The 143104-nt window shown below is 36.3% G+C and overlaps 14 protein-coding genes and 1 long non-coding RNA gene across 20 annotated transcripts in view; 7 read left to right on the top strand and 8 right to left on the bottom strand.

The window, feature by feature from the left end:
• The first annotated feature begins 458 nt into the window (after positions 1-458).
• Positions 459-2774, top strand: LOC121762779 (probable trehalose-phosphate phosphatase J). Its single transcript, XM_042158770.1, has 10 exons — positions 459-612; positions 726-992; positions 1113-1253; positions 1330-1401; positions 1509-1604; positions 1697-1753; positions 1845-1946; positions 2022-2240; positions 2347-2439; positions 2547-2774. The coding sequence occupies exons 2-10, from the start codon at positions 753-755 to the stop codon at positions 2604-2606; spliced, it is 1080 nt and encodes a 359-aa protein (XP_042014704.1). The 5' UTR covers positions 459-612; positions 726-752; the 3' UTR covers positions 2607-2774.
• A 22545-nt stretch (positions 2775-25319) lies between these two features.
• Positions 25320-31339, top strand: LOC121761008 (endoplasmic reticulum-Golgi intermediate compartment protein 3-like). Its single transcript, XM_042156591.1, has 13 exons — positions 25320-25889; positions 27478-27551; positions 27671-27754; positions 28147-28227; positions 28466-28546; positions 28686-28778; positions 29439-29618; positions 29747-29814; positions 29913-29964; positions 30282-30335; positions 30445-30537; positions 30832-30898; positions 30968-31339. The coding sequence occupies exons 1-13, from the start codon at positions 25745-25747 to the stop codon at positions 31057-31059; spliced, it is 1164 nt and encodes a 387-aa protein (XP_042012525.1). The 5' UTR covers positions 25320-25744; the 3' UTR covers positions 31060-31339.
• A 1882-nt stretch (positions 31340-33221) lies between these two features.
• On the bottom strand, positions 33222-34238 carry LOC121762184 (ethylene-responsive transcription factor RAP2-13-like). Its single transcript, XM_042157991.1, has one exon. It carries the CDS (start codon positions 34236-34238, stop codon positions 33222-33224), a length of 1017 nt encoding a protein of 338 aa, XP_042013925.1.
• Positions 34239-41142: 6904 nt separating this feature from the next.
• Positions 41143-46362, bottom strand: LOC121762510 (uncharacterized WD repeat-containing protein C2A9.03-like). Its single transcript, XM_042158404.1, has 9 exons — positions 46155-46362; positions 45536-45697; positions 45251-45418; positions 45032-45118; positions 42460-42594; positions 42253-42363; positions 41965-42162; positions 41804-41890; positions 41143-41719 (listed from the first exon to the last, which is right to left on the bottom strand). The coding sequence occupies exons 2-9, from the start codon at positions 45686-45688 to the stop codon at positions 41306-41308; spliced, it is 1353 nt and encodes a 450-aa protein (XP_042014338.1). The 5' UTR covers positions 45689-45697; positions 46155-46362; the 3' UTR covers positions 41143-41305.
• Positions 46363-61677: 15315 nt separating this feature from the next.
• LOC121761834 (putative disease resistance protein At1g50180) lies at positions 61678-68917 on the bottom strand. The gene is made up of 2 exons (XM_042157516.1): positions 67087-68917; positions 61678-64458 (listed from the first exon to the last, which is right to left on the bottom strand). Exons 1-2 carry the CDS (start codon positions 68257-68259, stop codon positions 62449-62451), a joined length of 3183 nt encoding a protein of 1060 aa, XP_042013450.1. The 5' UTR covers positions 68260-68917; the 3' UTR covers positions 61678-62448.
• Positions 64711-67098, bottom strand: LOC121761836. Its single transcript, XM_042157519.1, has 2 exons — positions 65611-67098; positions 64711-65354 (listed from the first exon to the last, which is right to left on the bottom strand). Exon 1 carries the CDS (start codon positions 66771-66773, stop codon positions 65865-65867), a length of 909 nt encoding a protein of 302 aa, XP_042013453.1. The 5' UTR covers positions 66774-67098; the 3' UTR covers positions 64711-65354; positions 65611-65864.
• On the bottom strand, positions 68130-70670 carry LOC121761835 (putative pentatricopeptide repeat-containing protein At5g47460). 2 transcript variants are annotated; one of them, XM_042157518.1, is made up of 3 exons: positions 70259-70670; positions 68953-70177; positions 68130-68266 (listed from the first exon to the last, which is right to left on the bottom strand). In XM_042157518.1, exons 1-2 carry the CDS (start codon positions 70569-70571, stop codon positions 68955-68957), a joined length of 1536 nt encoding a protein of 511 aa, XP_042013452.1. In that variant the 5' UTR covers positions 70572-70670; the 3' UTR covers positions 68130-68266; positions 68953-68954. The 2 variants fall into 2 exon arrangements, with proteins under 2 accessions (XP_042013452.1, XP_042013451.1); XM_042157517.1 differs by having other exon boundaries at positions 68953-70669.
• A 3165-nt stretch (positions 70671-73835) lies between these two features.
• On the bottom strand, positions 73836-77413 carry LOC121761438 (putative late blight resistance protein homolog R1A-4). Of its 2 annotated transcripts, XM_042157084.1 has the most exons (3): positions 75194-77413; positions 75070-75132; positions 73875-73917 (listed from the first exon to the last, which is right to left on the bottom strand). In XM_042157084.1, exons 1-2 carry the CDS (start codon positions 77348-77350, stop codon positions 75073-75075), a joined length of 2217 nt encoding a protein of 738 aa, XP_042013018.1. In that variant the 5' UTR covers positions 77351-77413; the 3' UTR covers positions 73875-73917; positions 75070-75072. The 2 variants fall into 2 exon arrangements, with proteins under 2 accessions (XP_042013017.1, XP_042013018.1); XM_042157083.1 differs by having other exon boundaries at positions 73836-73917; positions 75070-77413.
• Positions 77414-86708: 9295 nt separating this feature from the next.
• LOC121761417 (helicase sen1-like) lies at positions 86709-94636 on the top strand. Its single transcript, XM_042157066.1, has 7 exons — positions 86709-89517; positions 90383-90565; positions 90862-90957; positions 91075-91240; positions 91466-91598; positions 91689-93455; positions 93617-94636. The coding sequence occupies exons 1-7, from the start codon at positions 88197-88199 to the stop codon at positions 93827-93829; spliced, it is 3879 nt and encodes a 1292-aa protein (XP_042013000.1). The 5' UTR covers positions 86709-88196; the 3' UTR covers positions 93830-94636.
• Positions 94637-99407: 4771 nt separating this feature from the next.
• LOC121762875 (probable glucan 1,3-beta-glucosidase A) lies at positions 99408-102758 on the top strand. The gene is made up of 8 exons (XM_042158888.1): positions 99408-99702; positions 100510-100629; positions 100707-100904; positions 101110-101271; positions 101364-101533; positions 101613-101762; positions 101999-102351; positions 102442-102758. The coding sequence occupies exons 1-8, from the start codon at positions 99523-99525 to the stop codon at positions 102624-102626; spliced, it is 1518 nt and encodes a 505-aa protein (XP_042014822.1). The 5' UTR covers positions 99408-99522; the 3' UTR covers positions 102627-102758.
• A 4672-nt stretch (positions 102759-107430) lies between these two features.
• On the top strand, positions 107431-110336 carry LOC121762518 (IST1-like protein). Of its 2 annotated transcripts, XM_042158417.1 has the most exons (7): positions 107466-107616; positions 107713-107788; positions 107965-108097; positions 108226-108329; positions 108842-109013; positions 109097-109237; positions 109314-110336. In XM_042158417.1, exons 2-7 carry the CDS (start codon positions 107772-107774, stop codon positions 110169-110171), a joined length of 1425 nt encoding a protein of 474 aa, XP_042014351.1. In that variant the 5' UTR covers positions 107466-107616; positions 107713-107771; the 3' UTR covers positions 110172-110336. The 2 variants fall into 2 exon arrangements, with proteins under 2 accessions (XP_042014350.1, XP_042014351.1); XM_042158416.1 differs by lacking the exon at positions 107713-107788 and having other exon boundaries at positions 107431-107616.
• A 5346-nt stretch (positions 110337-115682) lies between these two features.
• Positions 115683-116382, top strand: LOC121761697. The gene is made up of 3 exons (XR_006042074.1): positions 115683-115812; positions 115888-115934; positions 116104-116382. It is a non-coding gene; the product is annotated as an uncharacterized LOC121761697 (long non-coding RNA).
• A 1247-nt stretch (positions 116383-117629) lies between these two features.
• Positions 117630-119706, top strand: LOC121762179 (phosphopantothenate--cysteine ligase 2-like; the record flags this gene model as incomplete). The annotated part of the gene is made up of 8 exons (XM_042157981.1): positions 117630-117673; positions 117756-117800; positions 117909-117994; positions 118170-118222; positions 118311-118370; positions 118483-118584; positions 118785-118899; positions 119152-119706. Coding segments are annotated over 8 exons (516 nt in total), but the record flags the coding sequence as incomplete, so codon positions are not given.
• A 261-nt stretch (positions 119707-119967) lies between these two features.
• Positions 119968-122660, bottom strand: LOC121762738 (transcription factor TGA7-like). 3 transcript variants are annotated; one of them, XM_042158718.1, is made up of 7 exons: positions 122395-122660; positions 121494-121733; positions 121341-121400; positions 121124-121201; positions 120717-121046; positions 120408-120635; positions 119968-120325 (listed from the first exon to the last, which is right to left on the bottom strand). In XM_042158718.1, exons 2-7 carry the CDS (start codon positions 121722-121724, stop codon positions 120170-120172), a joined length of 1083 nt encoding a protein of 360 aa, XP_042014652.1. In that variant the 5' UTR covers positions 121725-121733; positions 122395-122660; the 3' UTR covers positions 119968-120169. The 3 variants fall into 3 exon arrangements, with proteins under 3 accessions (XP_042014652.1, XP_042014651.1, XP_042014653.1); XM_042158717.1 differs by having other exon boundaries at positions 122392-122659; XM_042158719.1 differs by lacking the exon at positions 122395-122660 and adding an exon at positions 121846-122175.
• Positions 122661-139632: 16972 nt separating this feature from the next.
• The window catches only part of LOC121761964, a 4343-nt gene continuing 871 nt past the window's right edge, over positions 139633-143104 (bottom strand). The window contains exons 4-12 of the mRNA XM_042157680.1: positions 143038-143104; positions 142828-142899; positions 142646-142723; positions 141889-142086; positions 141357-141418; positions 140805-141179; positions 140535-140634; positions 140021-140242; positions 139633-139928 (exon numbers count right to left, since the gene is read on the bottom strand). The exon at positions 143038-143104 is cut by the window's right edge and continues 7 nt beyond it. Coding sequence (XP_042013614.1) covers positions 140042-140242; positions 140535-140634; positions 140805-141179; positions 141357-141418; positions 141889-142086; positions 142646-142723; positions 142828-142899; positions 143038-143104 — 1153 coding nt within the window. The 3' untranslated portion in view covers positions 139633-139928; positions 140021-140041. The remainder of the gene's footprint in view (positions 139929-140020; positions 140243-140534; positions 140635-140804; positions 141180-141356; positions 141419-141888; positions 142087-142645; positions 142724-142827; positions 142900-143037) is intronic.

Genomic DNA, 143104 nt, shown 5'->3' with positions numbered 1-143104 from the left:
CAGAAACTTCGTAGAAAAAAAATGAGGAAAATAGCATCAATATTTTAACATGGATCAAACTTTCTTGCATTAAGTAATGCTATATGTGAAATGAGAATAAATTCCACCCCAAAATTAAATTACATTGGTCCCATGCATTTTATATCTCAACTTCTACACTAAAGCAGCTAATTACATAAAAAGAGAAAAAAACTAACACAAGAATCCAAACATATCTCTCAAACTTCATAATGCTAAAACTTAATATCAATGGCCCAAGCAGAAAAATATAAATCCAAACTTGTTAGTGTATTCAACTGTACCTTTTCATCTCTACTCAATATTTCTACTTAAAATCACTATCATTCAAGAAAATGGTCCTCTTGAACGAGACAACATATACTTAAAATCTAAAATAAATATATAAAAAAGGTGGTAAAAGAAAAGTTGGGATACTCGGTCTCATATTTCCTTCAAGTTTCTTATAAATTGCTACCCTCACTTGTGATCTTCCACATTTTTCAAACCATTTCTCTCTCTCCATTCATAGAAACAAAAAATTCAAAATCTAGAATCCAATATTCCCTTTCTTCTTCTACATATTTTCAGCCAAAACTTCCACATATTTTCCAGGTAATTTACACCTCCAATTCCTCATAACTGAACTCGTTTCTCACACGCCAAAGTCTTTCTTTATTTATTATGTTCTCACTCTCACACCTTTTGACTATAAATAACAAATGCAGGTTCTCTCCAAGCCTTACCTCAACACAATGACGAACCAAAAATTGGTCATTCCCGACGCGAAATCGGGCATTCCGATGGCCTTTCCCGTCGCAATGCCCGACTCAGCCCTCTTCCCCCTCAGCGGGAACCGCCTCCCGCTGAAGAAGCTCCTCAAGAAGCTCAGCCCCAATGCGAACGGGGCTCGGATCAATGCCCTGCTCGACTCAATGAGAGCCTCCTCCCCCACAAGGCAGCCCTCGGACGCCGAGGACCACGCCTCTTGGAATGTAAGTATTTCCCTTTTTTTTTATAAAAAAAATTTATCTGTCAGGACAACAGTCTGGTCAGTCTGACTGTTGTCCTAACAATTTTGTAAATAAGTGAGGCTGACGCGCACGTGCGTGCAGCTCCACCACCCGTCAGCTCTGACGATGTTCGAGGAGATCGAGGCCGCCGCCACGGGCAAGCAGATAGTGGTTTTCTTGGACTACGACGGGACCCTCTCGCCGATCATCGAGGATCCCGACCGCGCCTTCATCACCAGTGAGGTTTGTCGCCTTCGCCGCCGCCAACAAAATTTAAAAGAAATTTAACTAAATATGTATTTTTTTTCCCTATGATTAGATGAGAGAAGCTGTGAGAGATGTTGCAAAATTGTTCCCTTCCGCCATTGTTAGTGGGAGGTGCAGAGCTAAGGTACATTTTAATTTTGACTTAATTTATTTCAGTAATTTGGTAAATTAATGTGAGTGATTATACAATCTTGAAAACTTGATTTTTATTAATTTTTTTGTATTTTGAAGGTGTATGATTTCGTACAATTGACGGAGCTTTACTACGCCGGCAGCCATGGAATGGACATTAAAGGGCCATCAAAAGGGCATAAATCACAAAAAAGAGTGAGTAAAAAATTAAATTGATTTCTTAAAAATTGTCACAAAAATGTATTTTTCTTGCAAATTTTCTTATGTTAAATGTGTGTAATGTTTAGGGAAATCAAACTGTCCTCTGCCAGCCTGCAAGGGCATTTCTGCCTATAATTGATGAGGTCAATTTAACCAAATTATTATTATTTTTAATTACATGTTTATTAATCAAGTGAAATTGGTCTGAAAAATTGTTGCTTACTTATTTCTCAGGTATACAAAGCTTTGATAGAGCAAGTGAAGCACATTCCTGGAGCAATAGTGGAGAACAACAGATTCTGTCTCTCCGTTCACTACCGTTGCGTGGAGGAAAAGGTACGAAAACCCGACCGCGAACTATTTGTCTGTTTCTAGTAATAACGGGCTAATCTTGGAAAGTGCTTTTGACAGAAATGGGTCGAGCTGGCCGATCAAGTGAAACTGGTGATCAAGGACTACTCGCAGCTCAGGGTGACTCACGGTAGAAAAGTGTTCGAGATTCGCCCAACTATTAAGTGGGACAAGGGGAACGCAGTCGAGTTCTTGTTGGAGTCGTTGGGGTTCGATGAATCTAGTGATGTGTTTCCCATATATGTAGGCGATGATAGAACTGACGAAGATGCTTTTAGAGTAAGTCATAATTTCACATGTATAATAGCGTTTTTATTTTATTTTTGTGTGTTCGGTATTTTTTTCATGATTGATAAGATATACTGATTGAACCTCGGGTTTATAGGTTTTGAGAGAGAGGGGTCAAGGACTAGGAATCCTAGTATCGAATGGTCCAAAAGAAACAAATGCTTCCTACACTTTGCAAGAACCCATAGAGGTAAATATAAATCAAATACGTATATATATAAAAAAAATTTGAGAATATTTTATTTTAATAGATTTGAAGTAATTAATTAACATGAAATTTTATGATATAATTCACAGGTTATGCACTTCCTAAGACGATTGGTGGAGTGGAAGAAGGTGTCTTTGTTTAGGCATTAGCAATTGTAGAAAGAGAATTGTAGAGAGATTACCTATCTTATACATATTTTATAAGGGATAGGGTTGAATTTCTGTAATTGTTCTTTTTTTCATTTTTTGGTAATTTTTTCAATTGTAAATTTTTCCCCAAGGGGTTATTAATATGAATTTTTAGAAATTTTCAAGTAATTTTGCATATTCTCAGATGTGATCCAGTGTGCCACAAATTTTGTAAGTATCATACAACTAACTATACGGTCTATATCCATACTAATAACAAATTTATAAATGGTTAAAAAAATTAGAAAGATTAAAGTCTTGTTAATAATTATAAAATTATTAACTAATAATAAAAATATGTTATAGGAAATCCATATGTGGGGCATCAGATTTGGTGCTGAACCTCAAATGGAAAATTCTGACAAAACTGGAAAACTGTACAAAATATTTCAATAAATCTGAGACCAACTGCATATGTTTCTAAATCTAATAGGTTCAACAAGATCTGTATAATCTTTAATTTTTATTTCTATATTATGTTTCTATAAAACAAATCACTTTTCCCTCTTCTTTATTGGTCTAACATCGAAAATTGCGAATAAGAATTAAAATAAGCAATACAAGAGAGGTGATTTTGGTAGGTCAAGATTACAGGGTAAAAGTCAAAACAAACCTGTTTTAAATATTTCAAAACTCATTTTGACAGGCTAATTAAATTCAATAGGAAATTAATTATAGATCTTACTCGAAACATCATGTTAGGCCCTATTTGTATGCTACCACACACATAAGAGTTAAGACATACTCCAAAGAAATTGTAGTAATTTACCTTTCTATGATAATTCAGAGTAAATAATCACCAATATCATAAATTTAGATCAAGTTCTAGTTTCAATCCTTGACTTTAGAAAATTAATTATACATTTGAATTTGCAATCATCGTTTATTCTTATGAAATTGTCGTTGATTGATTGAAAAACATCAAACAAAATATTACATATAAGTATTCAGATTTTTTTTGTGATTGCGAACAAATCCTAAAGTTCTAGGTTTTCAATTGATTCTTAAAATTGCGAGACAAGCAAACTTCATAGTTTTTCAAACAATTTATCTATTTATTTTACATGCTTTAGTCACTATGTAGTGATCTTTTAGTAGTGATTTGGATAGAATGCTTATTTTTCTATGAATTTATTGTTATTATTTATATTCTGAATTGCTTTGGTCGCCGTTTTCCTACTTGGAGCATATGCTTGACGTTTTATTAAATTAATGTATTGTAACGCATCAAAGAAAATGTCATTTGAATGACATAATCAATGAGGTGAGCAACTTGAATAAATAATTGAGAAATTATAAGTCTCAAGACACAACGACGCTTTATAAATTATTACTCCCTCCGTTCCGCGGTATTTGAGTCATTCCATTTTCTGCACTCGTTTTGAAAAAAGGCTAATAAATAGTTAAAATGGAGATATAGTAAAGTAAGTGACAAAATAAGGTAGATAAGAGTCTTATCTACTTTGTTCTCTCTCTTACTTTATTTTTTCTCCACTTAAACTATTTATTATCATTTTTCTAAAACGGAGGGAATATATCATTTGGAAGTTTGAATACTATCGAGTGAAATATACTACAAAAGTTTTATTCAAGTAGATGAATGGTTACTCAATGCCCTAGAGTTTTACTCCCTTTCGTTCGCAAATAAGCATCTTATTTTGCAATAGAAGTCTCATTTCAAGTATAATGAGGTACATATTCTGTTAATTTTTCAACTCATATTTCTTAAAATTCGTATACCAAAAAGTAAAATAAGTAGGTGATTGGTCACTCAATTGATTGAAAATTAAGGTTTGTGAAAAAAGAATAAGAAAAATAACTTAACCGTGTTTGAAAATAATAATAATAATACAATCTAAATTATTACGCTCAGTTACTCGTGATTGCACGATATGATATGACATGACACGACACATTCCTAATAATTTTATTTGACTAATGAAATTCCACAATCACAATAGTTCTTGCTAGAATTGCAATTTATATAGTAATTGTGAATTCTGACTATATCGCGCTGGCTTATGACTCAATTACCAAACATTCGACGACGAAATTGTCTATAAACGAACAATCGAACAATTTGGATAAGCTTCACCCCTTCTTAGATTTCTTGTGATCACATGACTTGATTATTTATCCCTAATAATTTATCTATTAAGTTATAGTACCTCCAAATTTATTTAAATGAGTATGAAACAATGATGATGGTTAGACACGTCGAGTAGTTCCTCAAGTGAGGGATAATGGCATGCACATGCATTGATTCACTTGAAACATTTAAAGGTGTATAACTTTAGGCTTCAAGAAAAGTGTTTCTTGATTCTTGATCCATTTTTTTTCTTATATAAATATTAGTAATATTTGAAAGCATCTTAACAGTTGTAAAGACACTTGGGACAGAGAAACTTAAGAACCCAGCAAGATTCTAACAAAAATAATTTTGAATGTTAGAAGAATATGCATCACTGTCTCTAGTAGAAGTGAAAAATATTTGTTGGTTATTATGGACTGGTTTGAACTAATAGATTAACATACATGGATGCACGTGCAAATGTGCTTACATTTGATGTGTTGTCAAGCAATGATCGATGGTTCCAACAAATGTAACTCATGGGGTCATAGTCAGCGTCGAAAGAGAGAAGTTGTGCGATGACTGTTACTAACAATAGATGATAGATAAAGAACAGATGATAGATAAAGAACGTAGGTGAACCCTATAAGCAAACACACACATCGTGAGAAAGGGCTTAAACCACTATGAGCCTCTTTAATTTTTTTTATCGTTGAAGTTGTCAAAATTGTTAAAAATTATCTATAGCTCTTACCAAGTTGATGCTACTAAAACCAATTTGGTGTGAATTAAGAACTAAAATTACACAAAGAGAAAAAGAATAAAGAGAGACCAGCCTTCAAAAGATTGGTTCGAGAGAAGAATAAGAAGAATCTCAATCAATATTTATTTCATATCCACCCATGTGAACCCCAGCTCCAGGCGAAGTTGATGTACAATGTGGGGTCGGTGGCAGTTCCAAGTATCGATTTGAGGAGATTTTTTGGGGCCTCGTGAGCCGATGATGGATTCGGCTACCCCTAACCACAATTGAATATTCCATTGTAATTGTGAAGTAAATATTTCATTAAATTTTAATATTAATATTAATATTAATATCATAATTCACTCAAAGTGTCGTGCAAAATAGTTTGAATATAACGGTAACAATTCATAGTAGAGGCTTGATGGGGTGCGTACTAAACAAGCCCAACAGCAATGACGGCCCATCAGCCCAAAGCCCAAGGAAGAGTATGAGTTCGGCATTACCAAAGAGTTCGGCCTCAGCCTACAGCTCGGTAAAAGCCAACCAATCAAGCTCTACTCTCAGATCGGCAACCAAAGCAGTTCGGTCTCAGTATTCGACCGAACAAAGAGTTCGGCCTCAGCCTACAGCTCGGTAAAAGCCAACCAATCAAGCTCTGCTCTCAGGTCGGCATCAAGCTCTACTCTCAGATCGGCAACCAAAGCAGTTCGGTCTCAGTATTCGACCGAACAAGGAGTTAGTGGACCCATACAGGATTTCCACAACTTCCAACACACCCACTACCACGTGGTGTCAACTCAGGCCACGATCGTAGGCCATGACCTACGCTACATCCACGATCTTAGGCCATGACCTCCACGACATCCACAACCATCATTAGTGGTGATGCAAGCCACGATCTTAGTTCAATGTATAAATAGAACTTAGATCAGATAGAAAAAGGTTAAGCTCTCTAGAGATAAAATATCATATAGCAAGTCTGTGTTGTAAGCTGTAATCCCAGATCAAGCAATACAATCTTGCCCTCCCTTCTTCCCGTGGACGTAGATTTACTTCAGTAAATCGAACCACGTAAATTCTTTGTGTCGTAGTCTTTATTCTCTACCAGCATTTACTAACATCAGAAATTCGCGGATCCATCACTGGCGCCGTCTGTGGGAACCAGAGAACAAAATTTGTGATAAAGCGAATTTTTGACCCTTTTTCCACCCTAAAAAAATGCATACCAGATCACATACTACCCGTAATACCGTTCGTGAAAACCATGAGGAAGCTAGTCCAGCCCGCAGGTCCGGAAAACAGCCTCGGGAGACATCTACTTCCAGTTTTCACGATGAAGGAACAAGCCGCTCAAAAGGTCCACACACCGAGTCTTCCCAGCAGCCTGATTTGAATGAGGCTGTCAAGCTGTTCTTGGCTGAGAAGCAGGATGAGTTCTTAGCCTTCCTGCAAAAGAGCCAAGAGCCGAAGACGAAAACGGTGGATTCTCCTTCCTCATCCAGACATGAAAGTCACTACCGCAGTAGTGCCGTGTCTTCCAGGAAGAAGAATCCTCAACCCCGACATGTTCCTGTTCCTCCTCGGTACCGGAATCACAGGAGATCTCCATCTCCTCCATACCGAAGAGATGTCGGGTTCGCCATGTACGGAGCATTGAAGACTCCGTTCTCGGACGATATCACCCGAACTCCCCTTCCACAGAACTACCGAACTCCGTCGATGACTTATGACGGGTTGGTGGATCCTCATGACTTCCTGGGACGCTATCAGTATAACATGGCGAACCAGGGTCTCAATGAGGTCCATATGTGCAAGCTGTTCCCCGAGCTGCTTATCGGGAACGCGAGAAGGTGGTTCGATAGCCTCCCCCAAGGCAGCATTAGATCTTACCGAGATCTAATGGATGCTTTCCACAGGAGGTTCTTTCAGAAAGCGGAAGCCCGGATCACTTCGGCTCAGCTGCTTTCTATACGTCAAGGTCGCGACGAAAGGATCAGCGACTTCATGACGAGATTCCACAAGGAATGCCTACAAGTAGATGATCTCAACGATCTACTTGTCATTTCGGCATTCCAAAATGGAATCCTGCCCGGAGCTCTCTACAGAAAGCTCGTGGAATGCAGTCCGCAAACAGCTCAAGAGATGTGGGACATTGCGGACCAGTTCTCCCGTGCCGATGAGGCTGACCGTCGCAAGCGGTCTTTAGACAGCTCATCCCGAGGAGACAGGAGGAAGCCCGATCATAGCGATCAGGGACATCCTCGCCGAACTCCTTTTGGCGATCAGGGACATCCTCGCCGAACTCCTTTTGAAAGGATTCAAAGGACTCCGGTGCAAGACAGATTGGGACCCCGTCTCAATCCCGAGAAGCCGCCCGCTCAGTTCGTACCGCTGAACAAGCCGAGAGCGGAAATTTTCGAACTGCACTCTGACCTGTTCGAAAAGCCAAAGCGGATGACGAAATCAGCCGCGCGCCGACCCCAGGATAACTACTGCTCCTACCATCAAGACCACGGTCACGATACCGAGGAGTGCAGAAACTTGGCTGCAGGTATCGATGTTCTTGTGAGGGCAGGGACATTGAAAAAATACCAAAGCAAGCAGTCAAAGAAGAATAAGAAGCAGAGAGGTGCGAACTGCGCTCCTCAGGATCCGAAAAGGCAGCCGGATCCCGAAGACGATGACGAGCCGCAATATGATGGAGTAATCCAGACTATTGACGCTCTCCCTGCCGGGAAGACCAAGTCGTCCCTGAAGTCAGAGCGCAGAGGCTCCAATCGAGAGGAGCCAACGCATAAAAGGCTGAAGCAGGACGAAGTGATTACGTTCTCGGATGCTGATCCCGTCCCGACCATCTCTCCTCACCAAGACGCCATTGTCATCCAAGCCGGAGTGGCAAACAAACTGATCCACAGGGTGTTTGTGGATACAGGAGCGTCAGTCAGCATTCTTTTTAAAGAGTGCTTCGACAAACTAGAAGTGGACCCAGCTCGGCTCAGTCCGGCTCCGCTTCCCCTGAAGAGCTTCGCCCAGGAGGACACCCGCCCTGAAGGTATTATCAGCCTTCCGATCACGGTGGGGAAAGCGCCTACTAGCTCCAGTACGATGATTGAGTTTTTCGTGGTGAAAGCTCGGTCCCCGTACAACGTCATCCTGGGAAGAGACTGGCTCAACACAGTTCGGGCCATTTGCTCCACTTATCACCTCACCATCAAGATCCCTACTAAAGGAGGGATAGCGGTCATCCGAGGTGACCAAAAGAGAGCAAAGGAATGTCTGCAAATTGCGCTTAGAAGTGCCGAGCAGTCAGATCGGCACCACCAAGCATAGCAATCACAGCAGCCGGAGTCAGAGGCAATGACCGAAGTCATACCGGAGCCGAATTCGATGACAGTTCAGCTGTACGAAGACGATCCATCCAGAACGGTTAAGATCGGCTTCGCGGGAACGCCTCTACTTCGGGAAAAAAACCATCCAGCTCCTCAAGGAGTATAAAGACGTCTTTGCATGGTCTCCGTTGGACATGACCGGAGTGCCCCCCGAGGTAATCACTCATCGGTTAAATATTGATCCTTCGGTCCGGCCGATAAAACAGAAGCAAAGACTCTTTGCGGCAGAACGAAGTCAAGTCATCCATGACGAAGTCCGTCAATTATTGAAGGCGGATGTGTTATTCGAAGTGAAGTATCCTTCGTGGGTGGCCAATCCTGTCATGATCAAGAAAAAGGAAGGAGGATGGCGGATGTGCATAGATTTCACCGATCTAAATAAGCACTGTCCCAAAGATTGCTATCCCCTTCCGAACATAGACAAAAAAGTAGAAGCTTTGATAGGCTTTGAAATTTTTTGTTTTCTTGATCTGTACAAAGGATACCATCAAGTTTTAATGGATGAGATCGACGCTTCAAAAACGGCCTTCATTACTGATTTCGGCATTTTCGCTTATAAAAAGATGCCATTCGGTTTAAAGAATGCCGGAGCCACTTATCAAAGGATGGTAGACAAGCTTTTTCGGCACCTGATTGGAAAGGAGGTCGAAGTGTATGTTGACGATATAGTCGTCAAAAGCAAAAGCACTTCGGAGTACGAGCACAACCTCAAGTCCACTCTCAACGTGCTCAAGAAAGCCAACCTCAAACTTAATCCCCAAAAGTGTACCTTTTTGGTAGATTCGGGAAAGTTTCTGGGTTGTTGGGTTTCAAAGGACGGACTCAAGGCAAACCCCTCAAAAGTTCAAGTCGTTCAGAACATGGCAATGCCGAAGTCCATACATGACGTGCAAAGGCTAACCGGATGTCTAGCCGCACTGAATCGATTCCTTTCCCAAGCAGCCGAAAAGCAACTGCCGTTCTTCAAGGTGTTGAAAAAGGCACCAAAGTTCGAGTGGGGAGCCGAGCAGAAAAAAGCCTTTGACGAGCTCAAAAGTTATCTAGCCGAGCTTCCTATTCTCTCTGCTCCAACCGAAGCCGAAGTAATTTTCTTATACTTAGCGGCATCGGATCAAACCATTAGCGCGGTGCTTGTACGAGAAGAAGGCCTAAAGCAGCTTCCCATCTATTTTACAAGCCGAGCATTAAGAGGTCCAGAAACCAGGTATCAACCTCTGGAAAAGATTGCTCTAGCATTAGTAAATGCAGCAAGGAGACTGCGGCCATACTTCTATGCTCACAAGGTATGCGTCTTAACTGATCTGCCACTTCGGCAAGTGTTGACCAAACCAGAAGCATCAGGCAGAATCGCCAAGTGGGCTATAGAGTTGGGAGAGCACACAATTGAATATCTACCTCGGAAAGCCATCAAGGGACAAGCCTTGGCAGATTTTCTTGCAGAAGCAAAGTTCGATCAAGCAATTCCTGTTATTGCCGAACAGAAGAATTCTGCCAATGCCGAACTAGCACAGCCCTTGGAATCCGAAGTAGAGCCGCCGGACTGCTGGAGCGGATTCGTAGATGGAGCTTCAAACAAGATGGGAAGTGGAGCTGGTATTCTACTTGTCGCTCCCGACGGACACGAGGTAACCTACTCACTTCGGTTCCTATTCTCCACTACTAATAATGAAGCCGAGTACGAAGCCCTCCTGGCCGGACTCCAGTTAGCGCAAAGTCTGCTCGTCAAATCTCTCAAAGTCCATTGTGATTCACAAGTCATAGTAAATCACATGTTGGGTACAAGTGAAGCTCGTGACGAGAGAATGAAGAAGTATTTGGACAAAGCGCAAAGCATCAGCCGAAGTTTCTCCTATTTTCGGATAATCCGCATTCCCAGAGCGGAAAATAGCCGAGCAGATACCTTAAGTAAGTTGGCCTCAGATCCGAGCTCAAAGGCGGAAGAATTAATGCATCGAAGCATTGATGAAGCCGAGGTACATTCAGTATCCAGCTCGCCGAACTGGATGACGCCGATCTTGCAGTATCTGGATCAAGGACAATTGCCCGAGGATAAGAGAGAAGCTCGGAAGATCACGTGCCGAGCACTTCGGTACGAACTTCATGAAGGAGTCCTCTTTAGAAAGTCTTACCTCCAGCCGTTATTGCGGTGCGTAGGACCAGAAGAGACGGACTACATCCTCAGAGAAGTTCATGAAGGATCGTGCGGTAGCCACATCGGAGCCAGAGCTTTAGCTAAAAAAGTTCTGAGATGGGGATATTATTGGCCAACCATGGTACAAGAGGCAGTGCAGCTCGTCAAGAAGTGTACGAAGTGCCAAATTCATGCAAATGTCCCAAGGATGCCGCAGACCGATCTATACACTATGCAAAGCCCTTGGCCTTTCATGCAATGGGGCATAGACATAGTGGGACCACTTCCTCAAGCTCCTCGGCAAATGAAATTCCTTATCGTTGCCGTGGACTACTTCACGAAGTGGGTGGAGGCTGAACCATTAGCTACGATAACGAGCTCAAAGGCATTGGACTTCGTCTGGAAGAACATAGTGTGCCGATTTGGCATACCCCACATCCTCATCTCGGATAATGGGACTCAGTTCACCGACAAGACGTTCAAGAATTGGTGCCAAGAGCTGAACATTCAACAGCGGTTCACTTCGGTCTCCCATCCCCAAGCAAACGGACAAACGGAAGTAACGAACCGGATTCTGGTGAAAGGGTTAAAAGCTCGGTTAGAACAAGCCAAAGGACAATGGGTAGAAAATCTCCCTCAAGTCCTATGGTCCTACCGAACTACACCCAAAACCTCCAACGGTGAAACTCCGTATAGTCTGGTGTACGGCACTGAAGCCGTAATTCCGGTGGAGATCGGCGTACCCAGTCCCCGAACTCTAAATTTCTCCTCAGAAATGAATGACGACGGACTGAGAGCAGAACTAGATCTCGCCGAAGAAAGAAGAGAATTGGCGTGCATAAAAGCAGCCAAGTATAAGGAGCAAGTAGCCCGGTATTATAACCAAAGGGTGAAAAAGCTTCAATTTCAAGTGGGAGATCTCGTCTTGAGAAACAACGAAGTAAGCCGAGCAGAAAAGCTGGGCAAACTCGAACCCACATGGGAGGGTCCATATCGGGTGTCAGAAGTCCTCGGCAAAGGGTCTTATAAATTGACTCACATGTCAGGAGAACAAGTACCCCGAACATGGCACGTCTCCAACCTCAAGAAGTTCCACTTGTAAGAGACAAAAGTCCGGTCAGTCCGTCTCGTGTCTAGTTCGGTCATAGGGGTATATGTTTTTATTGTTTGTTTCTTACTTGTACCTTTTACTTGTCTTTTTTTTTTTTTAAAAAAAAAAAAAAAAAAAAAGTTTAAAGTTTTTTTTCTTTCATCTTTTTCATTTTTTCTCTATGTGTTTTGTCTCTATGTGCTTGTCGTCTCTTACAAATGGTACCAAGGTATATCGTTCTTCAAAGACTGATCCCCTTTTTAGATCGATTATTAAAGACTATTGTGAGTCCAAGCTTCTAAGGAGGATATAAGACCACAATTCAGCTTAACAAGCAGTCCGTCTGAAACGAACTGCAATAAGCCAACGATTGTGAGTCCAAGCTTCCAAGGAGGATACAAGACCACAATTCAGCTTAACAAGCACTTCGTCTGAAACGAACTGCATTAAGCCAACGATTGTGAGTCCAAGCTTCTCAGGAAGATACAAGACCACAATTCGGCTCAAGAAATAAGCACTTCGTCTGAAACGAACTGCAATAAGGGAAAGTCCGATCCACGCGATAAACCTCGCCGAATTAGGACGACCAAGTTCGGTCAAAGAAGTTTACCTCATAAGACCGAGGACGACCATGTCTAGTCAAAGAGGTTTACTGCATAAGACCACTTCGGTTAACTGGGAAAGTCCGATCCACGCGATAAAACTCGCCGAATTAGGACAAGGGAAAGTTCGATCCCGGCGACAAAAATCGCCAAATTAGAACACAAACCAAGTCCGGTCAAAGAAGTTTCCTTCATAAGATCAAAGACGAGTCCGGTCAAAGAAGCTTACTTCAAAGTCCAAATACGAGTCCGATCAAAGAAGCTCACTTCATAAGACCGATGACGAGCACGATGAAATTGTTTCGCTGAACTGTAAGTAAGCAGTGATAAAAGCGAAAGGAAAAAATTTCATTTATTAAATCTCGTTCGGCAGACAATTCAGCTCCCCTACGAGAAGGCATTACGCCATTACAAAGGACTATTCTACTGTCCTCGGTTGCTAAAGTTAAGCCACCTATCTGCAAAATCCTCTGGAAGCCGAGTTCGGTTGTTCCGAGCAGATGAAGAATAAGCAGGTCGACGAGATGCTATCCTCGACCCAACACCTCTTCCGCGAGCCCCAGAAGCTCTAACCCCTCGGCGATGAAGAGTCTCTGCAATAAGCATCCGCTGATCTTGCTCGCTCATAGTCACAACTCCTCGGCGAATTTCAGTCCGTCCCTGTCTTGACGATTCCGGTTGCTCCTGAGCCCGTTCTCGTCTTGACGTTTCCGGCTGTTCCGGAGTTCGTTGTTGACTTGGAATAGGATTTTGAACAAGGGAACCAGAGGCTTGATCTGGAGTGCGAGCATCTGTTGGCGGGAAATGCCTAAGGAATCTCTCGATTGAGGGACGCCGGGAAAGAATGATGTCGTACCGAGAAGCCCAGCGCCGTAATGATTTCACAACTTGTTGGCAAGCCGAGCTCTCCAGCGCATTGTTCCTCCGGAGTACATGATATTCCTCCCACAGTTCGTCAACTCGACTCTGAACATCTGATATGGTCACTCCCCCGCGCACACGGATGTAATCCTCGTACGCAGTCCTCTCAGCAATGGTCGTATTCAGCTCGGCCTCCAGATCCTTCTTATCGGACTCTAAGTCCTTATTATCGGCCTCCAGCTTCACTAAACGAGCCAGAAGCTCGTCATTCTTCGTCTGATCGGCTATAGCTCTTTTCTCAGCTTCGTCTAAAGCCGAAGAGTACAGCCGTTTCCAGTGAAGTATCTCCATCTCCTTGAGTACAAAGCAGCTATATTAGTTCGGCAGCTGTACCGAGCAGATAGTAAAATACAACAGGAATAAAGGCGAGTACGAAAAGCTATACGAAGACAAGTGTAGAGAATTTTTCATTCACAAGGAAAATTTTTTACACTAGGAGGGCTTCAAGGCCATTTTACAAGGAAGAAACTAGACTAAGAGAAGGGAGACGAAATCATACTCCGCCAGCTTCGTCTCCGGCTCCTCGGTCTGGTTCAGCTTCTTTCTCCTGAGCTACCTCAGCCTCGGCCTCGCATCCTGCCGGCCTCGCCTCCGCCTCCTGATCGGCTTCCTTCTCCGGATGCCCGGCCCGCTCGACTTCGGCCTCCCGCTCCAGCGGCTCGGCCTCACCCTCTCCGTTGTAAGTCGAAGCGGGTGAAACGGGTCCCACGGAGGCAAAGATAGCCTCCAGGTTCTCGTCCCGATCAGCTCGACAACTCCGGACTCGGTCTGCAGAAAGCAGGACCGAGGATGAAGCGAGCTCCTCAAGGAGCGGCAGATTCTGAAGCCGAGCTGCTATCTCTCGGCTGTACAGAGGCAGCACGACGTCGGCCCCCTGCTCGCCCTTATCGGTAATTAGCCTTACCAGACTACCGACAAAGGCCGAGAACTGGCTGCTCAAAAAGAGTTTCTCCGTGTAAACACGGAGAGCCTCCCCCTGGGCAGCCACGGCGGCAGCCTCCTTCTGAGCCTCCCGGTGCTTCGTCTGCTCTTGCAGGATGATGAGCTGGTTTTTGGCTGACCGGGCTTCATCCTGAGCCGAGATCCTAGCAGCTCGGGCCCTCTCAAATTTGGCCTCAGCCTGTTCGGCCAGACTACGAGCAAGATGCAACTTCTTCTGCATCTCCTCGTAGTCGTGGGATGCTTTGGAGAGCTCCACGGAGACGAGCTTGGCTCTCTGAAGATGAACAAGGAAAAAACTCAACAGAATGGCCATCAAAAAATGTGGAAAAGAAGCCGAGTCAGAAAGCTTACCTCCACAAAATTCGTCGGCCATTGAAAAGGCTCAGGGACGTGTTCCGGGATGTCTGCAACCACCTCGGAGATGACCAGGTCTTTCCCCGGCACTCTTGGGGACTCATGAAATTTCCCCTTCCCTTTAGCCGAACACGGCTCCGGCTCTTTCGGATCCGAAGAAGAGGTTTTTTGCCTCTTCGGATTCTTCTCGGCTTCAGACGCCGAGCGAGGGGCTCTCTGTCTCTCCGGCTCCACAAGCTCGGAGGACTTTCGGATAGCCTTATTCAACATGTACACTGCCAAAAAGCAAGAAAGCCAGGTTAGTTTTCTTCGTTAAAGCAGTAGAGCATAAAGATAAAGAGAAATCCTCACCCTCGGCCTCTTCGTCCGAAGACGAGATGTCGAACACGACGTCGCCCTTGACGAGCTCAGACTCCGTGTATTGTTTCCTAACTATGGGAATCTTGTTGAGCTCGCCATCGAGCTCGTCCAACGGTTCAGGCCGAGGATGACGGATAACGGACTTCGGCCCTCTCCAGGGAAAACTAGGAGCCGCGGTCCTATCATAGTAGAAGAAGCGGTTTTGCCACTTCGGCCACTTCGTTTTACAAAAGGCCCTAAAGGGCTGTACAGGGATCAAGTAAAACCAAGACCCCTTCCTCTTAAATTGAAAGAATTTAAGGATCGCCTTCAAAGACAAATCCCTTCCTAACTTACGGAGTTCGGCAGCGAAGGCCGACAAGTGCCTCCAAGAGTTCGGAGTCACCTGGCCTAAAGGAAGCTGAAAAAAATCTAGTAAATCTATAAAGGCAGAAGGGAGGGGGAAACGAAGCCCGCATTCTAAGCAGGCCTCGTACACGGTGGCGTAACCCTCCGGCGGGGAGTCAGCCCTATGATCACCGTCAGGTACCACCGCCTTCCCCCCAGGAAAAAAGTATTTTTCGGGTAGGGATATCACAGTATCCTTACTCAAAATACTATGGAAATACTCTACGGTCTTCTCCCCGGACTCTTTCCGGCCAGAAGACCCCTTACCGCCTCTCCTACCGCTACCCGACTCCGAAGAAGAAGAAGAAGACATTTTTCTTACTTTTTGAAGGTGAAGAAAGTCTGAAGAAATTCTTGAAAGCGGAGAGAGAATTTTCGCAAAAAAGAGAGAGTGCAGAAGAAGCAGTCGCAAAAGTGCTTCAATGATGAAGAAAGGAGGTATTTATCAGATTCGGCGAAGATTTCAAAATCGTCGCACCGTTTCGAATCCCACCTTTTCAGGATTCAACGGCCGGATTTTACTGTCGCATTTAATGCAAGGCACGTCCCCTGACATCAGCCTCCCCCTTGCCTTTATCCAGAATGCCGAAGTGACTCACTTCGCCGAAGTGATTCACTTCGCCCTTCGGGGGGGTAGTGATGGGGTGCGTACTAAACAAGCCCAACAGCAATGACGGCCCATCAGCCCAAAGCCCAAGGAAGAGTATGAGTTCGGCATTACCAAAGAGTTCGGCCTCAGCCTACAGCTCGGTAAAAGCCAACCAATCAAGCTCTACTCTCAGATCGGCAACCAAAGCAGTTCGGTCTCAGTATTCGACCGAACAAAGAGTTCGGCCTCAGCCTACAGCTCGGTAAAAGCCAACCAATCAAGCTCTGCTCTCAGGTCGGCATCAAGCTCTACTCTCAGATCGGCAACCAAAGCAGTTCGGTCTCAGTATTCGACCGAACAAGGAGTTAGTGGACCCATACAGGATTTCCACAACTTCCAACACACCCACTACCACGTGGTGTCAACTCAGGCCACGATCGTAGGCCATGACCTACGCTACATCCACGATCTTAGGCCATGACCTCCACGACATCCACAACCATCATTAGTGGTGATGCAAGCCACGATCTTAGTTCAATGTATAAATAGAACTTAGATCAGATAGAAAAAGGTTAAGCTCTCTAGAGATAAAATATCATATAGCAAGTCTGTGTTGTAAGCTGTAATCCCAGATCAAGCAATACAATCTTGCCCTCCCTTCTTCCCGTGGACGTAGATTTACTTCAGTAAATCGAACCACGTAAATTCTTTGTGTCGTAGTCTTTATTCTCTACCAGCATTTACTAACATCAGAAATTCGCGGATCCATCAAGGCTATTTATGTATTTTTGTGTGTCATTTGATGTTCACCTAACGAATACGCACGTATCTAAAGAAGTACAATTAGCTCCCATTTCACTTTCATATATAATGAATATATTTATACAATTTGACTTTAATCGATTTTGTAGCAACTTTTTTCAAGAAATCACACTTTTTCCATAAACAACTCTTAGAGCATCCACAACCGTGCTCTTACCAATGAGTACGGATGTGGGCCAAGCCCCATTTTTTCTGCATGCTCTTAGGCAAGAGCACAACATCCACATTCGTGCTCTTCCGCAAGGACGAGCACAAGGGTCCCACCATTCCATTATTCAATTTAAATAAAAACATTTCCACAAAATTAAAATACATTAAAAATACCCGGAATAATATTACAAAATACATTAAAAATTAAAAATTATATAATTAAAATTCTTTAAAAATAAAAATTACATAATTAAACTCATAATCAATAAAAAAAATACATAATTCAACTCCTAAAATAAAAAAAACCACTACTCGTGACCGAATTTCGCCCAAATGTGTTTGATTGGGTCTTCTTGTAGCTCAACGTGGGTTCGGGTATCGCGCATTGTGTGTCTTGTTTCGATCCTCTCACCCACCGTCGTATGCACACCTCGGCGTGGGGGAGACCTCGCGCTTAATGTAGCGGCGGGCAAAGTAATCTTCCAAAAACCGTGGCGAGTCGGCAAAATAGTCGGCAACGAGCCTTTCGTGGGCTCTCTCCCGGTCACGATGGATGTAGCGGCGAGTTGACATAGTTGGTTGAAGAGGATGGGCGGGGGTATTCGCTGCGACATATGCTTCATAAGCGGCACGATGTTGTTTGTAGTATTCTTGTTCTTCGCGCTCCGCTTCCGCAATGAGATGGGTGAAATCCATTTGAGGTTTTGAGTGAGAGCTGAAGGTGTAGATAAGTTGTATGAAAATATGAATGAGAGATGATTTGATGTGAAAAATGGATGATGAATGTGTGTATTTATAGATGATTTTGGGGGGAAAAAATAAAAAAAAATATAGAAAAATGGGCAAATAAACGGCCATAATTTTGGGATTGGGAAAATATTTTTTTTTTATTTTTTGGTATTATTTTCGATTTCAAAAAAATTTAAAAAATGATTTTCCAACGGATATGTCGTTGGCCAATCACACGCTGCCACGTTGCCTGTTCGCTGGCACGAACGTGCTCAATGCATCGAGCAGCGCCGTGCCAGCGGCAGACAGCTCCTCCGCGCCGCTGGCACGGACGAACGGACGAGCACATGCTCTCCGTCGTGGAGGCTCTTAGAAGAGAAAACAAAAACCATATTGTCCAGCAAATAAGACATGTGAAAGGAGTGAGAAGAAACTAAAATAGCATAAAACATTTTGAGAAAAAATTTTATTTATTTATTCTAGAAGCCAAGAAAGATAATTACTATTGGCCCTCAATTAGTTGAGTTTTTTTAGATATTATGGCCTATGATAGATCAATTATTATTATTTTGAAACTCGATAGTTCAATTATTTGACTAGTTTTAGATTGTCGAATTGTCTTGTCGCACGAGTATAATGATGTTGGACCATATCAAATAATAATGTGCTTTGGCGTTTTATTTATCCTACTATAATTATAAATTTTGAAAGGAGAAAAAAACTAGTGATTCCCCGTGATTTATGGCAATTTAATTGATTTATATGATCTATAATTGATTTCTTATTAGGTAATGATTTTTTTTATGCACATGCTTGTATGACATGTTTCAATCATATTTGTATGAAATGTTGCAATCAAAATTGTATGTTTTCTTTCTTTTATTGGAAGAGAATGTACATCCACCACACACTAACTCATATTATACAACTTTTTCATTTTTATGATTTTCTAGACATGTCACACATATCTATAGATGCCTAGTTCGTATATGTGCTGATGTGCATATAATAAATTAAAAATGACTACTAGTAGTTACAAAATTACCAATATGGATATATTTGTGCATATGTATATACTTGCCAAGTGGGTCGATCCGGACATGCTCGGTAAGACCCGACTCGGCTTGATCCATGTCTCGAGTGAAATTTAGTTATCTTCAAATTAATACCAACATTTTACTGCCAGGAGGCATGTGAATTAGAATTTAATATCTTCCACATATCTTGATTAAATGGATGGGCATGTGAATTAGAATTTAATATCTTCCACATATCTTGATTAAATGGATGGTCAAAGTCGATATGTCGCCTTAGACAACTTTTGCTCATACAAAGATCACTGGCGCAGAGTGCATGTTTCTTTATCAATAGTCAATCTGATCAATGCATCATGCCTCATAAGAGTGAACTGTGGTAAAATTAAAGAAAAATAAATATGTTCTATATACATCCAAAACTTACATTGCCATCTTAAGAGAACATGCTTTTCATAAGAATTATTAATAGCTTATGGGGGGATTCCATAACTATAAATAACCGAAATTTGGTTTTTCAATGCAAGAAAATGCTCGATGTCATAAAAGAATAGCGAGCAACGAGCATCCCCATCGCTGCTCGATGGGGCGGACGGCGTCCGTGCCGATGGCGCGACAGACCCGTGTCCGCCGCTGTGCTCGCGCCGACGGCACGACGCTGCTCGATATATCGAGCACGTCCGTGCCGCTGAGCAGGGCGACGTGGCAACGTGCGATTGGCCAACGACAATGCCGTTGTAATTTTTTTTTTTAAAAAAATAAAAAATAATACCAAAAATTAAAAAAACAGATTCCCAAAAAATATAGTCGTTTATTACCGTTTTTTGAAATTTTTTAATTTTTTTTAAAAAAATTTTAATCCCAAAAACATCTATAAATACACATATTCATCATCCATTTTTTCACACAACACATTCATCATCCATTTTTTCACACAACACATTCATCATCCATTTTTTCATACAATTCATCTACATCTTCTTCTCTCACTCAAACCCTCTCTAAATTCAAAAATGGATCTCAACGATATCAATGCGGAAGCGGAGCGCGAAGACCAAGAATACTATAAACAATATTGTGCCGCCTATGAAGCCTATGTCGCCGCCGCCGACGCCACCCCCGCCCCTCCTCCTCAACCAACTAGATCAAAACGCCGCTACATTCCTCGTGACCGGGTGGGAGCCCATGAATGGCTCATTGCCGACTATTTTTCCGAAACACTGCGGTTTCTGGAAGATTACTTCCAGCGTCGTTTTCGCATGTCAAAACGGTTGTTTATGCGTATTGTCAACACATTGTCCGCCCGTGTTGAATACTTTCAATCACGTAGAGACGCAACCGGTCGGCAAAGTCTCTCGGCGTTGCAGAAGTATACTTGTGCCCTCCGACAACTTGCTACTGGGCAAACGGCTGACCTCTTCGACGAGTATTTGCATGTGGGTGAGTCAACTAGAATCCTATGCCTCAAAAATTTTTGCGACGGCATTCGTTCTGCTTTCGGTGAGGAATTCCTTCGGGCACCTACCACAGAAGATTGTCAACGGTTGCTTCATTTTCTCGAAACAGTCCACGATTTTCCCGGTATGCTTGGCAGCATTGACTGCATGCATTGGAAGTGGAAGAATTACCTGAATGCTTGAAGGGGGCAACACTTAAGCGGCCACAAAGGCGGCGGCCCACCGTTTATCCTTGAAGCAGTCACCGACTACCGCCTATGGATTTGGCATGCATATTTCGGTGTTGCCGGATCCAACAACGACTTGAACGTGCTCTACTCTTCACCACTCTTCAATGATATGTTGAATGGTGTAGCACCGGTGGTCGACTTCACCATCAACGTAAATCCATACCACATGGGTTACTATCTTGCCGATGGTATCTACCCAAGGTGGTCAACTTTCGTGAAGACGCTCAGCAATCTGCAAGACCCGAGACGGATTCTTTATTCACAAAGTCAAGAGTCTGCTCGGAAAGACATCGAAAGAGCTTTTGGGGTCCTTCAAGGCCGATTCAACATTGTGAAGACCCTGTCTCGACTGTTGTACTCTAAGAATATTGCCGACATCATGTACACGTGTATTACCTTGCACAACATGATTATAGCTGACGAAGGACCGAGTGTGGCTAACTTTTACGACGAGGATGAAGCCGGAAGCTCAACCGCAAGGTCTCCCTCACGCCGAGGTGTGCATACGACTATGCGAGAGAGGATCGAAACAAGACACACAATGCGCGATACCAAAGCCCACATTGAGCTACAAGAAGACCTAATCAAACACATTTGAGCGAAATTCGGCCACAAGTAGTGGGTTTTTTTAATTCTATGAATTTAATTATGTAATTTTTAATTTTTAGGATTTGAATTATGTAATTTTTAATTTTTAGGATTTGAATTATGTAATTTTTAATTTTTAAGTAATTTGTGATAGTATTTCGGGTATTTTTAATGCATTCTAATATTGTGGAAATATTTTTATTTAAATTGAATAATAGAATGTTAAGACCCTTGAGCATGTCCTTGCGGACGAGCATGGATGTGGGTGTTGTGCTATTAGAGAAGAGTATGGAGTAAAAAATGAATAAAAGTGGGTCCGGGCCCACTTCCATGTCTAAGTTGTTGACAAATGTTCCTAAAATCTTATAAATAATGAACTTAATAGCATAAGTTGTACGATACTATCAGATTAGAGCCATAATGGGTGGAACGAGGGCATTGCTCTTAAACACAGCAACAAATTTATGCAATTGGGCACTTGGATTTTGTGAGACCCCACCTCAAAAAAACACTAAATCCAATCTCAAAGTTGTTTTAGTTAATGGAGTTCAAGGCCACCATTTGTCTTTATTTTATAGAGGGTGTTAGGTGGTGATAGTGAAAACCCACTTTCCAAGAAGAAAAAAATACATAACACCAATTGTTGAAGGAGGAGTTGGATCGCACTTTTAAGTGCTTGATTTATGTCTAAAAGAAGACATGGGCACCATAGGCACAGCATCATCAAGTTATATGTTTCTAATAGATTGCATCTACTAAATAATTGCATGGATTAAGGAGCAATTAAAGGATTGTGAATAATATTAACATTCGCTTATCTGGTGGATGAGGTTGACGGATAACGCAAGAATGTGGATCGTCTATTTGTATCTATTCTGAATTGTTCGTATACTGCTACCATGCTACTCACCATCGTTTTTTAGTATTTTGTAATTGATCTAGCAATATGCCACAAAAGAATTAGATGTCAAAATCTAAAAGTCAATACAATTGATTTCTAATTGCAATCACCCCAATTTTTCAAATGTTGAGCGAAAGAGGCATTGTGTTAATTATGTGGGAAAAAATATGTCACATGATTGAAGTTGTGGAAGTGAAATGCAACCAAAGCACTATATTGTGATCACTGCTCATAACAACATAAACACAGTACGATTTATCAATGTAACTCCAAACAAAAAAAAGTTAGTAATTAGTTTATTTCTAGTACTGTTAGAATGTAACCCACTTTATAAATTACTGCAATCTAATTGCACCATCACTCGCAAAATTAAAATTATAATACTTGACTCTTTTTTGTTAGTTTTTGGAGAAACCAAGAAAGAGATAACCACTTTATTAGTTTTGTTGCTTAAAACTTCTCATTCGTCTTGAAATTGTTGTGACTTGTGAGACCATATATTCCCCGGTTAGTAGTTAAGATTAGCGGATAACGCTAGGAAATGTATCTTTTATTGTGTTTGTGTGTTGGTTTTCTTTGGTAGGGATTTTAAACAATGTGTTTGTTTTAGCAAAATAGTATTGATTTTGTTGTTATACTATTGCTAGACCAAATAATATGTCCAAGTTATTCTCACTTTATTGTGTTTTGCTATTTTTTTTGTTTGTATGTAGGTTTTTTTTGCAAATGGGCTGCGGGTACAACGCTTAATAGGCTATCAAGGAGATCTTCTAACTATAATTAAATGTTGTAATCAAAGGTTGTTGGAGGGCAAATCAATACTTTAACAATGTGGTTCGAGGATGTACGATTACTATAGTTTTATAGTATAACCTTTGACCGTAAATTTTAAGATATTGAAAGTTGGGAATGAATAGATTACACATTACCCGATTATTACACTCTCTAAGTCCCTAAAAAATAGATTTGATGCCACACGGATTTTAATAATAGTGGTCAGTGTATTGTGAGGAAGAGTAAAATATACAGAGATACATTAGGAGTATGTATTATATTGTGAAACCGTTGTCGACTTCACATCTTGTAGCTTTGAATCCTACGAATTTTGTTTACCAAATCAGTCACTAGTCTCTCTAGCTAAAAAAATCTTATTATAATTAAATTTAAAAAATAGTCACCTCAAAATAAAATCTGTCTACGTTATTGGTTATAAGGGTTATAAACTTGGAATTCTTGTAGCTACAATTTGTGTACAACAACAAAGATCAATGAAAAATCAACATATAAATTATACTCCCTCTTGTAGTCTACATTTCTTCTTCTTATCAGTCTTGTATTTTTTTCATATAAATAAAATGTTCAAACAACGAGGCATCAATGTGAATTGTATTTAATTATTTATATCTAATTATTTACATATGTATGACCACTGAACTCTAATCAAGTGACATTTGTATCATCTCACATGTTGACCGATAAATAGATTATTTTTATTTAACAAAAACAAATGAGAAAGGAGAGGGATTGCTCTGTTTAAGACGTGTACAAAATGGGTGCCACTAGATTGAATCCATTATTGGTGGAAATTAATACAAAATAAATTATTTTAATCCCACATAATCATCAATTATTGGTGGAAATTAAAGAAACAACTTTTACTCATATAAATAACTCCCATTTGGATCTCCTACAGCATATTAAAATCAGGGGGTTTTCTCGATTCCTTACATGGAACTATTTTATGTCCTAATCTCTAAAGATCTCGAAAAACAATATATAATTAATTAATAACTTACCTAAGGTAAAAGCAACTCTTGCATTAAAAAGCATAAACATGCGACAATAATGTGAAACACTTGGATTAAGGGTTTTATATATTATTTCTCATTATTAAAAACATATTTGAGGCGGCGATGTTACACTTATTTTTACTAATTTAATTGGACGTGTCGATTTATAATTTGGTCCCCACCTCGATGCTCGAGCCACAACTTCTTTTTTTGCAAAGAAATTAATTTAAATAATTTAAAATTTAATTTATGATTTGTGGCTTGTGTTTTAGTTCACGTTGGACAGTTCGATTTCCATGTGAAATAAAAAGTGATGTTGTTGGAGGGAGCAGAGAGCTGAGATGTTGGAATCTTGGCATATTTTTTTTTGTTTACAATCTGTATAAACATAATATTTTTTTGGTAGGTGTGGATTAGGTGTAGAACATGATTTTTTTTTTTGCTAAAGCTCGATACTTTTAAGGGTTTTAGAGTTGATAATTGGATAGGAAGTTTGATTATTTGATTTTGTTTTCAAAAAAATATGTTGTTGTTTGAAGAATCTTTTGTTTGTTTTATGACCAATACTTGTAGTTGTATATGACTAGTCTATAGTGTATTTTATTCTTACTAGTTTTAGTTTGCAATTTTGTATTAATTTTGATATGATCTTTGGGTATTTAATCAAGACAAGAGAGTACGAGTTTCTTTTATACCAAAACAAATCCAAATTATCAAGGACATTTTAACTATATTCGTACCTTTTTTATTATAAAAATTTAAAAACACTGCACCGAATAAAAATTTCTGTCCCAAATAAATTGTTTGCAAATATGTTTCAAATTTATTTGAACCAGTTGTGGCATATGGGAGAAAGTTTAAAATACTCATTCGAATTAAAAAAGAGACTTGTATGAAATTGATGCAAGTAAGATCAAACAATCTTATGAAAACAGTTACTTTTATATTGTGAAATAAGCCGATTTTACATTTTTCATCAAAAACAAAAAAAAAGTGCTTCCTCTTCTACCTTAAACACTAACCAACTTTCTTGAAATAATTTGACATAAATATTGTCCACATAAATCAAAGTTCAATAATTTCACATTATCTACATGAATAAGCCTATAAAAAGCCCATTATATTGTAAATATTCCTATTTGGGTAGGATTGCAAATTAGCCCATAAAAGCCCACATTTTCTCATTCTTTTCCCTATATAATGGACAATTCTATTTTTCGATAATACTTGTTAAACCATCCCTAATCAATTCAAGATTAGGATAAAATGCAAATTAGTTGATGAGACGTTTTTTCTCGTAAATGAGAAACTAGTATTGACCATCTTTCTAAAAATATCAAAATTTCATTTTAGCCAATGTTGGCCCATCAAAGCACTTTTTTTATAGGCACATTTATATGAGATACAGCCCAAATATATTTAACAAATTTGGGCTCTTGAAGCCCATTTACTGAGGACTAATTAAGGCCCATTAAATAAGAAGGAAAAAACAGTAACCGAATTTAGAGAGAGAAACGTAGAGAGAGAAAGCGTAGATAAAGCCTAAGAAACAGCCTGACGCTCTTCTCTTCTCCGGCGACTCTTTTACTTCCTTCTCGTCTTCCCCAATTTCCCCAATTTCTCTCTGCAAAATAAATTATCTGGAGATATTCATTTCCAGATTCATCAGCACAGGCGAATTCCTGAATAAAATCCAGTTAATAACTGAAAACGCCGACAGGCAGCTGCTTTCCGATCAAATTCGGAGTTTGATCCTTTTCGTTTCGGAGTTTTATTAGTGTAGGTTTGTTTTTCGTCGATAATTTCGTGATCTTTGGATGATGGAGAGCCTAATCGGGAAAATTCGGAATTTGGATGCTTACCCTAAGATCAATCAGGATTTCTACAGCAGGACGCTATCAGGAGGATTTATAACCCTAACTTCGACCATCGTTATGATCCTCCTCTTCATTTCTGAGCTCAGTATGTGCTCCTATGCTTGTGATTTTTTTTATATGTACAGTTTAGCTAGATTTGTATCTGTTTTTTGATCGTGCCTATGAATTGCCAGGTGTTGCTTGATAAATGATAAGGTTTGGTCAATTTTGATTTTTTTGGTTTGAGGTTTTGGCGTGATGATTTATGTGTGCAATTGCGCACTTGGCACGATTCTGGCAGGGCTTCAATGGTGATTGTGTTGTATGTTGGGCATGAGAAAAGTTGGATTTAGTTTTAGGTATTGAGATGCTATCGAGATTATGTTTGGTAGAGACTTTGTGGGGGGAGTTGGTTGTGCTTTCCGAGTCACTTTTGTGTCTGTGGAAGTGAAATGCAGGTTACAAAAAAAGCTCTTGTGCTTTACCCATGCCTGTGTTTTAGTGTTTATGTTGTGTTTGGGGGCTCGAAGTTGTGGATCAGTATGGAAAAAGTACAAATTTTTTATTACTATACGTTTGTATATGCTTGATGGTAATAACGGCATAGAGATCTCCTCCCTCTTTAAGTAGATGAGGATTTAGTTTTGTGGATTTTTTGCCTTTTTGAAGTTGTGCGATATGTGCATATCTGACTGAACCAAAACAAGAAAGGTTTTTCTTTCTCATGTAATCCTTCCAAACATAAAACTCTTTCTTATATCTCTGCTGAACGTTGAATATAGATGCATGCTGTTTGGACGTTATTAGAGCAAGTGTGGTTGTAATTAGCTCAGAGTTGATATTAATATAGTTCATCAACTGATGCTACTTTTATGCTGAGGTGTGTGTAGGTGGTCGATTTCAAACCTAACACTTTTGGTCTCTCATTGTCGATTGATGATTATTTTTCAGTTTCAAGAACCGTTCAAACTTTTGTCTGACAATTGCACTCTTTGATCAACAAGTTATAGTAAATATTTATCGTTTTCACTTAAAAAATTTTGAAGAATAAAATTTATATAGGAGCCAAAAGAGGCTTTCAGAATCTTTATGTACCTAGAGAGGGCAGAGGTTGAGTTGATGCGATTTCCTACTCCTCTGATCATATTATTAAAGATAGATTGTAGTGTCTCTCAAGGTTCAGAGTTCAGTCCAGCATGTGGTGGTTTCTCTTTTGATTTTTTGAATTAGTAAAATTGACAAGCTTTTGTACTTATCAGTATGTGCATCTATCAGTTATCCCAGAAAACTTTTAGTGATACGAAGATAAATATAATGATGGAGCCTTTTCCATATGGAGAACCTTTTATCGTTTTATTAATATTCCTATATTTATAGCCTTATAGATACCTCAATGTGTCACCTGGAGTTCGGTTTTCTCTTAGAATTTTTCTGCAATACTAAGAAGAATACACTATTGGAGTTCTTCTATGCAGAGAACTGTATTTCCTCATTTTAAATTTCTGTATTTCCTCATTTTAAATTTTGGCATTATGTTTATGCAGTTCCATGTATTTTTACCCACTTAGCAATATTGCTTACTTACTTTGTGATATTTGATATTTTTTTACTAATAAACTCTCTCGTTCTTATCAATCTTGGGGGGTTGTTAATCGTTTTCTTTGTTTGTTTTCAATTTTTCATTAAATTTGCAGGATTATATCTCCATGCAGTCACTGAGACAAAGTTAGTGGTTGATACATCTAGATCAGAAAGGCTCCGGATTAATGTATACTCTTTCGTTATGACTATGTTTTTGAATACCTTTACTCAAATATGTACTCTCGTAACCTGATGTAGTCATTTAAAACTAACATTGACATCTTCCAATTACACCTAAAATTGCAGTTTGATGTGACATTCCCAGCACTACCATGTTCTATTGTCAGTCTAGATGCCATGGATATAAGTGGAGAGCAACACTTGGATGTTGTAAGTTCCTCAAAGTGATCATCAGTTCACCACTCAATTCCTGGTCTCTTTTGTTACTATTCTTTCTGCATGAAGTTTTAGATTGTATTGTACATGGTCCTTGTTTGTGTGTGAGCATCAATGTTTGTAGTGGTGGTGACCTCATTTCGTCTAATTTCCCTGGAGTTTGCCATCATATGATGATCCCTATGCGAACTATTTCTGCATTATATGTTATCCAAGCTTCACATGTGTTTGCGAAATGGAACTTTTTCCCAAGTGTGAAATGAAGTATCGATCCATATCTTCCATATTGCTCAGCACTCCTCCATTGACTGCATAACCATCAATCTATGATGTACTTCCATTTTGTTTATATAGCTCTTGACGAGATATTTATTTTGATCCTGCAGAGACATGACATTACCAAGAAGAGGATCGATGCTCTGGGTAATGTAATAGAAACAAGAGCTGATACCATCGGTTCCCCCAAGGTTAGTCTATAGATAAACTGAACAGATCTTTATGGATTAGCTTTTGAACTAATCTATCTTTCATACTTTTGCATGTGACATCTAGTACTATCTGTGTTACGAACAACTGTAATGGGTTATCTTTGTACAATTTGGTAAATTAGCCCTTCTTGGTTGCAGAAACTGTAGGAAGATGTAAAATTTATTTACTCTTATTTTTCTGACATTTTTTTTCTGTGTTATCATTTTCAACGGACAGATTGATCGGCCTCTACAAAATCATGGTGGAAGACTTGAACACAATGAAACTTATTGTGGTTCATGTTTTGGTGCAGAAGCGGTAATCCACTAAGTCTTGGATTTACTATCCTATGTTATTTTCCATATTCATGACTTTTACTGCTGTGTCTTAGATTTGTAGTTTATCCGTAGGGTCTTTTTAGATCCTTAACATCATCATATATTACTATATTTTTCAGTCGGATGGTGAATGTTGTAACAACTGCGAAGAAGTACGTGAAGCATATAGAAAAAAAGGCTGGGCATTATCAAATCCGGATTTAATTGATCAGGTTGGTTCCTGTTGCTTAATGGCCTTTCTGTAAAGTTATTTCAGCTTATTGAAGTTTTTTATTCTTGGTCTAAGCTAGTTAGTTTTTTCTCCCCAGTGACCTGAACTATATAATGATAAGTTGGGATGCTTCACACATCCCAAAAATGAAGGAATTTAAAAAGTGATGCTGGATGAAATTTCATTTATTGAAGGATAATTTTATGGAAAACTTTTAGTAATTCGCATGGGTACTGTTGATAGTTTATGAAGTCTAATGGACTACAAATCCACTTGTGAGAGTAAATCTTGTGAGAGCCATGTATGTTCATCTTTTGATTTACTATATGGTTTTTTAGTCCTCTTTAAGTATCAGTACACTTTCCTATGATAGGTTACAAACTTGGGAAATATTATTTGACTTATTATTTCTTGGAACTATTACTTGTTTTAGTCAGAATTTTGACGGTGAAGCATCCCATCACACCTTTCTTACCTAGGTTTCCTCCACTTTTCCTGTAATTTTATGGGTTTCCTGATCAAAATGTTTTTATTGTCTTACCATACCTAGCTAGTTGTACTATAGAAAAAGCCATTTGTTTTATTGCATATCTCGTTAGTTCATGCCGTGACTCTGAACTATACATTTGGTTTTGTTTTCATATTTTTCATAACAAATCAGTGCAAAAGAGAAGGTTTTTTACAAAGGATCAAGGATGAAGAGGGGGAAGGTTGCAATATTTATGGATTCTTGGATGTCAATAAGGTAGCTGGTAATTTTCATTTTGCACCTGGGAAGAGTTTCGAGCAGTCAAATGTCCATGTTCATGATCTGCTAGCATTTCAAAAAGATAGTTTTAATGTAAGATATCCTTCTTCCTTGAGTTCGCTACACTCTTTGCTATTGATCTTATGATATATTTCCAGTTTTCATTTCATGACGAAGTTCTATAGGACTATAGTTGATAAAATATTGATTTTGTGCCACAGCTTACTCATAAGATCAACAGAATAGCATTTGGAGATTTCTTCCCTGGTGTTGTGAATCCTCTTGATCGGTATTTTATCTATACATTTCCTACTGCAATTTAACTAGGATGCTCTTACAGCAAGTCCGAACGTAAATGACATGTATCTACATTTGTTACCCCTGCAGTGCAGAATGGACGCAACACACACCTAATGCAATGTATCAGTATTTTCTCAAGGTCAGTGGAATAATTTAAATACCTCCACCTTTTTATGGTTTTTTTGCTTTGATATTATATCTATTCCTTCGACTCGGATTTCTTGGTGTTCAGAAGTACTATTAACATGCATTACCTTACAATTATCATTAAATTCAGTTATAAGCCAATCCATTAGGCATATACATTACAGTTCCAATGGCTTTTAAACGCAAGGTAGAAAGAGTATCACATGGTACTTCCACCCTCGTTTCATTTTCGTTGAGTATCGCTGCACGATAACTGAATTTCTAATTCAAATCATCATATTAGTTTTCAGCAATGCTACTATGTTGCAGGTTGTACCAACTGTATTTAAAGATATAGACGGACATACCATTCAGTCAAATCAGGTTCTATTAAGATGAAATAGCCTTATTTTATTATTTGTACTGTGCATTTGTTGTCTGATATTATTTCTGGAAGCTGACGCTAAAATCGTGAATTTTCCACTTATCGCAGTTTTCTGTAACTGAACATGTCAGAGGAGCCGAATTGGGTCGACTCCAAGCTCTTCCGGGAGTGTTTTTCTTTTATGAACTTTCCCCAATTAAGGTTGGTATGCCTTTCCCAAGTAGTACAAGAAAAGGTTAAGAATTCCATAACACACATACATGCACACACTCAGATAGCTCCCTTCGTCCCAATAACTGTGGCATATTTTTTCGGCACGAGATTTAAGAAAGTGGTGTTTAGTGAGTTAAGTGGAAAGAGTGTAAAGTAGACAATTAAAGAGAGAATAAAGTATGAGAGAGATTAATAGGAATGATTTTTGTCAAAAGAAGAAATTACTCATTTAACTCAAGACGTCCCGAATTAATCTTCATTTCTTATTCCCTTCCTCTGTAGGTGACATTCACAGAAACACACGTTTCCTTCTTGCACTTCCTCACCAATGTTTGTGCTATTATTGGAGGTATCTCTCTCTCCCTCTTTAAGTATATTGCTATAACTTCAAATACTGACCTCGTGCTTTGAATCGCAGGCATATTCACGGTCTCGGGGATAGTAGACTCATTGGTATATCATGGCCATAGAGCAATCAAAAAGAAAATGGAGCTAGGCAAGTTAACCTAATGGTCGACGCAATAGCACCACGGTGAGTTGCAGTCGGAATTGGGTCGCAAGCAAGAAGCGGCCCTTCAAAGGGGAACGAGCGCACACTCGCATTGTCTACTCCATTGTTTGAGTTTTTGGACTAACCATCAGTCATTACAATGGTATATTTAATCTCATCCAAATATTGTTCCAAGCTAGATGGCCGTGAGCTATGTTCTTCAATTATAATATTTAGTTTTTAACAATTTTGAAGTGTATGATCAGTCAATTTATATTATAGAGCAACTTGCCGTGATTAGTACAGAGCAAAAATAACGATGATTAAACTAATACTAATGAACTAAACATAATCAACCAACTAATTATCCATTCAAAAACCAAATCTCTAACAATCTCAACGTCTCACCCGATAAATGATTTGAAAACAATCTCTAACAATCAAACCCAATAAATGAATCTGAAAACAATCACCCAATAAATGATCTGAAAACAAGGAGGAAATATCTACATTGCACTATTTAGATTGCATGCAAATTATCGAAAAAAACTATTAATTTTAGTCATATTTTGACCCGTCCCATAAATTAAAATTAACCTAAAAAATAATAAAATTTAACAATGTTCGCAATTAAAAACTGTACGTGATGTTACAACGGAAATTTATGTTTATATCATCATTTGCGACATGTATGTGTCACATCAACAATATATTACACGTAAGTGACCTGAATATGTCATCGTAGGATGATTGCAAACAATGTTAAATGTTATAGTTTTTCAGGCGATATTTAAAGTTGTGGGACATTAGAATTTGACCGAACCTCTCTCTGTGTGTATGTGTGTGTATTTTATATTTGAAGTGTTGGATAAGGTTCAATTTTGTCAAAAATAACTTCAAACTGCACCATATACTGGATAACAATTTGTAAGAATTTTGCTTAGTGATAACTGAAGTTTTCATAGATAAAAGGAACACACCACCAAGTTAATTTCATAGTACTAATTTTTTCTGGATATTAGTTGTGAGTCTCATTTTGAGCTTATTAATTCTTTGTTCACATGCAAAACTATAATCTTTGTTTATATGGTGTAGTGTAATTTGTATTTCGGTATAAATAACTCTAAAATTCAAATAATTGTCTTTTAACAAAAATGGAGTAACATTTATTCGACTCATATGCCTCTCATTTGCTGCATTATTCCATGTTTAGTTTGTGATTATCTATTTTCCAGAATCCACTTATTCGTGTATTATGTGGTGACGTAGTTTACTAATTTACTTCAAAAAGAGAAAATGTGAAATTAAATCATTCTAAGCCACAGTATATACTACTCCATATACCTCTCATATAAACAAAGATTACCAATTAATCTATTTATTCTATTATAAAGTTGTTTAAGTCAAACTTCTTAAATAAACCGATTCATTATGTTCTCACCAAAGACACATGCATACTCGCCAACTATAAGACAAAATTCTTTAACAATGCAAAATAGCTTTATCGAATTAATTTCCTTTTTATCGTATCGAATTTGTTTATTTTTGTCAGTGTTGTAAACTACACAAATTGTAAAAGTTATATTTTGTCACCAGAATTAAAAGAGTGTGTTGCATATAGAAATTGAGTAAAAGTTAGTACTCCAACTTAATACTAGGTGGTTGACCATTTTTTGACTTCTAGTTTATAACAATAACTTTTCTTTCAATGCTCTATTACCAATCTAATCTCTTTATTACACTTTAAAGCTCTTAAGTCAACTCCTCAGAGAGTTTCTTTTAAATAAAATGAGCCATTTACGCATTATTATTATTAGTAGTATTATTATTTTCAATATGGATTAATCGATTTTTTAAAACGGGATAACAAAACCAAAAGGCCATAAATAATAAAATTACACGCAATTATAATGAAGGTAAATTCCACTAAAATAACAAGCACACATAAAAAAAAGCACATTACAAAGAAACTCTCCCTAATCAGATTTAGTCATGACAAAAAAACAGCCAATCCTTTAAAATCGACACACAATTAGCGACAAATTATAAAAGACCGCCTGCAAATGCCAAAAATTCCACTGCAGACCCCTGCAAAATCCTTAAATTGTAAATACTAATACTAGTTAATTAGCAATACTCCATGAAAACTAATTTGCAAGAAAGGGCCTCAACTCCCACCAAATCATATAGACGACCAATCTATTCCATAAGGCATATACTTCTCCAACGACTCGAAATCCCACTCGATTTGCTCCTCCTCCGGAAACACGAGCTCCGAGTCGGGCGAATAATAATCGCCCGACCCGGCGCTCTCGGGTTCATTTTTTTTCTTGACAATTCCACCTTTCGCAGCAGTTGAGGAAGAAGCCTCAGCTGCTGCAGAGGCGGCCTTCTTGGACCTTGAATTTTTCAAACCCGCGGCCTTCCTGGCCGCCCTCTCGGCATCAATGCTCTTCCCCTCTGCCAGGGTTTGGCAGATGGCGGAGAGCTTGGCGTCGACGGCCGCGTGGAGCGGCTTGTACGTGGCGAACTCGCCCCCGCCGCTCACGTTGTGGCGCAGGTGGGGGAAGTTGAGGCGGGCGGTGTCGCCGCGGAGCTTGTACGCGGCGTCATCGTAGGCGAGGGCCGCCTCCTCGGCCGTGTCGAACGTGCCGAGCCACAGGCGGCTGCGGTTCTTCGGGAGGCGGATCTCCGCCACCCACTTGCCCCAGTGGCGCTGGCGCACGCCGCGATAGAGCTTCGCGGGCTTCGGCGGGGGACCCGCCTGCTTCATCGGGACGGGCCTCGGCCCAAGCCCAAGCCCATTCGCAGTGGGTGTCAGGTACGGGTATTGGGCCTGGATGTCTCGGATTTGGGTCATGGGAATCGGATTGAGGCCCAACGCGGACTCAAATTGTGTCTTTTGGGCCTGGTTAAAGAGGTAATGGGCCTGGGCTTGGAAGTTATTTGGCTCAAATTGAGAGGAATTGGAGGGGATGAAACTGGAGGGGGGAGAAGGGTCTGTTTGGATAGAGATGAAATGATCATTTGAACAAGGTGGAGGGAAAGATAGAGAAGTGGGATTGGAAGAAGAAGAAGAAGAAAGTTGTGATGAATTAGTAGTTTTCATAAAAGATTCAAGCACTTCCATCAACTCTCCACCCTTAAATGTATCAACATCAGCTGATGAGCTACTCCAAAAATTCATTGTTGCTGTCATGGTGATAATAATCAATTCTATAAATTAGAAATTTCAAATTTCTTAAAATCAAAGAGGAGCTAAAGGGATGTAGCAAAAGTGCTTCTTTCTTAGTACTAATCAAGAAACAATAATGCTAAGTGCTAAGTTGAAATCAAGAATGGTTTTTTTTGTTTTTTTCAAAGAAAAAAAACTGTTTTGGGATAAGGGTTTGAAATAGGCAACCCTTAGAATCCTTTTTCAATGAGAAAAAACCAACCTTTATGAGGGAAGTTGGAATAAATCCCTCAAAACTTGAAGAAGCAAAAATTAGGTGAGTCAAACTATGTGAAAAACAACACCTGATTTTCTTGAAAAATGATTTTTGAGTTGTGATGAAAATACAACACAAGAATCAGCTTTATATGGAGAATGGGATAAGCTAAGAATATGGGATTGAAGAAGAAAAAGAAACCTATAGAAATGTGAAGTGTGTGCAAGTGAGAAGAAGAAGAAACCGATTTCTCTCACTCACTCTATTTTCTTGCTCACTTATGTGTGTAATATGATTTCAGGTGTCCTTATATAGGGGTGAGTTCACCCTCTTCCCACCCTAGGTTGGACACAAAATTTATTTTCGATGGGCTGTATAATTTATTTTTCGTATTCGAAAATGTTAAAAGTAGAATATTGTTTTAATTATAGGGGCATTCGCATAATAAATTACACAAAAGAGGCATATCAATATTGTTAGAATATTACTATGCCTCTTTTGCTACTCACTTGTTTCTGTCATTGCTTACCTCATAATCTATATTTATTTTCATACTTTTCTTAACTATTTTAAAAAAATAATTGGAGTATTCTTTATTTGAATTGTTTTACGGTGTTGAGTTTAGATGCATAAATTTTTCATATTGTGTGCAAAATATTATCAAAAGTCTCCATCGTTGCAATGAAATATAAAAAATTATTAGCTTGAAATTGTGAAGTCAATGAAAAATATATGAACATTAGTCAAAAACAAATATCTATACGACAACTACTTTTGGGGTAACCAACTGTATTTTGGGATTCGCACAACTGTAATTCCTATCTTCACAATCTATTACACCAACTTTTGTCATCATATACAAAATACTATATATGCTGAAAAAAAATCAACGTAAAATAAACTTTATAAATCTCAAACTTAAAAGTCTAAAACCAGAATTCCCGCTGAATTATCACCTCTTTCATCATATGATTTTTAATTTTTATACGAATTATTAGACATACATTTTGGATTTATTTTATAGTCTATTATGAAAAAAATATCAAATTGATGGACGGCGAGTCAGTCCAATCATATTTTCTTGGAAGTGATGTCATAATTCGAGTGGTAAACCACACAAATTGTAAAAGTTATAGTATTTTGTCATCGGATTAAAAGTGTAGTATATAGGAGTATGTTGTTGACCATTATTTGACACCTAGCCCATGTTAATAAAAAAATTTTAATGGAATATTTATTTTTACCCCTCAAAATTCCCTATGAGAAAATCAAATTATAAATTAGTATATAAAAACAAATCGCTATATGTTCTTTTATCCATCTCTTTAATTGACCCTTTTTGTTTGTTATGAATCAAATATGGGATTAACTCCATATACTATTTATTTAGCTTTCAATTCGTGGCCGTGCCTTATTTATTCAGTTTCACCTTTGACAATTTAATTCGTACCATGATTAGGAAAAAAATATATTATCAATTGCAGGCATCAATACATGCCTAATATCATATGCAATTGAGTCAAATCATAATTTAATTAAGTCAAATCGCAGATTAAGATATCTATAGACTATAGTAGTTGGTGATGTCAAAAACATTGAAACACATATTTATTTTGAAGTAAAATTAAGGGGATTAAGTTCAAGTAATTGACAATGTGTTTTATTCTTAAATGTATAATGGTAATTAGGGAAGAGTCATTTTCTTAACTGCCATTCTGTTATTATGCAATTAATAATATAAAGTATACTTCAATTTTATGTCACACTCGTGCGTAATCCTAATTAATTATTTGGGTTTAATTTATCCAATATGTAATTCATTGCTTATATTTACGGTCGAAATTTGAGTCTTGATTGGTCAAAATAAATTAAGAGAAAATTTTACAAACATTTATTTGTGTATGATTTTTTTTAGAGTTACACACGTTTATATTCACGTATATAACATATTAGTTCATTCGAACCTATTGATTCGTAGATAAACATTTAACTGACTAAACTGCATTTCTATATATTATTTAATTTGTTGAGTTGTGAAATACAATTTGAATTAAGAGTTATTTAAGTTATACTAGAGTAAAAACAATTCTAAAATTATAAGTTTCCCTTCAACAAATTTGGTGTAAGTGACGTGAGATTGTTATTATTGCAATAGGAGACAAAATTTAATGAAGAAACTGCATTAAATTATTGGATGATTGAGATAAGTATTTGACTCGTCCTTCATGTTAAAAATTCGTTTTCATATAATAAAAAAAATAATTAATTTTTTTGACAATGCAGAAGTAATATTTTACAGTTGTATAAGGTCTTATTGTAAAGCTAATACTTATTAGAGTCAATAGGTGGGCCCAACACCATTTTATTATAGGGTCAAACAATTTAATAAAATTTTCCACTTTTTGTACTCGCAACAATGTATTTGACCTTCTTAATATGATATAAATTGAAACCTATTTCCATTTTTTCAAGTATATAGAAAGATATGACCTTAAGCTTTATATTTTAGTATGATGATATTTCTTTTGTCTATAACATAAAAAAACATAGCACAACATCACAATCTTTATCATTATTTACAAAAATGACGTAGTGTAATTTATGATTTCAAATTTGAAGTTTATATTAAAACCATCAAATTATTACTTACAAACCTCGAATATTGAAAGTGAAATTAAATAAAAAAATTACTAATGGTCAAAATTCCAATTTCGATAGCTAGAAACAGCTCATGCATGTGCTTGAATATACAATGATTATATAAAGTTATATTAATTGAAATCGAAAAAGTGTGTGTGAATTAAATTTAGAAAGCTCAAAACAGCTCGTGCGGATAATTATGTTTGAATATATAATGAATAAAGCAATTATTTTAATTGAAAACGATGAGCAAGGGTGATTACACAACTAATTCAATTTCTACTTTATTTATAGTATATTTCACGCAGAAATTCAACAAATTGATTTAGTTTTCTTAAGCAGATACCGCTGTTAAAATAATTAGAGAATGAAATAGTTTTAATAAAAGAAAATAAATGTTCACAACAAAGCTCATATTTCATTAAATATTGAAAAATAAATAAAGTGATAAATGGTAAAAGGCTATTTTATTTTGTGGCGACACACAATTTTTATTTTGCGGCGCCACTGCCGAGTGATGCCATCATTTTGAAAGAGAGATTTTTTTTGTCATATTACATTTATACATCTTTAAAAAATTATGAATAGAAAATAAGATTAATTTTGATAAATGTACTAAAATGAAAAAAATCAAATTAATTTTTTTGGATGAACAAAATATGATTTTAGTATACGGGATGCTCAGTATTCCACTAAATAAAAAAAACTACCTAAAGTATTCTATCCATCTATCTCACTAAAAATGGCATATTTTCTTTTTATTGAGTACGACATTCCAAATAATATACTTTTAAAAATTGAAATATTATTATCTCTTCAATTAATTTCACCTAATCTCTTAATCTGACCAAAAAGCTAAGCTGGAACTGCATGGAATGCCGTCATCAAAAGTCTGACTTTGAATTGAATTTTCCATTTATATACCAAAATTAACATTTCAAATTATTTAAATAAAATTAATGTTTTCGACATCTTTTTACGTAGAAATGGCAAATTCTAGTCACTCATTGCAAAATAAGAATTATAAGAGGAAATGAGGAATGAATGACACATTTAATCACAAATTTATTGCTCAACTATATACCTTATGTGGAAAGCAAGTTTCCTTTATGAAACAATAATATGACGTCAGTGCAAACATCATGTCTTTAACAAAACATGCTCATAAATCATTATAATAAGTTTATGGTTAATCTAGAGTCAAAGGAGAGTCAAAAAGTAAAAAAATTGAAAACCAAACAAGATCCAACATTTATAGAATCATGAAGTGGGGTCACCGTTCCTAACTTTCTTAAGTTGCTAACTCTGTTAATTCATCAACGCGGTGTATTAAAAATGTCAACACGTGACATTAAAATATCAACACGTGACATTAAAATATCAACACATAATTTTGTTGACATTTCAATATATTGTGTTGACATTATGTATTGACATTTTTAATACATTGTGTTGATGAATTAGCAGAGTTAGCAACTTAAAAAAGTTAGCAATATAACGCATCTCATCATGAAGTCATACGTATACATAATTATTTACTCATGAATCGAAGAAAAGCTTACTTACTAACGTCAAGTTTCAACTTAAAATTTACATTGTATACACAATAATATTTTAATTAATTAGTATTAATAATTATTTTGTCAATTATGTGGGCCATTATTGTACTACTAGTATATAGTAGTATCTTAAAAAAAAGATTTTAGAAAGAATTTCTTATAATTTGAAAATAATGAAATTTTGTGGAAAAAAGATAACGTGATAGTACATAGTAATTGCCAATTTCACGATATAAGCTGTCATCTGAGTGTATTATTACAAATACAATAATATATAACCAAAAAAATATAAGAATAGTTTAAAAAATATGAGCAAATTCTGGCATTTAATGCTCATTCAAGTTGGAAATATTTTGTTTCATTAGATTTTGAAAGAGTGTATAGCTGTGTAATTGTCGTCATAATATATGTAGGGATAGAGCTTCCAAGTCATGGATATATCTATTTAAGACAATTGCCCGAAAAATATTAATTTTGGTCAGGTTGTTCCCGCAATTAAAAATAATCACACTTAATATTTTTCTCAATTTTCTCATGATAAATAAAGTAGTCTGATTTGGTTAAGTAGATGTAGTGATGATAGTTGTGTAGCTCGAAAGATATGGTTTTCTATGGTTGTTTCAGTTGCCTTACTAATCGCAAAAAAAAATCCCACTGCTTAGACTCTAAGGAGTATAAGGTAAGTGAAATCGAATCACACAGAGAATGAAAGTGTTTGAATTCTAAGTCTTGGAACAATAATCGCGGTTCTTGGATGAAGGTGGTAGACATAAGGACGTGAGTTCGAATGGATGAACAATCGCGCAAAATTTTGGGAAGGAAACCCTATTATTCTGAAAATACGAAAATAAACCGTGTATAAATTTAGGTTTGACATAATTACCCTTGTATTAATATTTTGAGTACATTGTGTTGATGTTTGCACGATTAAATCATATCCGTTTTTTTCCTGACCCCGCAACGCGGCACTTTGGGGTTGAGGTTTAATTCCGTTTTTTGTCTGTTTTGCATTGCCAACGGTTGGCACACTGTCATTACCTTCCAACGTTGGCAACGACCTTATTCAATGTACCTGACAACATGGGTTTCGTTTCCTGGATTCACTATTGTCTGCATTAATATCCATTTATCTTTTGCGAAAACTATGACCCACTGCTTCCTTGCATAATGATGTTACGAATTCCCAGTGCAAGATAATTTGTCCTACATTGTGCAAAGCAACAAATGTGGAGTAATGTTTATACTTCAAATTGACTATATCTTTTAATAAAATAATCTTTTGGAAAGAATTCTCAAGTTTATTATGTTATATTTGTGCTTTAATTACTATGACGTGACCCACAAAGTAGTGTTATGGGGAAGAAGCCAACTGTGACCAACAAAGACGTTGTCCCTTGACAGGGTCGATTGTTTGAATACGTAACTAAGCTCATGCATGAGTGCCCAATATAGGTTTGTACGACCAATTATATCATTAAAGCAACTTGTAACCATTTTTATAAAATTGATAGTACTATATGTTTTGTCATAGCAATAAATTTGAAGTACTCATTTGGCTCAACATAATTATATCTACACTTGTGCATTATATTGTTTTGGTCTCTTTCAAGATATTTATGGTCCAATATATATGCATGGAAGTCTTTTTATTGCGTTTAAATAGATATTACTACTATTTAAACAATTCAATATTTTTCATCTTCAGTCCCACTTTCTCATCCTATTTGATCATTTGTAGTAAAATAATATTCGGTCTTAAATCATTACTTTTATAATGTAATCCAATCCAATCATCTTGTGAATATTTCTACGTCACAACTAACTACATGAATGTAATCAAGAAGTCAAAAACACCATTTATTTAACTACTTCAACTTCAAGTTCCAAATATAGCTAATGTTGTATTGTCTAAGTATCTTGGATGTGAATCAGATTTGCTGCCTTTTTCTCGAGATTGTTGGTTGATTGTCGTGGAATATTCTACTAGCATCTTACTCTCTCAAAAAACAACTTAATTTGATCTAAGAAAGGGACTGAGCATTCATTCCACATCTCACTGCTCAATCTCTTTTGCCCCAAAACTGTCTACTATGAGACAGAAAGCAGAAAACTAACATACAGCAAAAACACCCAAATCTGTGAAAAAGAAATTGTGGCATGCAAAAAAACTATCTTGTTTCCATTTGGATAATGTTTGATGTTATTATGTTGTTGTCTTTTAGAGAAAGTGAATTAAGAGTGTAATTATTATTTTTTGAGCTACTCTTTGTTGAGTCTTAGTATAAGATAGTAATATTCATCTATATATCAACAGCCTTCTCCATATAATTAATCTCAAGATTTCAATTAAGTTTTATACTAATCACAACAAATTAATCTTAAACTGCCAAACAAGACATAATTGCATGTTTCTTCGGATTTACAGTGACAATCCACTTGTTATAGTAATTGTTTTTCACCAAACAAAATAAAATAACCAGAGAAAAGAAAACACAATTACATTAATATATACACAAGCGACCAGCCACATACTGTTCTCATTTACAGAACAAAAGCCATTTAACAATTTACAACTGCAAAATTTGCCATTTCTTTTCTGCATAATAAAAATCACAGAATCCGATCATCTTTTAGACCTAGAAGATGCAGCTAAGGTAGCTGTCATAACTTTTCCTGTTGAACTCCAACAGACTGCCGTATGTTCGGTCCGAAACGCCCACGAACAAGGCATCCCCATCGGGGCTAAACGAGATACCAGCTATCTCACCAAACAGATCGATCTCCTGCCCTGCTGCGTAGTCCGACCTCGTGTCAAACACGTGCACAAAGTCTGCTGGCTCAGCCATGGCCAAGAAGCGGCCATCAGAGGTGAAACGGAGCGCCCTGATGGCACCCATCCTTCCCTTGAGCACTTGCACCGACTCCGATAGGTTCCTTATGTCCCACAATCTGCACGTCGTGTCTTGGTTCCCCGTGGCCAGAATGTTGCCATCCGGGTGCCAGGCGGAGGCAAACGAGTAGTCGAGGTGCCCCTTCAGGTTGCTCACAACCTGCAGAAAGCGTCGAGACGTTGAGCTTTTGACTTATCTAACACATTACTTAAGCATTCGTGTCGTTTAGGGAGCGAAACTGACCTTTCCCGACTGAGCATCTGCAAGTAAACATTCGGGGCTGTCGCCAAGAATAGCGAGCAGCTTCCCATCTGGGCTTGCGGAGATGTTCTGCAATCAAACCAACATAAGTAGAAGGTCGAAAGGATATGATGTTTGTCAGGAATGGCTTAAAGCTCACTTACATTGACAGACCAGGGAAACGTGAAGCGATTCAGGCACGAGAAGTTTCCACCATCCAAGACCCTCACTTGGGCATCGTTGTTCGCAGTGATAACCCTTATCGCGCCACTGGGATTGTGATATACATCAACAGAGTTAGTGATGGCATTTTCATCAGTGGCTACTTTAGTACAGAAGGCAACCCCCGGTTGGTCCAGATACTGCATTCATAGTAAAGATACTTATTAACGAAAACTGAGCTCACATGACTCGGGGACGGACAAATTGGCAAAATCGAATAACAAATATACCTTGCACATAACCTCGCCTTGGAAACCACCGGCCACCATTAGGTTATCCTTCACTGTCATGGTGCTTATTTGAACTCTCGAAAGAGTTTGCGCCATAAATCCAGGGGAGTTCTGTCAACAGATCGGTAATATGTTAAAAACGGTAAATCCTGGTAGTGAACTAGTGATCTTGAGGTATATGATAAGATGGCTAGGAGATGAACTCACCAGGGTTGGTACAATAGGCTTAGCAACATTAATGACTTCTTTGCTCTTCCTGAGCATGGATGACCAGTGCATCACGGAGTAATTTTGCGTTAGATACACATCGTGCTTCGAGGTCGCCCAGAGTAGGTTCCTCAGCTGAAATGGTGAGAACTTGGTGTTAGTAACCATTCATAGCCCAAGTATGAATCTAAACAATCAAGGAAACAACCACAATTTCCACTGAATGTGCAAGACAAATAAAGGAACACGCACAATGTTATAGTCACATTTAAGAAATCAACGACTCAGTCCGATAGGGGGAAAAAAGACTCAGCCCGATAGGGAAAACATTCACAGGGGATATGCATCAATGAATCAAGAACTAGTGAGTACACAGGATTTCCAACAACAAAAATGTTTCGCTGTTAGCTTACCAAACATTGTTAACATTACACCCATTTGTCAAAACAACGAACTCTCCTGACCCCATATCACCTCCTATAACACTAAAATGCAAAACCACCAGGACAAATGAAAGCAATGTGCGACAATTCAAAACACGAATTCAAGAGTGATTTCACACAAAAGACCAGACATATAAATTGCAATATGTCAGATAGCATGAAGGTGGACACAAATCACATATAACAATCACCGGGAACACCGGGAAGCATATGATCTAAGCAGGCTACATTAATATAGGAACCAGATGGCAACACATCTCACAAGGTGGCACATAATAAAAAATGAATGCTAAACATTATTTACAGTCCACAACATTTTGTACACACACCAAGAAAATAAGTATAGCTCATATAAACCGAATCAGCACCCCATGCATGATGAGATTGTCGGGGTAGAAAAATGCCAAAACTCGAACTATTGTAACTAAGAAACTAAAAAGAAGCATGCATGAATGCTAAATGCTCAGCTCGCAGTGGTGTATCCGTAAATGCAGATGCAAAGAAACAACTAAGCAAGTATAACTTGGTCCTGGTAACCTCCACACACAACACTACTCTTTAATGCTTAGTTAGGCCCCCATCATACCATATGGAAGGTGTCCTCTATTGCGCCAGCTGCTCAGATAAAACTGCAATCTTGCTTCTAAGGCTGAAATAGAGAGTAGCAATCCCGTGCCATGGGTTAAATTACAAGGCAATTAAGATATATGCTAGTCTAATCAGATACTTAAGTAGAAGTATTAGTTTCCAACGACTGAAGATAATTATAGCAAAACCATGAAAAAAAGCAATCACCAGAGTTAACGAAGAGAAGATGAAAACGTTAAAGAACTATCCACAGGACAGCTCGATAAAAGCCATCCTCTAAAGCCAGATCATACAACAAAACTAAGGCAGAGTTAGAATGTCTCATGGACACCAATGAAGTGTCAAAAACTAGCAAAGAAAAAGCAATATAAGGGGAAAAAATCGATACACAAAAGATCCCCGTATGTATCACCCTCTGCACAGGAAAGAGTGTGCTGTGGCATAATATGCATGTTTGTGAAGCCACACACGTTGCCTACACTTCCAATCTCACTAAAGAAGAATTATATGCTTACCTAAGCAGGCTTTGGAAACAAAGTGGTTTCATAACCTGGTAAGTGGTAACAAGTACTCAATATGGTACCTCCCATAACAGATCCTCTACTATATATTTATTCATGCGAGTCTCGGTAAATATGTTCATAATCTGCACAGAAAGGATTCAGTGAATACAAGTCCCAGGTCAATGCTAGTGACCTGGGCAAAGCTAAAAAGATAAGATTTCAATCGAAACTAAGGTTACATAAACAACAAATGCTAGCTTATAGCAAATTTGTCGCTAAAGAAATATATATGGCAATGGTCTCAAAGTTAGGAGTATGAACTCTTATCTTATATGCAAAGCAACAAAACGAACCTGGCAAGGCCCCATTACTCAGCAGAAATTGTAGATGATTTAACGGGATATGATCTTTGCTAAGGTCAATAGCTACACAACTGAAATGTTAAATTCGTGACACAACAAAATCTATAGTACATATGCCATATTGAGCACCATTTCAAACCATAAAGTATCCTGCTGCTTACAGTTAGTTCATAGGGGGGAAAAAGAGAGACACAAGCCGAAATTAGATGCAAGGTGCAGATGCAGATGCATATGAACAACAATAGTCAAATACCTACAAATAATAAATGTGAATCTAAAGAAACAAACTTATGCCATGTGTGAAAACAAAAGCAGGAGCCGAAAACCAAAGAAAAATTGCCTAAAAGACATCAACGAAAGAAATTCAACCACCCCCACTGTCAATATGCCATCGAAGTGATCCACAGTGAGCCAAAGAGAAAACTACTACTACTACTACAAGTCTACAACGAACAAATACGTCATCAATCTGCTTGATACTCAACAAAACATTCCCAGAACCATTCAGCCACAAAAAATACCAACAAAACAAGCCACAAAAAAATACCAACAAAACAAAAGGTACTGTATTGATAGAGAAGACCAAAATGATGAAAACCAACACATAGTCACAGGATGGAAACACATGGTCACAGGATGAATCAAAAGGAACAAAACCAAATGAGACATTCTATACCTGAAAATGGACGATCGTTGATTTGACAAGCCTAGTGTTGAACTGAAAATCGTAAAAGTTGTGGCCTTTCTCCACTTTTTTGCACTCCTGCGATGGAGAACACAGAATCTTAGCAACACATAGACCACAATAACTCTCAATCCATTGAGATTGCATACCAAATATAGCAGACCAATATAAGAAATCAAACAATACTAGACAAACCAAAACATCACATACCTTGTCAAGATCTTCACGACAGAGCGACAGACTCTCATAATTCTTGTATTGCTTCAAACGGGATTCACGATACTCCTCTCTAGTAAAATTGAGTCTTTCCCATGGAATTCCTTGGATATCCTTGCCTTTTTTGACTTCCAAAGCCGATGTATCAGTCATTGGATTGTTCTGCATCATTAAAAAATGTTAAACAAATGGAGTAAATCAAAAGAAATGCTTTTTTTCAACTGAAAGGAACAAAATAAGAAGTTGCGTCTTCTAAAAACTCTGAACAGAAAAGATTACCTGTTCAAAATCATCCTCAAAATCGGAGTCAGCTGAGTCATCATCCATGGAACTACTTCCAATAGTCGGAGAGTCGTTTTCATCCTCGAAATCAGTGATGTCGTAGTAATCATCGACAACATACTCGAGCTCGTGGTTAGGAAATTGCTCCATTGACTATCACTGTGAAACAGAATACAAGCAAACAGTGATGAGAATCTCGCTGAAGCAAAAGCACAACCAAACAAACTCAATCAAATCAATTCTATACATAAACAGAGAAATCAGCTGCCAAAAACGGCCAAACGCGACTCCGCATGTTAAGGAATCAATTTTTAAAAAGGAACTAATTAAAAAATCAAATCGGATTTGAAAAGCAGAAGCACCAATTGCCAATTTGCCATAAACAAACGCAAAATAAGATCAACGGGACGGGACCAACAACTATTCATGCCAAAAAAAATACCGAAATTAATCAAAATTTAAAAAACTCTCCCACACACACACACACTAATTATGAAATTAACAATCCGAAAAAACAAACACACGCATTTACAACGACACAATGAGTTCTCCACTGACGAGAAGCAAAAATCAAAATTAACTGAAATTAGCTCAATCAAATAACCGAAAGTAATACCTCGAAATGTTTCCTCGCCAAAACAGTGAGAAATCGAAAAAAACAGGAGGTTCCGAGGCGGAATCAGTCGAATTCAGTGAGATTTATCGAGCTTCGGGACTGCGAAGAGTGTAGTCAACTTTGTATTCGAAGAATATTCAGAAGAATTGATCTAGATTAGAGAGAGAAGAGAGAGAGATTGTGAGTTGCAGAGTAGCGAGAAACGGTGAGTCTTCTACCAGTACTTATAAAGACGACGAAGGTTCGACTGTGTTCTAGCGTGAGGCCATGGGCGTGGGACCCATAAAATAAAAAAAAATATAAATAAAAAATGAAAAATGAAAAATGAAAAATGAAAAATGAAAATGGAAAATGGGTGTGGGCCCGCTAACGGGGACTGGCTTAGTTTTACCTGCCGTTAGGTTTCTCCGTCATCTACTTTAACGTGGCAAATTATTTTCCGAAACCCAATTAGAAAATTTATTAATAGTCTTTTGGTATTTAAAGATGAGATTTCGTGTGTTTTATTTCAGCCGACCAAGCAATTTTTAATTGACTGAGAAGTGGAAACGTATGTATATTGTAGAATTGAAAACATGGATGGTAGTATAAAATAAATAATTAAATACTAAAATTGAGTGAGATTGTAGGATTCAATATGAAACGTTTGATATCATTATAATAAGAATGAATGACCAGTAACAAATCAATAGTTCAGATTATAAATAATTTTTTGAACTAAATTTGAACATTAAATACGAGAATATGAAATCAAAAAGAAAAACTCACTATAAAATATTTGTGCAAAAATATCAAATATTATAAGAATAATTATTTTTTAGTAAAGGTTTAAGTCATAAGCACTTATCTACCACTTCCGTTGGAATTTATTTTCTATTTTAATTTTACTTTTATATCTAATAGGAATATTTGGATTTTTAACTCAAAGAGTGTGGTCGAGTAGCATGAGACTCGTCTATCCTTAACCATTTTGATCTCGGCCTTTGGGTATGGTATGGAGCTATAATTTTTAAATCATTATAGTATACTTTGTTCGTTAACTTCAAATTAATGGATAAAAGATAATAAATTAGTTTCTGATTTTTATGTATTTGGTCAAGGAATGGATCCCTGCATTTGGTATGGAGTCATGATTTTTAAATTATGATAGTATACTTTGTTCGTTAGCTTCAACTTGATGGATAAAAGTTAGTAATAAATTGGTTTTTGATTTTTATGTAATAAATTTATTTGAGAATCTTGGTCATGAAAAGTGGCCTCGTTTTAAGGGCTCTGACCTAGAAATCACCTTTTTTTTACTGTAAATACTCATGAATAATGTGTTAACACATCTATTATTAAACAATACTACTTTATTGAAAAGTAAATAGGAACTAAGCTAGTTTAACTTTGCTAATTTTCTGTATGGAGTTTAGTGTAAATGCATGCCAATAAACTTGATGAAAGTGAGAGGCAATTATTGTTAGGTAAACTAAAGCATTCATTTTAAATCAATTGATTAATGTACAAAACATATTCTTTAGAGTCACTATTGTTTTTACGGATATTTACAAACTTTATCCCATTTTTAATCAATTAATAGCTTTAAAAATATATCAATAAGTCGCTCTTGGCATTGTGGGGGCCTATTTATTTTTATTGATTAGATTTTGGATATTTATATTTTATTTCTTTCGTTTGGGAAAAAGAAATACAGCTAATGGAAACAAAGGATGTGTCCATTTTCGAATATGAGTCAATTTGTGGTACGCTCTTTAATTGGATGATATGCAAAGAAATGGACAAAATAGTGGGAAATAGGAAAATATAGCATTTTCTATTTCATTTTAATTTAAAATAAAATAAAATAAAATAAAATAATTAATTAATGAATGGATGATAGGGACATTAAAATTACTTGGCCCTAAAGTAAATTCAACTGTATTCATTTTAACTTTTTCTTGTATGACATACTGTGAAAACTTTTCAATCAAAACGAATAAGGTTGAAAACTCCCACAAACATATGAAATTTTGTTATTATAAAATTCTTTTTCCTTTTTAGAATTAAAATATAATAATGTAAACTTATGTATCACTATCTTTAAATCATCTTCACTAGAGAAGCTTCATGGTCGGATAGGGAACAATTTTGAAAATTTCAGAAATATTTAAGTATGTTATGTTAAAATTATGGATTTTAAAATTAATATTATTATTTAATTAATTAAATTAGAGAATTAATAATTTATTGCATGATGAAGCTATAATCCTATGGCTAATTTATTTATCGATCTTGTCATTTCCTTTTTGTTTTAAAATCCACTTCAAGAAGTTATGATAACTAATAGTAGTAGATATTTTGGAATTCTTTTAAATTTTGAAGTTGAGTTTAATTTCTGTTTTAATTATAAAATAAACTTTGGCGACGAAGCTGTGAAATATTTTCATAGATTTGCAGACTTTAGGACAAAATGAATTGTTTGACTCTCTCCATTTCTTAAAAATAATTTTTTTTAAATGGTATACATTTTAATGTAAAATTGATCAAATAAGAGAGACCTAGAAAGAAATAATATATTTAAAGAGAAAAGATATTGTTAAACTCTATGATTTTTGTAAATAGCAACCTTTATTATAATTGCTATTAACATTCACACCTTTAGCTTGTGGTGTTTGATTTCCAGTGAGAATTTACCAACCCCAACTATAGATAATCACGCCTTATCAATTTATATCTAATTTTAATAAACGAAGGGGGGAAAAAGACGAAATAATTAAATTGATGGGATTTATTCGGTTAGTACAATCCAAGTGTTTGGAAATTACATATTTCTCCCTTATTACGATATTTTGGTTATAATTAAAAAATGACAGTTTTATTTTTTGTGTATTTTCAAAATCCTAATATTCTCCAATGATTTTATCAATTCTATCATAATATTTGAAATTTACTTATTTTATCTCAATTCTTAATAATTGGGTATTGATTATATTCCTGAATTTTTTAACATATTTTTCGTGTAATTTCAAACCCTAATCTTCAACGATTTTACCAAAGGAGTTACACAATCGATATCATTGAAATTTACTAATTGTATCTCATTTTTTTAAACAATTTTATCAATTATATTCCAGACTTTTGAACTTACTATTAATGTATTTCCAAAACTCTGCTCTTCAATGATTTTATAAGTTTTATCATAATCTTTGAAATTTATTAATTTCATCTCAAATTTTAACAATTATCTCTAGGATATTGGTTCCTAAAATCATAAACTTTGGCTAATATTTATGATATTGTAGACCAATTTAAAATTTGTGGGAAATTCCATTACTTGATCAAAGTTCATAATTTTAGTGATCAATATCTCTTGTGTTAATTATATTCCAACCCTTTTTACTTATCTATTTTATCATCGAAATTGCACTCCAAAAATAATATGCTTACAAGAATATTTACTATATTATTCCATAGTTTTAATTGTTTTTTTAAATTACCCAAACCGACGAATGAAAAATTATATAAATGGAAAAAAATTTAGAAAATAGAAAGTGTGAGTTTAAACAAAAGTTAATATGAAGTGGCATTTAACATTGGTAAATCACTCTCTACCGTTCATTCACTAAATATAAATTAATCACTATCTTAACTCTCAAATAACAGCTAAAGTCTCTATTACTATCATCCTATCTTCACAATAATTTGATATCGATCAATTCAACTCTTTAAAAGAATGTACTTTTTTCCTTCAATAATTCACGAATCCATAATTTTTTTCGTATTTAAAGCCAGCTATCCGTCAATTGAATTGAAAAAAATAGCATATTCATATTCCCATCTTATTCATTCATTCATCCTTTTATAAAAAAATGAAAAAACTTTATTCTCATCTTATCTCATGCTACGATATTTGGATTATTTGAATTTTAATGTGGTCGAACTTTATACCAAAAAATTTACATACTACTATTTTGGATAATCAAGAATTTTGGTATTTTGTATGAATTGTTATGAATAAGTTCTTACTATCATAAATAAATACATCAAAATTATTCTTATCGAACTTTTAAATTTGAAATTTAAAATATATGGGCACTATTAGAAACATTCTACGTTCACCCTACATGTAATTGACTCCAAATAAATAAATAAGTAATTGACTCTAACTTTTGTTAAATGAATAATGCAACAGAGCTTAGAGATAGAAGAACATTTGTGATATGTAAATCTTTCCAAAGCAATGTCTATTCTATAAGCAAAATTAAGGTGTTTGAATGGCTTTACTAACTAGATTCTAGATGAAGGACTAAAAGCATTGCCTTTACACAAATAGATGTTTGGTGGCGTAGAACTGATCTAACAATGAAATTCTATGAATAAAAATACTATTTTTATTCATAGAATTTCATATTTAGATGAGTTATCTATACCTTTATTTATGCGATTTGATACGATATTAGTTTATGTCTAGGACAATGTCAAACTAGACATTGCAATATATAATTTTGAATATAATTTATCATGTGAGCGTATTTATATAGTAAAACATAAACTATAATTTCTACAACTAAAATCAAATTGGCCTAAATATATATTGTACGAAAGCTAAATGATATAAGTATCATTGTGGTGTAACTTACTACTCCCTCCGTCCCAAGGAAGATGACCCATTCCTTGGGCGGTACCGAGTTTTATGCAATTTTATTTTGCGTGTTGAGTGGAGAAAGTAAAGTAAGAGAGATGGAATAAAGTAGAGATAAATGTGTTTCCATTTATAGAAATGGGTCATCTTGGATGGGACAAACAAAAAAGGAAAGTGAGTCATCTTTAGTAGGACGGAGAGAGTACTTTCTTTTTAGGCTCCATCCTCCAACACCAAGCCATGGTTCATGGCCCAACCTCAGACTCAAGTCCTGTCTATATACAAATCACAAAAAAATAAATGTTCAAATTTAGAATAATAAAAGTAGTTGTGTGTGTGAGTGTGTGAGAGAGAAGAGTGAGGGACAGGGGCGGTGGTGACCCATTGAGAAAGACAAAAATACCCACAGCTGTCAACAAACCCCACCAAAACTAGCTGCACAACTAGTTCACCACTTAACCTAACCATGATTAGTTGCAACAATAATCTTTATTTTAATTGGCGGAGTGGAGCCCACCAAATATGTTTAGTGATCCGCAGCTCACCAGCTGCGATACGCAAAGCTCCACGTGTCGTCACGGCCGAGCAACGGTGGCTGCGTCGCTGCACACGTGGCGCGTCATTAATCTCTTCCCAACCGCTGAATAATTAGATTTTCGACGCAAACGGCGTTAGCCGTCAACGTTTACTTAACCGCGGTTGGAATGTTGGATGGCGGCCTCGTTTCAGGCTTAGTTTCCATAAACCGTGGGTCACTTGTTTTTCTTTTAATATTAATATTTTAATTTCTAAAATGTTAAAATATATTTAAAGAAAATAAAAAATATAGCTGGCATTGTATTTGCTTGCCACATAAAGAAATAAAAAAGAGACAATTTGGTAAAGTTTTAAACTCTCTCACTCATGGAATTAAATATCAATGAAGTGATTATAACTGAGAAATCGCGTGAATTGAATTGTTATAAGATGTTATAAGATTGACGTGATAACGATCTAATTTGTTAAGATAAAATTTGAACACACTAAGTTAATAAAATTTTCAAAGCCAAACACAAACCTGATCCTAATCAGATTTAAACATGAATATAATACAATTGCATTAGCGATGCGACAACAATACAATAACAACATGAACTTGATTTGGCACGACACAAGCATGATTATACGTGTTGCAATGGAGATGTATTCGGCGGCATAACGATGACGGTCGTGACGGTGAAAGCAAGGAATAGAAGCTGAAGACGTGGCACGAAGGCGAGTATTGAATTGAAAAAAATAAATACAATATTCCAACTCTAATAGAGTAATTAAACTGAAAAATTAAAATATTAGTACTATTAATGATTAACAGATTATTTTACCCAGTCTGAATATAGTTTGAATCCAATATTATGTTTTGATCGGATCTTAAAAATATAATATATTAATTCATTAATTTTATACATATTCCTGTCATGTTTTTATAACTTAATTTTCTCAATTTATTACCTAAGTTGACAAAACTCAAAGCAATAATTTTCAAATACTTGACTTCAACTCAGTCCGTTCATCGTGGAAATAAAACAAAAATCAAAATATATTAAGCCAATCTTTCACTATATATTTCATCGTGCTAATTAAAAAGGCTGTTGTCATTTATGTAGAAGTTGTACTATTTGATTTGATGCCAAAATTCATTATTATCCATCCCTACAATCAATATTATTGAATTATTGATGGTTCCGAAATTTGGAATCTTTTTTCACGGTAGCTCCAAATATTATTATTTTAGAATTTATCGATAAGACCATTTTACTGGACAAGAAATAAAAACAATATATCTACCAAATATATGAAATTGTATTTAGACTAGAGTCGGATTAAGTCCACATACTCTATACACAATTCATGGACATTTAAGTAAAATAACTTAAAATGTTCAATTATTTTTAGTCATTTATTTCATTCTTACTGTCTCAATTACTGAAATCCAGTTACATGAGTACAAGTTAACATAAAATAACAGAGCTAATACATATTCAAAATTCATTGTATTTTACTCTCTTCATTCTATGTTAACAGAGTCATTTTTTTATTTTGGGAAGTTCCAAGTTAATTGAGTCATTTCTATTTTTGGCAAAAAGTAATTCTCTCTTTTACTTTATTCTCTCTTCATCTCTCTTACTTTACTCTCTCCTACTTTTTTCACTATCAATTTAACACACTATTCTTAAACTTCGTGACGAAAAGAAATGTCTCTATTAACAAGGAACGGAGGGAGTAATTAATAAGAGATTATAAGAGATGCATACTCCTTGACTGAATGTCTTTGAATTTAAAAACATAAGAAAATATATTCAGTTAGAAACTGAATCTGCGTTAAAAGATATGAAGAATAATGACTATTTAGTTTCAAAAGTTTTTAAGAGTAAAGATAAATTTAGAAAGATTGTATATACAAAATGCCCTTCAAATTTAAATAGGATAATACTAATTTATTTTGATTTGATAGCATCATTAATTACATATTTCTATGACTAATTTGACCCTGTTTATATATCATTACAATTTTTTCTATATTAATTTATATTGTTTAAAAAATAGTATGTAATTAAATTTATTCTTGAAAAAAATTCACCCTCACGATAAAATTTAGATAGAATAATTATGCATAGTATATTAATTATTTATATTTTTCATTCATTTTATTTAAATTATCACATAAATAAATAGTTCTTTTTTTAAAAAGTAAAAATTGTGCATGATATTATTATTTAAAAATTCTCTTTCATAACGTCATATATATTTTAAAAACCATTGGTATTTTACCGTTAAATGGAATGCACGTAAATTGGAATAACTTTCCAAAAATGAAATGCTCATATTTTGTGGGACGAACGAAAATGAATAAGGCACATATTTTTATGGGACAGAGGGAGTATAAATTAATTAGTTTTTAGAATATAAGGACAATTTAGATAAATTTATGAAACAATAAGTTTATACTAAGTTGTTTTATGGAAAAAAACGCTAAGTAGTTGAAGGATAGGGGAAAAATATAATGTGCTAGCAAAATTAATCTACAAATAATATTATTTTATTTAAGTATCAATTTTGATTTAATAAATTTCGATTTAATTATCAATATTTTCACTTTTTTATTTTATTCTTTTTTACTTCTTTTAACTTGTTTTCATATTTTGTTAAAACTAGAAAAAACATATAAATATTTGTTTAAATTTCTGAAAACATTTTCATTAGAAAAAATTATAAGTATTTTCTTTTTGAATTTTAGTTGAAAGTATTATTGTTCATTCTTTAATTAACATGAGGGATTAAAATGTAAAATTAATGTACAATTAAAATAGGTAAGTTCCTTAATTTTTGCATAGGATTAAAATGACAAAAATACCCTAATTTTGTTTATACAATTTTGTTAATTTATCAGTACTCTATTTTTAATATCAACATCACTTCACCATTCACATACAATGATCTTTAAATTTGTTATTACAAAAAGACGACTGGTTTAAGTCAGCACATTTGTTGTTTTAGAGTCGGCATATTAATTATACTTAAATACTATACAATATTTAAATGATGAAATGATTCCGCGTTGATTTTTGTGACTGATTTGATGTCTTCCATATTTATTAATAGATCATAGTATAATATTATTTAAGTGCTTGTTTTATTGTTTAGCACAAAAGCAGTGCTTCTACGTTTGCATTGTACCAAATCGAGTCACTACATGTTACTTTTATTAAACTTATTTTATAGAATAACTATCTTTTTTGAAAGTTTGCACAATGATGTAGATTTTTTTAGACATAATTATTACTCCACTACATTTATAATTACGTAACAACACGTTTTTTTTCAATTAAAAGTTTGAATTATTGCTAATTCAAATACATTGCTGCAATATGTATTTATTTTACTATCTCCGTTCCATTAACATATTTTTTTATGGTGTCACCCTCTAAACGATTTATTTCTTTAAATAAATATTTATTTTCTCTATTTTATTCTCTCTATTTTTTTATAAAATAATATTATATAAAATCTTATAGTATCAAATAAGAAAAATACTTCTTACTCTATTAATTTTCAATCTTGAGCTCTTCCATTATGATTTGGTGTTTCTAAAATAATATTTTCTACAATCACATTGATATTTATATTTATTATTAACATATTTTTTCCCTTTTACCTTTCTTTACATACATTTTTATACTAATAATTTTAGTTTCCGGAAATAAAATGACAGCCAATAATTAAACAAAACATACTTTTTAGTTTAAAGTAGGCTCATAATTTAGCTCATACTACTATATTAATAGGGGAATTGACAAGCAAATTATTGAACGCCGTATTCTAAATTTGGTTTAAACGATCTATCTATATATGAAACAAAGACCACTTACTTAATATAAAGTTTTTTTTGCAAAAATATTTGATAATATATAGATTACTTATTGTTTCAAGAAATGCATTTTTTAAGTTTTAATAAGATTAAATTGTTTTTCAAGTACATATCAAAATCATTTCCTAGCTTGTAGAACACCACATTTTAAATAAGTTGTTTCCTTCGTTATTTACTTTAGAACTCCTTTGTATTTAATTAAATATCCTTACAACTATGAAATAGTTATACATATTCATGAACATTAATTTTATATATTGCACGTACCAATTATTGGCTAGTCTATTTTTAAAATATCAACCTAATCAACTCTAATAAGACCACAATCCTCTCTCTAGAGTACATGAATAATGTGATAAGATATAAAGTGTACTTACTAACATTTCCTTTTTCTTTATTGTAATCATGTAACGCAACAATCCAAATACAATGCTACAAAAGATTGAGTATAAGTTTCACGTGCAAGAGAAAAGAAATATAAAATAATTGATATGTCCATTGGGGTAGGATATATATGCACTTAGTAGTAATATTTATATAAGTCATCCACTAAGTTGACATGTTTATATTTGTGTACTCCTATAATGTACATTTTATTCGTCTCAAAAAATAATCCATTTTCGTCATTCATTATGTTATAGTACTATTATAAAAAGTAGTTTAATATTATATTTATTTATATTACTTCAAAATATATTACTTTTTCTTTTACTATCTTATGGCTCAAAAAATTTTCCACGAGGGAGTAGTATTTTTTAATTTCCACCCAATTACAAACATATATTATGGAGACCTACGATAACAACTCTCAAAACACAACACAATATCCGTAACTAAACAACATGAACATCAAGACCAATTGCCAAAATCAAAGACACGAGCCAACTGAAATAAGAACAACATGCACAAGGAAAACAAGAAATATATCAATCAATTTCATTAAAATCGGAATCGATTAAATCTATTTTATGGGGACGAAGAGAAGGGAGTATATATGAAATATATATTTTATTTTTTTAAAAAAGAAAAGATAATTATTAATATTAGGACCTACGCCAACAATAAAATTAAAAGTAAGATGCCAAGTGTGTGTTAATATAAATCCAAAAAAGGTGGGCTACTAGTGCAAGTTGATACCTCTATACCAACATGGATTGTCTAATGCTATCACATTTGATTGTCAAAACAACACAATTTATGTTTCTCTATTTTGAAATACTTTCATATATATAGTCTAACCAAAAAATCACCAATTATCCTACCACAATCTGAATTTTATGTGGCCATTGACAGTTGACACACATATTTGGGAAAATATCACACGTTGTAATCTGTGAAATGTTGGTCACATCTCTGTGGATCATGTTTGGAATCTTCCATCCTCTAGTAATGCCTTATCGTGTGTTGATGATTCTATTGCCTATTTTTTGAATTTAATGAATTTATGTATTCAATTTCCACGGTTCTTATGTTAGTCATTTACTAGCATTTCAAATTGTTAAACATGATTTGTAAACAATTTTGTTAAATTTACTTTACCATTAACAATTAGCAATTTCACTGTACTCTTCTGTTTTCGGTTTTTGCGGGTTGAGTTTTTATATATATGAAATAAAATATTTTTGTTCAAGGAATTTCATCTTTAGCAGAGTTATCTATCCTACCAAATATGCGCTTAAACTATGCCAATGTACAGTTTTTTTAGTTCAAATGTGGCTGATTTTAAATGTGGTTTGTGTTGTGCTAGTAGATAGCTATTAATTAAGTAACTTAAAAATGAAGAAAGATTTAGTCAACTTACCAAACTAATTCCTTAGCTAAACATGGTTGTACCTATACCCCATTGTTAGAATCCACTATATTAATATCATTTTAAAAATCTTCTAGAAATAGTAAAGTTAATAGTAAGAGCAATACATACATAAAACTTGTGATAATAATTCTATATTTCTGAGAATTGGGATTACACCCCTTTCTTTGGACTACGAGAGAGATGATTTAAATCAATAAATTATGATCATATATTTTACTATATATTTTGTGTAGGATTGAGATTGATCAACTCTCTCTCTTTCCACATACAACCAAATAACACGTGTTATTTTCCACCTTATTAAATAAAGTATTGTACCATTCAAATTCATGCTTTGATCAATTTTGACTAAATATCAACTTAATTTCTTGACTAAACCGAAATTAACTCTCATCCTAGAAGGTTTAAATCTATATTATGAGTCACTAAGTTCTACATGATGAGTCACTACGTTTCGGATCCAACAAGGTTAATTCAACTTTAAATCAAAACATTTATAATGTTTATATTTATTAACTTGTATCAATGTTCTTTTGTGAACATTTAATAAATGTTATGTTGCATATACTTTAATTTAACTTGTACGAATGTTTTTTTAGCTAGAACATTGAGGAAATGAAAATTTATATTTATAAAAGTTGTTGTTCGGGGTTCAATCATATCTCATAATCCGAAGTACTGATATCTTCCATAGTCCGACCTCAAATTTTGAATCTAAAGTCTAGTATTTATATGGCATGTTAGTATTTCAAATTTCAGTCACGACACCAACAATTCAGCCATAATTTTTTGAATAAAAAAAATTTTAATCAGCAATGGTTGATCTGCGGTCATTGCACCCATACAACCTCGGTGCTCCTTCCGTCGCCCCCCTTTTGCCACGCCGACCAACCCACACATGACCATCAGCACGACCACCCCTCACCAAACCCTCCAAGCAACTCGATCGTATTGCTAGCGGCCGCACAATAGCGAATGCGTTGCGGACATGGGCGGACACACATATGATTAGGGAGGGGCTTACGCCCTTCCCCAATTTTTTTTTTTTAATTTTAGTTATATAATATTATGATTTTATTGGTATTTTGTGTAAAATGAAGTGTAAAAGCCCCTATCAAAACAATAAAATATAGGAAAATTATTATCTCATACAAAATTTAGAATATATAGCCCCTATTATAATAATTTTCTGCGTCCGCCCCTGGTTGCGGATGCTCTAACTAGTTCTATTACTGGTAGCTAATTCAATGAAAGTCATTTATTCTTTGGTATGGTTTATTAAACTTCACTAGTTTGTTTATTAAACTTCATTTTTTTTGCATCTAATTATTAAAAGCTAATTGAGAAATCACCGAGTTACTTTTTGTAGTTACGTATATATTTTTTTTCTCTAAATGTTTTAAACTGATGGATTAACCCGATGATCGAAAGTATTTGAATTCAACTTGCATCTAATTAAAAATAGATTGAGCCCAATTAAAATTGACTCGATTAATCTCCCGAAGAAGATAAATATAAAAATCAATAATAAGTAATGCGTAATTAACAACTTTTTCACCGGCTTCAATCAAGTAGCCAATCATGCTAATCGAATTTATACTAGTCTCATCTCAATCAAATATTCAATAAAAAAATGAAAATATTTAACTAATTTTGGCATAGGTCACTCACACATAACATAATTGAACAAGCCACCTTTTTAACCAAAAAATATCTTATCATATCTCTCTTTATCATTTTGTCCCTTTCTTTATCGAATAGATGATGCCAAGATATGAGATTTAATAGTTCATTAATTATTAATGGCCTACGATCATGTCAATAAAATGTTTGCTGCGTAAGTGTTGTACAAATTTATTTAATTTGGGCTAATTTAAGCAATACATCACTATGTATATATCTTAACGGCGATTTTATAATTAACCCCAATTATTATTTTTATTTTCAAACATTTGATTTAGACTTTTGTCCATAATCAAGTTGATTGAAAATTAGTAACATGACGATGTCTTCCATTGTCTAGGTATGATATTTGATATGTAAGTACTTATCAATTGAAAATTGAAATTTTAAAAGTAATAGGCAACTTCACAATTTATTTTCCATGAAAGATATCGTTCTCTTTTATTTTTGTATTCTTTTGTTTAAGTCGATTGTCATTTATTTCCCTATCTAAAAGATAATGCTAGTTTACTAGTGGATAAGAGTTTCAAATGGGCTATGAATGTTCAATAGTGACTTCCATTGTGCAAATTTGACTATTGAGGGAATGTTTAGTAACCAAGATTAGTCATTGATACAATAGAAAATTGAGCTAATTCAGTTGTTTGGTATTCAATATTAATCAATGAAAGTAAGTGGTTTATTTTATATTTTTTTAATTTTATATATCAAACAAAAGCATATAAAAATCAAGAATAAAATAGCAATAATTTTCGTATCTTAAGTTAATCTTTTAGCTTTATCTTGATAAAGAGATCAAAATTGCCATAATTGTTGTATGAATCTATTTAATTCAACCAGTAATTGGTTAACAAGTGTGGGTTTTTATTTATTGCTTTTAATATAATTATCCGGTCCACACGATTTTGACATGTAATTACTTTGTTTTCAGCCGAATTGACTAGAAAAATCTAACCTTAGATTTTTGTTCTTGATTTTAAAACAAAAAATATATGAAATAAATTTATTAGCATAATTCTATTTTATGGAGTAGTGGAGGTTGAATTTTTAATCTCACTTGCTTCATGATGATGGTTCAATTCTTGAATAAAGGGACTTATCGTATTACTTTTGTACTTATGATGCAGACCATTATATTTAATTTGTGACTTTCTAATTATGATAACAGATAGAAAAAAAGTATTTCAATTATTATATTTAATTAAATTTGGGATTCGATTGAGTTTGTCACAGATATATGAAATGAATTACTAGGAATTTTAGTAAATTGGGGTTCATATGTAATTTTTTAAAGTTTCTCTTATATAATTAGATAGGCATCTAAGTTTTAAAATAGGAGTAACATGCTATTCAATATATTTCGTGAATCAACGAAATTATATTTTTTTTCTTGACATATTCTGAATATTCTCAATACCAACTGATTCGTTTCCATTTTCATCTATAAGTGATTTTATATAAAGTGAATAAATTATTATTTAAATTTATAGGCGAACCAAAAGCATACAGAATATCATATTCGCAATATTATTCAAATAAAAATTCGAGTACATAGACATAAAATTTTGAGATTCTTTGTCTTTTTACCAAAGAAAAACCTATATTCGAGGCTAAAATGACGGTAGTGTGTGTCCATTATATTATTTTCAATTTCGAATTTGTAAAAAGGTTTGAGAATATATTCTTATCGGCATAAAAATATCTGAATATGTATTTGACGTGACATCTTATTTTATATATCTACAAAATAATGAGACAAAGAAACATTTTGAATTAATATAAGTACTTTTTTATTTGAGAAATAAAAGAAGTCGTATTTAAAAATTAACTTTTATTACGTAGGACTTTATATGCTACTAATATTTATAATTACAAAAGGTTTAAATAATAGAGCTATAATCCGAGCAATATTTAAAAATCACGTGAAAATTACAATTTCAGAGAAAGACTATATTACATAAAATATCTATGTCGTAAAATAAAATACAATAAAATCATCTACTAGTATAAGAATATGGTATCATCACTAATCATCTAATTAAGGAATAAAGGAATCATTAAAGAGGGTAAAACACAACATGTAATAAAAAAAAATTGAGATACTAAAATGGGATAAGAGCCACTTGCACATTGATTTGATGTTAGTTTTGTAGGTTTATAGATGCTGGAATTTTGGTACATTCGATTCTGATATTTTATGAAGAAGAAAGCAGATTATAATTATAATACTCTGTTTTGTTGTTGATCAATTTGAACCGTTGGATCTGGACAACTTCTGCTCTCTTAAACTGTACATAGATTAAAAAAAAAGATGATATCTGACTTTTGAGGAGAAATATAGTTTGCAGATAAAATTAAAAGAGAGACGTTTTTTTTACAAAATAAATAAATTATAACCTACAAAGTTGCACATTTTTCTTATTTTCAGGATTTAATTTTGATATATGAACCGTATATTCAAATGTTCACTTAACTAAAATTTATTGAAATAGCTGCAAAAATTCGGACAATTTAAAATTTATTCAAAGAATCATATGCTTTAGCTTAGGGTTGAGTCCTAACTGTCACATTTTAATGAACCATTCTGTTCATTCAATTCCTCTACTAAACCACTGCAAGGATTGATTGGAAGCTAATCATCTATTGCTTTCTCTTGTAATGATTGATCATCCACCTATTCATATACATACATATAATCCCATGTTTCATCCGAGCTCCATTTTCGTTCCGTTTCACCTTCTACACCGAAAACATTTTACTTTTATACATATAATCCCATGTTTCATCCGAGCTCCATTTTCGTTCCGTTTCACCTTCTACACCGAAAACATTTTACTTTTGCCCCAAAGTGTGTATAAACCACTCCAAGTTGGGTGAATAAAAATAGACACTTGAAACATTGAATACTATAAAAAAAACGTATCAATAATTAAATATACAATCAAAACAAAGTGAAAATCATGCAAAAAAGCATGTAATGTTTTAACAGAAATTTAACTGACTTACAAACATAATTCAGCATTCAGGTTTCATAATTCTCAACAAAATCCAACAAATCTTGAATTCAGGAAACAACATCATAATACACTTTACATCTGATCCATTTTATTCCTCTCATTTGCCTGAAAAACAATAATAAAATATACTAACAAAAATATGTCAAGTTTCAATGACAAGCACAAAACATTTTAGATAAAAATAAAAAAAGTAAGAAGGCTAACATGTTAACCAAAATGAGAGTTCTGAGCGACTTCTCATAACAAGTAAGAACGGTAGCGACGTAATACAAAGAGAGATTCTGGTAATTTCGCGGCAGATTTGTAAACTAAGGGATTGCAGTCTACTAATTCAACTGCTGGTGTGACCATTGAGGAATCACGCATCCAATCGAGATGTTTTAATTTGTAGCAATGTCGTAGGCTTAGGAGCTTAAGCCATGGGAGGCTTCCATGTTTAGCTCTCCATTCCACCAAATCGGCGTCTTCAATTATAAGTGACTCAAGTTTCAAAAAACAGCTCGATTCTATGTCCCACTTTGGGCCTCGAAAGGCATAATGTTCTATCCCGAGGATAATAAGATTTGGTAGCATCGAACCAATGTCGTTCATGTACTGCCAAGGATACCCTAAACCACTCAACTTCAATATAGTAAGACTTGATGGGAACATCGAAAGAGGAACCATAGTCTCCCACTTCATATCAGGGTACGTTACACCATATACAAGAGTCGACAAATTCTGGAGTTCCTCTGAGATATTAGCCAAGCCATTCAATGAGTTGCTATGTCCCTTCCCTTGACATTAATAACTTGTAGGTTTTGCATGTCCCATATTTCCATCGGCATATATGGCAGAACTCCGCGCTTTATAATGTGCACATATGGATTGATAATCAAGAATTGAAGGTGTAAAAGGTTGGATATGGAAGCAGGGAGCTCGGTGTTGCAAGTTAGGGCAAGATACTTTAGACAAACTAGTTTTAGAATTTCGGGTTGGATCTGATAAAATCGGACCATAAAAGCATGTAGTACCCTGAGCGACTTGCAATCCATGGCATGTAGCGGCACTGGATAAGGGTGAAAAGGACCATAACAGAGGAGAGAACGGACAGTGGATGGACAATCACTTTTTATTGAATCATACACTTGTTTGATGGCAAATAAAGTGTTGGAATGGACACACAACCGACGGTGGCCTTTCATATCTTCATTGCAACTTTGTAAAACATGCAAAAACTTGATTTTACTAGCTTCTTTCCTACACAAGTGCTGCCAACAAGAATGCACACGACAATCTCCATTTGAAAACCAAGAAAGTCGTTCGGGATTCCACAGAAGAAGATTGAAATGTTTAGCAAGCACCTCCAGGCAACAAGACACAACATGTTCAAACCCTTTCTCTTTCAAAATTTGTGTTCCAGGTGGTTCAAGAAACCCCTCAGCACTTATACAACAAATGAGGTTCATGTGTAGTAAAATATTACGATATGGGACAAAAGCTCCGAGATAGAGAAAAAACATTTTCAAATATTGCGGTGAGTATTCATAGCTTGGGAAAAGTACCTCTGCAATTTGATCATATGCATCCACGAAGATTGAATTATGTTGTGTTTCAGCTACCTCGGTCCAATATTTGTGGATAGTCTTGTCAAGCTCTTCTCGGTTACTCTCATTGGCTTTTCTTAGGAGACTTGCAACTGTTACTATCATAAGTGGAAGGCCTTCACATTTTTCTGCAATCTTTTCTCCCAATTCCTCAAGGTGAAGTGGGAAACCTTTTTCACCAAACACCTTCTCACCGAGTAATTTCTTACTTTCTTTTTTATTCAACAAGCATAGTTCAAGAGAAATTGGAGAATTTTGAATTCTTAGCCTGCTTGTAAGCAAAATTTGGACATTCTTTTTTCTCAAGCTATCCATTAATTGTGTGTCCCATTTCCATACATCATCCAACACAACGAGACATTTCTTATCCTTGAGTCTCTCTTTCAAGAGTTGAAGTAATTTCTTGTCGTCTCTTTGGGCAAGCATTTGGTTGCGAGTGCTGGGATCCACTTGAGCTAGAATGCATCGTAATGTTTCATTAGATTCACATTTTCTGCCAACTTTGACCCATGCTCGAAGCTCGAAATGAATCTGAATCGATGGATCGACAAATACTTTCTTAACAAAAGTAGTCTTTCCAACCCCCGCCATCCCAGTAATTAATAACTGATTCCCTTCATTTTCTATCAGATAATCCCTCACTTTTTCAAAATGATCGGACAATCCAACCATGTTTGAGTTGATTCCACGAAAATCGATTCTTAAGGAAAGAGGTTCATCTTCTTCTTCAGGCATATTCAGCAGCTCCATATCGTACTCTGCCTCCATCACCGTCACCCTCTCGATGAAGCAATCAACACTCTGCCGCAGACTGTGCATATCTACAGAGAAAGACAAGCGATCTCTCTCACCTCCTGACGAGCGTTCGAGATGTGGAAGAATCTGATTCGTGTAGTGGGACTCCAGTAAATCTTCGAATTCCCATACGGCCTCTTTAATTCTTTCATCCAAATCATTCACCTTCGTCCTGATCTTACTGCAGCTCGTCTCATCCAACTTAAGTAGAACTTTCTGCAAGCAACACATAGCATCGTAGGCGGATTGTAAGATCTGTGGAGAGGGAGGAATCAGCAAGATGCGAGACGATTGTAGAAGACTTTCAATGGTATTCTTGAGAGAAACCGCAGCACCATAAGCCGCCATCTCCCAATTGAGAACGGAAACTGAGAATGGAAACTGAGAATGGTATCACTTTAGAGTTGGTTATGGGAATTCTACAATTGTATTCTGACAAACGACAACAGGTTGAAATTTGCTACATATTTCATTGGTCTACAAAGCCAGCGTTGATTATGCTCAATTATTGAAGCTATCAACAAGACGGCAATGGTAAAAGACATTTAAGCAAGATGTGGAAATAATACTATTCAATGGAATGGAGTATATTTTTATTTTACTCCATAAGAGATCAAATCACAAAAAACAATGTACCAAGCATATATTTCTTCTTATCATTTTATTTATAACTCAAGAGTTAGGTGAAAAACAAAGTGAAAATCATGCACAAATACAGTTCAACATGGAGGTTTCATAATCCTCAACAAAAATCCAACAAGCTGATACGATCCCACATCAGTTTCACACGAAAATGTGGAATAGCATATAATAGGGAGTCAACCCTTTACCTTTGACCATGGTTTTGGGTTAAGTTAGGGCTTCCTATCTTATATGCTTATCAATTTGGTGCGGTGAACGTGGATCCGGATGTCCTAAGGAAAGGGGCTACCCGTAGGTGTGACCAAAAGGGGTGCCACCGAAAAATGTGGGCCCGAAGGAAAAGGGCAGCAAAGGGGATGGTGGGCCCGTGGCTTTGGGTTTGCCACCCGGCGTGTGCCGTCCGTGGACGTCCGGTTTAAAAGAGGGATGGATTGATACGATCCCACATCAGTTTCACACGAAAGTGTGGAATAGCATATAATAGGGAGTCAACCCTTTACCTTTGACCATGGTTTTGGGTTAAGTTAGGGCTTCCTATCTTATATGCTTATCACAAGCATTATCCTTAGATTCAGAAACAACATCATAATTCAACTGTAATGATGGGATAACGCAGCGTTTGACCTCTCATTTGCCTGCAAAACGATAAATGAACACATGACATGAGTGTCCATAAATATTCCAAACATGCTTCGTGATTTAAGCTTATGGTTGATATCTTTGGTCTTGTGTTTGATGTCCAAGAAGATATGAGAAAAAGTGCAGTCAACAACCTAAAGAGCATATACTAGCATGAAATATGACAAAGAAACATAAATTTGAATCACAAGCATTTTAGTTAAGTAAGAAATGAATTTACGCAATTTGTGGAATTGAAGTAGGAAGGCTAACCTGTTAACCAAGTTGAGAGCCCAGCTACGAACTCTTTTCTCAGATAGAAGAGTCGCAAAGAACTGTAAAGAGAGATTCTGGTCTCAATTGTTTGGCAGAAATGACAGCTAATGGATTGCACTCAACTAATTCAATTGTAGACATATCAACCATTGAGGAATCACGTGTCCAATCGAGTTGTTGCAATTTGTAGCAATGTCGTATGCTTAGGAGCTCAAGTTTCTTCAATCACAAGTTTCTCAAGTTTCACAAAACTACCTACTTCTATATCCCACTCTGGGCCTTGAAAGGCATACTGTTCTAAAGTGAGTCTCAAGATTTGGTAGCAGTGAACCAATGTCATTCATGTGCTTCCATGTACACCCAAAGCCACTCAACATCAATGCTGTCAAAGTTGATGGGAACATTGAAAGAGAAACCACAGACTCATACTTCATATCAGGGTTCTTAACATAATAATGAAGAGTGGTCAAATTTTGGAGATCATCTGAAATATAATCCAGTGCAATCAATGGGTTACTACCATCATCCTCATTAACGTAAGGCATCAACTCCACCTGAATTCCTAATGATTTTAAATTAGGGATTCTTTTGAGAATATCTCTATTGCAACTCTTTTCAGTCACACCAAAAAGACATGAAAGTTTGTCCAAAGTAGCATTAGAATTGGGGGTTGGTAGGTCTCTTCCCACGACCTCAATATGTTGTAGTTCTTGCATATCCCATATTTCCATCGGCATGTATAACATAACTCCACACTTTTTAATGCTCATATGTTGTTTAATAATCAAGGATTGAAGTTGTAAAAGGTTGGATATTGAAATAGGGAGCTCTTCGTTGCAAGTTAGGGATAGGTACCTTAGACAAACTAGTTTCATAATTTCAAGTGGGATATGGTAAAATCGGACACTACGAGCTTCTAATACCCAGAGCAATTTCAAATCCATGACAGGTATTTGCACTGGATATTGGTGATAAGGACCCAAATAAAGCATAGAACGGGCAGTGGATGCACAATCACTTTTTATTGAATTATACACTTGATTGAAGGCAAACAAAGTGTTGCAGTGGACACACAACCGACACTGGCCTTTCATAACTTCATTGCAACTTTTGCAAAACATGTAAAAACTTGATCTCACTAGCTTGTTTCCTACACACATGCTGCCAGCAAGAATACACACGAAACCCTTTTGTTGAAAACCAAGGTTCTTTTGGAATAAAGTTCAGTATAATAAGATTATAACTGACAGTAAGCTCTAGAAAGAAATTGCATATAAAATTACTCAAGCTCTCTTTTTCATCAAAAAAATATACCGAATTTCTTTTTTGACCATTCGGTTCAAGAAATCTCTCAGCAATCAACTGATGGATAAGGCATTTTTCTTCAATATCTCTATATGGAGGGAAAGCTCCGACTTAGAGAAAAAGCAATTTCAAATGTTGAGGTAAGTAGTCATAGGTTGGGAAAAGTACCTCTGATATTTGATTGTATGCATCCATGAAAACTAAATTATTTTGTTTTACAGCTACCTCAGTCCAATATTTCGGGGTCTTGTCTTCTTTAGATAGAAGCTCCGCAACTGTGACTATCATAAGTGGAAGACCTTCACATTTTTTTGTAATTTTTTTTCCCAATTCCTTCAGCTGGGGAGGAAAATTCTCTTCACCGAACACCTTCTTACAAAGCAATTTCCTACTTTCGTCTTCATCCAACAGGCGTACCCTTACACATGGATATTTTTCAGACCATAGCCTGCTAGTGAGCAAGACTCGGACATTTTCTCTATTTCCGAGCCTGCTCGTAAGCAAGTTGTACATTACTCGTCTGTCCCATACATCATCTAACACAATGAGACATTTCCTACCCTTCAATCTCTCATCAAATAGTCCAACTAATTTCTTGTCGTCACCTACGAATCCTTGGGTAAGCATTTGGTGGCGAGTGTTAGGATCCAGTTGAGCTAGAATACATCGTAATGTTTCATTGGATTCACATTTTTTGCCCACTTTGACCCATGCTCGAAGCTCAAAATTTCTCCGAATCGTTGGATCATCAAATACTTTCTTCGCAAGAGTTGTCTTTCCAACCCCTGCCATCCCAACAATTGATACCCAATTCCCTCCAGATTCATCTTCTCCAAAAAGATAATCCTTGATTTTTTCAAATTGATCAGATAATCCAACCATATTTGAGTTGATTCCAGCAAAATCAATTCTTGAGGAAAGAGGTTCGCCTTCTTCTTCAGACATATACCTCAGTTCAATATCATATGCCATCTCCATCTCCATCACCCTATAGACGAAGTGATCAACATTCAGTCGCAGACTCTGCAGATCTACAGAGAAAGACAAGTGATCTCTTTTGCTTTCAAGCTTTGGAAGAATCTGATTGGTGAAAAGGGATTCTAGTAAATCTTCGAATTCCCATATGAACTCTTTGATTCGTTCATCCAAACTATTCACGTTCATCCTGATCTTGCTGTACCCAGTGCTATCCAATTTTAGCAAAGCTTTCTGCAACCGACACATGGCGTCGTAGGCGGGTTGTATGATTTGAGGAGAGGGGGGAACCAGCGAAATACGAGGCGATTTTAGAATAAGCTGGATCGTATTCTTGAGAGAAATGGCAGCACCATAAGCCGCCATCACGAAACTGAAACCAAAACATAGTAGGCTGCAATTTTTTAGTACTATACATTCATAATAAGAGAGTGAAAAATTAGTATGAAGCTGGCTAGATGCAGGATTGGAAAAATAATCGATGGTTCAAATGTGACAGGTCCTTTATTAAAGCTGTCTCCTTCTTTTGTTAATAAAGTTGTATGCTTTTGTTGGGATGCAAGCTTGGCTTGTTACATCAAGAAAAGCAAAATATTACATTATTGAAATACATGATCATAAGATGCTGTTATCCCAAGATATTTCTAAATTCTTGTCAACAAAATCTAATTCTATCCAATAGTCATTTTTCATTATCCAATTCATCATGAATAATTCATCTCGAAATCGATCTACCACTAGTGTTGTTACTAGTTAAACTAGCTAACCAATTCAATCCTGCCTGAGCCCACCGGGCCAAAATGGACGAATCAAAGCAGGCAAACAAGCTCGAATTTCAGTCTTCTTGGCGTACAGGCTCTACGTTTTTCGACTCTCAGGCCGCCCGTGAGCTTATGCTCTACCGGCCCGACCCTACCTAGCCCGAGTAACCGATATTCACTCAGGCACAACACACATATGTAATAATCCAATATAAAACTATAAAACACATTTATAAAATCCAATAACAAAGGGAAACATAAATCGAAGTGAGATATGTATGACATGAACCCTATTTACCTCTACTCTTGAAGCTCAATCCAACTATAACCAACTTCTTTCCTCACCGCTCTCTCCTTCATCGCCCTCCTCACCCTCGCCGCCCCGTCCCAATCCCCATGTTCAGCATACACATTCGACAAGCCCACGTACACAAACTCATTATCCCCCTCGAGCTCCACCGCCTTCCCAGCTGCAACCTCTGCCACCCGAACATCCCCACAGCTCACACAAGCACCAAGCAACGCCTTCCAAACCATCGCACAAGATCCGAACCCAAGCTCACCAATCATCCCCTCAGCACCCCTTACATCCCCTTCTTGCCCCATCACCTTTATCACCAAACAACAATGCTCCGGTGTCGGATCAACCCTATACTCAATCCTCATCACGTCAAAGTAGCCCCTCACAACGTCTAAACGAGCCCCACCATGCCAGCACGCGGATAGAACATTGAGGAATGTGATCTCATCCGGCTCCAAATCTTTAGCCCCTTTCAATTGCTCGAAGAGCTCAAACACTTTCTTCGTGTCACCATTGTGTGCATAGCCTGATAAAAACGCGTTCCAAGTGACTAAATTCTTCTTGGGGAGGGACTCAAACAACCTCTCCGCCTCCTCCACCGCACCACACTTGAAGTACATGTCGATAAGCGCACTCCCCACCACAACATGCTCATTAAAACCAAACTTCAATGCGCAGCAATGCGTCAAACCACCTAACGTGAGAGAGGACAGTCCAGCATTACTGCTAAGAACACTCGAAAACGTGAACTCATCCATACGAACACCACATGAGTGCATCTTGGAGAAAAACCTCGCAGCATCTATGCCTCTTCCCCTGTTCGCATACCCTGTTATGATCGCATTCCAGGAAGACGAGGTCGGGTTTGGCATCCTTAAAAGCAGAGATATTGCATCTTCCACCACTCCATACTTTGCAACGCCATCTATTAGCTCATTGTACGAGATGGTGTCGGGATTAGGCATTCGACTAAAAACAGCGAACGCCTCATCAAGCACCCCGTTCCTAGCATTTGCAGCAAGAACAGAGTTCCATGAAATTATATCCTTCTCAGCAATTTCTCCGAAAACCTTCAACGCGTCGGAAACGCAGCCGCATTTCCCGTACATATCAATCAAGCAATTAGCCACAAACACGCTGCATCCAGCACCATATTTCACAATCTTGGAATGCAAAGATTTCCCATCCTTCACTCTGTTCAGTTGGCCACAAGCACACAGAGCTGCGGTGAACGAATACGAATCCGCAGCAAGATTGGATTTTTCAAGCTGAGAAAACAATTTTAACGCTCGATGAAACTTACCAGAATGAACATACCCCGAAATCAAAGAGTTCCAAGAAACCAGAGCTGGTTCAGGAATTTCGTCGAACAGATAGTGGGCATCGTGAACGAGCTCGAACTTGATATAGAAATTTATCAGAGATGCGGAGACGAATATGTTGGAGATGATCCCAGATTTGAGAACCTGCAAATGAAGCTGTTGGCCGTGGGAGAAACGGCGTTTACTGGTACAATCGCGGATAAGATGAACTAGATTGTAGGCATTCGGCATTCGGACAATCGAGTCTGAAAGTTGATGATGAAAAATAAAGAAAATATCGGCTCGAATGGTCATCTAAGTAAGAATATCAATTTATCCTCAAGTCGTAAGAGAGAGAATAAATTTTCTAGAGTTAAATTTAATCAATTGTATGCAAAACACAGGATACGAAATAGAATTTGATAATACTAAAGTTCATTTTAATTCTTTATAAAATATTCTCTGGAGTCTTTTGCTTTATTTCTCAGCTTTAGATGAGTTTGTTATTTGATTAAATTTATCAAACAATAAGCATTTTTTTATAGTAGTATGTAATATAGGACATAGTTCTATGATATTCGATGCGTATTATTAAATCATTTCAAACTTTTTTTTGTTGCTTAAATTTTGCTACCAATTTATGATTGTTTTTTGAAAAGTCAACTAAATGGATAATTTGTACATTACTTACCGAAAATTTGGATAAGTAAAAATCAAATATTTATATCACTGATTTTTTTTTCGTCTCACTAGTTATTTTTCTTTATAGCAAAAACTAATAGACTTAATCTCTTTTATTTTAATATATCTTTAATTATCTATTTACATCAAACTAGATATATAATTTTTCTTCGCTACATTAAAGCCAAGGCATTTACATCCAATTTACTAGAAAATTGTATCCAAACATGCAATGGATACATAAATATATGTTGTACAAATCTTTGATTATCCAAACTATATAAGAATCGCATCGATTCAACATAATATCAAGACAAAGTGAAAAATCATGCATAAAGGGAAAAGGTTATATGTTATCCTTGAATTATGGAAAAATGCATGCAGTGTTTACACACAAATCAAACTGATAACAATTTCGGTTACGAACATAATTCAACTTTCATAATTCTCAACAAAATCAAACAAATCATTATCCTTAGAATCACAAAAACAACATGGTATTACAATTAAAATGATGGGATAATGTGGATCTGACCCATTCTGCTCTCTCACTTGCCTGAAAAATGATGAATATCAAAATATGACAAACACACATTCAGTTTAAATCACAAGCATGTTAGTTAAGAAATAAATTAGTAATTGATGTGGTTTGTGCAAATTAAAAGAAGTGGAAAGTCTAACCTGTTAACCGAGTTGAGATGTCTAGATGCTAACTTCTCATCACCAATAAGAACAGTGGCATCGAGATTTTAGGAGAGATTCCGGTATCTTCACCGCAGAAGCAAAAACTAAGGGATAGCAGTCTACTATTTCAATTGTAGGTGTAACCATTGAGGAATCAAGCATCCAATCAAGATGTTTTCATTTGTAGCAATGTCGAAAGCTTAGGAGCTCAAGCCTTGGGAGGGTGCCATGTTGAGATCTCCATCGCACCAAATCACTGTCTTCAATTACAAGTGTCTCAAGTTTCAAAAAACACCTTGATTTTATATCCCACTCTGGACCTCGAAAGGCATACTGCATTAAATCCAGCTTTATAAGATTTGGTAGCAACGAACCAATGTTATTCATGTGCTTTTTTTTAACTCCTATATAAGGGAGGAAATTACAAATAAACTCTTATACTATAGATAGGGGGAAATTACAACTGATGTCAAGAGGGCTCGAACTCGGCACCTCATGCAATAATGTCTAAGCTCCTTGCCGCTAGGACAAAGGCTTGGACAATGTTATTCATGTGCTTCCATGGACACCCTGTGCCACTGTTACGAATCTCATATCTTAGGAAATCCCAATTATTCAGTTATCTTTTGTTTCACCATATCTTTGTTTTCTTATTCAATAAGTTAGAGTAGTAGTATTCTAGTATTATAAATAGGCGAGATTGTTATCATTTTCATCATTCAGTGAATATATTATTTTGGCCAAATACCTTGCGATATGCCTTGAATCCATAATTCCCTACGCTTCCTGCTGCCCGACGGAATCTCTCCGGGCACAGTCGGAACGTATATCTTATCTGTAGCCGTTGCCCGACGGGTTGGAACCCGGGCACAACCGCCCAGATCCTTATCCCCGCCGACCCTCACGGGCGCCAGGTTCTCTTATCTTGTTATTTTTCGTTTTATTGGTTCGTTAGGGATTTAAGTCCTTAACAGCCACTCAAGCCCAATATTCTCAAACTTGATGGGAACATTGAAAGAGGAACAATAGACTTATAGTACTTCGTATCAGGGTTCAATACAGAATATAAAAGTATCCTCAAGTTATGAAGTTCCTTTGAGATATAACCTAAGCCATCCAATAGGTCACTATCATCCTCATCAATGCTTCAATTCCATCTCAATTCCTAATGCCCTCAAATTAGGGATTCTTTTGAGAATATCTCTAGTGCAACTCTTTTCACTCACCAAAAAGAAATGAGAGTTTGTTCAAAGTAGCATTAGAATTCGGGGTTGGTAGGTCTCTTCCGCTGATATGAATATGTCGTAGATCTTGCATGCCCCATATTTGCACCGGCATATATGACTGACATCCTAACTTTTTAATATTCATATATGATCCGATAATCAAGAATTGAAGGTGAAAAAGGTTCGATATGGAAACTGGGATTTCTTGGTTGCAAGTTAGGGCAAGATAGTTTAGACAAACTAGTTTCATAATTTCAAGTGGGATATGATAAAAGCGGACTGCATAAGCATCTAGTACCTTGAGCAACTTGAAATCCATGGCATGTATTGGCAGCGGATATTGGTGGTTAGGACCAAAACAAAGAAGAACGAGTAGTAGAAGAACAATCACTTTTTATTGAATCATACACTTGTTTGAAGGCAAATAAAGTGTTGCAATGGGCACACAAACGATGCTGGTCCTTTATAACATCATCGCAACTTTGTAAAACATGCAAAAACTTTATCTTACAAGCTTCTTTCCCACACACGTGCTGTCAACAAGAATGCACGCGACACATTTTTGATGAAAACCAAGAGTCAGTGTTGTAATCGTAAAGAACAAGATAGTACAAGTAACAAAGATCCCTCCTGACTTAGACCGTAAATTCATCCCAAATTTAGTTTTGGATTATGGTATTATAAGCATTAGAAGAGGACCTGAACTACAATATCTTTAACTAGAATATGATTTTTATTTCTTTATAAAATATTATTTGGAGTGTTAGTTTCCACTTAACTATAGATTTGATTCCACTGATCAATATTGTGGTTTTAGTTTGATTTTTTTATTTCTGTTAATCGAAATAAAGATTGATAACCATGCGTAACACAAGTGTAACAATTCTCGAATTATGGACTGCAAGTAAACAAATGACAAATCAACTGATAGTAAATTTTAGTTACAAATAACTTAACAGCAAAATCCAACAAATCATAATCTTTAAATTCAGTCAACGACATGGTAAAACAACAATATAAATGGTGGGATAAGACGATATATATCCTACCCTTCTTGCTCTCTCATTTGCCTGAAAATCAATAAATGAATATAGCATGTGAGCGTAGACAAATAGTGAAAACATGTTACATACGTTAATTATTGAAAACAAGTGGGAAACAAACCTAAAACCCATCGGCCATTAAATATTTTGTATTGCCATTTTAGAATGGCCAATTATATGTCTCATTTCATGTTCACTAACAATGTTTTGGTAAATGGCTAATTTATTTTACCCATGTTTTATTATAAAACTAATAGCAAGAGTAGGAATAACATTCCACTCTATTTTCTACTACTTGTTTTTCTTTACATTTCTTAAAACTCATGTCGAGTCAAAGTGTAATATTTATTTGTGGACGAAGTAAAATATAACAAAAACATGTAAGACCATTAGCAATGGGGCGCCCTATGGCACGCCACGTCATCAGTTTTATCCTCCTACCCCCACACCTGCAGTGGGTCGCCCTAAAGCGCGCCCTATGGCGCGCCCTATGCATTTTCTTTTATTTAAATATTTAAATAACTACAAAAATTGAAAAAAAACTCCATTTCATTTATAAAAATTAATACATTTATAAAAATTAATGTTCATACATTTATAAAAATTAATGTTCATATGCTTATGAGTTAGTCAAGCATAGAGTCACATTATTAGTAATGTAATTGGATTTAAAATTAGAAAAATTCTATATTATAAAAATTACATACATTTTATAAAAATTAATACATTTTATAAAAATTAATTTTTATCACATTTTCATCTTACTAAATGTATAAAACAATTTAGTTTTCAAGATATCTCAACTAGTGTGTGTCACCCAATTGTTAGGATTATTGCCTTCCAAGCAATAGACCCGGGTTCGAACCCTGGCAAATGCATTTTTTTAGTAAAATGCGTGTCATCGTCCGCACCTATCGTCCGCCGCGCCCACAATGGCGCGGACGATGGCCATCGTCCCCGCTATACGCCGCAGACGATGTATCGGGCGTGGGCTTCGGGCGCGCCTGATGGCAGGCACCCACAATGGTGCCATCGTCCGCACCCGAGGACGATGGACGCCATCGGGCGCCCCATTGTGGATGCCCTAAAGTTTAAATCACAAGTACGAGTATATATATAAGTTAAGAAAGAATTGAAATGATGTGGTTTGTGCAAATTAAAGGAAGTAGGAAGGCCAACCTGTTAACCAAGTTGAGAGTCCAGCAAGACTTCTCTCATCTCAAACAGAAAGGCTGCAAAGAACTGTAAAGACAGATCTCGGTAATTGAATGGCAGAAGCGACAAATAAGGGATTGCACTCAACTAATTCAATTGTGGGCTTTGTGACCATTGAGGGACCACGCATCCAATCGAGTTGTTGTAACTTGTAGCAATGCCGTATGGTTAGGAGGTCAAGCTTTGGGAGGCTTCCATGTTGAATTCTCCATCGCACCAAATCGGTGTCTCCAATTATTAGTGTCTGAAGTTTCAAAAAACAGCCTGGTACTATATCCCACTCTGGGCCTTGAAAGGCATAATGTTCTAACCGGAGTGTCTCAAGATTTGGTAGTAGTAGACCAATGTCTATAATGTGCTTCCACGGACACCCTAAGCCACTCAAGTGCAACACTGTCAGACTTGTTGGGAACATAGAAAGAGGAACCCTAGACACATACTTCATCTCAGGGTTCACTACAGAATAATTGAGAAACTTTAAATTCCGGAGTTCTTCTGAGATATATTCCAAGCCACACAAGGGGTTTTTATCATCGTCGTCATCATAAGGCTCTCTCTCACTCAGAATTAATAGTTTCATTAAATTAGGCATTCTTTTGAGAATTTCTCTAGTGCAACTCTTTGCACTCACACCAAAAAGAAAGGAGAGTTTGTCCAAAGTAGCATTAGAATTAGGAGTTGGTAGCTCTCTTCCCAAAATGTCAATAAATAGTAGTTCTTGCATTTCCCAAATCTCCATTGGCACGTATGACAGAACTCCACACTTTTTAATGTGCATATTCCGATGGATAATCAAGAATTGAAGGTGAAAAAGATTAGATATGGAAGCAGGGAGATCTTTGTTGCAAGTTAGGGCAAGGTACTTTAGACAAACTAGTTTTAGAATTTCAAGTGGAATACCATAAAATCGGACTTGAAGAGCTTCTAGTACCCTGAGCAACTTGAAATCCATAGCATGCATTGGCACCGAATATTGGTGATAAGGACCATAACAAAGAAGAGAACGAGCATTGTGTGCACAATCACTTTTTATTGAATCATGCACTTCTTTGAAGGAAAATAAAGTGTTGGAGTGGGCACATAACCGCCGTTGGTCTTTCATATCTTCCATATCATCTTCCAAACTTTGTAAAACATGCAAAAACTTGATCTTCCTAGCTTCATTTATACACAAGTGTTGCCAGCAAGAATGCACACGAAAATCTTTATTTGAAAACCAAGACAACCGATCAAGTCCGAGTAGAACAAGCTGATACCTTTTACCAAGCTCAACCATGCATCGGAACACAAAATCTTGCAAATTTTGTATTTCAGTTGGTTCCATGAACCCTTCAGCACTCAGACAACCTAAGAGGCCATATATTCTGATGTCCCTATATGGACGAAAAGCTCCCAAATAGAGAAAAAACATTTTTAAATATTGTGGCAAATAATCGTAGCTTGGGAAAAGTACCTCAGATATCTGATCATATGCACCCTCGAAGACTAAATTATGTTGTTTTTCAGCTACCTCGGTCCAGAATTCTGGGGTCTTGTCTTCCTCGGATAGAAGCTCTGCAACTGTGACTATCATAAGAGGAAGACCTTCGCATTTCTTGGCAATCTTCTCTCCCAGTTTCTCAAGGTGAAAAGGGAAACCCTCTTCACCGAACACCTTCTTACCAAGTAATTGCTTACTTTCTTCTTCATCCAACAAGCGTACTATTTGAACTTGATATTCTAGAAATCTTTGTCGGCTTGTAAGCAAGATTCGGACGTTCTCTTGTGGCAAGTTATCCATTACTTGCGTGTCCCATCCCCATATATCTTCCAACACGATGAGACATTTCTTAACCTTCAATCTCTCTTCCAAGACTCCAACCAATTTCTCGTCGTCACCATCTTCTCCATGAGTAACCATATGGTCGTGAGTATCCGGATCAACCTGAGCCAAAATGCATCGTAGTATTTCATTGAACTCACACTTTCTGCCCACTTTGACCCATGCTCGAAGCTCGAAATGTCTCTGAATGGATGGATCATCAAATACTTTCTTTGCAAGAGTTGTCTTTCCAACGCCTGCCATCCCAGTAACTAACAACCAATTCCTCTGAGCTTCTCCAAGAAAATGATTCCTAATATCTTCAAAATAATTAGATAATCCAACCATATCCGAGTCGATTCCGCCATAATCAATCCTTGAAGAAATAGGTTCTCCTTCTTCTTCAGGCATATTCAGCAGTTCAATACCGTACTCCGCCTCCATCGCTGCCACCCTCTCGACGAAGCAATCAACACTCTCTTGCAGACTCTGCAGATCTACAGAGAAAGACAAGTGATCTCTCTCGCTTTCGAGCTGTGGAAGAATCTGATCGGTGTAACAGGATTCTAATAAATCTTCGAATTCCCATATGGCCTCTTTGATCCCTTCATCCAAAGCATTCACCTTCGTCCTGATCTTGCTGTAGCCCGTCTCGTCCAGCTTTAGCAGAGCTTTCTGCAAGCTGGCCATCGCGTCGAAGGCGGGTTGTAAGACTTGTGGAGAGGGATGAACCAGCGAAATACGAGACGATTGTAGAATACATTGAATCGTATTCTTGAGAGAAATGGCAGCACCGTAAGCCGCCATCACCTAGTTCAAATGTGAATTATCAAACACAGCAGAATAGTGTAGAGTTGGTCAAACAAGTTACAAAATGAAAATGGATAACTTTGCCTTCTCTATACAGAGTCAGCGTTGCACATGTATCGATTGATGATACCGACTTACACGCCATTGATTACGCTTCAACTGAATATGTGATTCGTCTATAATAATTTAAATACAACCATACCTGCTCAGTTATTGAAATTAGCAATCGAAGAGTGTTCTTTATTTATGTCAAGATGTGTTGAGTCGACTAAACCATTAATTAAACTTGTATTCTTACGACAACGAGCCCAAGGGAGATGTGGGCCCGGCAAACGACAACGAAACATGGGCTGAAGAGTTGGAAGTAGGGTGGGAAAATATACCAAAATACTACTCCCTTCGTCCGCCGTTAGGAGTCTCATTTAAGGGCGACACGAGTTTTAAGAAATGTTAAGAAAAGTGTGTGGAAAAAAGTTAGTGGAATAAGGGTCCCACTTATATATATTAATTTTAAATGAAATGTGAGTGGAATGAGTTAGTAGAAGGGGAGACCCTATTACCATCAAAATAAGATCACTTTTCACTAACTTTTTCAGCTCACTTTCTATGACATTTCTTCCATGTCGGATAAAATGATAACAAATTTTGTGGGAAGGATGGAGTATAGAACAATATCAATTTAATTTGGATGAATTGAATATTTGATAAGTGTAAATGTTCAAACAAACACACGTTCATATGGATTTCGATTTAATGAATAAACGAATCTGTCGGTATATATTTCTTAGTTCGAGCAAAGTTTAGGTTTGGTAGCTAATGGAGGTTGAAATGAAACATATCAATAATTATCAGAAAAGTAATGATATCTATAATTAATAATAAGACATCAAACAAGACCTTCCTCCACATTCATGACGTCCAAAGCCAATTCGGAAGCCACCACTTTCAGTTTTTTCAAGAGCCGCATTATTGATGACGTACAAAGCCAATCCTCGTGATTTCCAAATAATTTACAGACAACTACACCATGCCGGTTGCCATATGTCTGACAATTTCCACGGAGGTCTGTCCCAAGATACTTGCGTCATTACCCTTTATGGCTAAGAACAAAACTGTGAGGGTCTGGCGGTGCATAGCCGAACTCTACATTAGCATAATATTATCCGCTTTGGGCAAAGCCCTCGCGGTTTTGCTATTGAGGTGCTCCCCAAAAGACCTCGTACTAATGGAGTTGGGATAATCCATATATATTGCTTGCAACTTTATTAATTCTCCGGTGTGGATATGGTTTGATCACCAACAAAAACATCTATGGTCACTTAGTTTAATATCTCTCTTACTTTCCTCTTTATTATTTTATTCTTTTCTCAACTTTATTTTATTATTATTTAAATCACTAAATAAAATGTTCTTAAATAATGTGCTGAAAATAAATGTATCAAGTATGGAACAAAGAGATTACCATTATCACAAGTTTTTCTAACGAACTGCATGCTTTAATCAAATAATACACACAATGGGAAGAATACCAGCCACGACATGCATCTCTCTATCAAGCTCCAACTCTAAATGTTTTATACTTAAATTATAACCCGAGAGATTCCATGATTAAGATCCATCAGCAAATTAAAATCATAAATAGTACTCCCTCCGTCCCGCACTACTCGCACTTATTTCCTTTTTGGGCGTCCCAAGTTACTTGCACTCTTTCCATTTTTAGTAAAAAATTTCACCTACAGCCGTCATTTTTGACTTTCCTATACACTCATTCCTTAATATCTCCGAGCCGAAAAGGAAATGAGCGAGTAGCCCGGGACGGAGGGAGTAATTTTATATCTATATACACAGGTGGTACATTGATAGGGCCCTCGAGCATCTAAATCACGCTCAAGTCTAAATCTCTCTCAATCTCCAACGTATCTTTTAATAGTATTTGATTTGATTTTGCATATCTTTTTTAATCTCTTTATTTATTTATTTTACTTGTTTAGCAAGATATGTTTTAGGGTTTAGAATTCTATAAATAATAGAATTCTATAGTATTTTGATTCATTGAGAAATAAAGTATAAACTTATTCTCATTCCCCGGTTCTGATGGAAATCGTCCCCTAACACCTCAACTAGGGTTTATCTTTTCTTCAACTTGTTCATTATTTCGTGGTGCTCAGGCTCGATAGGTCAAGAACCTATCAAAATCACCAGTTGATAGACCCTTGATCTATCGGAGTAGAGCACCAATGATTTGAAATGAGACGAAGAACAAGATAAACCCTAGTTGAGGTGCTATGGGGCAATTTCCGCCAGAATCGGGGAATGAGAATAAGTTTGCACTTTATTTCTCAATTAATCAAAATACTATAGAATTCTACTATTATTTATAGAATTCTAAACCCTAAAACATATATTGCTAAACAAGCAAAATAAATAAATAAAAAGATTATAAAAGATATGCAAAATCAAATCAAATATGATTTAGATGCTCGAGGGCCCTATCATACATACATATATATAATAGTGTTATAGAGCCACTACCTCCTTAGTGCATAATTAGAGACCCAATTTCAACCATTAAATTCTCAGATTTGAAAACACGGAATTTACTATAAGGCCATTTTAGTTCATAGCACTTACGACTTGTTTAATATGAACTACAAAATCCTTGGATTGAACCAAAACACCCTTAAAATGACCTTCGTGTTTTCAAAATCAATCCAATCTCACTTTCCATTTTTGATCTAGTGGTTGAGATTTTGTCTCTAGTTATGCATTAAGATTGATCACTATCCTACGTGTGCATACATAGGATGAAGAAGGAAAAAGTTACCTTAGACAGAGACATATAATTATCCAAAACCGGAGTTGAAAAGTGGAACAGTTGTAGTTGATGGCGTATGCAAGATGGAATGCTGGCAAGGAGATCAGCCAGCATGGGTTGATCAAAACTTTCTTTAAAATCGAGTTTGGTAAGCTTCGGAATGTTACTAATTTGGACAGCACATCCACGGCTCAAACCATGGATAGTCAAAAAAACTAGGCTTATCGTGTCGCGGATCACAATGGATTCAGCTCCCCAAACGCAGGAAATGTTTACAAGTTTCAATTTGGGGTGACCAACAATTGAGACATTTCTCAACTCCCAAGATGATTCAATTTTCAAACGTTCAAGAGCAAGACAATTGGAGACCAAAAACTCAAGGCCTTGATCCGACAATTTAATGCTAGCTAGATATAAATCTTTAATGCATTCGAGACCATTTGTACTTGGAAGTCCAAAAAATGGACCCTTGTGACCCTAACCGGGGCTCATCCAGGCACGACCCAAAGTCACCTTGGGCTCTGATACCACTTGAGACCATTTGTACTTGGAAGTCCAAAAAATGGACCCTTGTGACCCTAACCGGGGCTCATCCAGGCACGACCCAAAGTCACCTTGGGCTCTGATACCACTTGTTAGGATCGTCGACTGCAACATTAGTTTGATATTGTCCGTTTTGGGTCAAGCCCGCACGGATTTGTTTTTAGGTCACTCCCAAAAGGCCTCAAACTAATTGGGGGTTGGACATGATTATATACACCTTCCAACTTCTCTCACTCATCCGATGTGAGATGGGTTTGTACCCAACAACATCTAAATTTTCGGAAAACAAGACGATCTAAGTAGTGATGCGGGAGATGTTGCCAACGAGTTGATAGTATGCTAGTCGAAACAGCTTCTTGAACGTTCAGTCGAGAAATTATAGATATCAGAATATCGGTGGGCAATTCGCTAATTCTATCTTCACGCACAATCTACAAAATTTGACCTACTATAATACATAATCTATGTATGCAATAATTAGACATACGTATAAATCTTAATGTTAAGAAACATACCTTGTACAAACTTGATTTACTAGGCTTCATCATAGGTTTAGGAAGACTGATGAAGAAAGGCAGTGGAAAAGAAGAAAAGGAGAATAAAAAAAATCTGGGTTTAGGAAGGTAAAAAGAATCCTTAAAAAATTATACCGACATCGACAATAACTAGGAAGACAAACTTTAACAAAGAGAAAACCAAATCTTGAGTGGCAAGAATCAAATATTGTGAATTGAGAGAAGTTAATTGGAAAATACTAAAATAAAAAGGAGAAAGCGGCATGAGTTAATGCAAAACTAATATATTATAGAATTTATTTATTGCTTTAAATTTATGAAATTTTGAAAGAATGTAAATTGCATATTACCTTTAAAGATCATAACTTTATCCACAAACTCTTACGAAATTCGATAAAAAAAAATCATAATAATGTTTGGCATTAATTTATTAATTTTGGGTATGTTTGTGTTGATCCAAAATTTACTATCCTCATACAAAGCTATTAATTAAAACATCTCAAAATATATTAGTAGGCTAATGTTAATTAATTAGTATTTTGTCCGGTATATATTGATTAATGAGTACGCGATATACTATAACCGCTGAAATAATAGTGCCCACATTTACCAAACCTATATCTATCAGACTGTAATACAGTACTACTAATTTTTAAGAAAATTGTACTAGTAGATTAATTGATTGGACTGCAATTAAAAATTGTTAATATATAATTTTATTATTTTAACATAATTAATCAGCTTTATCTGTGCCAGCTACGGTCAAACTATTCCTATGAAGGGATAATCACCGTGCCGTACACTTGAAATCTCCTTTCTACCCCTAAATCCTCTCCCCCCAATAACTGGAATAGCAGCAAAATACCATTTTCACCCTCTCAATTCTCAAATCATTGATTCCATTATAAAGTAAGTTCCAAAATTCCAATTATGCAAAAAACGTTTGAAAAGTCCTAAATTCCATAAAAAAAACTCATAAATTTACTATTTATATTATAGTAGTACAATGTTATTTAGTCATTATTCTTTATTAAAAGCTATGTAATTTTCATCGTGAGATAATTAGAAAAATATATCAAAATTATGATATTATCAATTACTCATATTTTTTAATACTAATGAATGGGATAATTGCACAATAAATAGTAAATGGGCTAGAACGTTATATTTAAAAGTATATGGGTGAAGGGTCGTCACTGAGTTTGTCACCTTAATCCCAAATTGAGACTGAATATGGACCCTTTGATCCAAAAATCAAATGCTGGGATTGAATAAAAAAATATCAATAAATAGTAGACAAAATATCAACAAAAAGGTAATATCGCCATTATGTTATCATATGATAATTTTTGTGAGTATTTTTTTATATCATCGTAGTGTATTACAAATATCAAGAATATGACATGAGAATATCAAACTGCTGAATATTAGATTGATGGGATATAGTATGAACTGGATTCTAAATATAAGTATGAAAATAGTGTAACATAGAGTGCAATAGTTTCACAACGATGATTATTAATTTTGGATAAATTCACTAGCTATTACTTAGTATATTATTAAAATACTCCTTCTAGCAATTCTTATTGTAATATTTTAGTACTATTAAATATTTATAACTAATTATAATTTGTCTAAAAGGCTTTTGTATAATGATAACATGATTTCTAAACAAAGAATACAAACAATCATATACACTCTAAAAATATCTAAGCTTATAGTAGCGCATTGTCGATACATGTAAATCAAAGAACAATAATATTATCCATAAAATAATAAATATTCTTTTGTATGAAAAGTTATATTTCGATAATTACAATACCATGCTACATTAATGAAGATCAAATGTCTAGAAATATTGCGTTGTTATGATTATGATTTAAAAAATCATGTTACAAGAGGTTCTATTTCTCTTTTCACACCGGCCACATATTCAACATAACTTTTAACGACATTAATAATAACAGTATTTTATAACATAAGACCTATTAACCTATTATCAAATTCTTACAAATAAATAAACTCAAAATTTAAAGGCCGCATTGAACAACATTCATAATAACAATATTTTATGACATAGGTTTATTATAATTTTTTTATAAATAAATACACAGAAATTTTAAAAAACTGAATCGCCATGAACTCGACTCCCAAACTTTTTTTCAAGGATAATGGTATATTTAATTATAGTAGTACTCCAATCCTCTACTCTACGTGAATATTGGTATATACAAGCTGCACCGAAACAATAATTACTCAATTTAATGGAATAGTTGACATATAGATCAAATTCTAACAAAATTTATTTGTTATTATAAATAATTTCAAATGCAATCCACACAACTCAAAAAACTCTAATATAGCATTTACCAACTGACTATATATAATTCATATAATTATTCAGCTTGTATTTTCAAATAAGTTCTACAATATTAAAAATACTTTAAATTATTAATTTTATCTAAAGCTTTAATATTCCAAATTGATAATTAATTCATAAATTTCCGAAGTTCATGATTGACGCTCGAAACAACCAACGCCCCTCCAACAAACATTTTAGAGCATCCGCAGCGGTGCTCGCTGGGACGGACGGCATCCGTGCCACTGGCGCGGCACCGCTGTCGCAGCTGCCACGGCGCTGCTCGATGCATCGAGCACGTCCGTGCCGCTGAGCAGGCTACATGGCGCGTTTCTATTGGCCAACGGATTATCAGTTGGAAATTCATTTTTTAAAATCGAAAATAATACCAAAAATAAAAAAAACTCAAACCCTATCAAATGGATTTCACCGATATCATGGCGGAAGCGGAGCGCGAAGAACAAGAATACTATGAACAATATCTTGCTGCCTATGAAGCCTATGTCGCCATCACTACCCCCGCCCCTCATCCTCGACCAACTAGATCAATTCGCCGCTACATCCCTCGTGGCCGGGAGGGAGCCAACGAAAGGCTCGTTGCCGACTATTTTTCCGACCAGCCGCGGTTTCCGGAAGATTACTTTCGGAGCTATTTTTGCATGTCAAAACGGTTGTTTATGCGTATTGTCAACACATTGTCCACCCGTGTTGAATACTTTCAATCAAGTAGAGACGCAACTGGTCGGCAAAGTCTCTCGGCGTTGCCGAAGTGTACTTGTGCCATCCGACAACTTGCTACTGGGCAAACAGCTGACCTCTTCGACGAGTATTTGCATGTTGGTGAGTCAACTGGAATCCTATGCCTTAAAAAATCTTGCGACGACGTTCGTTCTGCTTTCGGTGAGGATTTCCTTCGGGCACCCACCACCGATGATTGTCAACGGTTGCTTCGTCTTCACGAAACAGTCCACAGTTTTCCCGGTATGCTTGGCAGCATTGACTGCATGCATTGGAAGTGGAAGAATTGTCCGACTGCTTGGATGGGGCAACACTTAAGCGGCCACAAAGGCGGCGGCCCAACACTTATCCTTGAAGCGGTCGTCGACTACCGCCTATGGATTTGGCATGCATATTTCGGTATTGCCGGATCCAACAACGACTTGAATGTGCTCTATTCTTCACCACTCTTCAATGATGTTTTGAATGGTGTAGCACCGATGATCGACTTCACCATCAACGGAAATGCATACCACATGGGTTACTATCTCGCCGATGGTATCTACCTAAGGTGGTCGACTTTCGTGAAGACGTTCAACAATCCGCAAGACCCGAGATGAGTTCTTTTTGCTCAGCGTCAAGAGTCTGCTCGGAAAGACGTCGAAAGAGCTTTTGGGGTCCTTCAAGGCCGATTCAACATTGTGATGCCCCGTCTCGGCTGTGGTATGTTAAGAATATCGGCGACATCATGTACACGTGTATTATCTTGTATAACATGATTATAGCTGACGAAGGACCGAGGGCTGCTAACTTTTACGACGAGGATGAAGCCGGAAGCTCAACCGCGAGGTCTCCCCCACGCCGATGTGTGCATACGACGGTGGGCGATGATAGAAATCCATGGGTTCCATCCTAAAACCAATTGGTGATAGGAGGAGGGGTCCATGAGACTTATATACTAGTTTCAGTTTTATCTTGACACCGATGTGGGACAGTTATATGTTATATTTTTAGTTTCAATTGCCAACACCCTCCCTCAAACCCTTCAAGGTGAACCTTGGAGGGGTTGGACTTTTTTCTAATCGATTGGACAATCAGCCCAATTTTTTTTCGATCGAGTGGACCACTTGGCCCAAATTTTTAAATCCAGATATACTGCTGGGTCAGTCATTTTTTCGGTTTCGGCCCAGATATACTGCTGGGTCAGTTAAATTTGACCCACAGTCAGCGACCCGCTCTGATACCATGATAGAAATCCATGGGTTCCATCCTAAAACCAATTGGTGATAGGAGGAGGGGTCCATGAGACTTATATACTAGTTTCAGTTTTATCTTGACACCGATGTGGGACAGTTATATGTTATATTTTTAGTTTCAATTGCCAACAGGCGAGAGGATCGAAACAAGAAACACAATGCGCGATACCCGAACCCACACTGAGCTACATGACGACTTAATCAAACACATTTGGGTGAAATTCGGTCACGAGTAGTGAGTTTTTTTAATTTTATGAATTTAATTATGTAATTTTAATTTTTTTTAATTTGTAATAGTATTCCGGGTATTTTTAATGCATTTTAATATTATGGAAACGTTTTTATTTAAATTGAATAATAGAATGGTGGGACCCTTGTTGTGCTCTTGCCTAAAAGTAAGGAGTGAAAAAGTAATAAAAGTGAGTCTGGCCCACATCCGTGCTCTTTGGCAAGAGCACGGATGGGGATGCTCTTATGACCGTGTTGTGAAATTACCAAAACACCCATCCGCTTAATTTTCGATTAGAATTTGAACTTCTGGCTACCGGCTTAGCCCGTAGCCGGTGACTTCACCCTTTTCATTTCCTATAAATACCCCTCAACGCCATCTCTTTTGTTTCCCATTCGCTCTCTCTCTCCTCTGTCGCCGTATATAGATACAACTATGCATACAGAACCATGTCACATAAAAATTAGCAATTTACTATATTCAATTTATTATTAGTATTATTATATTCATATATTTTCCCCTCTCTCTAGATTTGGTATCCTTTTGAGGTAAAATCTTCTCACTCATCCTGACTTTTTCCCTCTCTCGCTTCCCTCTGCTGATAATTTGCATGGAGAAAAGGAAAGGATTGCTAATTCGATTACAACGATGGATTAATTATATTGATTGGGAAATAGATCGCTAATTAATTTCATGTGTAATTCGTTTACACTATTTAGATTGGCTAATTCGGCAGTGGAGCTATTTTCGATCTGGACTAGAGAGTTTTTCTGTGTGTTTTCTGGTTGAATTAGGGATTGTGTATTATTCATTTGCTGGTAAATTAGCTCTCTATCTGTTGTTTGTTTGTGTTGGTGATTGTATTTGTATTCAATTAGTGTTTTGTTTGTGATTAGTTGGGAGGAGTGTGGATTTGAATGTTGAGCTTGAGTTTATCATAATGGGAGACTGGTACTGAGTATTATGTATATGATGTATCAGTGGAGCTGAAAGTGATTTAGGATTGCACGGATATTTTTTGTTCTCAATATTTTTCCTTAAATGTTTAATTGGAGGTTATTTGGTGTATATCAGGCTTAATAGGGACGGATTGTAAATAAATTATGTAGGATCTACTTTTTATTGTCAAACTTTGGTTATTAGGGATCCATATATGTAGTCTTGATTACAGGTTGTTCGTGTTTTTGTTTTTTCGGTTGTTTTTATTTGCTTATATCAGAATGTACCGATCTGGTTGTTTTTATTTGATTGTAATTTCGAAAGTCTTCATGCAGTGCTGATTCAGTGAAGGAATATGACCTTTAAATTTTCGTGTCTCTAATGTTTCTGACTCTGTGTATTTATACAGGACTGTGTGTATTTAACTATTTATACAGATTACCCTTATTTTTTCTAGTCCAGCTTGTTGTTTGATTCATGTTTATGTTTATGCATAGGCCAGATGGTATGTGTACTTGTTATACTATGCACATTTACTGTTTGATTCGAACACATTATTAAGATGAGACGCTTATGGTGGATACTGTATAAATATGAACAGTGTGCGCATATGCTTTAGATGGCTGTTACCATTCTTCCTCTTGCCTATATCATATGCAGTGATGCAATTAGGCTTTATTTTCTCTGTTATCATGTGTCTGTAGGTGTGTTTGTTTTGTGTTTCTAAGCCTTGTTGTATGTCAATTTCCAGCTTACTTGCACAGTAATTGATGTAACTTTGTCTAGTGGGTTAGATGGGTTAGAAAACATTTTCAAATATGAACAGTTCAAATACCTTTTTAATGCATTTCCCAATGATTCTTTTGCCCCTCATTTGTGATAATTAATTTATGTGCATGCATACACCGGTACTTACTCATTTTCTCTTCCATCTTTGTTGCAGAAGGTGCTTTTGTTGTTTATGTGGCCATTCAAAAGGTCCAATATATCTGCCAATTGCCACTTTGATGAGCTTACAGTGCATGCTTATGAATATAATTTATCTGATAAAATTGCTAGTAAACATATTTGGACATTTTTGTTTGCTTGTATGCAACTTCTGGCAAAATGGGCTCCAAAGGAAGGCTGCTATTTGATCTTAATGAACCACCTGCTGAAAATGAGGATGATAATAATAATGATAGTGTTATTTGCTTCCAGCCTCAGAGGGCTATCCCTTCGATTACTGCACCAACTGACTTGTTTGTGGCATCTGCGGGTCCTCAAGGCATAGTAAATAACAATGCTTTCTCCCATGCTTCTTCTGTATCTGGTTTCCAGCCTTTCGTCAGGTCTAAAGTTGTTCAGGGACCTGATGTTTCTGATGAAAAAAAGAGTTTCATTGATGTGCTTACCAATGTTGCTCCTTCATCCAAGTCGAGTAATGGCCAGGCTATGAAGGCCTCACCAATTGTACAATCAGGTTTAGATGTTCAGGATGCGGAGAAGGAAGAAGGGGAATGGTCTGATGCAGAGGGCTCAGATGGTGCTTACAAAAGAAATGGTCTTCGCGAAGAATCAACTGGTGCTACTGATGAACAGGCTTTGGAGAAAAGCACAGTTGAGATGATTGAGAACAATGTCCATGCTCCAGGTGTTGATACTATATCTCCTAATCATGATGTAAAGAATGAAAATGGTGGCCCTTGGGAGAAGAATCCAGAAACAAATGATAACAAAGGTGATGCATCCATGGATGGTTCGGAAGAATCTGCTCCTGTACCAAAACAAAGAGAAGTTAAAGGAATTGAAGCTAATCATGCATTGAAGTATGGAAATAGTATTGGAAAGCGTCCTAAGCTGGACCAGCATAAGGAAGCAATGTTAGGGAAGAAGCGCAGCAGGCAGACCATGTTTCTCAAATTAGAAGATGTTAAGCAAGCTGGTGTTTTGAAGTCCTCGACTCCTAGAAGGCAGATTCCTGCACCAACTATAATCCGGACTATGAAAGAAACCTGCCCTACTCAGGGATCTGCTGAACGTGGGGATAAGCAAAGTCAGCCTGTAGTTAGAGATGCGAAACAAGCTGATCTGTTGAGCAATGAAGGAAATAGTTTTGTGGAGTCAAATGAGTGTAAGTCTGAGAGTAATGATGACCATAGTTCTGGCTCTACTGGAGCTCATAGGAAGTTCAATGCTGTGACTGATGCTTTATCAGAAGGACAAACACCACTGTTTCGGAAGCTGCCTCCTGACACAAGGCAACATAAGAATTCGCAGTTCACTGGTAGGAAACCAGCTATTACCAGCCAGAATTTGGTTGATTCTAAATTAGCTACTAAAAAGCTACCTACCAAGAAGCAAACTTCCATAAGCAACCAGTATCAAGATTCTTCAGTGGAACGCCTTCTGCGTGAGGTTACAAATGAAAAATTTTGGCATCATCCAGGTATCTAAATACAAACTCGTTGATACACTAGTCTGCTGCTAGTCATCTTTCTTAGGCTGACTTACCCTTTATGTTTAAGTATTCTTTCTTCCAGTATGTAAAATTTTTATTTGTGCTAGTTGCTCTGATTGAGTGCATAGTTAGTAGGATAGTTTTGAACTAAAAAGAATGAATCACTTTTAGTGGAGTTCTATTCAGAATATTTCTGCTTTTGGCCAATCATCAGTACATTATGAGCCACCTTTCAGTGTGATTATACTTGTTATGAGCTGATTGAACATTCTGTGCTTTTCTTGATGCTTATGGTCAAAACTTGGAATTAATAATTATGCTACCTTCGGCATGTATACAACTATGGTGATGCCTTCGGTTAACATTTGCTGATTTATTCATTGATCCTCTTGATGGGCATTTGTTGATTTGTTTCAGCTTTCACTTTCTTTCCTTAATTTTGACATCTTCTAGTGAAGTAGAAGTGTAATTTTGTGGCAGTTTACCGTAAAATATGACATAGATTATGGACCCTTTAAACTGTGGCAATCTGATTAGTTTTGTGAACATGGTGTAATGTTAAAAGCTTTCTTTCTTGTTTTTCATTATTGAATATCTTCTCAAGTTTGGCTTTCTAGAACGCAATGTTGATCAACTAGAGTTCATTGAACCTCTTAAAATTTGAAACTGGAACTGAAACTGAAACCGGAACTGAAACCAAATAACCCCTTCAGCTTTAGCTAGTACTTTTGTGAAATATGAATCTCATAGTATCTGCTACCTAGGGTTATTGCTTTCTTATTATTTAAGATAAAATATTATCTCCGGCATGTCATATTTTGTTCACTTATATGTACTTGTTTATTTGTAACAGAGGAAGAGGAGCTTCAACGTGTTCCGGGTAGCTTTGATTCAGTTGAGGACTATATCAGGGTATTTGAGCCCCTGCTTTTTGAAGAATGCCGGGCACAGCTTTATAGTACCTGGGAGGAGTCATTAGAAACAGTTCCAAATCATGTTAGGGTATGCATAAAAAGCATTGAACGACGGGAAAGAGGTATTGTTCTAACTTTATCTCATACTAATTCTTTGTATAACGTCTTATTAGTTATTGTATCTTTCTTCTTTCTCAACGTCATTAGTTATGGTCCCCCTGTTTGAATAATGTTTTTGGTTTCTCTTGCTGTCTCTCTTCCACTCTACATTGAAGCAAAAGAAGCAAGTATTTTTCATATATTCTTACTTGTTTTAAATTCCCTGTCCCCTCCTGGCAGATCTTTAATCTTAGCTCTTGGAGATTTTTCTTCCCTCTAGCTGCTCAAGTGTGTTATTTTTCTGTTTTTGGATTTTCAGGATGGTTTGATGTGATTCTTACTCCACCACATGAATACAAATGGACATTCAAAGAAGGAGAAGTTGCAGTTCTTTCATCCCCCAGGCCCGGAGCAGGTAAATTCTGCTGTTAATCCTCTTGTTTTATTCTTTCCTGTAATTTAGATAAACATTAGTTTGATGCGATTTTTAAACTGAGCTATATTTCTAACGTGCTATCTCTGGATGATCCAGTTCATATTAGGAGGAATAATAGTTCCATGGCTCTAGAAGATGAGGAGAAGCCTGAAGTTAGTGGCCGTGTAGCTGGGACAGTCAGGAGATATATACCTATTAATACCAGAGAGTACACTGGGGCAATCCTTCACTTTTATGTTGGAGATTTATATGATTCTAACAGGTGTGCCATCCCTGTCACTTGTACCATTTGTCGTTTTTTTGGTGGTACTTTGTACTCAATGTTGTAGAATTGATTTGGCTAGGTTAGAGCAATTAGTGTATCTAAGCTGTCTAATTTCTGGCTCAGGAACTTACGATAGTTTGGCTAGGTTGGAGCAATTGGTGTATCTAGGCTGTCTAATTTCTGGCTCAGGAACTTACGATATATTTATTGTTTGTATTTTAGCAAGATCGATGATGACCATATTCTGCGGAAGCTCCATCCTGGGGCTGTATGGTACCTGACTCAGCTTGGTTCTCTCGCAACCACACAGCGGGAATACGTTGCTCTGCATGCATTTCGTCGTCTTAATATGCAGGTTTGGTTCGAACTTCAAAACTAGTTTGTGCGGAGAATGGCATGTATGATTTAAATTGTTTAACGTGATGATTGCTGATACCTCATGCAGATGCAGAATGCTATTCTTCAGCCCAGTCCAGACCAGTTCCCAAAATATGAAGAACAGCCACCTGCTATGCCTGATTGCTTTACTTCAAACTTTGTTGAACACCTTCGTAGAACTTTTAATGGACCCCAGTTAGGTGCGATTCAATGGGCTGCAACACATACAGCTGCTGGTACATCAAATGGCATGACAAAGAAATCAGAGCCATGGCCCTTTACTTTGGTCCAGGGTCCTCCCGGCACCGGTAAAACGCATACTGTTTGGGGAATGCTTAATGTGATCCACCTCGTCCAGTACCAGCACTACTATACAGCATTGCTAAAGAAACTGGCACCTGAAAGCTATAAGCAGATTAATGAGGCCAACTCAGACAGTGTGGCCTCTGGTTCTATTGATGAAGTTCTGCAGAGTATGGATCAGAATCTATTCCGGACACTTCCAAAACTTTGCCCAAAGCCCAGAATGCTCGTGTGTGCTCCTTCAAATGCGGCAACTGATGAGTTGCTTTCACGTGTGCTTGACCGTGGATTTATTGATGGAGAAATGAAGGTTTATCGACCCGATGTTGCTCGAGTCGGTGTGGATTCTCAGACTAAAGCTGCTCAGGCAGTTTCTGTGGAACGAAGGACCGAGCAACTTTTATCCAAAAATCGTGATGAGGTCCATGGATGGATGCACAGTTTGAGGATTCGTGAAAATCAGTTATCTCAGCAAATTGCTTGCCTTCGAAGAGAACTTAATGCTGCTGCAGTTAATGGACGTGCACAGGGATCTGTTGGTGTTGATCCTGATGTTCTTCTGGCAAGAGATCAAAACCGAGATGCATTACTCCAAAACCTTGCGGCGGCTGTAGAAAATAGAGATAAAACTCTGGTTGAGATGTCCCGACTTCTCATTGTGGAAGCTAGATTTCGAGCTGGTAGTAACTTTAATTTGGAGGAAGCACGAGCAAATCTGGAGGCAAGTTTTGCCAATGAAGCTGAAATTGTTTTCACCACTGTCTCGAGTAGTGGACGCAAGTTGTTCTCTCGTCTAACTCATGGCTTCGACATGGTTGTCATTGATGAAGCAGCACAGGCTAGTGAAGTGGCAATTCTACCTCCACTTTCTCTTGGTGCAGCTCGTTGTGTTCTTGTAGGGGATCCCCAGCAGCTACCGGCCACTGTTATTAGTAAGGCAGCCGGAACCCTGCTGTATAGTAGAAGCCTGTTTGAGAGGTTTCAGCAGGCAGGCTGCCCAACAATCCTTTTATCTGTGCAATATAGAATGCATCCTCATATTAGGGATTTTCCTTCGAGACACTTTTACCAAGGTCGTCTTACAGACAGTGAGAGTGTCATTAATTTGCCAGACGAAAAATATTACAAAGATCCTCTACTGAGGCCTTATATCTTTTTTGATATCAGTCATGGGCGTGAGTCCCATCGGGGGAGTTCCGTGTCTTATCAAAATACCCAAGAAGCACAGTTTTGCGTTCGTTTATATGAGCACCTTCAGAAGTCTATAAAATCATTGGGCATTGGGAAAGTGTCTGTTGGCATCATTACTCCATATAAGCTGCAGTTGAAATGTCTCCAAAGGGAGTTCAAGGATGTTCTGAATTCAGATGAAGGAAAAGACATCTATATTAATACAGTGGATGCGTTCCAAGGCCAAGAACGTGATGTCATAATTATGTCTTGTGTGCGCGCATCGAGTCATGGAGTTGGGTTCGTTGCGGACATCCGTAGGATGAATGTTGCTCTTACTCGAGCGAGAAGAGCTCTCTGGGTAAAATTCTTCTTCCCTTCTTCGTTTCATTTTCCCTTTTTTTCCTGTTCTCCTCTGTTCCTTTTCGTGTAATGTTTATAAGTAATCATAAACCATCTCATGGCCAGCCGCGGGCTATGAAGACACGTATTTGAGTTTTAACGCTGTTTCCCTACTCACAGGTAATGGGAAATGCAAATGCGCTGGTGCAGTCTGATGATTGGGCTGAGCTAATTGATGATTCCAAAGCACGAAGCTGTTACTTAGACATGGATTCTCTGCCTAAAGAGTTTATCCCCGAGACTCCTGCCTATGGCGCTTTTCCCTCCAAGCTTGCTGGTGGGAGGGGCTTGAGATCTGGGCCAAGATATAGACCATATGATTCGCAAGTATAGTCCGGATGTGGCACACCGTTGGAAGAAGATGGAAAAATCGAACATCTTTAAAATTCCAAGGAATGGCGCTTAAGGCCAGGTGCAGATTCGATGGATGACTTTGATCAATCTACCGACAAATCTCGAGATGCCTGGCAACCCGGCATACAAAAGAAGCAGAATACCACTGGTATTCTTGGAAAACGAGATGTGAATATGGTTGTGGTCTTGAAAGTACTATTCAAAAACCATTGATAAAGCCGGTTAGTGCCCAGGAGAGGAAGGGGTTCGAGCGAATGAACCCAACTTGGGGCAATGTCAGGAAGATGGGCTTCGTCGTCAAAAACATATCTATGAAAAACGAGGCTACTTGGTGTGGACCTTTGCGTTTTGGCAAGATAACATTGAGCTTGCAGTTCGCTTGGTCACCTCAATACGTTGCTAGTGTCCGGGTGAGCGAAGTGAAATCCCTTCCTCAGGTACTGATTAGATCTCCTCATTGAGTTTCTTGAGGTGGATTATCTAATTCGTTTGCAGCTCAACACGTATCTAGCAACGTATGACCATGGTTAAACAGAGCTGTCGGGAACCGGCTCCTCTTTGATGCGGGGAAATGGAATATATTTCCAGGAGGGCTGGTGACCGATAGTCGGAATCTTACTGCATATTCGCAATGATCGCCGGAGATGTGAATCGGCTTAGTTTTTCCACACCGGAAAAGGCGTTGTATAGAATGTAGTTGCGCTAGGAAAATTCTTTTAAAGATGAAAAAAGGACTATCATAAAAAAATTTGAATTAATCCAAATGATTGATTTCTTTTAGTTACACATTCTCTGTTTCCAGTTTCCCTATAAATTTCATTCATTCCTTTTACTTGTATACGTTTAACACCATCTGTTGACATATATTTGAAATCAATCTCTCTCTGTTTCCAGAATCCTAGGCCCAATCTACCAGTACTACTACAATAAAACACGAACTTAAAAATTCATATAATTGTGTTGAAAATTAAAAAAAAATCAAAATTGAAATATTTATGATATCTACAGCACACAATATTTATTTTAAATAATAAAAATATAAGCACAACATATTAGTTGAAATATGAAACAATTAGTTTTGAAAAACAAATAACAATAATTAATAATATTTTAAAAAAGAAAAGAACAGAAAAAAGGCCTCAGATCAAAAGCAAGGAAAAAAAAGAAAGAAACAAAAAGTCCAAAGAAAGAGTAAAAAGAGAAAAATAAAGAAAGAGGAAAGCGAACAATGGACAAGGATGCACTTTCCCAATCGGACAATCGGTGTGCCCAAATTGGGCTTCTAAAGCGAGTCACGAGAGTGACGTGAGGAGAGGCAAAAATATAGTATAAACAAATTTTGAAGTATTGAAAAGGGGCATTAAAATAGTTATTGATATGAAGTTTTGAAAATGGGCATTTGCCCCACCAAGGTACCATGTAGATCAGCTTATGCGAGTGTATCGAACATATACATGTCAACATGTGACTGATTCGAGAACCATTACGTGTGTGCAACAACTTCATGAGAAACTGTTTAGCTTTTTCATCCGAGAAAACATGCTCGTCTCTTCTCTCCATGCGGAACCGGAACCGAACCGTGAGGCTATTTCACGGTTCCGGTTCCGAACCGCCGGTTTTCGGACGGTTTTCACGGTTCCGGTTCGAAAACCGGCGGTTTTCACGGTTCGTTTTTTTTTGCTATGTAATTTGAAATTTGGACTTATACAATAAATTGGAACAAGACAATGGATAATTTAAATTAAAATAAGATGAATAAGGTGAAAATCATATCAATTTTATTGAATTTGAGTTGTAACGGACAATGATACATTACAATTTACAATACATATACAACATACAACAATGTAATATAATTTACAAGTGTCGTCGGAACATAAATAAAAAAACATGAAATGGGGGGAAAAAGGAAAAAATTGAAAAGGGCTTGAGCTCAACTTAAACTTTCAAAGTTAAACTTTTCAAATTTAAGTTGAGTTGCCTACGTATCCACAATTTTATTGAGGAATCAAAGCTCACGTAGTTCTCTTACCTTGCTTACCTTTTTGGTCGGCCGTGCTCGCCATTCACCCCCCGGTCATTGATATTGTTGAGCGCCCTCGCTTCCGACCTCGTCATCGCCTTCGGTGGAAAAGTCTTCACCATCACTCTCTACACGGAAGTTAAAATCCGGCTCTTGTGCTCTCATGTCTGCCTTTGCCCAATCATCAAGTAACATAGTGGCTTCCATATTTTTGGCTGAGAGATTGCTCCTTTTGCCGTCTAGGACACAACCGCCGACACTAAAAGCTTGCTCAACGGCGATGGTGGAAGCGGGAACAGCGAAAATCTCATTAGCCATTATCGAGAGTATCAGAAACTCTTTGTCATGTGTTCCCCACCAATTAAGGACGTCAATTTGTTAAGTAGAAGGACATGCATCTTGAAAAATAGAGCGCGATTCCAAATATATATCTAACTCACTAGTAGCTCTAGTCCTATTGGTTGTAGCACCGTATAGATCTTGCAATTGTGATACTACGTCTGGATCAATCATGACATTGCTATAGTTCCCGCCACCAAAATCAAATGTCGAAGGACTAGGAGGAGCACGTACCTGGTGAGTGATGTTATATCGCATTTCATATTCCGCATAGAGAGCACGAAGTGCACTATCTAACCTTAGTTTGATTTCATCAACATTCAGAAGACTTAGTTCGAAGCATTCTCCTCTTGTCTAGCCCATTTCGCGAAGTTGAGAAAAATCCAAATCATGCAAACAACCATAGTACATGCCTAAAATTTTATGAACACCATGCAACTTCCACTATGGATCCAAGTATTTTGCAATCAAAAACACATTTGGAATACGCGCAAAATATTTTAACCATTTTTCAACCATATAAAACAAAATAACATTCAACTCTATGAATTGAGTATTTTTCACACATGTCTTAAAACCAATTGCCACATACATGCAATGCTCCAAAACGCGCATAGAAGTAGGATAATAAACACCGGATAATTTAACAGTGGCATTTTTGAAAGCTTGGAATAATCGAAACAAATCCATGTTGTGGTCCCAACAAAAGGGTATCAAAAGCAAATCAGAAGGAACATGCAGACAAGTTCTAAAAAAATCACATAAATATTCAATGTGGTTCAATGTCGACTCCAACATATCGTACGTCGAGTTCCAACAAGTTGAAATATCCAAACGAAAATTGGTGTACCTGCACTGCTTGCTATGACAATATTTCTTCCAAGCTCTACCAACAGGAGCTTTGTTATGAATCAACTTAACAACCGTTCCAATAGGATCAACATACTTTTGTCACAAATCGATCGCATCATCTTGAACACACAAATTCAAAATATGGGCAATACATCGCACATGAAAATATTTGTCATCAATAACAGGTGAACATGCACTGATGAGTTCATCTATACTAGCAGTGTTAGAGCTTGCATTATCAAAACCAACGGACAAAATTTTATTGATCAATTGAAATTCATTCAAAACTTGAATTATCAATTGAGCAATTGCTTGTGCAGTGTTTGGTGCGGAAAATTCCCGAAATGCAATCAAACGTTTGTTTAAAGTCTAACTGTGATCAACGAAATGCACAGTGATGCCCATATATGAATTTTTGCAAAAACAATCAGTCCACACATCAGAGCAAATCGAAACTTTAACAATAAACGTACCTAATTGCACCTTCTTTTCCATGCATTGTCTAACAACAGCTCGAGTCATAGAAGTTCGACTCAATTTTCTTACAGCGGCATTATAAACTTGTCGCATACTCGACTCAAACGCATCGCTATCAAAAGCATTGAACGGAAAATGTTTCATCACGGCAAATCTAGACATCACATTAAGAGCATTTTTGTGATCATATTTTAAAAGAGTATTGCTACACATACCTAATGTTTGGGATGAACCCGTCCCACTCCCGGTCCCGACTCCATGTTGAAAGTTGAGTTGAGTTTGGGTTGGAGCGATACCAAACTCGACCGGATGCGCTTTCTCCATGTGACGGGTAAATGTACAATATCCTCCACCCTTTCGGAATGTGTATACGTTTTCGCAATAGTTGCAATACATATTATAAGTGTCCGGATCGGTACTATCTCGTACCTTCTTGAAATGTTTCACCATGATGTTTGAGGTTAAAGACCTTTCAATTGGTTTAGGAGGTTGAGGAGGGTGTCCACGACCACGACGACTCCTTGGTGGTGGTGGGGGTGGCATTTCTTGAACCTCTTCCGCCTCTTCCTCCTCATCCTCCTCCTCGTCATCATCATCATCATCATCATCATCATCATCATCATCGTCATCAAGATTCACAGGGGTTGGAATTTGTTGAGAATAGGCACCGGGACCGGGAGCACCACTACCGGTACCAACATAAGCATCGACGCCACCACCATATCCACGTCCGCCTTGGGATTGAGAGCGAGAGAGAGCAATAGCATTGGCCATATCTTGATCTTCTCGAATCTACACAATAATATTTGTATTGTAAATATCAAATAGAACTATGAACAATAATGTAATGTAATTCATAATTGATAATATTAGTATATAATAATTATTAACCTGCCACACATCCATGTTCCTTTGCGAAATCTCATCAACAACGGATTTTCGACTTGGTCTCTTGAACTTTCCCTTTCCCTTATCAACACGACCTTATCGGGATGAAGACATCTTGATAGTAACAAATTATATAGTAGAAATATAGAATAATATATATTTTTTTTGTTTTAGCAATTGAGAAAGACATATAGAAATAGGACTACGGAAAAAGTACAAAGTGTATAAGTATAACAATGCGTAATATAAGAGTAGCACTTGAATAATTCAAATGTAAGCACAATAGCACAAATGAGAAATGGGAGACAAAGAGAGAGAAATTGGTGAATGTAAGTGAGGATAGTAGGAGGTATTTATAGATAAAAATGGGGGGGGGGGGGGGGAGAATGGATTAATTTAAATTCAAAATCAGAATAAAAAAAATTGAAAATCCGACGAAACCGGCGGTGTAAAACGCCGGAACCGCCGATTTTACCCCAAAACTGGCGGTTTGGTCAACAAAAACCGCCTGACGACCTGCAACGTGTCAGCCTCGTGTTCTGCACCGGAGCCGGAAAACCGCCGGTTCCGGTAAACAAAATCCCCTGAAAAAGTTGCCACCGCCTGACGCATCGGATGCCTCGCCGGAACCGTTCGGAACCGGCGGTTTGGTGACGGTTTCGGTTCGAAAAATCTTGAACCGGAACCGGACCGCAGTTACAAATACGACGGTTCCGGTTCGAGAAAATTGTCGCGGTTCCGCGAACCGGAAACCGTGGGCATGTCTATCAGTGACTCATCAATGATTCAATGTTTGGGAGGTGGTCTACCACAGCCACTTATCAAATGATTCAATGTGTGTGGGGGCTATTATTTTATTCACAAAGAGTCGGTGATCTAAATCATTAACACCAATCAACGGCCCTGATTATCTTGTCGAAATCTCCAACGGCTCCATTTTCTATTTAATTTAATTATTTATTTTTATTTTCCCTCCACTTCGACAATCACTTGTCTTACTCTCCTTCACCTTTTCACTCTTTATAAACAGTATCAACAGATTAAAATTAAAGCACAAAAATTCATCAATTAGCTGAGCTGAGGAAATTCCGAGATGAAAAGGCAGCAGCTGCATCAATTTGCAGCGGTTTTGAGCTTGCTCGCATGGCTTCTAGCTCAATGCGGCAGCGGAGAGCTGCTGCCGTTTAAAGCGGCGAATTTGGGGGGGTGGCTCGTGACCGAAGGCTGGATGACGTCGTCGCTCTTCGACGGCATTCCCAATAAGGATCTGCTGGTGTGTGTTTGGTGTATTTTAATATTGGTTGAATTTATTTGATTAGAATCTAGAGGAATTTAATTCGTGATTTGTTTATAATTTAGCTCATAGGTTACCGCAATTTATATAATTGGGTAAACTAGTAGTAGCATATCATCATCGATTTGGGGAAACTGTAGTTTAGTAGGAGTAAAAATTTCCACATTAGGAAATGGAGCTGTGTTTCACAACATTGCAAATGGATCTAAGATGCCAATTTGGGAAAGAGGTTTTATACTGTTAAGTTGGATGTAGGTAAGGTTGTTGGTGTATTCTAATGAAAATATGTGAATTTGTGTTTGTTGGTCTAATATTAGGTTAAATTACGCTTCATTTCACACTTAGTATAACTTGCATTGATGAATTACGAAGTGATTTTAAACATTTTTGACAGTCTCAGTGTGTCATTTAACTATCAGCTGAAGTGAAATGAAGATAGTCTAAACTCATAGTAGAATTTCATTGATTTGCTTCTCACTGATTCATCTCTGAGAAAATTGGTGGCTGGAAACAAAGTTACCTCCAACAATGAAGTATATTAGTATGACTAAATTGTGATTGCTACAAATAATTGCTGGTGGTTGAAATGCTTGGGAGTGTGAAGTGAGAGCCTTTTGCTTTATTTAATTAGATTTCTTTGTGTAATGTCAAGTAAAGAGTATAATTCCAGTTTATGAACATATCATCTTCTTCTCTTCCCTTCCTACATCGGTACTTACATACAGAAGTTGGTATAAATGTCGAAGAGAGGTGTAATTTTAGAACTGATGTTTCAAATTTCATCAGGATGGAACTCAAGTGCATTTTAAGTCTGTCAGCCTCAACAAGTATCTATGCGCAGAAAAAGGGGGCGGTTCAACACTGGTAGCCAACCGTCGTAATCCCAGAAGCTGGGAAACTTTCAGGGTCAGTTTTCTAGTTTCTTGTTTCTTTTCTTCCTACAGGTTGGTCTCACATTTCTATGTATTCACTTAAATATGCAGTTATGGCGAATTAATGAAACCACCTTCAATTTTAGAGTTTCCAACAAAGATTTCGTTGGGCTTGCTGATGAAGGTGAAGGGATTAAAGTATTTGCGCGTGCAGCTGAACCGGGGCCAAATGAAACCTTCGCAATTATACAAAATGCGGATAATCCGAGCAGAGTGCGTATAGTTGCATCAAATAATCTTTATCTTCAGGTAATTATCTCTCGTACAAATATATTTTGCAGCTACGAACATCTCAATAACTCCTTATATGTATTACTTGACAGCTTCCAATAGCTATTGTATAAATAGTCAGAACTATCCTCAATGCTCAAATTATGAAGGATTAATGCATTTCACAATCTTTTCTTTCTTTTGTTTATTTATTTTCTCATACACATTTGATTGTCGTGTAAAGGCAATAATGGAGAACTATGTGGTGGCCGATTACTTAGGAAGTCCAGATGAATGGGGGGATGGAGATCCCTCTGTTTTTGAAATGCATATTATCAAGACGTTACAAGGGGAATACCAATTAACCAACGGTTATGGTCCAGATGAAGCCCCTAAAATAATGAAGGTGAACCATTTATCTCTGCTATATCTTCTCAACAAACTGATCCTCAAACATATTAGACAAGTGAACAATGCTAAACTCTCAAATAATTGCAGAATCATTGGAGCACCTACATTGTCGAAGATGATTTCAGGTTCATGTCACAGCATGGTCTCAATGCTGTTAGAATTCCTGTTGGCTGGTGGATCAAATACGACCCCTTTCCACCGAAACCATTTGTTGGGGGGTCTTTGCAAGCTTTAGATAATGCTTTCGCATGGGCTCGGTAGGACATTCTTCTCTCATACCTGTTTAACATGTCTCTTCCATTAAAGTAAAATACCATCGTCATTGATTTTTTGCAGTAACCGCAATATGAAGGTCATACTGGATCTTCATGCGGTTCCAGGATCACAGAATGGCAATCACCACAGTGGATCACGAGATGGATTTATCGAGTGGGATGATTCCCGAATTCTGGAAACTGTTTCAGTCATTGAATTCTTAGCACAAAGGTTATATATTTCTCTTCTTAAGATCTACCAAAAAATCCCCACACCATCTTTTCAGTACCAGAAAGTGGCCCACCCGTCTTAAATTCGAAAACATAGTCAAATTATTAGGTACTACTGATCTATCATAACAAGAATGGGTGTGACATGGCTGAAAAACAAAAAGTACACATACTTTATGCTAGAAAGTGATATGCACCCGATTTTCACAAACTTAAACACAAGTTTCTTACGTGCAGGTACTGCGATCACCCGAGTCTTGCAGCAATCGAGTTAATGAATGAGCCATCAGCTCCCGGCGTCCATCTGCATACCTTAATGCAGTACTATCAAGCAGGATACGATGCGGTCAGAACATACACAGCTACTACCTACGTGATCCTCTCAAATCGCCTGGGGTTAGCCAACAACACCGAGCTCCTCCCCTTCGCCACTGGCCTTAGCAACTCGGTCATAGACGTGCATTACTACAACCGCTATTCAGACTACTTCCAGAGCATGAACGGTAGGCAGAACGCAGATTACATCTACAAGAAAAGGTCGAAGCAGTTGAAAGAAGTGACTCGCGATGGTGGCCCTCTAATCTTTGTCGGTATGTTCAATAAAATGCTTTCTCATTTGATTTTTCTCGACGGATTGATCTTTATCGACCGAGCTAACTGCGATATATACGGAATTGCAGGAGAATGGACTGCTGATTTGTATTTGAACGATACGAAAAAGGAAGATTATCGGAGATTTGCAAAGGCTCAGTTAGAAGTGTATGGGAAAGCTACATTTGGGTGGGCTTATTGGTCGTATAAGTGTGAGGAGAAGTATTGGAGTTTCAAATGGATGGTAGAAAACAACTATATGCAGCTCTCTTAACCAAGGGAAATTTCTGTGTTTGTTGTATACATAATGTAATGAATAGAACACCCCATATATATTGTTTTATGAAATTTATGGAAGTGTATATCATATATACATTTTTTAATTATAAATTTATTTATTTGGTAAGAACTATCCTATTTTTTAAACTACATCAGGGTCACGATCATGATGAAACCTTTTAATTAGTGTCGACTACATTGTAAAATCAAATCAATTAAAAAGCATCATTGCAAAATTGCTACACCTGCTGTCACTAACTGCAATGGTGTTCATGCATACTAGATGATTTAAATCATCGACCATATATATTTAAATCAATAGTGGTGAAATGTGAAATGTGATGTTTTTCTTTATTTATGGAAGATCGAAGCAAGTTTTTTAACAATTAGTTTTATTTATGTAATGATTTTTTGTTTTTCATTTCAGTTGCTAACACGCCCAATGGATCTCCAGGTATATTTTTGAGTTTTGATTGAAGATTTACTTTATACTGAAATAATACTCCATCCGTTCTATGTTAATAGAGTCATTTTTCTATTTCGGGAAGTTCCAAATTAATTGAGTTATTTCTACTTTTGGCAAAAGGTAATCATCTCTCTTACTTTATTCTGTCTTCATTTCTCTTACTTTATTCTCTCTTATTTTATTTATCATCCACTTAACACACCATTCTTAAAATCCGTACCGAAAAGAAATATCTCTATTAACATGGAAGAGAGGGAGTACCAAGTAGTACTACTCTATACTTGTGTGCCACGTGTCATTAAAAATATAAATAAATTTTCATGTCACATATATTAATATGTACCACGTCACGTGACATTTACCCGATCCATTTCATTCAAGATAAAATATTTAGAATAAATCAATGCATTTCTCAATCTATACTATAGTAATCTATTTTGAATAGGATTTTTAGCCTATAAATACATTAACTTTGAGTTTTTTCTGGTTTTTTTCCTAAACTTTAAAATTTGAATATAAATGCATGAACTTTTGATGTTTTTTTATTTTTCCCCAATATATAAAATCAAAATACATGTGGCAAATTAAAGCTTATGTGGCAATCAAAACTACACCAACATGTTTATATTAATTAAAAAATAATAAATATTATATTAGAATTGGAAAATAAAATGTAATTAGGATTTAGTTTAGCATTTATTCTCAGCCTATATATAAGGCAATGCATTGTATTTTGTAGTCAACACTTTCACAATGTAGTCAATAAAGATATTTCTCCCTCTTTTCATCGGCAGTTTCCTCTCTAGCAATGACAGTTTCTTCTTTCTCTTTCAATTCATCTTCTCCAATGTTTCTTCATCAATTTGTTTATCTATTTTCACATGGTATCAGAGCGGGCCCAAGTCGATGATGATTTTCTCTTATCTCTTATCTACATCACGAGTGGAAGACCGATGTCCTTTCCGACTCGCATCGATGATGGTTCTCTTATCTCTTGCATTGCCTACCCACGCGATGGAAGACCGATGTCCTTTCCGGCCCACACGTGAGGGGGCGTGTTAAATTCTCTAAATTCTGTCCCACATCGACTTGGTGAAGATCCAATCTAATCTATATAAGTGTGGATAACCCCCCCTATGAGGCCTTTTAAGGGGTGAGAGACTCATTTCTAATATGGTATCAGAGAAAATCATCCGCATATCACTATTTTCTCCCGATCTATTTCCTCTTGTTCATAATGAACAATCGTGGTGATTTGTTGCCGGAGAATTCTCCGATCGACTGACCGCCGACAGAAAAAGTGTTTGATCTCCTCTCAGTTTTTCAGTTTCCTCTCATCAATCTTTGTTTTTCATTCCAATTTTGAATCGGTCGATTTGAATCTCACCGATCTGAATTCTTTTTTTTTCTCTCATTGAAATTTCTCTACCGATCTAAATCGGTTCTCTCTGATTTCACCGATAAAATTCGGTTTTCTCTATTCTCACAGATTGAAATAGGATTCTATGAATCTGAAATATCAAATCTGTTTCTCTTTTTTAATCTCCGATTGAATTCGGTTTTCTCTGTTCTCAAAGATTGAAATAGGATTCTATGAATCTGAAATATCAATCTTAATATCTGTTCTCTCATTGAATTTCTCTAAAAATCTCAGTGAGCCTCATAACCTTTTTTTGTTGTTCATCTCAATCTCTCTAGATCAGTTGCCTCTGTCATCCAAGTCTTGTTCTATAGCCTGTTGTGTGGCATTTGTTGGATTGTGCTTCTGTAAATATTCTGGTTTTATTGTGTTGTTTCAATGCCTTTCGTTTGTTTTTTTTGGAAGATTGTTCGATATTGGCTCAGATCTCTTTACTACTGTGAAATTGATGAGCCTCCTCCTTGATTGAAGGCCATATTAAGTTTTCGAGTTCCTAATCAAGGGGATGGAAAGTTGATAAGCTCAAGTTGTTGCCAATCCTATTGTGAATCTTTATGCTATGGATGCTGTTCTAGGAAGCAATGCTCGACATCTATTAGAGAAGAATGGCTTGGTCAAGCCACCGGCTTGCTTGATCAAGTTGTTAGACTTGGCTGCGGCACTGATCAAGCCATCGGTTTGCTTGATCAAGTCGTTAGACTTGGTTCAACACACGTGAAGATGGCCGTTTGTACATCTGTCGTCGAGCTGTAGTTAGTTAGTAGTTAGTTAGTTAGTTGTAATTTGGATTTAGTTTAAATAAGATTGAGATGCTTGTAGTACTTCTTCTTTTGTAGTTTGTTGTTATTGTCAAGATGGTAGCAATTTTTTGCTTCCATCTTGAGAGAGGCTATTAGAATTGGAAAATAAAATGTAATTAAGATTTAGTTTAGCATTTATTCTCAGCCTATATATAAGGCAATGCATTGTATTTTGTAGTCAACACTTTCACAATGTAGTCAATAAAGATATTTCTCCCTCCTTTTCTCCCCTATTTTCATCGGCAGTTTCCTCTCTAGCAATGGCAGTTTCTTCTTTCTCTTTCAATTCATCTTCTCCAATGTTTCTTCATCAATTTGTTTCTCTATTTTCACAAGTCCACATCAGCCATCTTTCACCCTCCTTGCTCTTTCTTGTCGAGCTCTTCGTGAAGGCTCTGCCCGCCGCCGTCAGGATAACGCCGGAGATGTTCGTGTCTCAAGTTCCAACCTGCTACCTCTCGAAGATTACATTAATGGCGGAAGGTAAAGACGCTCACGTGGTGGAAGTTCCAGTGGTGGACAAGGAGCATCGCCACAGACCAGCTTGTACGGTGGTTATGAGGAGCCATCTGCCAGCGGAGATCTCGCGCAGCCTGGGGGCACTTCCTCCTTCTAAGTGCTAAAGAATGTCAAAAAGGAATCGCGAATGGACTCGATCAGGCGAGAGATCTTCCACCTTTGCACTCAATTCTTCCTATTCCACGAAGAATTCTTCACGATCCTCTTCGCCTCGTCATCCTCATTGCAGAATGAGCACTGATGCAAGTGGTGGTTTCCGTAGATGCTGTCGGGGTGCGCGTCGGCGGCGCTCACGTTCATGGCGCACTGCAATTGTGGAGGTTTTGGAAGATGGAGGGGCATATGCAGAGGGAGCTTGCGGAGGAGTGCGCTCACGCAGTGCGAGCTTCAATCTGAGCAGGGAGACGGCTGGTGGAGATGCAAACATCTCCGGCGTTGTCCCGACGACAGTGGGGGGTAGAGTCTTCTTGAAGAACTCGACAAGAAAGAGTGGGAAGGGTGTGGTCCATAAGAGATGGCTGATGTGGAATTCAAATTTATTATTTTATTAATTAATATAAACATGTTGATTTTCACATAAGCTTTAATTTTCCACATTATTTTGATTTTGGATAATGGGAAAAAATAAAAAACATCAAAAGTTCATGCATTTATATTCAAATTTTAAAGTTTAGGAGAAAAATAAAAAAAAAAAACTCAAAAGTTCATGTATTATAGGCTAAAAACCCATTTTGAATACAATAACTTACAAGGTAATGTTATTTGTGTTTAGAAGATGCTCCCCTTCTTCCGCCGGCGTCCGCCATCTCAGAGCCACCGTCTCCCACCTCTGACGTGCTGGCCAGTGCACCGGCTCCAGCACCTTCTAGTTCGAGCTCTGCGGGTCTGGCCATCTTTTTTAGCTTTATTTTCTTTGCCTCGGCCTTGCCCTTTATTACGGGGAACTTTTGATTTTTGCATAATTTTCCACTCTTCAATTAGTTTGTTAGAAATTTTCTAGGAGTAGTTTTTTTGGGAGACTTATTTTTTTGAAGTTTGATTTGTTGAGATAATTAATTGGCGTTTTTTGTTCTTAAATTAGTCATATGATTGAAATTGTAATTTTGTGTCCTCTTTTAGCATTCAATTTATTCATTGATAATACTCAATTTACTCGTTGAACTTATTTTTAAAATTGCTGTGTATTCGATACTTATTCGTTGATAGTAATACTCAATTCACTCAAATTATTTGTTGATAATTTTTCTCCCTAAATATAATGTAGATTGTGAGTTAAAGATGAAAAGATTAAAATTAATAACCTTGTCGCTCACTTTTACACAATTAAGAAATATCATTAATTACATTTTCATGATTTGCTTAGTTTTCCATACATTTTAAAAAAACTTATTGTACCATAAGTCGGTCTCGTTGACAAGATGCTCACAAATAATGTGACACCCGCATACCAAAAAAATTTCAAATATAACAATCCATGACTAAAAGATGTAATTTTATTGTAACAAAAAAAAGATGTAAATTTATTTTATTACTACTACTATAATTTAGGAAATAATATAAAATGGAGAAAATGAAAATCCAATTAATAAATCTAGTAAATATCCTTACATAGTAAGCAAACTCTCTCTCTCTCTCAATTGGTGTGAAGAAGGTGGAGCAGTTGCAGATTTCATTCCCATTCATAGCAATCGATCAGAAGCCGTTTCCAGCTAAGAATTCAGCTCCGCCGCCTGTCGATGATGGACTCCTTCTTCAAGCAGCGATTCAACGCCGCCAAATGGTGATCCCCAATCCTTTACCTTCAAATGTGTTTAATTTTTCACTCGCAAGTCTGTAAATAGGTTGTAATTTAGGGTTTTATCTTCGCAAACTGCAGATAATTCGATCTCGATCTTATTCTGATGATGTGGTTGAATTGGTTTTATTTAGCTTGGAATGCTCTGTTTCTGGAGGTTTCACTGTAGCGAATTTAGTGGATTATATATGGTCGATGCTAATCCGTGTAGATTCGATGGTTAAATCGTGTTTAATTTGTTGTATTGCTTAGTGATTTAGGGATTTCCGTACAGGATTGGTAGCGATTTGTGGTAATATGCGGTCTGATTGCAGCTGTTTGGTGTTTTTACAGTAAAACTTTGCTAAAACTTACGATTCCTCGAATTAAGTTACTGAGGAACCGGAGAGAGGCTCAGCTAAAGCAGATGCGGAAGGAAATCGCTAAGCTGCTTGAAACTGGTCAAGAAGCCACTGCTCGAATTCGCGTATGGATATGTTTCATTTTCTCTCAATTGGGTGTTTTCTTGTAATTATCCAGATGTTTGGTTGTTTTATTTTCACCTTCACATATTAGGGCAGAATGATGGATTTGTTATCAATTTTTGGTGTTCAGGTAGAGCATATTATAAGAGAAGAGAAGATGATGGCTGCACAGGAAATAGTTGAGCTCTTCTGCGAGCTCATTGCTGTCCGTCTTCCAATCATTGAAGCTCAAAGGTAATTGATCTCTCATTTTCACGCTTGTAATGGCCTTTATCAGTAATAGTTGACGATAGTAGACTGTAATAATGGGTTCTGAACATTGTTTGTGCTGGCTAGCGATTATAAGTTAATGAGTTTAATTTTTCGATTGAGTTTTATTAATCTAAAAAGAGGTATTCTGGATAAGAGCTCTTGATTTTATCGATATCCTTGTTTATTTTTCTTTTTCGTTCTCTGGATGTCAAAGCGATGGTTTTAGTTCTCATTCCCATCTTGCAAGTGTTTTTGCCATATTTTGAGCTTTCCATCTGTACATTGCGCGCGGGACAAAGTCAGCGTAAACATCGTATTGAGGGGTGATTTTAGGCAGAAAGCATTAATGAAATAATTAGTTATACAATGAATATTCAAACAGTGCTCTTCATTCTATGAGAATGCTGGTTCTGTCATTTTATCAGTTCCCCTAAAAAAGGTTTGGTATGAGATTTCTTCTTATGGCAATCATGTTTGTGTTGGATGTATATCAGGGAATGCCCTCTAGACTTGAAGGAGGCAATTTCCAGTGTATGCTTTGCAGCACCAAGGTGTGCCGATCTGCCAGAGTTGCTACAGGCACAACTACTGTTTGCAGGAAAATACGGTAAAGAATTTGTAATTGCTGCAACTGAGCTGATGCCCGAATGTGGTGTCAATCGCCAGGTTAGATAAATTGTGCCGGATTTAATACAACCATTCAGGTTCAGTCCTCATTCAATTCCTCATGCGTTGTTCTCTAACTGCAGCTGGTGGAGCTTCTATCAATCCGAGCTCCTGCACCCGATGTAAAAGTGAATCTTCTAAAGGAAATTGCTGAAGAGCATCAGCTCGATTGGGATTCTACCGCTACAGAAAATGAACTGTTAAAGCCACACGAAGACTTACTGGTAAGTTTAACAGCTGCTGTTTGATTGCAGTTCTGTGTCCTCATCTTATTTTTTGTGTCGTCCTTCGCCTTTCCAGAATGGGCCATCGCAGTTCGTCAGTGCTTCAAAAGTGCCCCTTCCAAAAGAAAAGCACAATGAGACACCAGAACCTGCTGCCCATGAAAAGTCTGATTCGGATTCGGATTATGACATTGTGGAATTTCCAGATGTCCCAACGCAGCCATTACAGCCGAATAAGCCCGTTGTCTCAACCCCAGTGATGCTGCATTTCCCTGAGTCTGCACTATCAGACGATGATCAAGAAGAACTCAACAACTCGGAGTCTGGGGATGTGGTTTCGGAGAAATCAGTTGCAAAGGAAGATGCATCACTAAATCCCCAAGCAGGTCCTACAGAAGCGAAGCAGTTCTTGCCATTCATATCTCCTCCTCCATCACAATCATCAGAAACAGTCGCTGCAACCGCGAGAGAGAACAGTCCGTCTCCAGCTATCTCAAAGATGTACAGTGATCAAGTGGATTTGGAGGATGTACTGGCTGCTGCTAGAGCAGCTGCTGAATCAGCTGAGCTTGCTGCAGCAGCTGCACGCTCAGCTGCCAGCATTGCTCAGCTCCGGATAAGCGAGCTTTCCAAGAAAAGGAGCAATGAGTTCTCAGCTCCTCGGCAGCATAACGACACCAACACATTGAATGGTGACTCTGGCAGTGCTTCGGCCTCCCCAAGCCAAATTGACGGGTGTCAAAACAACACGACATCTCAGCAGCTAACGCCTGCTTCGTCGTTTGATTCCTCTTCACCACACGACAATGCTCTTCACCTACCTCAGAGATTGCCATCGATGGACGATGAACCGTTTTTTTCATACCCAAACTTGTTTACATCTCAAGGCTCGAACATCGGGGCTCATTCGCAGTCGCCTAGAGAGTCCAAGTGAGTGTCTTTGCTTAACTGTGATGTGTTCATATGGCTATGCATGAATTATCTATCTTACACCTATTTTATTGTTATACGTATTTCTTGTAGTGTTAATGGTATATATTCTGTCATTAACTATATAATATATATATATCGAGCATACGACATTGCTTGCCTTTTCATATAGGGTTATATTGTTTGTTTTTTTATCTTGGTTTGTGTTAGAGTGAGACAATGCTCTTAAATATGCATAACTAAGACCAAATCCTATCAATTGGATTCAAAACTGGAACACTGTGATTTGATACAATTGAACTTCATTAGCTTCATTGTAACACCAAAATATGGGTAAAACTGTCCATAATTAGTAAGGTAGTTGCGGATAATATGGAGAAATGAAATTGTCACCAAAAAATTCGAAAATATATTCAAGCACAACAATGTCACAACACAAATTATAATCGAGAACATGTGTATTCCATTTTTCATGCATAATTATTTCTCCTCAAGTATAACAATGAATTTATTCCAAAACAACAATGATTTTTCTTCAAGTATAATACTATTATTTTTTTCAATTTTGATATTTGTTTGCTCGTATGATTGAATAAAATTGCATAATTTACTTGTAGTCGAAATATTTCTTTTGGACACGTGGATTAAGAAAAGAAAGTTTAGTTAGTTAACTTGGATATGCATGCGAAAAAAATTATTTGCTCTGTTCATATGCAATTTGACGGATGCACCCCTGGGGAATGCATGGTCTGATGTGCTCAAAAATATAGAAATAAAATAAGATCTGGAGAGTCGATATGTATGAGGTGATGCTTTCCGGTGCACCACTAGTAACACTTGCTATTGTTGTATTAGATTCTTTCAATTGCAAGTAGGATTATGTCCTTATAGCATGTTTCTTTTTTTCTATGTATTCGAGTATATTATCTTCCTTTCGTATATATATGTCCATAAATGAAACAAAATTAATTGACCTCTTGGATGCCTCTCTTCAATATAAAATAATTTTATTTCTCATAAAGGTATATAATAATTACTTGAGGCTACACTCCAACACTACAATGTCACAATGAATTTATTCCAACACAACAATAAATTGCATAAAATTGTACTATAATTTACTTAAGAAAAGTACTCATTTGTTTCGAACATAGTCGAGATCTTTCATTTTGACATTTGGATTAAGAAAAGAAAGTTTAGTTTAATTGGATAAATTAAGAAAAGAATAAGTAGATAAATGAAGAACTAAAAGACAGAATTATTGCATATGACTCGTAGTCTAGTTTTATATTCACAAACAAATACTATAACACATATCAACAACTGAAAATAAATTAAAGAGCAGTAAACACATATCAACAACTGAAAATAAATTAACGAGCAGTAATAAAAGTTTAAAGCAAATATAATACTCCATCTGTCCCTAAAAATTTGTCACCTATTTTCATTTCCGTTCGTCTCTAAAAATTTACCACCTTTCACTTTTACCATTTTTGCTAGTGGACCCTACATTCCATTAACTCATTCACACTCACATTTTATTATAAAACTAATATATAAAAGTAGGATTCATATGCCACCAACTTTTTCAACTCACTTTCTATTACATTTTTTAAAAATGGTGACGAATTATTAGGGACGGAAGGAGTACTATAAATCCATACAAACCCATAAGAAAAGGTTCAAATAACACCTAATACAAATCCATACAAATCCAAGATAAAAATTTCAAAGCAAAACTAATAAAAATCCATAATAAAAGGTTCAAAGCAAACTTAATACAAATCCAAAAGCCGGAGGTTTCTAATTTCAAACTCATCAAAAGTCAACCCCCCACTAATTCTGTCATTCTCATCTAAACCCAACCCTCATCTAAACTAAACCTAAGATGACAGTAACACCTAAAGGGGTTGGAATAACGTGATACAAATCTCCGGCTGTAATAAGATGAGTCTGAGATAAATCATGTGGACGATAGGCACTCCTAATCAAATCAATCTGATAAAAAGGATAAAGGCGAACGGGATACCGTGCAGATTGCACCATTACTCGGTTATCCAAGCTAGACACAGAAAGTTGACCAAAAATGACAAGACATTGTTAAAACAAGTTTTGGTTGAACAAACCAGGGCCAACTCAAAGGCTATGTTATCAGAAGGCTGAAATAGAGACGGATGAACGTTGGGATGACGCCTCATCAACAAACAAGAGTTCGAATCAAACACTTGGATCCTTTCACCAAGTTCGTAAAAGATGTTTGGGTCATCCACATATAACCAAAATCCCTTACCACTAATAACAAGAACTACTACCCTAGAGACAACAAAATATATCTTCTCGAATATCTCTCTATACTCTAGACTCTGAGTATGTACGTTGATAGTAGTAACATCCATGTAAGATCCCCCAACAAATAATATATCACCATTAGACCCATCCCACACGTGTATATGACAGGTTTTGTTGTAATAATTCCATACTATTGGCGTTTAATCAAGTGTGTGAATTCTAATTATTTTTTCAATTTTGATAGTATAATGTGTTGAATCTCTAGATGGGCATTCACCGTGTTATGTTGTAATTGTTCCATGGGATTGGTGTTTCATGAATTAAATGAGTGAAGTATAAATAGATTCAGATATATTTGATATATTTCATTTTGTTTATTCAAGTAAAAAATATATTATTATTTACGACCTTTAAAAAATATATACTCACAAATTGGTTTCTGTAATCACGAGCTAAAATAGAAAGAAATTTTGAATTAATGTTATTTATTCTTGTTTTTAAATAAAATTGCTTTTTTATTCTTGCAAAAATATCAATCAACAGTTTAAATAAGGGTAAACTGCCAAAAAGAATTATAGAATTTGGTTGAATTCTAGTATGCTATGTTTTCTTTACGAATAGACAATATTGTTTAATTCATTGGCGGTTATATGATTATATCTACCTATATTTTTCGACTTCTATGTCAGATACTGCAATTTCACCAAAACAAAATTTATAACAAGATAATTAATTGAGCGTTCTCAGTTCAAATATCATAATTTTTCTTACTACTTTTAAAATATCTGATATTTTGACAGACTTCATGATTTTTTTTGGTAATTTAGCCTTCAAAATATTTAGTGATCGGATTTTTCGTCTTAGCTTCTCGAACACTGATTCATTTATGTCAACATCTTTTAGCCTAAATTAAATGCTTTCCGTTAATTTCACATTTTGCGGAAATTTTTGTGAAATTGAATTATCATTTCAAAATTAAAATTCACTTTGAGTTAGTTCAAATTCCACATTAATTTTAGGAAACTATAGTCAAAATTGGTATATCAATTATGACGATTTACATTTTAAGAATCATAATCCATATTTAATGAGATTCATTTTTTGTGATATATATCGACCATCAGAATTTGGAATTATTTATTAAACGATGAATTCATTTTGCCAATTTGAATGTACAAACAGCGTATTTCTACCAATTAATCGTAATTTTCATATTTTTATTCCATTCTAATATATAATGAATCATTCATTAAATATTTCAAAATATAAAAATCCCCACACATTCGACATGAAAATAATTCATCTTTCTCCTATTTTCTGCTTCATTGTCCTTGCTTTTGCTGCAGAAGGTACTCTTTAAATTTCATTGTTATATATTTACCTTTTCCATAAACTCAATTTGCCAGTTTAAATGTTTTCAGTTCTACCAATTAATCATGATGTATAATACAATAAACTGAATTTAGAAAATCACCACATCGATCAAAATATTTCAAAATCCTCCACACATTCGACATGAAAATAATTCACCATTTTCCTATTTTCTTCTTCATCATCCTTGCTCTTGCTTCACAAGGTACGTTTTTCAATTTGATTTATATACATTTACCTTTTCCATAATCCCATCATTCAAAAAATTTTCATGTTTTATAAATTTGATCTATTAATGTTTGAATCTATAAAAAATCGATTATACTATACGTTCGACGCCATTGTTTTCTCTACTCTTTCTTGTTCTGTTCATATGCAATTTGACGGATGTACCCCTGGGGAATGCATGGTTTTATGTGCTCATAAATATAGAAATAAAATAAGATATGGAGAGTGCATCACTAGTAACACTTGCTATTGTGCTATGGATTGTTGTATTTGATTCTCTCATATGTTATTCCTCTTCCTCTAATAAATATTCCAATATTTTAGCACTATTTATAAGATAATTTAATTATCGAGGATTTTTTGAAATATATGATGAGATTTCATATGTGAGTTATTTTATATAAAAATATGAAGTAAAATAATATCAACATAAATATCTAGCCAGTCATTACTCCCATTATTGATGGTTTTGGAGTGAATTCTTGCTAGAGTTTTACTTGTCTCTCTTTTACGTGGCAAGTATGGTTAATGAACAAAAACGTATTTAACTCTTGAAAAAATATAATACATGTAAAAATTATAGTTCTTAAAACATTGGAAATCATATGATTTTTTATATTACTAGATAAATATCATCTTACCATTTAATCAAAGTATAATGAAAAGAAAAATCATTATAGAACCTTATTAATAACTGTAATATTACACTCAAATCCAAGAACTTTAAATGGAGAAAATAAAGAGGAAGTAGAATAAGAAGAAACTAATAGAAATGGGAGTTTGATTATTGACTTAGGGGATGAAGTGTTGGGTTACAAACCTATCCCATATCGGATGAGTGAGGGAAGTTGGGAGGTGTATATAATTCCTGTCCAACCCCAATTAGTTTGAGGCCTTTTGGGAGTGACCCAAAAATAAATCCGTGCGGGCTTGACCTAAAGCGGACAATATCAAAACTAATGTTGCAGTCGACGATCCTAACAAGTGGTATCAGAGCCCAGGTGGCTATGGGTTGTGTCTGGATGAGCCCCGGTTAGGGTCGGGCCCTGAAGGACTCGGGTTAGAGTCGGGCCTAGGATGACCCAGGGGCCAGGGTTGGAACGACCCATGTTTGTGTCGACTGCGTTCCCGATGTGGTCTCGGTTTGAGGAGAGGTTTGTTGGGTTACAAACCTATCTCACATCGGATGAGTGAGGGAAGTTGGAAGGTGTATATAATTCTTGTCCAACCCCAATTAGTTTGAGGCATTTTGGGAGTGACCCAAAAACAAATCCGTGCGGGCTTGACCCAAAACGGACAATATCAAACTAATGTTGCAGCCGACGATCCTAACATGAAGCAGTCTTAAATCTTTGGGCTATTCTTTTACCCATCGAGATACATATAAATCAATGAAAAAATTAGTCATCAAAACCGTAGGTAGATGGATACTTGGTTATTGAACAAAAGGAATGGTAATAACCAAAATCTTTGAATTTGAATATTGGATGGGGACTACAGTAGCATTAAGAATGTTGTCACGTTTCATGTGAGTTTGAGTCACAAGTACATTAAATTTCCCTCTCTTGTTGTCCTATATAAATGTTTTTTGTCCAAACATTCCATTGCAATATTTCTTCTAGATCTCTTCTTCACTAAATTTTCATACTGCAAAAACAGAATGAGCAATTATATCTTTCTTCCCTCCACTTTCTCAATTAATGTATTCATTATCTTCTTTCTACTTACCCCTTGTCACACCCTTAGACCTTTTCATTGTAAGTCATATCATTATAGTAATTACTTACATTGATAAGGTATTTTATTTATTAATTATATTTTTTGTGATGTAGTTCCTATTCAAAGCAAAGGGAGTTACAACAAGCCCATGGAGGTTAAGGTATTGGTGCTTTCAAATTAGATGATTTATCATAAAAATAAACTATATGGAGGTTCTAGTGTTTTTGCCATTGTTTGTAGTGTAAGACATTTGTGGTGGACTTTGAGCATTTCCCATTATAAACAATTATCATGGGTGACTAACTATGTACATGTATGTTCATTTGCAGGAAGGGATGGAATTATACCCGACGGGCTCGAGGCTACCCGATTGCTCATACGCATGTGGGCCGTGCATGCCCTGCCGGAGGGTCATGGTTAGCTTCATGACGTGCTCGGTTGAGTCGTGCCCTGTCGTTTACCGTTGTGTGTGTAAAGGAAGATATTTTCACGTCCCTACCAATTAATTGATGTCACACTCTATGTAATAATATTAGTTGAATTTTTGTTAGGGGAGTTTTCTTATGCAACCTTTAATTTGGGAGTAAAATATTTCTTCTTTTATTTCATTAGGAGTATTATTTTATTAATGACTCTTTATGATGCCATGAAAACATATGAAGTGTATTGGTGGGAAATTAAAGAAGAATGAAGTTGGATATGTAACGAGACAGCTTCAAATTAAGGAGGGTGAATTTGCAATGAAAATAATGATTTGAATTAGAATAATTCACCTAGAGTGGTAATGACAGCTCTCACTTCACTCTAGTTCCATAATTCAAATTAAATTGCCTTTAAAGCAAAATAAATGAATATGGAATCGTTCTAGTTGGGAAGCCATTATTGAGTAAGTAAATAAATAAAGCTCATTTGAGTAGCACAATATGAATTATTTCTTTCAAGGATTCATTGATTATGGCTTTATAAACATTCTTTATTTGCTAACTTTAACCAACTTATGAACTATTGAATGCAATTTTTTATTATGAAGAAGAAAAGGACGAAAGAGAAATGTGATTGACTCAATAATTTGTAAACGAATGGAATAGATAAATTGTACTAAATCAACTTATAAGATCGAGTCGGGTCGAGTCGAGTCGGGTTGCACTAGAGTGAAATCATGCTTGTTTTCTCTCGTCCCCATCTAAATCCGTCATTGTTTTACAAGTAATCAATGCTAAGTGGGTAACATAATTATTTAAGTTACTAGTTAAATATTTTTTTCAATTAGAATATTGGCAAAATTAAAACCGTTGAAACTGCATAAATGGACCAAACAATTTAGCTAGACACATTAATCAAATCTCATCCAACAATTTAATTCGAAAAATGTATAAGTTCTTGCATTTACATTTGTTTGGTTTAAATTTTAAATTTTAAAATATGAACTTTATAAAATTGAAGGTAAAAAGAGACTGCAGTTAAAAGCCACGTGGCAACACAATCCCACCTACCAAACCAACTGTCACTGCTTAATTCCTTAACCGCTTATCCAGATTGAGTTTTGCTACGCTGATTGATTTCCTAATTCGTTGAAAATTTATGTTCCGTAATGTGGTGGTGTTCAGAACTCTGTTGCTGTGGTGATAGAAGTTGGATTAAGAGAGAAAGCAATTTGTAATTTGTTGCACAGTACTTGTTTGATGAAAAGCCGCTAAGAATTCTGATACTATTATATTGTTTAGAGCTAATTAGTTATTTCTACATTCAAAATGAAGATTTTGTTGATATTTTTTTTTATTAGCTAGCAAGCTGTTCCAATGGATGCATCAAACGGTTTGGGGGATTTCGAGGAAACATCTAATGATGATATTACATTGACAATTTCAGCTCAGGCCATCGGGGATCAACTTCTGCAGAGTAAGTTGACGTTGTTGTTATGTTTCTTTTGAAAGATTCTATGTTATGCTTATGTTTTTGAGTCTGGACAATGAAACTACAGATATCTCCTGAAAGCTAGATATGCAGTAGTGTTTCTTTATCGCGAGTAAGTAATGCTTCCTTTATTCTTTAAGCAGATCCTCACGTTCGTGATGATGAAAGTGAAACTGTTTTACTTAGCACTGAAAGCATTATGGTAATGTGTATTTTGCAGAGGAACCTACCAGCCATTTTGCACATCGCTTCCGAATAATCCTTTGCTCGAACGTTTGCAAGTTACTGACGAATCAAATATTACAGGTTCGCTTCATCACCTCACTGCATTTTGCGGAATTTCTTTTCTTTACAGTATAGATAATAGGGAATGCTAGAGGATATTGTTGTAACATATGTCTTCTTGATGTTAATTGTCAATTTGCTCGATTCGTTTTCTTTATAAAAACTATCTTTGGTTTACCGTTGTTGCACATTTCAGCACGGCCACCATATGAGAAAACAGTCAAGGAAGCTATAAGTAACAGTCATGCGGTGTGATCATCATTATCTTCGCGTTTCAGTTTAGTTTTTGCTGATCTTGCGACTTGATGATCAATGAACATGTTTGACTCTTTTGCAGGCAACGAGCTGTGGCACCTTGTTGAAACTTCCCTTCTCTACAATCTTCGAGTATCTTCAGGTTGGTACTCTCACCATCTTTACGTAGAAACTAAGCTATCAAAAACAAATTTTTCACTTAGTTCCGCCTAGTAAATTAATCCTTATGATTACTTTTGTGTATGCTTTGCCAGAATTTGCAGTTGATTGCATCATTAATGAGCAGCCTCGGTTCACGTGCTTTGTTCTATCTCGCTGCAGCAGTGTCTGATTTTTATGTTCCTTGGGAGAGCATGGTAATGTATCCATCATTCAACTACTCAAAACGGCATGTCAGCATATCATCATCGAAAATACTAACTTGATTGGATAATATGTCTCTCCCTAACATCAACAGTAGACACATGTTAAGTTAAGCAATAACAGCATGATGGGCTGTTTGAATTTTCATCATCTGTTTTGTTGACAATAGCATCTGCTGTTTCGTCTCAGGCAGTGCATAAGACCAGTCCAGCTCCGGTCCTCTGGACATGCGACTCGTCCAGGTTCCAAAGATGCTGTCGGTGCTGAGGAGAGAATGGGCTCCAAAGGCCTTTTGCATATCATTCAAGGTAATTTTTATCATCAAACAAAACAAAAATGTAATAAAAAACTACATCAGTGGAACAAATTTCTGCTGTTTAACATCCTGTATTTTCTTCAATAGGGAAAATAATACTCCGTACTTTATTCAGGCCTCATACAATATTTTAGTGACAGTTTTAGCTTGTCGAAGTCGGGTTAAAACTGTCACGGAATCAGTTTATTATGCATATTCTCAAGATAGGAAATACATTTAACACAATGCTTCTCCTCCTCCACAGCTAGAGACTGATAAGGACATTCTTCTGAAGAAAGCTGGTACGGCTCTTGAGAAATACAACATGGACATGGTGGTAGCTAATGAGCTCCTAACGCGTAAAGAGGAGGTCATCGTCGTCCCCAAGGGTGGAAACATTATTGTTCAACGAGACAGGACGCTGGCCGGTGCTGAAGTGGAGGAGCCGCTGATCAAACTCATCGTGGGCCAGCATTCTGCTTCTATAAACTCAGCCGCATAACTTCAAATTGAGGTTTGAGATGCACACAGCTGACAAATGCAAATGATCCAATCCCTTTTCTTTTCAGCAATGAGGCCTTCAGGTATGAAGAGCCATTTACTACTGATTACATATTTTGCTAACATTTTCTATAGAAGAAGAAGAAAGTAATATTATGCATTTTACACTTCATTTTGGCTTCTCTGTGTTATATGTATGAGAGTTATTTCTGTTGTTTGCGATGATATTCGAATGTGATGTCATCTTGTACACGTGTCGACAGAATTTGCGATTTGCTAGCCTCTTGCCTAATGAACAAAGAGTTATTTATGTGGTAAAGATGATTCACTCAGATAGCCATGAGAGTCCAACTGTATTGCTTTGCTATAGCCTAGAATCCATGTTGTGCATTTTATTTTTGAAGGAAAAACTAGTTTGTTATTGATCATTTTTACAAATTAATTAAAAATCAAAGCTCGATTAGTTCATTTCCTCCGATAAATCACAAGACAAAGATTTAGGTGCAAAGTAAGAGATCATACTTGTGCCTAGACCATAAATATTACTGCTTCAATCATATATAAGTAGTACCTTTTCAAGTACATTTCAAATAAGTCGTCAATAATTATAACCAATATGCACATAGCCACATAAAAATTAAGCAGTAGTTGGATTATAAATCGTTACTCACCTAAGCAAAAACTACAAGATTTATCTCATTTACAGAACTTCTACTATATATTTATATGCGTGGCTGAACTTGTACCTAATGCTGCTTCACCAACCTTGATACGACCACCCATCACGCTGGTTCGCCCGGGCAACGGGCGGACCAGAGCGAGCTCAGCGTCCGCAGACGCTGAAAATACTCCCCAAATGCAACCAATCCATTAGCTGCTTGTCGCGTAGTCAATATACGCGACATGTTCTGCAGTGTTTGTTGTCGTAAATGATCCGCCTGTACGTCCAAATTTGAGCACATTAGTACTATAAATTCCGAGTCTACAAAATCACGATTCGGGCCATTTAGTTTTTGTTACCTGGTTTATGAAACTCTCGAGGGACTCCAAGTTCTCGAGGGCGAAGGCCGTCTGGGAGCAGTAGCTCCCTGCTCCCGGGGCCAGAAATGTGACGCTCTGTGCCAGGGTCTGCTGGAGCTTCTCCATCCCTTGCGACAGAGCGTCCTCGGCCTGCACACTCGAGTGCTTCAAGTTATCCACATTCGCCATTTGCTGATCAGTGAGAGGCTGCAGCTGAGGCATAACCACCTGCAACCAAAAATTACACACTCAGTAAAATAGTATTCATAGGCAATCGCTGCAAACCACACACTAGAAACAAACTCGTACGTTGATGAGTTCTGAGGGCTTGAAGCCCCCGATCCACAGGAAGAACCTCTCGACTGAGGTCATCCACATGCCGGAGACCAAGTAGAACGCGTCTGCCCTTGCGGCCTCCCTCTTCATGTGGAAGAGGTCATAGTAATGGCTGAGCACGCGCTCAACCATTACTCGTAGCTCCAGATCGCCTATGGGCGTTTGGAGTACGTTCTTTAGCTCAGTGATCTTCCTCTCCTGCTGGTCTAGCCATTGACTATACTCTATCTCGAACGATGCAATCCCGGAGCCCACAGTGCCACACAAGCCCATATGCGCCGTTGCACCGGCAATAAGCATTCCCTATAATCAAGAATCAGAACCTAAACTCACAATTTTTTTTATGAAGTATTGTTTGAATTTGTTGGGTTAACTCTTACCTGTTGTCTAGCTCGCTCGAGCTCGAGCTCGAGCTGAGCTAGCTTCAATCTGCTCGTTTCCAACTGTTGAACATAAGCCTACAAATGCAAAGCAAGAACCTAGCATCACTATCCAAGAATTCCAACAATTCTTGCACCATTCTAGTAAAATTAAATACACGAACTGAAAAGTTCGTGTATTTAAGAGCAACTACTATAAAAACCAAAATCTCCGCACCTTCTTCCTCAGACGACTCTTCCTTGCAGCCTCACGGTTCTGAGCCAAGCGCCGCTGTATCTGTGATCACAAAACCGGCATCTCAAATCCCACACCAATGAGCCGACGTTGAATGTTTTCATAACAATAAGCAGAGTTTGTAAGAGCTCTAACCTTCTCAGATATACTCCTCGAAGCTCTAGAATCCTCAGCTAGCTCCACTGATTTATCCGAAGTGTACTCAATCTTGTCGTCTATCTTAGAATCGGCATCGTTGATCATACAGACAGCGGCGTCGGGGCTGATGTTGCCGTCAAATGTGTCTTCCCACATGCTCATCTGGTGCATCGGTTCGTACAATCCCAACCTGCCCGATGGCGCGAACTGAGTTGTCGGGGTAGTCATTTCAACAGCCTGAAGAGAAAGACGAGGAAGCTCAACTTAGTTGATAAGACACTTCTCCTCCGTCCAAAAAATTATGGACAAAAGTATCCCAGAAAAAAAATGAAGAAGAATGGGACTTCACATCTTATATCTATGAATTCTTGAAAATATTTTCTTGATCAGTATAAAAAACTCCAAATTCTGAAACTAAGGAATCTAGATTATAATTCATGTAATAATCAAGAACTAAGAATTAACACACACAGAGAGAGAGAGAGAGAGAGAGAGAGAGAGAGAGAGAGAGTCACTCAAGTTGAAAGAAAATGAAGCTAAACTCATGTATGAGAACAAGCGCACACATAGTTTCACTGATCATGCTGTTTTTAAGCAATAAATTAAGAATCTAACAAAAATCCCAGAAAAAAAAAGAAGGCTTCACATCTTATATCTATGAAATCTTGTGAAAAAATTCTTGATCAGTGAAAAAACCTCTCAAAATTATGAAACTAAGCTACAAAGGAATCTTGATCATAATAATGTCTCACTATCTCACTTCAAAAACTGTTTCACTTCAGACAACACAATAAAATGAGAATTTAGTACTACTAAACAAGTACTAGATTCAACCAAAAGTAAGACAGCTAGTACAAGAATCAAACCAAAAATTAAAAAAATTAATATAACTCACAACTTTTGAATATAAAAATAATCTAGCAAGAGATTCTTTTTCTTCTTTTGTGTCCTCTGTTTTATCTTCTGATCACTCCACTCTCACAACGAAGAGCAAAATCGTGTCGAGCTTCGATAAGATTGGGTTCACTTTGCCAGAAAGCAGCTTCACAAAGCCAAGAATTTGGAAAAGATTCACTCAGACATATGTTATATAAATAGGGTGTGAACGTGACAAGCATTTCATGGTTTCTTTTATAGCTTTTGTGATTGATCAAAGTGCTAAAATAGAAGCTAAAGAAGACTAAATATGGCCATGTAACAGTCAACAGATGGTTTTCTTCCCCAGCTTTCTGGAGCAGCTAATCAGCACGCGCCAGCGCTGCGGAGGTGGGCCATGTCAGCAAGAAATTTGAAAATGAGATTTAGAAAAATTAGTTTTAACTTTTTTGTTTTGATCAAGTAATGTGTGGCCTAATGTGATGTGTTTAGTCTAAAATGGTGAACTTATGTTTCTTTTAAGAAAGGCATTGTGAGTTAAGCTTCTTTTAGTTGGACTAATTATTAGTTAGTTATCACACTCTCTTTGCCCTTTACATGCTATTTTTTTGGAATACGAAACATGATATATTTTCGGCCCTAATACGATTCGTATCCTGACTAGGATGTGATAAGATTAGGGCTATTATATTGCGCTTATATATAGGGTTGTTATTTCATTGTACTAACTGACAACTGAAAATTATAGTGAAATCCCTGGTTTAGCATATCCCGAGACGAATACATATATAGTATCGAACTGTGTAAACAATTCTTATGTTCGTGATTAACTGTTGCAATATGGGTAGAAGGTTTGCTTAAGTGTTTGCTAAATGAGTGTGAATCTTGTTTCTCTTTTTGGAAAATTGAGTGGTGAAGATAAATGATGCTTTAATTTTGGTTTACACTTGTCTTGAATAGTGAAATTCAAAAGTTATTCAAGATTCCTAGACTGAAAACAAAGGTAAATGCTCTCTATTATTCAAGATGAAATTGGAATAAAAGTTCTACAACTTTTGTGTACCATTCAAGAATTTCACCAATCTTTATACCCTTTTAAAGTAAAATTTTTGTTTTACATCTCAAATATCAATTATGTTAGAACACATTTTTACTTGTATGCTAATCCATCAAAAACCAACCTTTGAAACCTTATGAAAGGCCGTTTAACTCTTTCTGTTGATCTCTTGGCCTACCCATCTCAAATCATCCTTTTCTTCAATAAAAACATCATTTGCAATGGCTTTTCAAATTCAAGAAAGCCATTTAAATAAATAAATAGTAGTAATTAAAAAACAGAAAAAGAAAAAGAAGAAAAAGAAAAGCAAATGGCCCTCCTCAACTTTTACATAACCCAAACGCAACATATGACTCATTTTAATTCTCGAAAAGTGTCGAATTAATGTGACAATTTATAAGGGCTCAAGTTTGGTTTTTGTTTACCTTTGTCGATTTTTTATTTCTTGCTATTTGTGGTTATCATTGAAACTGGCCCGTTGGGCCATACTTGTCTTTTCTATTAGCCCTTATTGCGGCAACTTTGACCTTGCGTTCTTGAGCGTTTTTGGAGTTCCTTTGCTATTGTTTTAGGCTTATAATTGTTGTCATTTTTGTTGCCTCTTAGAGTTGGTTGTTATTCTCTTGTATAAGGATTTTGATTAGGATTTTGTTTCTTGTTTTGTCGTTCGGACTTTTGCTCTGTATCATGAACTCGTCTCGTCATTTTTCGGCTCGAGCATTTCATTTTATTAAATCAAATCCAAGCTTTTGGAAAAAGCCAACATCACTACAACACTTCTCCCAGGATAATGATTTATTTATTTATTTTAAATTAACGTTGGAAATAATACAACATGCTACTATATTGTAACCTGAATCTTAGCAAAGATTCTTGCAACATAATTTAAGAATATACTTGTTAGTTGTTCCATAAAGCTTAACGACTAAGCTTTTCTCTTCCCTTTGCTTTTGAGCTGTTTTGTTTTCTCCCATAATAATGCATATTATTATATATCACGAAAAATTAAAATAGAAATAAAAATACAGATTTCTTGGATTGCTGCCACTTGGGACTTTGATGAAAAGAATTCTGCATCGGATTAGCACAAATTGATGTAAGAAAAAGTGAAGATGACAAAAAAAGCTTTGTCATTTCAATAGAACAGTGGAAGAAGCAACACTTTATTTTTATCTTTTTTTATATACATTAATTATTATTATTATTTGGTATTATTTGTTTAATTGCATTATCTCCATACAAATTGCAGCCAATAATGTGGGACATTATGCAAAGAATTATGATTAAGAAAATGGACTGTTTTGTGAAATATCTAGAAATGCAATTGAAATCAGCAGTTGCACTTTCTACATCATTGCATGATTTGAGAAACTTTATTTTTTCTTTTCTTTTCTTTCAAGTTGGGGATTTGTAGATATAAAGAAATCCACTACGAGAAGTAAAGGGTATTTGGTGTTTTTGCTTTTTGGCTTTAAAGCTAGAGATGTGATTTTGATATATTTTAGGTCACTTGCCAATTTTGACACAATCTTTATTAATATTGAAACTACAGTAGTAGTATGATTTTTGGAACGTTATAACTGCAAGTATTATAATAAAATTATTTTCTTTCGAAAAGCAGCATCTATGTGTCAACCATTTCAATATACAAAAAAATATATTCTTAAATTATGTTGCAAGAATCTTTTCAACGTTAATTTAAATTAAATACTCCCTCCGTCCCAACTAAGTTGAGTCGTATTCTTTTTTGGAATGTCCCAACTAAGTTGAGTCATTTCTTTTTTTAACAAAAAAAACAAAACATCCAATCATTTTTACTTAATTCCACCATCTACTTTACTCTCTCTTTATTTTTCCTATTTTATTACTCTCTCTTATTTCTCAACACAATTTCTTAATCTCCGTGCCCAAAAATTTTGTCTCAACTTAGTTGGGACGGAGGGAGTAATAAATTTGCATTGTTATAATTGCAACGGTTTGAAAAGCCGCGCGAAATAAATATCTAGATATATAATAGAATAAAGAGAAAATAGTAGAGAATTATAAAAGAATGAAAGAAAAAAAGATAGCTAATTTAGAAGATCTAGAATACATAGATATGTGCTCTATATAAAATTTCAATTTAGGAGTACTAGTTAGAGGCATGTTATTGATCAAGCTTTTTTTCTCGAATTGTCTGCAATTGCCTTCGTTAGGATCATTCAATCAATCAAAATGTTGGACTAATTCAATAGTAGGCTACATTATATCTTAAAAATTGCAATTAACAACTTAATTCATTTGAAACCTAGTGTCTACAATCCATCCATTTTTGCATCAAATTCTAGGGCAATTCAGATGGTCCAGCACGAGAAAACATCGTATGCCACACGAATTAAATGACTTTTTAGGATTTTCCAAAAAGCTATGGTTCTAAAGTTGAAATTACAAGTGTCAATGTGCTATTAGTATCCTAAAAGGAAACCCAGTACAGTAGAATGTGATGCAATTCTTGCCACATTTTTTTCTTGGTTATTTAATTAGTTTTCTTTATTAAAAAGTTGAAAACTTTTAATATGATTGGAAGCTTTTGAAGGTAGAAAAATATTAGTTGCTAATTTCACATGTAAAATCTTCAATAAGATGTCACATTTTTTAGCACGTAGTGTAACCATGGATAGGTCATTTTCGAATGTATATTCCTCCGAGGTTGTAAATTCGTAAGTGTTTAATGATTTAATCCGATTTAGTTTCACATCAATGCTTAGAAATATCGTTTTTATTTCTTAATGTGCTCAAGTCATATTGCTCCAACTTTGTAGAGAATAATAGTTTAATAACAAGTTCATATTTTTATGCCCCACCTACCTCCAATTATTGATCAGCCTTTTTTTCTCGAATATTATACTACATGTTATCTTATGCTCCTTTTATATTTATACACGGAACTCCTTTTTTGTGACCTAGTGTTTTTTTTGTAATTTGAAGATAGTGCAAATAATATCCACACTAACTAGTGTCAAAATTAGTGAAGCAGGAGAAATATAGAAGGCAAAAGTGATTGAAATATTGATAGTCGTCGAGATTGAAGCATACCTCATAAAAGATACTTCTTCAATTTCATAGTAGTAGATGCATTTCTTTTCGGATGAGATTTAAGAAAAATTGTGTTAAGTGAATTAGGTAAAGGAAGAATAAAGTAGAAAACGAAAAAAGTAGAGAGATGAAGAGAGGATAAAGTAAGTGAGAAGAAATGAGTTGACTTTTACTAAAAAAAAGGAAATTGACTCTATTACTGTGGAACGTACCAAAATGACAAAATAACTCCACTACTGTGGACCGGAGGCAGTACTAGTAAAATTTATTAAAAATAGAAAATGACTAATTTTTTGAGATAAGCCATCTTTCATTCTATAAATATGGGATTTTGAAGAATTGCTCCATTCTAAAACCCCTTTTCTTCCCTTGCATTTTTAGCCGGTAAAGAAATAGATGAGAATCCACCAAGAAATGAAACAAAGTTAGTTTTTTGTTTTTTTATCACATTTTAGTGTCCCAAACTCAAGAAGCTAGACAGGGTTTCTTGTGCACTCGTACGAGCCGAGCTATTTTTTTGCACTCGTACGAGCCTAGCTCGCGTGCAATTAATATTTTTCCTCTTTCTCTCTCATATATACACATATACATATGCAAGTGTAAACTTCCCTAATTCTTGAAACTTAATTTATTGTTTTTAAGATATCATTGGGAAACATCTCTTGCTCTTGCATTGTCCTTCAAACAATACATAGAAAAACCACTTGATTAATTATTTTTGTTCTTTAAAACACTTAGGGCTTATATAGTAACATTTCAATCAAATCTTTATGGGGCCATCACCACCAAAGGAATTTGGCCATTTTCCACTCTTAGTTATTGATCATCAATTCCTCAAAGACAATCCACCTCTCATGATGAATTTTTCCAAACTCGATAATAAGCCATTGATCAAGAACAATGTGGCCTTATCTCCAGATGGAACCATGATGCAAAACCCTTCTTTTTCTTCGGGTTCTTCGTTGGCTACTTCGCCTCCAATCCTTCATGAAAACCCTAACACGAAACCGGTGGATGGAGTTTGGAATGATGGGATGAAAAACCCTTTTGGAATGAGGAATTTTGGAGAAGAGTTCTTGCGGAATCCGGCACCATTGATGATGAAGATGGATCAAGAATACATGTATTGGCAACAGCAAGAAACAATGCAGATTGTTCAGACAGATTTTAAGGTTTCCAAGAATGGTGCAAGAAGACATTCTGATAATTCACGTTTTGAAAATGGGAAAATGATGAGAGTTTTGCAAAGAGTGTGGAGAGGAGGCAGAGAAGGATGATCAAGAATCGAGAGTCAGCTGCAAGATCAAGGGCTAGGAAAGAGGTTTGCTGTTTGTTTTACTATATTTTAGTAAAATATTGATTATGAAAATATTGATTTTTCGTTACTTCCGATTTCAATCTCGTAGTTTATTTCATGGTGGCATTTTTATGGAATTCAGTGTCCTATATCGGTTCAATCGGAATAAAGTATCCTACTTTGTGGTGCCCCATCGACATCTCGATGCTATTTCCAATCATGAGAAATTATTATTGATATCGTATTTTCCATTATACGCGCATCAATAATGATTCATCATTTATCTCTAGCCTAATTAGAAATAGGATCGGCATTTAGATCTTGTATTCAATTTAAAGTTCAGTTTCGTATTTTCAGCTTCAATTGAAATATATTGAGTATCCTATTTTGGGGTGTCCTATTTAAATTCCGTATTCTATTTCCAACCATATCGATCGGGGATGGAGAATTATTATTGATCTTTTTTCACATGATTATAGCATTAGATGTTAAAGTACATTAGTTAATGAATGATCAATTCAGAATTATTATATTCAATTAGAGCATATTATTATATTCAACATTTAAGTTCAACTTTATCAGTTACTAGGACTAGAAAATTCATAACTAAAGTATATTATTTCTTAGCCTACTTCTGAATAATAATTTTTTAGTATAATCATTAGGTCATAATTTATATTTTGTGAAGTGAAAATGATCCTCGTATGTACTAGACAATCTATACACAAAATTTCTTAAAAGAATGAAAAGTTTGTATTATTTGCATTTTTATATACTCCGCTATCGTGTGTCTGGGAAGTATTTTAATTCATTTAAACATTTTAATTATACTGATAAATGTTGATTTGCGTACATAAACCAATTGCAAGAAAAGGTGAGTCAACTTCAGACATCAACTAAATTGCTTATGGAAATAAAGGTACTAGTACTTAATTACTAGTTAATTAATTAGTGGTTTTTTAAAACAAATCCCAATTTAATAATATAGGTATATTATTCGTGCTAGCGACTATTGACATTTAATTTATGCAACATTTTTGTAATGAACGTAGTAATTGATATTATAGTATAAGAATTATTGAGCTATTTACATTAAAATATACTATATGTAATTATTAATGATATTGAAATTACCATATTTTGTTAGTTAATTACTTTCTATTTATTTTTTCAATACAATTAAGTTGCTCGGTATTTATAACCACGATTAAATAAATTACTTGAGTTTGTGAGTGCTACAAGAGATTAATTTAGTTGGATGCATGTCTAATGATAATGAGTACATATTGCATAAGATTTACTTTTGTCACCTATTTTCATATTCCGTCCCTAAAAGTTTGTCACCTTTCAATTTTATCGAGTAATTTAGTTTGGTGGAATATATGGGAATTTTCATATTCCGTCCCTAAAAGTTTGTCACCTTTCAATTTTATCGAGTAATTTAGTTTGGTGGAATATATGGGAAATGATTTAGGAGATATTGGTGAGGTGTGGAAACTAAGAAACTCTTTATTTCTCAAACTTCTCAAGTTATGCAAAATGGTACTAACTCTCCATATTTATAGACATTCCTAACTCATTTTAGATTTTTCTCGTTAAAAATCTAGATATCTTAATCTAGAGAATTCTCCTAAAATATCTAGATATTTTGATACCTACTAATATCTAGAGAATTCTACATAATATCTAGATATTTTTATAATATTAAGATATTTCCATTTCAAAATCAAGTTTATTTATAAATAATCTAGATAATGTTTATCTAGATTTTAGGTCAAAATGTTATAAATTTTTGGGGATGGAGGGAGTACGTACTAAAAATAGAATGAATCAATGAGTTGTGAACATTAAAAAGTGGCAAAATAGGTACAGATCTTATTATTGCTATTGCTATTATTATTATTATTATTATTATTATTATTATTATTATTATTATTATTATTATTATTATTATTATCAACCATGAGATAAAATGTCCCAAAAATAAATTTAAGATTAAAAAATCTCAATTATTAACGACTTCTAGTTTGTTTTATGGTGGTCCTCGGATTTTTAGTGAAACAACAAAAAGAAGCACCCATTTTGCATGCATTTGAATGGAGATGATAAAATAATGATAAAAATTAAAAAACGAGAATAGTATAAGTTATTAATATTTTTTTGGAATTTATCTTTTTATGCTTATATACAGGAAGTCTATGGTTGGAATTCAAGTTCGATATCTACACCAAGATACCAACTCAGACGCACCAGTTCAGCTCATTTTTAGCAACATGCGTTAATTCCTTATTTCATTTGTTTTCCAATCGAATAAATTGAAATATTATTATTTAATATCTATTTTTCTTTTCTGCAAATTTCATATTTGCATTTTTGGATCCGATGAAAAAAGTGTAAATGAATGGAATAAAAGTTATTTCCTCCCCTTTTTAGGGGATAAAGGTTAGCATCTCAAAAAGTTCTATGTTTCATGAATCTTTTGAATAATATTTAAGTTAAAAATGATGTAATAGTTAAGAGTTGCAATTTGATTGGGTGTGGGAGTTCTAGAATAATACTATTGATTAGGTATGAAATTAATGTAGTTTTCATTAGGGTTTAGATGAAATTATTTAGATAAGATGGAAATTCACTCACCGCCTTCGGGTATAAGTGTAGTTGTTGGGCTGGGTAGTCTCCAACACTAATTGGGCCTCAAAATAAGCTTGCCCGGCCCGACTCGATCTTTTTATGTTTTGTATGAATACTTATTTATTTCGAACTTTATTTTATGATACTACATTCGTCCTATGCTAAGAAAGTGAGGATTAGTTCGTAGTCAATTTCTCACGATCAAGTATTCTAATAAAATCAAATGAGCGTGTTATGATACCAATTGATACAATTCTCGTTGCTTGTTCGATGAACGACAAGAAATTTGGAAGAACGGGGCGGAAGACCGATACAAATGGATGAATGTCGCCACAAACAAGATAGAGGAATTGTCTGATAAGTCGTGGAATAGGATGAATGATGCCAAAAAAGATCAAGTATTCTGACAAAATTAAACAAAATTAAATTAGTGTATAAATTAAGTTGCAATTTTAAATGACATGATATGACAAGATTAGTATTGAAATAACAAGTCAAACACATCAAAAGTCGTTTTCATGATTAATTAGGTAGATTTTTTTATGTGTTTTAACAAAATGACATCATTTTTGTTTAGTTAAACATTCCAACATGCAAGGGTGAAAAAAAAAGAAAAAAAAACATTCCAACATGCAACCTGAGATCAAGACAACATTATTTTGAACATTTCGGCATTGCACATTAGATTCAATTTAAGGAAAATTCACTTTATGGAAAACTTATTATACACCAAAAATTTAAGAATATTGTTACCATATTAAAATCGATGATAATAAGAAACCTGAATATTAAGAGCACAATTCTCTTAACAAAGAAATCCTGCGATTACACTCGCAACACACCAATCCGGCGCCCCGAACGTTGGGGTCGGCGGCTCAATTCGTGGCTGGCGCGGAGAACTTCCTCCGTCGGCAGTCTTGATGGTTTGATAAGGAGTATTGCACAAGTAATGTGGGAATATTATTTCTTCATTCAATGAATAAAAAGATAACAACCTAGCCCTATTTATAATACTAGAATACTAGCTTAGGGAACAAGAAAACAAGATATGAAAATATACTATGAATCAAAAGATATGGGGAATAAAAAGATAACTAAATATTTGGGGAATCCTAAGATATAGGAGGATCGTAACAACTCCCCCACGGTTAAAATCCACCTTGTCCTCAAGGTGGGAACCATGGAACCACGGGCACAGTCGACGATAGCAAAAGCATTGAACCGTCACCTCCTGGATCAAATGCGATTAGGAACATGATCACCATCATTTCTACGCCGTCCCTTTCCTCTCTCGCCTTCGTCTTCACAAAATCATCCTCGATGGCTGGGACTTGGAGGAGGCTCCGGATCATGCACCGGCTCCTGACGCCGGCATCATTCCTACGCCCCCCAAACTGCTTGTCCTCCATGAATCGCTGCACAAGGACTCTTACCAGCTGGAACTCCGCAGCAGTGAGGTTGTAGGAACGCCTCTCATCACCATCTACTCTATCATCTTCATAATCATCATCAGAGTCCAAACACTTATGCTGTGAACAATTATCAACACATGATGAAGTCCAATCTATCGAATCGAGCCATGATCTTCTCAAACCCTAGCGACAAGGGGTCGCCCGTCCACGCTGTATCGATGTAGGTGCGCGACATTATGTAGGAAGAGCTATGGCGAGAATACAGTGGCGCTGATAATGGGAAAAAATTGGATGCCGATGTCCTTCCACTTTGTAGATTACAAAAAAAAAGGCTAGCTATGGTGATGGGATCGAATAATGGATTGACTTTGTAGATTACAAAAAAAAGGCTAGCTATGGTGATGGGATCGAATAATGGATTGAATAATGTGGATTTTGGTTTGGTAGGTGGAGTTGGTGGTGATGCGGAGGAAGAGTACGGGATGAAAGCACCAGTTGTTAAGAGCACAATTCTCTTAACAAAGAAATCCTGCGATTACACTCGCAACACACCAATCCGGCGCCCCGAACGTTGGGGTCGGCGGCTCAATTCGTGGCTGGCGCGGAGAACTTCCTCCGTCGGCAGTCTTCAAGGTTTGATAAGGAGTATTGCACAAGTAATGTGGGAATATTATTTCTTCATTCAATGAATAAAAAGATAACAACATAGCCCTATTTATAATACTAGAATACTAGCTTAGGGAACAAGAAAACAAGATATGAAAATATACTATGAATCAAAAGATATGAGGAATAAAAAGATAACTAAATATTTGGGGAATCCTAAGATATAGGAGGATCGTAACACTGAACTAGCCTATGATTATTGTATTTTTTTGGTAATTAATTAATAAGAAAAATCGTATACAAAACAATATAACTACAACAATGAGACAACTGACCAACAAGTAAAAAAACACAAATGTTTTTGTTGTCACACTTGTAATCGAGTTTCTTTTATTTCAATATTTATTAGAGTACATTTAAAATGTACTATGAGGATGGCTGGTATAGTAAATGAGGGGGACCTATACCTATAAGTACTTACTTATTAATCAATTTTCAAACTACCATTTATATAAAAAATCAATAAACAAAAAAATATTGAATGCAACTTATGAAAGTTGCTCAAGAATGAAAACCATTGAATTTGATTCCTGTAAGTAGGCTTCACATAAATGTTTATTTCTTACCAAATTTGTTGTAGAGATCAAATGATATTGTTTTGGGCTAGCTAAGTATCATTCAAATAAACATGTGATGTAAAAATAAAATAACCTTTCAAATGTATTCTCTTTCAATTCTATATAATCTTTTTTTCGTTCACATAATCACATCACGTATTCAAATAGGGTATAAAAAATGGTAATTTAAATTTTTAATTAGATATCTTAGCTATATTTGGTATAGGATGCCCTACAATAAGAATAGGCTGGTTTTTGTTCAATTGTGGTAGGAATGATCTTCACTCTTTCACACAATCTATTCGTCACAAGTATTTATGTTGGCGATATTTTTGAAATATTACAGTAATATGATTGAACACAATCATCTAAAGATTATATATATTGATGATTATTTATCGATTGAATAAAATAAGTAATAAACTAAGTTAATACTATAAACTATAGGGTGAGCTGAAGTTATAATAAAGTTAGATACCTATTTTTAAATACTCCCCAAGTGGATGTGTAAATACAGTGATACTTGATAGTACTCATTCCATTCACGAATATCTATCTCGTTTTGATTCGGTTTGGATTTTAATAAATATTGATGGAAGTAGGTGTAAAAAGTTAATGAAATATTAGATGTAATTTCAAATATAAATCACCTATACTTTCATATGGAGTATAGTTTACAATGAAATGTGATGAAATGATTTAGTAGAACGTATGAGCCAATAGGTATCATAAAAGGTACATTCAGTGGCGGATCCAGGATTTCCAAGATAGGGGTGTGATAAATAGTTATACGATTTAGAGTTTCAAAAGTCGACCGATGCTTTAATCATTTGATATCTTTTTTTCGATAATAAATTTCATTATATATAAAAATGTGAATATTTATAATATTATATAAATGATTTATCTGAAGTTTAGCAACATATATTATTTTTATGAAGAAATCACATTTTCAATTATCTAAGCAAAATTTAGTCGTTTTTCAAAATAAAATAAAAATAAAAATTTAAATAATTAGAAAAAGTAAAATATTTAAAAATTCATTAAAATAATTAAATTGTTTTGCAATGGATCGAGAAATAATAGATATAAAATAAATGCATGATAAGAGAATCAAACAATGTGTATAAGAGAATATTAAATGAATTAATTAGAAACTTTTGGATGTACACTACCAAAAAAATAAACAAAATTAAATTCATTCAAAATATTAAAATACTTAATAAGACAAAAGATAAAATTTAATTTATTAGCAAAAATATCATATACAAGAGATGTTATAACAAAGAAAGAGACAAATAAAAGAAAGAAGACACTGAATAGGACAGAAAGGAAACTATCGTCCGCGGGATTCAAACCCTAGGTTACCGGATGGCAAGGTAATATGTCTACCACTGCACCACTACTAGCACTTTGCTTTGGGGTACACTCGTACCCCTTTGTTGTCACTTAAATCCACCACTAGGTACATTAGATATGTAACGACCATAAGATTCAAAATAAAATATGGACACAAATTCACAGACCGGTGGAGTATCTCATTTCTATCTAATGAACATACCAAACCAAAATCGTAACTTTCTTTCTTCGTCGATGATGCATTATGGAGGCGAAGCTAGCATCTGAATCGGAGCATGCAATGCGACTTCAACATTATTAATTGAATTTTTTTTATCATACGAATTACTTGAAAAAAAAAAAGATCCACCAGTAATTCGAATTCATTGATGATAAGAACATAAATACGTTTCCACTTGAGCCATTTTTCATTAATGTTCAACAGTATTTCCAATTGAATATCATCACTTACTGTGTCCAACAATTGGTCCATAATAATACAAATAATAATGGTAAAATCTAAAAATATATATATAAAAAAGGGAAAAAGAAAAAGAGTTTAGAGCATCCACATCCGTGCTCTTGCCAACGAGTACGGATGTGGGCCCGGTCCCACTTTTACTCCCGGCTCTTAGGCAAGAGCACAACACTCACATCCGTGCTCTTCCGCAAGAACAAACTCAAGGGTCTCACCATTCTATTATTCAATTTAAATAAAAACATTTACACAAAATTAAAATGCATTAAAAATACCTAGAATAATATTACAAATTACAAAAAAATTAAAAATTACATAATTAAAATCCTAAAAATTAAAAATTACATAATTAAACACCTAAAAATAAAAATTACCCCCGTGGATCACTATTCATCCGGCTCTACCCCCAATGTTCTTTGGAGACCCCGTATCATCGACACATGCGATCGAAGTTGCTCGGGGTCATAGTTGACATATCGGCCAAATTGAATTGGTTGGCACATAGGGAGCGGGGGAGGATGGAGTCGCAGCGCGACGGGGGTTGGCCGCCGCCTTCTTCCTTCCTTGCGGCCGGCGTTGGGAACTGCTCGGGGCTACCCAAGTTAGCTCCGGCAAGTTGGCTAGCCACGTCCTCGGAGCCAGCGTCGGATAGGGATACCGACCTCGACCGGTTGGAGGAGGAGCTAGATGAGAATGATACGCCTCCCCTATACTTCGGATGCGCCCGCGTCTCCTGCCAAATGTTGAGGTACTTGAACGGCTTGTAGTTCATGGATTGGTAGGTCGCCAAGGCGGAACTGATGATGTCAAGCTCGCTACGGCCGCTCCCGACCGACCGCTCTTCCTGGAGGTAATACCCTTGGAACTTTTGGATTTCTTCGTTGGCTCTGTATATGGCATTGCGCACCATACTCTCGTTGCGCTCGATTGTTTCAGCCGGCCGATTTTGATTGTACCGGCGACAGATGCGCCACCAATAATGGTCACCGGATTGGTTCGTGCCAACCTCCGGATCTTCGGAGATTGACAAGTACGCTTTGAATAATTGCTCCATCTCGCCCGGAGTGTACGGGGTGCGGACACCACGAGTAGGAAGAGGAGGAGTTTGAGAGGGTCGCTCCCTCCCGCTCTAGGTACGGGTGTCCACCCGTATTGCCCTTCAGGGGCATCTTGGTCGTCGATCGGGTAAGGCCGGTAGCCACCAGGAACTTGTGAACCTTGGGTTTGAGGAGGGGTCGAATATTCCGTTTTCGGACTAGGAAATGGTTGTGAACCGAACCCATCGGGGTTCCAACCGTGGGAGCCGAACATTTTTTTTTGTGAGTGAAAGAAAGATTGAGAATTGTAAGAATAGAAATGAGAGAATTTAGATGAGAATTGTGTAGTGTGGTGTGAATTTTTAGTGTGGAAGTGAGGGTATTTATAGATGAAAATGTGTATTTTGGGGTGAAAAAATTGAAAATTAAATTAAAAGTGGGTAGAAAACGGATATAATTTTTTGAGAAGTCGGAAAATATATTTTTTTATTTTTAATCAGATTTTTTAATTAAAATCTGTTTTTTTAAAATATCAAATTGCGGGAAAATATATATTTTTTATTTTTAATCGGATTTTTTAATTAAAATCCATTTTTAAATAAAATATCAAATTGCCAATGACATTGCCGTTGGCCAATGGATGGCTAACACGTGGACTGCTCGCTGGCACGGACGTGCTCGATGCATCAAGCAGCGTCGTGCCAGCCGCAAGAACGGAGCGGCGAGCAGCGGGTGCCGCGCCACTGGTACGGACGGATGGACGGCTGCGCTCAACCGCTGGGGATGCTCTTATTTTTAAAGTGTGCCCCACCTAGCCTTACTACTATCCTGGGACAAAGAATTTGATTCTATTCCCCCAATTTTTTTTAACTTTTATCTAAAATACACACAAAATTCATTCCTCCTTCAATTTACATCTTCCTCTCAACTACTCCACTCTCACACACACACCTTCTCTTTGAAGTTTCAACCAACACCCGCCACGTGGACTCTCCCCTTCTCTCTCACACACACACACACGCACACGCACGCACGAAGGTGCAGAGGCGCATTTTATCTTCACCTCTTTTCGACGTAGAATTCCTGCCCATTCACCCCCCCCCCCCTCCACCGTGGACTCAGAGCTGCTTAACGGTCACCTCTCTCTCTCTCACACACACACACACAAAAGCATTTTTTTCTGCATATCAATAAGCATTTGTATTTCTGCATCTTAATTCATCAGTTTCTGGAATCAGGCGGTGAGCTCATCTTCATCTTCTTCTTCTTCTTCGCTTCAATTTCTCGCAAACGCTACTTTACGCCTTCTTCAATTCTCTTTCCCCTCACCTACTTTTCTTCAATTGTGTGTGTGTGTGTGTTTATATGTAATTGAAATCACCCACTCTTTATACAATTTTATGTTTTTTCAACATCAATCTTATCTAGTGCAAATGAATTTTTGTTTTTCCTGTTAATCGATCTCGTTTAAATCTAGCACCCTGAGAAAAAAACTGCTTCAGTTTCGAACAAAATAACAGAGCATCACAATTTTCTACCTACTTTTTTCTGATTATACACTCTTTCTATTCATTAATTAACAGTGAATTTCCGGCGCAGGTTACCGCAAGATGGAGGTGACAGTTAAAGGAGCTTCACTAACGTGCGCGGCGGGGCCGCTTTCCTTCCTACTCCTCCTGCTCAAAGCTCATCTGCTCTACACAGCTCAGGTTTACTTACTAATTTCAACTCAAAATTATTTTAATGGTTTTAACTGTTTTTAACAAAATTATTTTAAAGTTTATTTATTAATTCTATAATCAACTAAACTATTTCACATTTTAACAGCACAAAATTATAGTGATGCAAAATTCAATTAATCAGCCCTTTTTCACTATACCAACAAAATTACTCTAGAAAAATAAATATGATTTGTAATTTTTTTTTCACTGAATATTGATGAAACTCATGTTTTGACTTTTTAATGTAGTGATTTGAAATTGGTGTTTTTTTAATGTTAGCTAACGTGCGCCGAGTGTGGAGTAGTTGAAAATAGATATGAGAGTGAGAGTTCCAACTTCTTCGTCACGGACTCCAAATGGAAAATATAATTTTAAGTTTAGTGCAATTTTGAGTTCCGGGTTGGTTGTGGCTGGGCCCCCTACCCCACCATAATAATATAGATCCACAATCCTGGCCTCAGTTTATTTATTACAACTACTTAGACATAATTAACACAATTATTACAACATTAACAGCCTTGTTATTTACTGCCTAAAACGAAAACCTTTTTTTCTGTTTTCCCTCTATAGTTAAATAAACATAGATAAGGAAATAAAAGTTAAAAAGGCTTCAGAAAAAAAAAATTAAATGTTTTCACAGTTACTATAATTATTTCTTTAAACATATGTCTACAGTGGAGTTCAATTTAACTTGGCCAAAACTTAATCTTGAAATAGTGCCATATCATACTAGTCTTAGCCTCTCCACCTATACCAAAAATAATTTCATACTACTATAACTAATTTAATTTTTGAGTAATCAAAAATAATCTCAAACTATAATATTTGTACTTGGGTAAACTATAAAAATTGAACCCTATAGCCTGTGGGGTATGGGCGACTGAAGTTACTTAATGATTATCTTATTATTGTCTTAGTCATGATAACTTGTCTTACTTTAATGTTGAGTGCGTCATTTCAGGGACACAATTATCATATTTTTAATAATGGGAACATCGATAATAGATTCGAATATTCCTTTGAGGATATTTTCAATGAACCGCATTGGGTCGGTTTAACGAGTAGGGTTCGAGAAATGAAGTATGACTGTTTCAAGAAATTGAATATTAAAACGTATTAAGTGAATAAATTATTTTCAGATTTAATTTCCTGTTGAAGAATAATAAAACTGACGAATGTGAAGTTATGGAGTATCATTTTTTCTGAAATACGAGGTCTTACTTCTAATGCTGCTGCTACTACTAACTAAATATAAATAACTATAAATAACTATAAATATAAATATAACAGTTGCAGGCCTTTGCAAAATTACTGATGCTGACTACAACAAAAGACCAAACAGAAGCTGTCGATACTGAGGGAGGAGCTGGAGAAGACAGTGACGGCGAAGCTGCGGCAGCCGGCGGCTCTGCAGAGGACGAAGGCGAATATTCCGAGGAAGGCGAACAGGGGAACGAGGCTGACAGCAACGGTAAGGCCAAGGGGCCGGGAGGGGCCGGTGAAGAGGATGACGACGACGAAAATGATGCTGCCAATGGGCACGATGGCGAGGACGATGAGGACGACGAAGATGATGAGAATGAGGACGGAGACGACCCGGATGCAGCTGAGGACGAGGATGAGGAGCCAGAGGATGAGGACGAGGAGGAGGAAGACGAGGAAGAAGAGGAACTTCAGCCTCCGAAGAAGAGAAAGAAGTGAAGCAGTGGTTAATTTTATTAGACCCCTAATTTACCACTTATTTCACTAGAGAGAGAACTTGGCTCTCAGTTGCTTAATTTTACTTCATGTTTTAAATTCATATCCTACTCTGACAATATTTGAGCCAACAATATATCTCTAGGAAACTTATTTGGATTCAGTTCTATCTTTTCGTTACTGAATTCTGTATTGTTAACTTCTTATTCTATTTTTCTTCTGTATTAACCATTAAATATTTTTAGGAATTAGGTAATATAATTACTATTCAGAGTAAGCAAAAGCAATTTCTATATCAAGGAAGAAACTCTTCAACTTTATAGAAATAGGAGAATGTAAGTTTTTTATACAAATAAACTACCAATTATACAGATAGCTTCTACTGAATCTCACAAAGCTAGTAATATACAGATTTAACACATTAGATTACAGCATGCATGTACATCACAGTAGAGTTGGAAATTGTTACCTCAAATCTCCACACCTACTCGAAATTGTATTTACACAATGTCGAATCAGCCGAGAAGCTTTTCATACTCCCGCTGTGTTATCTTGTCAGTGGAGAAGGTTGGTTTGGCAGTAGGCAACGCTACAGGCAGACAGTAGGCAAACATGAGCTAAGGTTATCTACAATGCAAACCAACAGAGTTTGTGGCATTTTTAAGTGAAGATGATTCTTACCAAATTGCAAGGTAGTTTCAATCATTTCTTTGTTGCATCGATGAACATCGCTCGAGTCCAATGCTCCACGTCTTCAGTATGTGATGGAGGAGGAGGAAAAGTAGGGTGCTCCACCAAATCCCATCCTTCCATTAGGTTTTCATTCTTCCCATACTCAGGAAACTCGTTGGCATAAACATAGCTGCCAGCAAAGCTCGGGAGATAATTATCAAAAGCATTTCTCTGCAGAAAGGAAAATTATCAGTGAGAGAATGGAATGTCCGACTGCAATGTGCTTTTTTCATATTCAGGAGACAGATGTGCATTGTGTAACAACTAAGACGACCGCTCATAAAACAAAATCTATAATAAGATAATAATTACAGAAGATGGAATAGGGAAAAGTTTTGAAGCATATAATGCCTCATTATAGGATAGTTATGAACCCAGAAACAAAATCTAATGGCCAAGAACTCATACATTTACTATCACCTGTTACACAGACAGAAGATTAAATAGTAGTTAGAATGTATACCATTGAAGGCAGTGCATGTGCACTCTCCATCAAAGTGCTCGATGAAACAGTTGATTCAACATTCCATACGGATGTGTTCAATTGTTGGCAAGACTTGGACCTGCACGTTTGAATCAATATCCATTTCAAACTGTAAAGCATTCGTGTAATTTTCTGGAAGTAGATACTCTTCCAGAGTAATAGAAAAATGAATTTGGGCATGTAGTTTACATGGAGTTGCATATATTATGTGAACGGTGAAAAAATAAGATGATTGGAGGATGCTTATACCTTGATGATGCCATTCTCAGAGATAAAACACTTCGAACTTCCTTTGAAGAAGATAGTGTTGTCAACAATCTCGCAAATGCCTCAAACGTAGAGGCATCCGAGGGAACCTCCAGGCACAAAGAGTTATAGCAATAAGCAGTTAGGCATGCCACACTTTTCTTGAGGAGTGATATGCCCTTCTGCAAATCCTTGTGTAACTCCACTGAATGTGCAGAAGCAGAAGAATAATTAAAGCTACCACCAGAGGAATCTAAACGAGGCTTCCTCTCAGACTCCATTGAAGCCACGCCAAAATTACTTGAGCTTTTATCAGACCATGACGTTTCACCACCAGTAGTGCAAGAGTTCTGGCGAGGAATAAAAAGTGGATACTCACTGTTTAGCAGTAGAAAATTAAGTTAGTAGAATGGTAGATATTTTTATAATCAAGTAGAGACAAGTGAATAGGGGTCGAGCATCTGTTTAGTGTACATTCTACTTTCCTCAAAAGGAGGGGGTGGATAGTACAATTAACCGAAATCCCCACCACTACAACTCTATCCAGTACATTACCTTCTAGATGATGGACGAGCATCCCAATATGACTCCCGCTGCCATATCCGAGAACAGGAACCCTGATTTACATGAAGAATGATGAGACTCAACTTGTTTGTAAAACCATTCAAGTAACAGAACTTCCAAAAAAACAGGGAAAGGAAGAGGGATAAATATAACAGAGAATGTCAATTAAAAACAACCAAATGATTACATCATTTGTATTTTATTGCTCAAACTTTTGTACGACTTGAGCATCTGACTAATATTTTGACTGAAACATCTTACTAATATCTAAACCAACAATACTGATTGATGAAATGCAAATTTAGGGCTGTTATTTCAATGCAATTTTACAGCGGAAGATCATTGCACATGTCCTTCACCATGATCACACTTTCCCTACATGTTACTGATCTATGATTATTGAAGCAGTATGATCTTAGCTACCTAGTAAGAGCTCCTTCAAAAGAGTGAGTGTCTTAAACCACAGTCAGCCAAAAAAAAACTCAGAGATATCATAAGAGCAGAAGGTATATACTGTACATACCGCAAACCCAGAGTTATGCAGAGTAGGAGAGCATACAGCATGCAGAACTAGATTCACAAGTTGCACCATATACCCCAATGAGGCGGCAAGTTCCTCGGATGGAACTGAGTGGGGATCTAACCCTCTTGGCAAGCGTGCATTGCAAATTGTATCATATGGACCACTATAACCATCTTTTCTCTCTCCATCAATAAACACCTGCAATTAATTTAACAACTGTGAAAAACTATTAAGAGAGCCAGCTCTACCAAGAAAATTAGCACAGTCCTAATTGCTTGAGAGAATCATAGAGGATATATATATATACAAGCATTCAGAATTTCAGATATCAACAACAATAGTGCTTCAGCAAGATGTCCAAAATAAACCTGTATGGAATTTTCTTAGGAAAGAGAACAGTGAGAATTAACACGGTGAAGACCAGTGAGAAATAAGTGAAATCAAGATTGAAGTTTAAAATGAAGATACCTGCAACCTAAAAAAAAATGAAGTTTCCCTTACCCATTTGTATACTGCATGCATTAATTTCAGGAGCTCATCATATAAAAATATAAATATACATATTCCTATATAAATATAAATTCAACACAGTATAAAGTCACCCTATCTAGACAAACTAGGAATAAGATCAATAGATACGTAAAATGGAAGTTGATAAAATGCCAAAAGTGTCATATGACTCATATCAACTGCAATATCAGCTATCAATACACAAACAGTGGTATTTAATTAGAAAAGGAAAGGTTTCAGGAAGTACCCGACGCTGAGGAAATAACTTGCATATCTGCTTGATAATGACAGATTGTTTATGGAGGCGTTCAGAAGTAATGGCCATCTGAAATAAGATTTATGGAGCATTAATCTTAGTAGAGATGTAAGAATGATAAAGTACTAATAGTAAGAGGTTTTAAATATGACTGAATAAGTTTTCTTTCTTACATGTCCCAAACTCTGTGTGCAGATAAGATTAGGATAATATTTCTCGATTTGCTCAGTGCGATTCTTTTCCACCTGCAGTTTCATATCAAACAAGAAACTTTATAAAATGGAAAAAAGAAACCAAATTATAACTTCAGGAGATGAAAACTGAGCTAACAGCTCTAAGTTTTTCCCAGCATAAGAAAGATAAATGTAACTTAATTGTTATACCAAACTCATTGCTGACTCAAGCACTTCGTATTTAACTTTTAGATCATGAGACATCTTCTCAATTTTA

The sequence above is a fragment of the Salvia splendens genome, chromosome 13 (assembly GCF_004379255.2).
Source record: "Salvia splendens isolate huo1 chromosome 13, SspV2, whole genome shotgun sequence".
Classification (NCBI taxonomy): domain Eukaryota; kingdom Viridiplantae; phylum Streptophyta; class Magnoliopsida; order Lamiales; family Lamiaceae; genus Salvia; species Salvia splendens.
Note: the sequence above shows the minus strand (reverse complement) of the source record. Positions and strands in the feature narration are given on the sequence as shown.

What these genes read in the sequence shown, in the direction of transcription:
- LOC121761417 (XM_042157066.1), top strand. Translation starts at nt 88,197, where the DNA reads ATGGGCTCCAAAGGAAGGCTGCTATTTGATCTTAATGAACCACCTGCT. An exon ending in TTCGTCGTCTTAATATGCAG is followed by an intron (nt 91,599 to 91,688) that starts GTTTGGTTCGAA and finishes TACCTCATGCAG; the next exon opens with ATGCAGAATGCTATTCTTCA. An exon ending in GAGCGAGAAGAGCTCTCTGG is followed by an intron (nt 93,456 to 93,616) that starts GTAAAATTCTTC and finishes CCCTACTCACAG; the next exon opens with GTAATGGGAAATGCAAATGC.
- LOC121761835 (XM_042157517.1), bottom strand. Translation starts at nt 70,571, where the DNA reads ATGACCATTCGAGCCGATATTTTCTTTATTTTTCATCATCAACTTTCA.
- LOC121762518 (XM_042158416.1), top strand. Translation starts at nt 107,573, where the DNA reads ATGATGGACTCCTTCTTCAAGCAGCGATTCAACGCCGCCAAATG. An exon ending in CCAATCATTGAAGCTCAAAG is followed by an intron (nt 108,330 to 108,841) that starts GTAATTGATCTC and finishes GATGTATATCAG; the next exon opens with GGAATGCCCTCTAGACTTGA. An exon ending in AGCCACACGAAGACTTACTG is followed by an intron (nt 109,238 to 109,313) that starts GTAAGTTTAACA and finishes TCGCCTTTCCAG; the next exon opens with AATGGGCCATCGCAGTTCGT.
- LOC121762738 (XM_042158718.1), bottom strand. Translation starts at nt 121,724, where the DNA reads ATGACTACCCCGACAACTCAGTTCGCGCCATCGGGCAGGTTGGGATTG. An exon ending in AGAGTCGTCTGAGGAAGAAG is followed by an intron (nt 121,202 to 121,340) that starts GTGCGGAGATTT and finishes TTGCATTTGTAG; the next exon opens with GCTTATGTTCAACAGTTGGA. An exon ending in TCGAGCGAGCTAGACAACAG is followed by an intron (nt 121,047 to 121,123) that starts GTAAGAGTTAAC and finishes TCTTGATTATAG; the next exon opens with GGAATGCTTATTGCCGGTGC.
- LOC121762510 (XM_042158404.1), bottom strand. Translation starts at nt 45,688, where the DNA reads ATGGAGCAATTTCCTAACCACGAGCTCGAGTATGTTGTCGATGATTAC. An exon ending in AGCCTATTGTACCAACCCTG is followed by an intron (nt 42,364 to 42,459) that starts GTGAGTTCATCT and finishes ATCTGTTGACAG; the next exon opens with AACTCCCCTGGATTTATGGC. An exon ending in CAGATGCTCAGTCGGGAAAG is followed by an intron (nt 41,720 to 41,803) that starts GTCAGTTTCGCT and finishes CGCTTTCTGCAG; the next exon opens with GTTGTGAGCAACCTGAAGGG.
- LOC121761836 (XM_042157519.1), bottom strand. Translation starts at nt 66,773, where the DNA reads ATGTGTGTAGGAAACAAGCTAGTGAGATCAAGTTTTTACATGTTTTGC.
- LOC121762184 (XM_042157991.1), bottom strand. Translation starts at nt 34,238, where the DNA reads ATGACAGCAACAATGAATTTTTGGAGTAGCTCATCAGCTGATGTTGAT.
- LOC121762779 (XM_042158770.1), top strand. Translation starts at nt 753, where the DNA reads ATGACGAACCAAAAATTGGTCATTCCCGACGCGAAATCGGGCATTCCG. An exon ending in AGGACCACGCCTCTTGGAAT is followed by an intron (nt 993 to 1,112) that starts GTAAGTATTTCC and finishes ACGTGCGTGCAG; the next exon opens with CTCCACCACCCGTCAGCTCT. An exon ending in CTGACGAAGATGCTTTTAGA is followed by an intron (nt 2,241 to 2,346) that starts GTAAGTCATAAT and finishes TCGGGTTTATAG; the next exon opens with GTTTTGAGAGAGAGGGGTCA.
- LOC121761834 (XM_042157516.1), bottom strand. Translation starts at nt 68,259, where the DNA reads ATGGCGGCTTATGGTGCTGCCATTTCTCTCAAGAATACGATCCAGCTT. An exon ending in CATACAATCAAATATCAGAG is followed by an intron (nt 64,459 to 67,086) that starts GTACTTTTCCCA and finishes TACCATTCTCAG; the next exon opens with TTTCCATTCTCAGTTTCCGT.
- LOC121761008 (XM_042156591.1), top strand. Translation starts at nt 25,745, where the DNA reads ATGATGGAGAGCCTAATCGGGAAAATTCGGAATTTGGATGCTTACCCT. An exon ending in CATGTTTTGGTGCAGAAGCG is followed by an intron (nt 28,547 to 28,685) that starts GTAATCCACTAA and finishes TATATTTTTCAG; the next exon opens with TCGGATGGTGAATGTTGTAA. An exon ending in ATCCGGATTTAATTGATCAG is followed by an intron (nt 28,779 to 29,438) that starts GTTGGTTCCTGT and finishes ATAACAAATCAG; the next exon opens with TGCAAAAGAGAAGGTTTTTT.
- LOC121762875 (XM_042158888.1), top strand. Translation starts at nt 99,523, where the DNA reads ATGAAAAGGCAGCAGCTGCATCAATTTGCAGCGGTTTTGAGCTTGCTC. An exon ending in GAAGCTGGGAAACTTTCAGG is followed by an intron (nt 100,630 to 100,706) that starts GTCAGTTTTCTA and finishes TTAAATATGCAG; the next exon opens with TTATGGCGAATTAATGAAAC. An exon ending in ATTGAATTCTTAGCACAAAG is followed by an intron (nt 101,763 to 101,998) that starts GTTATATATTTC and finishes TCTTACGTGCAG; the next exon opens with GTACTGCGATCACCCGAGTC.
- LOC121761438 (XM_042157083.1), bottom strand. Translation starts at nt 77,350, where the DNA reads ATGGAGGCGGAGTACGGTATTGAACTGCTGAATATGCCTGAAGAAGAA.